General features: G+C 38.2%; 4 protein-coding genes across 4 annotated transcripts; 3 read left to right on the forward strand and 1 right to left on the reverse strand.

Annotated features, from left to right (window-relative positions):
* The first annotated feature begins 7,062 nt into the window (after positions 1–7,062).
* On the forward strand, positions 7,063–20,510 carry MEDAG (mesenteric estrogen dependent adipogenesis). Its single transcript, XM_007424371.3, has 6 exons — positions 7,063–7,143; positions 7,428–7,830; positions 15,222–15,331; positions 16,999–17,111; positions 18,317–18,602; positions 18,969–20,510. The coding sequence occupies exons 2-6, from the start codon at positions 7,538–7,540 to the stop codon at positions 19,091–19,093; spliced, it is 927 nt and encodes a 308-aa protein (XP_007424433.1). The 5' UTR covers positions 7,063–7,143; positions 7,428–7,537; the 3' UTR covers positions 19,094–20,510.
* Positions 20,511–27,050: 6,540 nt separating this feature from the next.
* On the forward strand, positions 27,051–42,810 carry TEX26 (testis expressed 26). Its single transcript, XM_088140702.1, has 7 exons — positions 27,051–27,396; positions 32,516–32,597; positions 36,124–36,286; positions 38,073–38,229; positions 38,644–38,817; positions 39,534–39,695; positions 40,997–42,810. The coding sequence occupies exons 1-7, from the start codon at positions 27,240–27,242 to the stop codon at positions 41,101–41,103; spliced, it is 1,002 nt and encodes a 333-aa protein (XP_087996828.1). The 5' UTR covers positions 27,051–27,239; the 3' UTR covers positions 41,104–42,810.
* Positions 42,811–46,872: 4,062 nt separating this feature from the next.
* Positions 46,873–93,340, forward strand: LOC148216059 (cilia- and flagella-associated protein 337-like). Its single transcript, XM_088140860.1, has 30 exons — positions 46,873–46,940; positions 51,370–51,649; positions 52,471–52,524; positions 55,143–55,226; positions 55,439–55,504; positions 59,115–59,345; positions 60,403–60,482; positions 62,230–62,322; positions 63,633–63,678; positions 65,916–65,962; positions 67,935–68,052; positions 68,419–68,488; positions 71,115–71,358; positions 74,152–74,254; positions 74,336–74,487; positions 75,952–76,054; positions 78,812–78,918; positions 79,005–79,084; positions 79,174–79,228; positions 81,213–81,258; positions 82,833–82,892; positions 84,421–84,586; positions 85,690–85,776; positions 86,184–86,242; positions 87,238–87,379; positions 88,408–88,447; positions 88,526–88,614; positions 90,728–90,909; positions 92,087–92,187; positions 92,274–93,340. Exons 1-30 carry the CDS (start codon positions 46,873–46,875, stop codon positions 92,452–92,454), a joined length of 3,234 nt encoding a protein of 1,077 aa, XP_087996986.1. The 3' UTR covers positions 92,455–93,340.
* Positions 93,341–96,275: 2,935 nt separating this feature from the next.
* HSPH1 (heat shock protein family H (Hsp110) member 1) lies at positions 96,276–118,268 on the reverse strand. The gene is made up of 18 exons (XM_007424372.4): positions 117,925–118,268; positions 114,854–114,911; positions 114,064–114,204; positions 113,735–113,857; positions 112,416–112,515; positions 110,315–110,448; positions 109,295–109,539; positions 107,715–107,943; positions 106,501–106,607; positions 104,422–104,555; positions 102,164–102,363; positions 101,099–101,230; positions 100,720–100,857; positions 100,007–100,132; positions 99,427–99,534; positions 99,221–99,340; positions 97,491–97,652; positions 96,276–97,084 (listed from the first exon to the last, which is right to left on the reverse strand). The coding sequence occupies exons 1-18, from the start codon at positions 118,029–118,031 to the stop codon at positions 96,887–96,889; spliced, it is 2,562 nt and encodes an 853-aa protein (XP_007424434.1). The 5' UTR covers positions 118,032–118,268; the 3' UTR covers positions 96,276–96,886.
* Between the last annotated feature and the right edge of the window lie 3,628 nt (positions 118,269–121,896).

Consider the following 121,896-nt stretch of genomic DNA (forward strand, 5'->3'; position numbering starts at 1 on the left):
CTGCAGCTGGATTCACACATCCTGCCAAGCCATGGAGCTAGGAGTGTTTAATTTGTTTTAAAGGTTAAAAATCTTGATTTTACAGCTTAGTGTCACCTGCAGCCCACTCCATATGATTCTAACCATGGCTAAAACTAAGGTGAGATCATTGTCCACCTTCACAATTGTGCATGTCCTAATGTGGTTTGTTTGGTTTACTTTACCTGGCTTTGTGAATCCAGACTGTGGTTGGTAAACTAGTTTATGGCCCAACCCAGTGTGAAAAACCTTCTAATGTGTGTAGGTTTTTTAAATATAGGCTCCCTATCTGAAAGCATTTCATGAAAGATAGCTGCACAATATTCAGTGCTGTAGAAAAAGGAAACAACAGAAAGAAGAGGCAGCAGAATAATAAACAAGATGTTCTAAAACATAAGAGGGCTTTTTTGCTAATTTCCTTGTGATGTTGCAAGTCTGTGAGTCACCCTTGAAGGAAAAAAATAAGTTTCCCTGGTGACTAATTCCTGTGCAGTGAAGAGGGGATTGAGTAAAATCAAGCTATTCTTCCTATCCAACTAGCCTATCACCTCCTGCTTTGACAAAGCTGATTTAGAGAACTTCTGAGCAGTTTCTCCACTTTCTCAATCTCTGTGGTTAATTATTCAGTTACAGATAAACTAACTTCCGATGCCAGGATCTCCTCAGACTCCACTCTGGTCAAAAGCCACAAGCAAGGATTTGTTTGGTATGTCTCCCTTTAATAAAAGATCCCCAAATAGGTTAAACCAACATGCACTCTAGCAGACTCACCCTGCTGAAGAATTTATGTGGTGGAAACAGCTATTGTTGCTTTAAACTCTTCTCGGTGAAAAAAAAAATGTTCTGAAACTCTTTCATGAATTTGACAAACTAAAGCAGAGGAGCAGACAGGATCAAATAGGTTGAAGTATGCCAGACTCTGTGCTGAATTATAAAAAAAGCTTCTAGAATAAGCAGAGTATTCCTTTTGTTTTTATGGTGCATTTGCAGTTTATCAGCTTAACTGGTTTAGATTCTCAGTGAAATGTCAAACTGATTGTTCACACTTCTGATTTTTTATTTTTTTTTATTTTTAACCTGCACTCAGTTGTTACCGACTCTGCAGTGACTGCTTTTGGACGAGTCCTTTGCAGTTTTCAAGGCAAGGTGTTTCGGAAGTGGTTTGCCAGAGCCTCCTTCCTAGAGCAGAGCCCAACTGGTGAGTGCAGGAGGCGGGGTTTCCGTTGCTTCGCGCCTTTTTTGGGCGAGCGCCAGCAACTGCTCCCGACTCCTTTTGCAAGGTGCCGCCAGCATTTTTCCTCCCACCGGCGTGAGAGTACCCATTTATCTACTCATGTAAGTTTTCGAACTGTTGGGTTGACAGGAGCTGGGGAGGAAGCAGGAGCTCACTCTGCTGCACGAAGGCTGGGCTCGAACCGCTGAAGCGTCGACCATTTCTGGCCGGCAACTTTCAGCGTCATTAAGCCGCTGCGTCACCGCGTCCCCCCACTTCCGATTTAGGATACTGTTACAGATAGGCAAACAAAATGGTAAGCTACCCCTAGTGTATTGTCAAAAAAGAGAAAATGCATAAAAAGATTTGGATATGCTCAAGTATAATATACAGTAGATGCAGACGTAAGAAATGACATGGCTGGCTTCACACACACTGCACACTAGACCATAAAGTGATTTGTTTGACCACATTTTGTTAGAGAAGTTGTTCTGGTTTTTAAGCCAAGGTTTATGACTTAGAATGTAATGTGAAGCCAGCCACTTGTTGCTTTAAAAACATGTTTGTAACTAAATGTGGCTTGGTAAATATATAATCCAGTCTTTATTTAAAAAGCAGTTCAATACATCTGACTATAATTGGGAAAACTAGAATTAGGCCCTGCTTTTGGGGTCTTTTTGATGGACAAGTCATGGGATATAAATATTTAAGACTAGACAGCCCTTCAAAGAGAACATGGTACCTTCAAAGAAGAGTTTGTCTTTTGAAAGCCCTCCAAATAGAGTGCTGTATTGTCTTTTCTGTGTTATCCATTAGCGCAGTGTTTTTCAACCTCAGCCACTTTAAGACATGTGGATTTCAACTTCCAGAATTCTGGGAGTTGAAGTCCACACATCTTAATGTAGCTGAGGTTGAAAAACACTGTGTTAGCATTTTGCCATTTTCATTGACATCTGGTATATGGATTTTTCCCCTTTTTATGTGAACATATCTGAAGCCTTTTTGGTTATTCTTAGCATCCTTTGCTAACCTTATCTTCTTCTGAGTTGACCTTTCCTTTTCCTGATACCAGCTTTACAGTTTCTGACTTTCCTTATTCTACTTGTATAACTTAATCCTCTTTCCATTCAGAGTTTTGCAGCCCAGATACAGTAACCCTACTTGGGGAGACAACTTAGCCACTGTGGCTTATTCAACCAAACAAGAGTTTAAAAGTTCCATGGTTCAGTCTCATAAATTACCCAGTTATGTTTTGCTTCTAACAATGCTGGATTAGAGATAAAACAAGACAGATCCATTTGATGATGCTTAAGATAGTGCACCATTAGCCCTTAGCAACCTCATTCACTATCCAACCCTTCTCCAGAGTAAATGTAGTAGCACATACTGATTCCAGCTGCAACTGGACCATTCAGCAGAACACTTGTGTTTTAGTTCAGTGCTCTATACTACTTTCCTAAGTTAAATAGCACAATTCTATTTTAAAGGCATGGATTTATCTTAATTTAAAAAAAAACGTTTATGCCATTGATCTAGGATTTCATGGGTAATTATAAATTGTGGCTCTGAAATACTTTATCTCAAATGAAAACTTTTAGTTGTCTTCATGCCATAGTCTATCCCATCACACACACACTCCCCTTCATTTGCAGAATTTGTTCATATTTGAATATGTTTCACTCATCAATCGAACACAAAAAGAGAACAGTTCAACTATAAAATCATAAGTTAAATAAAAACTGGGGCACGTGTTTCTTAAAAAAAAGCCCCAAATGATTTACTACAATTTAAATAAGCATTCATTTCATTTTCCAAAGTATTTGGAAAGACTGAAATTTAGCTGAGATCACTCAAAAAATATTTCCTGTTTTTCCTGAAGATAATTTTGCAATAGAATTTATACGAATTGTTCAAAGCAAATCTGCTAATTCTGTAATAAGCATACATGTTGACAAATCAAATTTGTTACAAATGTTGATTCATGATTATTCTATTTTTATTCCTCCCTTAATCTAAGAAGTTCAGGGCAGCACATATGGCTCTCTCAAAAGAAAAATTTAATAATATTTAGATCAGACTACAGCACTGTGGCTAATGGGGAAACTGAATCTGAATCTCCTTGATGTGAATTCAACACTCTACTAGGGCTGAACAGTGCTTTGCAATCCAAAGGTTCAAAATTGCACCTCTCTGCAATTTCTGAAATTAAACCCATCTTTTCCCAGGATTGCACAGCAACTGCAAAAGGCAGCTGCGAGATTCGGGGGGAAAAATACTGTTTTAAAGTGATGCAGGCAAATACTATGTTTGTATCCCTTTGTGCACTGAAGTATCTTTTTTACACCCTTACACTCTGCTCATACAGATTGAGTTTCCCTTTAATGTTTTCCCATTAAAGAAAAATATTAAGGAAAAGAAAGCACAAACACTCTATTTGCTCATGAAGTGTATAGGACTAACTAGTTATGGAACAATTCTTTAGAAATTCACCAACTTGAGTACTCATTAAAAAGCTAGGAGTATAATCTGATCATAAGAGACGGCAATGCTATAAATATTAACGATAGTGGGCAATGCTGAACTGGAAGCTACTGAATGGAACTTTTTAATAAATGATGCGCATTGTTGAATGGTATCAGCAATGCTTTAATTTTTTAACTCAAAAATGCTGCCAAGGGTTGAGGAGGCATAGATAACATAGGCAACATGAGACTACTGTACTTTGGCAAATTGTTTTTATGTACTTTGACTATATTTATTGTTATGAATCTTTTACAGAACTAAATAAATATAACAGTGTTTTTAAAATTACAGTAAATAAAGTGAGTGAGCTACACCTATTTTTGCATGGGAAGAGTGAATTTCTAAAGAAAAGTAGATTACAATGTTTTGACTAATTACTAAATATGATTATCCAAGGGCAAGGGAACTTTTTATCCAGTCCTGCACATTATCTGAGGAAATCTTAACTTCTGAGGCCTATTGCCTGCTACACACACAGTTTATTAGTGCTAGAGATTACATGATTCTTACGGACTGTATAAACAGATTATTTCCCAATGTTTTAGCAGAACCACTTTTTTTTCCAGGATTGGCAACTTAACAATGAAGAGATCACTATGCAGCGGGCACATATGACCTTGTTTTTCTCATTAAAGTACAATATCTTTCTCTGGAATGGTGACACCATCTACAGAAACTAGTTGGACGGTTATTTCAAGGACCTTTGGATAGGCTTGGTTTTGCCAAACATTATTCAATTAAACAACACACCCCGTTTCTTTCCTGTTGGTACTGCCACAAGTTTTGCATCAGCCCCTATGTAACATGACCAATGGCAAGATACTGTGGCAGTTGTAACTTAGAGCCTATGGAGGTTGCCTACAGTTGCTCTATTGGCCATTGCTGTGTGCAAATTAATATGAAAAGCCAAGGGTGAGTCTACTGTGCATTTCAGACCTAGGACAGTGAGCTGTTTGGCAATGCAAACCACACGCCACTGGAATCCCCTAGTCGTGCAATAAGAGTGATCCATGCATTCCATTCAGATCCCCTAATCCCAAAGCAAACAATGAATGGCTCATGTCTTTACGCATGCCATCCATCCCTTTCTTGACTGCCACACATCAAATGAAAGTCATGCTTTCTGAAGAAAATGACCCTAAATATGCATATTTGACTTACATGTTTCTTGATCTGCTTGTTTATACACACATACCCAGACACCTACCCTGAATCCTCCTCTCTAACAGGCTATAAATCTAGAGAAGTCTAGATGGACCAGGAATGGAAGAAAAGTGCTAGGACTGCAGAGTAGATCACTAGTATGTTCCAGATAGGCTGGGATTTTATTCTCATAATTGAGTGAAGACATCGGTTCCCATCTAATATTTCCCAGGATACCATTATAAAACCTACTTTCCTGAGAAGCTGTGTTTGCTATTGCAGCATCATAACAGGTAACTTCCCATCTCACAGTCAAATCTCAGCAACAGAAGCTCTTGTAGTGTTGAGCATATAGTTTATGTAGCCTCTGAATGGGAATGTGTGAAAAATCTGCCCAGCTAATTTCCAAGCTAACCAGTAGCACTGTGTAGGGCAGTCACAAACATACTACTTAAAGGCTTTAAGAAGTTAATAAAGTAACAGTCACACAACACAGTTTTTAAGCTATATTATTAATCCCTCAACAAATAAACAATTTCCATGTAGTTTAAAGCATAGTGTAATACCACTTTAAATACCAAGTTTTTCCTGAATGCCAGCTAAATTTGAAGCTTGTAACACAGTTGATCTATTCAGGTGTCAATTTGTGAAACATATCAACAACTTGGTTATTATGGGGGCATGGTAGACTTTTTTCTCTCAAGGGCCACATACTATCAGGAATAGTCTGATACTGGCAGAGGACCAAAGTGAAGCTACTGGTAGGCGTGTCCAAAGCCTGCAGTCATCAGGACTAGTCATTTTCCAGTAATCAATTTTTCTTTTTCCTGATGCTCCATTTTCCCTCTGCATTCAGCAGGTTGCCAGAAAGGGACACAAGGCTGGAAATTAGGTTACCCACTGCACGTTGTTGCCTAGTCCTTGAGGGTTGCAGAGTACATTTTAAAGTTCATCATGCACTTCATGGGTGGAGTTTGTGCCTAACTTTTGGAACAGCACCAGCCAGTCTGAGCAAAATCATTACTCATGGGCCAAATAATGCCAGGTTGTAGAACCCAGCTGTTAATGGGTGAAAAATTCCACTGTGCTTGTTGAAAGAAGCACAAAACCAACTGGGAAATAATTCCATTGGACAGGCTACAGTAACTAGTGTTGTGCAATGAAAGGATTGGTTTCTTATTAAAGTGGATATGCATCTCAAACAAAAAAGTCATACACCAGGAAAACTATCTATTCAAATATTTTTAAAGCTTTTAAATAAAATACAAGCTTTTAAATAAGGTAGGTTCACCACTGCATGGCTGCAACACCACATAATGGTTGACACGGAGCTCAGAAAATAGTGTGTGACCAACAGCAATATAGTAGACTTGGACCTACGGAAATACAAATGGGGAACCATCAGAACTTGACAAGAGGATAGCCAAGGGTTTTCCCCCCCAAAATGCCATCAACAAATAATTTTTCATATTCCCTCCAAATATTCTATGTTTAACTTCCAGGATATCAAGTTTACCAGCACAAGATTTTATTTTCATTGCTCAATACTGCTAGCATTAACAGCAGACTCTGAGGGAGTTTTGCAATAATGGCGGGGTTCAGTTAGCAGCGCCCCCGCTGCAATTGACTGCATAGGGAAGTTACAGGCTGTTTTTTTACAGCTCTGCTCCTCGGTTACATATTCCGCAGCCACGTGATAGGATCTTTGATGCATAACAATACAGGTATGTGAGGCTATTCTACCTGGGGGTGGGGAGGGGGGAATTCCTTCCTGAAACTTGACTCTCTCTCACACGGAAAAACCCCTTCAGGTGCCTGGCAAGTGCACATCTAGAAAAGGGGAGGGCCGGATCTCTAAACGGGGATTATAATTCTGTAGCGCAACTTCATAGGCCCATGAAACTTTTCGTGTAGCCGTTTAACACGCGATTAGATTCGAGCATGAGCCAGTTCCCCGGTTTTGCCTATAACACCCTGTTCTCAAGTTGTTCTAACCCCTAGGCCAGTGTTGTCCAAACTTGGCCACTTTAAGATGAGTGGACTTCAACTCCCAGAATTCCCCAGCCCCCATGCTGGCTGGGGAATTCTGGGAGTTGAAGTCCACGCATCTTAAAGTGGCCAAGTTTGGACAACACTGCCGTAGGCTATCCTCCTCAAGCAGTCCTCCTCCAGCTGGCCAAGGGAAAGGAGGGGAGGGGGCGCACGTATGAACGAACCTGTTCTTCGCGAATACGCTTAAACGCGCGGTAAGGCTACGAAGCCAGCCCGGGAGGCAGGGGCAGTCTGGGGGGAGGACGAAGGCAACTCTCTGAGGGCTACTTCTGAAGGTCAGCGCCGTCGCCACGCCGCTTTGGCGAGCCCGGCGGACTTCTCCGCCCAGCAGCTGCGTCTCCCGCGTGGCTGCGCAGGGTGACAAACCATGGCGAGCAGTCAAAGCTGCGCTGCTGCTGCTCCTCCGCCCTCCGCTCTTACTCCCCGGCCGTTCAGAGGCGGAGCTATAATGCCTCGGTGCTTTTTATTTCTTCCCGAGGCCGGCAGCCAATTTGTAGCACTGCCTTCGGTCCTGGCGCGCCAGCTGTGGCTGCTGTTGGCTTCCCCCGCATCTCTCGCTCCCTCCGCTGCCCCGTGCGCGGAACCGCCATGGCTGCCTGGAGCGGGTCCGGTTCCGTCTCGACAACCTCGGTCAGGCCCAGCTTGACCTCCGTCTCCTCGGGAGAGCTGCAGAGCCTTCGGACGTGCAACTGCGAGATGGCGGTGCTACCGCTGCGGCAGCTGTTAGCCCTACAGCCGGACGCCTTCCAGCTGCAAGGGGACGCTCTGGCGGTGCTGAGTCCGCTCAGCCGCCGGCCCGGGGGCGGCTTCACGGTGATAAGCGACGGGTTTCTCCAGCTGGATGGGCGGCAGCAGTGCAGCCTCACCGGCTATTTCAAGAGGTAAGCGGGCGCGTTTCCTCTTCCCTTCCCCGCGCTCGCCTCGATCCAGGGGTTGCCTTCTCAAAACACCCACTCGGGGGATGCGAATTGCCTCCTTCAGGGCTGCGGGAAGAGGGGGTCTGGTATTCGTAGATCTTTTAAGTTTGGAAAAAAGTCTGTCTGCTGCCTGCCAGGTGGCCAGTAAAAAGCATTGGAGCTACAAGGTAATTCGTAAAACGGTCCCTTATTTATGGGCCTCAATCCCAACCACTAATCATGGTCTACAAACCAAATTGGTCTTTCTCTCTCTCATTCTCTTTCTTATTTGCAGGCTACGAAATGGTAGGGTGGGTGAGTAGGTTACTGTTTCTTGACTCGGGGAGATGGAGAGGCTTTATCAGGGAAGGTAGGCTTGGAGGAGAAAAGCTGGTGCAGCTTTTTCCTTCTCAAGAAATAAGTTTAATGGCAGAAGAACACCCCACTCACCATAGTCCTAAGCTAGGAGCCAGACTGAACAGATGAACAGGATGTAGCGGGAGACCAGATGAAATGTATTGCAAAAAACAATCCTTAACAACAATGGCTAAAATAGCCATTTCCTGGTTAATAAGAACTGGGGATAGGATTGCCTGGTAACTTGGCCAGTGTTTGATACTCATTAAATGTAGGACACCCCATATTCTGCATATATTTAAGAACCAAAAGTAATCCGGGGTTGATGCAGCCAAGAAGGTTGGAGCATTCTGAGGGACCTTCAGCCGGCCTTCTCAGATGGGGAGTACTTATTTACCATGATTTATATCTGCCAAGCTTGCATTTCACCATGTAGTTGCTGTATAAGAGACCTGATAGAACAAGGACCATGTAGATAGAGGGAATGTTGCGAATCAGCTCTGTACATAGCAATCATCTCCTGATGCAATAATTCTCAAGCTTTTGTATCTCCAGTTCCACCGATCAAGGCTCCCACTGAGATAGAAACAGAAAGATTACTTTTCCAAAGAAGGATATTTATAACCTGTGCTCAAAGACTACTAGTCCCACCTGGACTAGTTCTTAGTCTTATCTTTGTTGTGCATACCACTCATTCACAACTACTGATTTAGTGGAATGATTGCTTCAGGGCCTGCTTTGAAGGGAGGAATCAGATAGCAAGTAGACCCAGCTGAGGAGGAGGAAGCCTTGCTAGTCTCATCTGCCTTGATAGAGAGGTCTTGTCTCATCCAGATAGTGCAGTCAGGAGAAATGGCCACCAATAGAAGACACAAAGGGTGATAGTTTGAATGGGGCAGGCATTGGGTGAGTGGGTAGACGGGAATTCCAATCCAAGGGTTTTTCCTGCTTGGATGACACCATGCTGAGAAAAAAACCAACCCTGCACTACCAAAAATAATCCAAATATGCTGCTATATACCATCAGGTCTTTGGTTTATGTTGCTCAATAATGCGGTTCTCCAAGGTTGGCTAGATTTTCCTGGAACTGTTGTGGACTGGATTTGTTCATCCATATGAAATGAGCTGTACCAATTAAACTACGCTGTTATTAATAAACTATCTCCCCTCCCACCAGTAACAAGTGTGCAGTGATCAAGGCAATTAGGTTTTATTACTGTATAGCCTCCTCTAAGACATTCTAAAATAATTTCTGAAAATCAAGCAAGTAGCCTGTGGCTTCTTTGCTAATTAATCTTGATGTGTTTGACAGAATTGTAGAGCTTGTAACAGCTTATTCTTGCATACTTTTGTTTTCTTTTGTTGTCTGATAAGGCTTACAATATAAAAGCTTGGCCTTTCAAAGATCAGTAAACAGATGTGACTTTTCCTTTGCTTCGTGAAGGATTCTCTGTAAAGTACATTATTATGGCACGTATTTTATGTAGTCTTTGGAAATCTTCTGTAGAGGCAGCTTTTGAAATGTGCCTTCTTTACGAAAGCAAATAAGAGTCATTGGTTCTCCTCCAGGAGTGCAAAGGAGTAACACCCTTCAACTTATTCTTGGCACGCACCTACCAGTTAGCTAAGAAGAACTCTTTCTTCACAAGGCAAAGCATATCATGTAATTTAAGATTACTATGATTCTTTTTTTTATTTATTAATGGTTCAAGAGCAAACCAACAAACATTAAAACATGTATAACCATTAAAATGCATACATTATTATGCAAAAATTACATGAAAGTCAAAACTGTGAAGAAGACAGCAGTTGATTTCTGTAAGTTAAATCAACAGATTTCACCACTGCTGGAGTTCTGACTTCTGATTACCACTAAATACACTTAATAGAATGTGAGATACGGATTCAACCTCTGTATTTGAATGTATGCAGATATGACTTTCATATGGGAAGTTGAATATGATAAATAGTTTGGCCCTATATTTGGGGAGAAAAAGTACTGGATCTGTTTGGAATGCGATCTAAAGAGGGTTTGTTACCCTATATTCCCAAATATTGCAAAATGGGGGTACGTTTTCCATATTTTGGAGGTGAGAAAGATGGGAAAGCTATATTATAAGCCCTAGAGTTAATTTGGTGATTTTTTGTTTTGTTTTTGACCGAAGAAAGACTTGCTTTTGGCGATCTGATGCAAGCATGTAAGTTGCAGCATTGTTGTATGATGATATTGTCATACTCATGTTGTCAGTTGCTTCCATGCAGAGACGCATGAGATGAAGTTACTATGAATGGGCTTGTCACAGCAGCACTTCTGTTGGAACCTAACATTGTAGGCTATTAAACAGGCTTATGTATTCCAGAAGTTAAAAATGGAACTAATTAATAACTAATAAATAACATTTATTAAATAATATTTGACATATTGGTATACAGGGAAATCAAATAATAAACAGTAGAACATTTATGGATAAAGCAACATAGAGAATATCCAAGACTAACATACAAAGGAATCAAATAATAAGCAGTTAACTGATTTTAATACATTCAGTTCAATAACAGAAAGACAAGACAATATCTTCAGCCAATGGGGAAAAAAGCAAGGGATTCAGAAAGTAGCAGACAGAATAAGGAACGTTTCAAGAGGTGATTCACTTACACAATGTTCGGTTATAGGAGAAGGTAGAAAGAGAAAAATAGAGACTCTTGCCACAATGAAGAAAGTCAGAAAGAGGAACATTTACAGGATGGAGCATTCCTTCTCATTCCTTCTTTCTCTCTCTCTCTCTCTTACACACATGCTAAGAATAAATCATCTTTTTATATAGTTGCCATGTTGCTTGGGAATGGACAATAAAATTGAGTATTTCTGAAGAGGGAGGCAGGCAGAGAGAAAAAAGCAATTATCTTTCCTTTGCAATTTGTAGAGGGCCATGGTTCTATTGCGGCCAGGGACTCAGACAAATTCAGGGGGTGGGTTTTAGTATCCTGCTCTTTTGTCTGATTCTGGATCCAACTGAGGAAGTTGGCTGACTCTTCCATCTGTGAAACCCAACTCAGCAGGGCTGCTTCAGGGAAGGAAGACAGTGCTTCCAAAGTCTATGATGGCAACATACTGGAAAGATTTAGTTCAGCTCCTGTAAGCACATGACTAGTAAAAGGAATGGCTGGGGAAGAGTTCACATTAACTAATGCAGATACCCTTTTGCTACATCTGTCACTGTTGTAGCAAAGCCCAGAAAACAGCAGTGCAGATGGGAAGAAAGAGTTGAGGGGGATGTTTGCCCTTTGGAGAGATCATCCTTGGGTCCTTTTAATAACACTGGATTCCTTGTTACTAAAATCGTGGTAGGAGATCATGGGCTGTTTCCTAATTAGACATGTCTTCTGGGCACCTAACACATCAGGATATCAGTTCTATGGAGAAGATGGTATTCAATGGAGAAGGTGTAATCAACGTTTTTGACCTGTTGGCTTGACCATAATGTTAAACCAGATAGAGGTACAATTTAGATGTGGGGGAAGCAAACCAGGTAACATGGCTATAAGAATATGCATATTACAGAAGCGAACATGGGAGGAAGGGCATTCATTAACATAAAACAATAATAAAACCATCTATCTGGCTTTTGCCACCAATGTTTTTTCCCCCCCAGTTCTGAGAAATTGGAACTTGTAATTTTGATCCTGTCTTTCCGTTTTTCAAAAGCAAATGATGATCTAAGTTTTCCACTGCCTTTTCCGTTTAAAAAGCTGTGCCATCTTAACTTGTACCTCACACTTTATACCCTGCAAATGAATCACTTTCAGTGGATAACCAGCATGTCTGGCTTAGCTGACTCATGGGTGCATGTATGTTCATTTCTTCTAGCTCCTTTCCAAATTTTCTTAGGTCTAGCTGGCGGCTTGCAGTACTTTATTCTGTAGTACTCATTAGCCATGGTAGGAATATGAACCATTCAGTTTTGCTGCAATATGCTTACAAAATAACTAGTTCTAGTTTTAAATAATAGAATTATCCATAACTAAATGGTTTCTGAAGAGGAAAAAATATATAGTTGTCAACCATTACGTGGAAAATGTTAGTCAAGCTAGATGAACACATACTGTAGTATGAAATTAATAAATACAAACCAATTGGTCCCTGGAGCAAACAGAAGTATTTGGTTAGTCCTATAGAACTGTCCACAGTTGCTCCCTGTTAAAACATACCTAATTAATTAGGAAGCTTTTGAAGTTCTGTATTATGAGCTATTCACGTTTCATTTTTCTGCCTCTTTGGCCTATCTGTACTGTACAGTACAGTAATTCTGTACTGATTATCTGAATCTGTTTAAACTGAAAACCAAACACAGTTAAGGAGGGCTTAAGTGTTTATAGGACCATGTGCTTTTCTGCATTATCTTGACTACAGCTTTTAAGAGTATCAGTGGATCTGAGCCATGGTTTATATGAAAAGGAACTGCATCAGATCTATTACATTTGAACCAGAGCTTTTGAATTTTAGGCTACTCTGGGTATCTTATACAGGACTAAGATTTTTCTTTTAAAATGAAGTGTGTTTATTTCATTCAAGTATTTCTATCCAGTTCACAAACAAGTATTTCATCCATTCAGCCAAATAGCCTGGCTTAACAGCTGTACTGCAAATCCAACTGTAGCTTCGTTCATTAATTGGGTAGATGCTCAGAATTTCATTTTTGCTTAGAATTTTGGACTCTGAAATTAAGGAGTAGATTTGCATCTGCTTAACATATAGAAACTGGTTTAAATTATTAAGAACTATCAATTTCTTCAACTGGTATTTAGGTGCTTCATTTCACTGTGCCTATCCCAGATAAATTCGTTTGCCAGATTAATCAAAATATAATATTCAAACTCTCAATAAAATATGAAGTCTAAAATTCTAGAAGATATGCATATTTAAGTGAGAAAAGGTGACACATCCTTAACTACTTTTTAAAAAGATGCTGTTTCCAAAACACGTGTGGTTATTTCTGTGTAATTATGTGGTATGAGCTGTACTTCAAAAATAATAGTTTTCTAAATCAAGATTCTTTCTATTGATGATAAACATTCAAAAGCCAAATTCAATTTAGAGGATGCAAAACAAGGAGAATAATAAAATGATTAGTAAACATCTTAGCTTTATATAAATACACATATTCTATTAGAATTCATGTATTTGTGTATATTGTGTATTTAGAATTTCATTTTTGTTTTCTACATTCTATAAAACTTTATTTACATATTTATTAAATTTATGTGCTGCCCATCTCCCCCAGACGGGACTCATTAATTGTACTTTTAACCTCTTTACTGGAAAGAAATACAGAAAACATTTTTTTTTATTCATGCCATAAACTATATCATGGTTTATTTAATACAGTTTATATGTCACTCAGTCCAACAAGGCTTAAAGAAGCTTACAACAGAAAGAAATACAACATTAAAATGAAAACCATTATAAACTGAACAGAAACAAACCAACAGTGTCCTAAACAGCAGTCGTAAGGAAAAATATGGGGTCTTTTGCCTTATCAGCTAAAAGTATGAAACTTGGCTCATCCTTTAGAACAGTGTTTCTCAACCTTGGCAACTTTAAGATGTGTGGACTGCAACTCTCAGAATAACCCAGCTGGGGAATTCTGGGAGTTACAGTCCACACATCCTAAAGTTGCCAACATTGAAACACTGCTTTAGAAGACCAGTTTCCATTAACAAGAGTTACAGGTTTTTTTGTTTTGGTAATTATATATATTTCTCATATATTATTCATATCTATCTTGAAACCTGCAAAAATCCCACTCTTCTGTAAGAAGGCTCTGTAGCAGTAGCAAGTGTAAGTACCAAACCATGTATGTAGATGTATGACAGGACAAAGATAAGATGGCATGATTTCTGGGCACAGTTGGGTATTATGCTAAATTAGGTTAACAGCTCTGTTTGGAATTTTCTGCTAACACACTGTTCTCTCTGCCTCCAAACTGGAGAAGCTTGGAAACAGTTGTTGCTAGTAAGTTTAGGATAAGGATGGAAAACCTCTAGATGTTAAACTATGGCTTCCAGCATCCTTCAACATCAGTCAGACTGGGACTGATAAAGTTGTAGGTCAGCAGTATTCTCTCCCTTGTTTTGAGTCTAGTGTCATCTGAACCTGAGTTGCATGCATCTTCTGTCTTTGAATAACCAAAGGAATAATCAATGATTTTCAGCTGTAATTTATGCCTACATTTTCCAGTTAGGTGTGGACAGAATCAGTGTACATCCTGTTTTGATATGTTAAGCTATAAATTAGCCAAAAAATGGCATTTCCAAGCCACACTGGTTGGAGTGGGGCAGAAACTCTGATTTCCTGTGGGTGTGTTCCACATTAGATTGATTTAATATATCCACCACAGCTATTCAGTGCTTAGGGTTTTATTCCAAAAAAGTACTTTGGAGACATCAGAGTGCAGATGTTGCACTTGCATACAAGTCCTTAAAGCAACTGTATCTTTTTCTGAGATCATGGAGCTGTCACAGTCCTAGGAAAAGGTAGTTGCTTTAATTAGTTGCACGCAGGTGCTAAATTTGCATGCTGTTCTAGAGCACTTTTTAGACTGAATCTGAAGCTATGCACAAACGTTAAATTCTATATGGTAGTGAGTCTGCATTAATGCCATTTCCCCTTTTTCCAGTTATTTTCCTGGAGAAAGAGGAAGATTTGTGGTCAGGACTAATGTCATCACAGTTCTGGCTGAAAGCTACTGCTTCTCCTGGTTGTCCTATAACCCTCCATAAATTATCTTTTCCACTTCCTGCTCCTCCTATAATTTCCACACTATTAACCCCTTCTTTTCCCACATATGATAGGCCATAAAAATCTATGGTGGGTACATTTGAGAGAAACTCGATGAATGGTCTTGCTGCTTTCAGTGTTCCTAGAAGAAATTATCTTGAGTTCACATAAAATTACATTTTTAAATTCTGCCATTTCACTGATGGCCTGAATATTTACACAACTTTATTCTCTTGAACAGGCACGTAGAGTTGAATACCCATTATGATTACAAAAACTACAGAGAGACTATACTGGGTCGGCCATTGGTGTTTTTCATTAATGTTAGAAAAAAATATAATTCTTCAAAAGGTATGTATCCGTAAAGTTATTGTAAAATGTACAAACTGATCACCTAGCTTATAAAAAAGATAATTGGAACCTTACTTTAAAGTGGCATGATTGAATTTGGATGAAAGGGCAGCTTGTGATGTCTCTGTTAAACTGGCAAGATTAGATTGAAAGTATATAAACATATTTTAATTTTATAACAACATGGCTCTTGCTGTAATAGAACTAACTTCAGTTTCTGCGAACTTCCTAAGCTGCATGTTGCTTAGATGAAAATGTTTCTCCATATATTGGGGTCCGCATGGGTAAGTAGGTTGCTTAACCTGAATACAAATAGGTCTGCTTTTTTGTAAGAGATCCTGTGTAGAACAGTAGCACTTTCAACTGGATCCAAGCCTTTCTGCCAGCCAGCTGCAGCAAAATGGAGCAGTTTGTGTAACTTTCAGCAGTTGAGCTTGTTATACCAACAAAGATCTGCTATTCATAAGATTTCCTAAAGTGAAACAGGATGATGAAATTGTCATTGTATCTTAGAAAGTCAGAGAAGAGTTCTGTTAGACTGAGTGGTTAGGATTAAACTCTAGATCAGAAATATGTAGCATAGAAGCAATGAAGTATAAAGTAGACTTTAAATAAGAACTCTCCGATGTGGCTTGCTTATTTGTTTTTAATATTTATATTTTGGCTCTCCTAAGATTAAAATTGCTTACAATAGAAGGCAATAAAACAATTTAAATGACCAAGAACTTTGAAACATCAATAGTGGACCTATCAATAATTAAGCAAAAAAAAAAAAAAAAGTAACAGATTTATTTATAAAAATGTATATTCCACATTCTCATTTTTAATAACAATCTTAAGGCAGGGATACAATTAAAATGTTTTTAAAATATTTACAATTAGTAACCATTTAAAACAATTATAATTAAAAATGTATAACTGAAATGTTTATTAACAACCCTATTTATTTATTTATTTATCTATCAAATTAGTGTATTTCTGATGCAACAGACCCAATTTTCATCAAGATGCACCCCAAATAACAGACAGATTGATTAATCTCAAGCAGTCCAGTAGTAATGACATAAATTGAGATATATGATGATATTTGCATCATTTGCATTATATCATTGCACTAATGACCCAAATCACAATGACTTACTTTCATGTGTACCATATAGTTAAGAATAATGGACATCCCCTTCCCCTAGGAATCTGTTAAAAATGGTTTTACTATAACTCAGTATGAACTCCTAAAGTGAAACAGATAAAAGCACAAATTTCTTGAAAAGTTGTGAAAAGAAGGTATTTCCATCCTGCTCAAATGCAGAGTTATACCAATTAACCAAAAGTTTTGGAGAACTGAAATATTGTAAGCTGTCTTGGCGCCAACATAGCTGAATGGAGGGAATTCAATAATCATACTTGCCTGCACTGTATTAAATTGCTTTCTAAACAACACTCAAGATAAGTATTTTAGAGAGCCATAAGGAAGTTTGAGGAAGGCTGCACCCATGAGAATGCCTTCTTGGGAATGTACAGGTTCAGAAAAGGTACACAACAATATGCTTGTTTTGTAGTGAATACAACCACCCAGGGGCAAAACTACATTGTGTATAAGTAACAGTATTTGAAATCTGCAAATTTCTATTATTACTTTCTACATTACCAATGTCATATCCCACTAGAAAAAACATACGCTTTGCTTGTGAATACTCGACACCCAAAGATGAGAAGACAGATAGAGAATAGCATGAACAACATAATATCTTCTGTGATTGGGGAAAGCTATAAACTTCAGGTGAGTCAGGCACATTTCTTGTTTGACATAAGCTTGTTATCTTCAAGTTGGTATTTTGGATGAATTTTAAGGACCAAAGGACATTGTTCTTTGGATAACTTAGAAAAAGAAGCCTTTCCCCTACATCTACATTCATACAGCCATAAATGCACCCAAATACAGCGAAAATGGGAATGTGAATTTGAGTTTTCTAACACTTTGCTATTTGGCAGCTCAGACTTACTGCCCAATAGTTAGTAAAACCATCTTGTTCCTGCAGCTAGGACTCAAACTTGAGCTCTAGGATGCTTTAGGGATAGAAAGTGTCCATATATGTTGTTTATGCAAAAAACTTAGTTGATGGCAACATTTCTAATGGTCTGTGTGGAATATGGTGGAGATACTGTGCTTTACCTCCCCCCCTCCCTCATTTTGTAAAATACAGTACACCAAGCAGGAGTTATTGTACTCTCTGGTGACCATTTTAAATGATGGCAACAGACAAATTGCCTTTCTACAATATTTCCAGCAACTGGAATCTGCCCTTAATACTACTGTCACCCCCATACTGCTAAGCCCACCCAAAATTCTGGAAGACTATATAATATTTGAGAAGACTGTACATAGAGTAAGAGATAGGGAAGAAGCAGAACAGTTCAAGAATGGGTTCAGGTGTTGTTGTAGCCATGAGGTCTATTGTTTAAAATCAGATCTCAGGATGAAAAATGCAGACTGATTGCATTAGTCACCTGTTCATGTTGCTGGTATCAGATTGTATCTACCATTCTGGAACAAAAACATAAAAGCAAATCCTCAGTTCTAAAGACAGAGAGGCTAGCTGAATCTCAACAGTTTAAGGCAGTGGGATTTAATACTACTGTCTTCCATGCTAAACACCCCAAAACAATGTTTATTTATATGGGTGATCAATGAGGGGGGCTCATTTAGGTTTTTGGAGAAATGAGAGGTACCATGTCATGGATAGATATTGCCAGAATTTTGTAAGTTCTTTTCAAGGTTTTCAGAAGCATTTTTGTTTTTGTTTTTTTAAATTAAGTGTAAAGCTACAATTTGAATGCATTTCCTATTTCAAAATGGGAGGAAACCATGAAGTTCATTTGCAGAAATGGCAGCTATAAGGGGCTGCCCCCCCCCCAAAAAAAACTGGCTTTAAGGGCTGCATCCATTCCTGGACTATTGGATAACAATCATTTTTCTTTATACAGTTTGATTTCCAGGATGTTGTGAAGAAGTTTTTTCCTTCAGAAGCCCATCTTGTTAATGAAGAAAGCTTGAGTTTCTCCTATGAGTTCAAAACTGATGCCTTATTTGATTTCTTTTATTGGTTTGGGATCAGCAAAAGCACTGTTTCAGTGAATGGGAAAGTTCTTAACTTATCAAGTACCAATCCAGAGAAGAAAGAAATTATAACTAAGTTTCTGGATAAAATGAGTGAAGCAAATTTACGCTCAAACAACTTTTCAGACAGGAAGTTCAGTGTTACCTCTAGAGGTGAGTTGGTGATCTATTATGAGGTTTTAAACATTACGTTGTTCATAAGTAGAATAGCTTTATTCTGTGATTAAGTTCACACACTGCAGTAAGGCACTGTTGTTTAGCCTTGGTATGTTGAATAAGCCACAACTGACTGGGTTTCTATAGTAAGGTAAGACATAAACTATAGTTTACAAACTACTAGGTTTGCACATTTTTTTTTCTTTTCAGTCCTTTAAATACGTTCAAGTCTAATATTTGAGTTAGTTCAGCCATTGACTACATTGTCTGAAAATCAGGACTATTGTAGACCAATACATTTGGTCAGGGTGGGGAAGATTACTATTTCTTTAGATATACATATGTATTTGTATTACCTTCCAGTTTCAATAGATGACGTGTTTAATGGCAACTTGACATCACAGTCAACTTGGATGGAGCCTCCTTCAGCACTCTGGACAATTTCAGGGTCTCAGGAGCTTGGAGACAGGTCAAGCACTGAAATCTGATTTTCTTAACATCAAGAAAGATATATTGAAGAAAGAAGGAAAATAACCACATTGGAATTATCCTTATCTCAGGATGCAAGGAATTCCCAAAAGGGAGGGGTTTTTTTTGCCTTTTGTTGCAAATAATAGGATGTATCTGCTTTCATTGATTCAGGATCCTGATTACTGAAGTGATACTTGCAGAGCATCAACATTAAAGGCTGCTGAAGCCTAGAGTTTTTGGTATTGCAGTTATCCTTAAGCATATAGCTAGAATGATTTTAAATCCTGGATTATTTCAGCAGTTTCTAAGTAACTACCAGGTTTTCAGAGTCAGGGGAAAATATATTATTTTTACAATTGCTCCAACATTTATCACACCCTGGCAAATTAATAATTACAAACAGCTCTGAATTATGTAAAATGGATGGTGGTAAAGAACTGGCAGAGGGAATATTCAAATCCAAGTCTTTTGATCCAAGAAGTCAGCTGCTGTCAGAGTTTGGCTCTGTTCTGGCTTGGAAAATTTTGCTATATGCCCTAACTTTCATTTATTGGGCATTATTGTCACAAGGGCTGTGCAGTGCTTCAGATTTAATCCAAAAAATGACTCAGAATGCTCAAACATAGCATCCATCCAGTTCTTTAAAGCAGCTACATCTTTTCCCAGGATTGTGTGGCTGCAACTGTTGCACTGTCCTAGGAAAAGACAGACTGCTTTACGCAGCAGCAGACAAGTGCTACATTGTATTTTTTTGGAACTGAATCCAAAACGCTGTGCAGTCCTATTTTGCATACGCTGTACCTCTCAAAATATAGGATAAACATTTGTTCTTTTCAGATACTACTGGAATACGTAAACATAATACATTAAAGGAGATGCTCTGAATCAGAGGTTAATATCTTGGAAGGTTAAAGAAAATGTCAGTGATAAGTATTCCCACAGTAAATGGGAGGGGCAGAGACCGAAATGGTTCTAACTTGAGGAGTCACTTTAGGGCTGCCTGATGAATATTTTACTTTCTCTTTATGCCATAACATTAAAACACTATTTTCATAGCTGAAGTATAATCTTTTCATCATGGAAATCCTGACCTTGTTATATATGAATTGCATGGTATAATTTGGGCTTGTAGCAGCCTTTCCCAACTGATGCCTCCCAGATGCCTTCTAGGACTGCAACTCCTAGAATTCCCACCTGAATGGCCTTCTGGCTGTAGGCCCACCACATCTGGAGAGCGCCAGCAGGTTTAAAGAATGACTGGAATGAATGTGCCATAAAATTATCTTTTTTCCTGGCAGGCTTTTTTTTATTATCATGTTAAATGTCTACATCTTAAGGAATGTTGGAAGCAATATTCAGTCTCTTTATATAAACAATTGCCTAATCAGTGCCTTCTATAAGTCTTTGTTTTACAATAAACAGAGGTTACATGGATCTCTTTTTCTTTTCTCAAGTTAGCTTTACACATTACACACAACGTCAAAACCAGATTCATTCATAAACAATTAAGCCAGATTACACAGCAGGAATTTGAATAAGGGTTGGAAGGAGGTAGAAAAAAATTTAATGGATGATTTCCAGCAGATAAGTAAGGACTTCTTGACTGCAAACTGTTTTAACAACAATAAAACAGCTTTTTTAAAAGCAGGGTGTCAAAATTTTCATTTATAGTAACTCAGATGTGTTATTTTAAATGTACAGACTTACAGTAAAAATTCTCCACAGTAGGGGCGAGCCACTTGTGCCTTCCGTATGTTGCAGATTAAAGATGGTTCTTGGTTAACAGCTGTTCATTTAGCAACTCTTTGAAGTTACAATGGTGCTAAAAAAGTGACAGCCAGTGTCTGATGTTATGACCATCACAGTGTCCCCACAGTCACGATTACAATCTGGGTTCTTGGCAACCAACTCACACTTAACGATGGTTTCAGCATCCTAGGGTCACGCAATCACCATTTGCGACCTTCCCAGCCAGCTTCTGGCAAGCAAAATCAATGGGGAACTGCGTGATTCACTTAATGACTGTGTGATTTGCTTAATGACCACTGCAAAAGGGTCATAAAATGTGGTCCAGTCACCACATTGCTTAGTGACCTAAATTCCGGTCCCAATTGTGGTTGTTAAGCGAGGACTACCTGTATAACATTCATAAGCCCTTGCCATTACAGGTAGTCCTCACTTAACGACCACAATTAGGACCGGAATTTAGGTTGCTAAGCAATGTGGTCATTAAGTGAATCGTGCCTGCTTTGCTTAGTGACCTCAACCCCAGCACACACTGCTGCCATCATTAAGCAAGAATCGTGGGTCGCTAAGCAGACATCCCAAGTAAGGAGCACAGGGGTACCTCGGGGGTGGGGGAGGCCCTGGGAGGCCTGATGCAGGCCATGCACAAGTTGGGGGGGTTCTGCAGTGCAGCACAAAGCTGCAGCTGCCCCAGCCCAGCAGTGCTTATGTCTGCAGGGGTGCTGCAACTCCCCCCACCTGCCTATCTCCCCCACATCTATTCCCTTTTGGCCGCCCTGCACGGCGGCACTCGGCAGTGCCAGGGCTGGGGCTGAAGTAGAGGGGCTGCCACCGCCCCCAGGCCTTGACTTCAATTCCAAGCCACGCCTCATTCCTTTCCCAAGCTGGCGTCCTGTTCCTTCCCCAAGCTGGCACTTCTCATTCCTTCTGTAAGCTGGCATCTCATTCTCGCGATCCTTCGGAAACCTTCATGATTTGGAGAAGGAATGGCACACATCCCATTCTCACGAGACCTGGGGAATGGAATGTTCCATACAACTTTGGAATATCCCACTCTTCCAGCAGATCATATCAAACCTTTTCCAGGTCACACACTTCAAACTGCTTCCAGCTTGGAGGATTTATTTCTAGAAATGGTACACCACCCCAGAAGAGCATGATCTGGTGTGGGAATGGAATATTCTAGATTTTCCAAAATGTTCTCATCCCAGATTGGTGCATTTTGGACATCCCTATCTGATTATTTGCATGAACGAAAAGGTGGGGTACAAGTTCAGTAATAAATAAAAGGAAGACAAACCTAAATGTAAGAGAATCCCTCCAGAAATGGGAATACACAGGAAAGAATTACAAACATACAGATTTTGGGCAATGCAGTTTCCCTAACCATAGCTGAAACCAGTCCCGGAGATTTCCCTCTCTGCAATACAGAGAGAGAGAGGTGTCTGCCAGAAGTCAGATTCCAAAAACGAATAGAACCAGTAACTGTACTGATAGCAGTGATAATACCAGTAATAATATTGTCTATATAGTAAGATATCCCATTTAGAAACTATTTGGTCTCTCATCTGCAGATATGAAGCCACTCAGAAACCACTCTTACACCCTACACCAGTGTTTCTCAACCTCAGCAACTTTAAGACGTGAACTTCAACTCCCAAAATTCCCTAGCCAGCCTGGCTGGCTGGGGAATTCTGGGAGTTGAAGTCCACATGTCCTATAGTTTCTCCCTATACACAGACATGTATGTGTTCTCCCTTCCCACCCCCTCCCAGCAGAAACAAGAAGAAGAAAACAGCTAGGCTGGAGATAAGAGCAAGAAGTAGCTGCACTGGAAAGAGAAGAAAAAACTGGACAGAGGTGAGAAGTAACTGGACAGGGAAGGGAAGAAGAGCATATAAAAAAGATACTCTCTAAACAGCAAAATTCATCAAGCACAAAACCCCTCACAAAAAACAAAAACAGCTAATATCCAGACTAACCTTCAAAATCCAAGTTTTGCAGCATGAGTCTACCACCACTTGACCCTCTTGGTCTTCCCTTTGTTTTGAACTTTCCCCAGCAAATTCCCCAAATTCACAGGGGGAATTAACATTCCTATTGGGTGAAGCTAGCAATGCAGTGGAATCTCTTAATATTTTTTAACAAATGCATTTTAGAATACAAATGTGCCATGCAAGTAGTTATTATGCCATGTTCCTGTTCACTGTTCCAGCTAGCCATACTGTTTCAATAGTACTCCATTCCAAGTGAGTGCACTCTATTTTTTTCCTTTTTTTTTCTTCTAAGCAGAAGCATGCTGTGGCTACTAAGTATGCTGTCATTTGTTTTTTTGTTTTTTTGACATATTTTGGAAACAGTCCATGTAAATTTTTATTTTTATTGTATTTCAGCTAGCTTTAAGGTTTCCTTAAGCATGCTGATAACCCTTTATTTCTCAATGCCCCCATTGGGGTTAAAAAAATTAAGTTCTTATCTAAATTTATTATTAGGAAGAGTTCTGATTGATGCATCTCCCCCCCCATACCAATTTTCCATTATGAATTTCCAACTATTCCTGCTCCTCTATTTAAAAAGTCCTCAGATTAAGAACACTCTAGGATTGGGCACCCAGCCAACATCTGGTGTCAATTCCCACAAGTAAAATCTTGAAGGCGTGAACTCATATGATACAGTAAATCTGAAAACAATTTGGCAGGATAAAAGGTTTGTATGAATATTAATAGTTTTGAGTTCAGCTCAACAGATCTTGTAACTAAAAAGCTACTTAAGTGTTTGTATGCTGCATGCCCTTTTTAGCATATGAATAACTGAAAACAGATTTTAATTACAAATTTATTTCCTAATAGGACTTGTGTTCCTAATTTTAAAAAACTCAATTTTCAGTTCAAACCTAACTACAGGCCATTTTTCAAGAGTTCCAGACAGAGTAATGGACGCAAACACAAAGGACTGCCAGTTAGAGGCCTTGAAATAAAACAGCACAAATTGTTTATGACTAATGGTTAGTCATACTATAAATTTGGGATCTATCACTGCACTAGAGATTGTTTGCAGCAGAGAATTTCAATGTGCCTCCTAGTATCAATGTAAACCCTCCCACACGACTTTCCATACAAAAATATCTCAAAGCAATTTACAAAACAGAAAGTGGACGATAAAACCATAAATTAAAAAAATAACCTAAACCTAAACAATAAAAGAGATGGGGATAAAAAAAAAAATCATCCAATACTTACACGGAAAGCTTGGTTGTAGGTCTTTAACGGGCATCTACAAATATCACAAAATTCAGGAAGAAAACTTTCCTGACTCCTCAGAGGAGACCCGCCCGTGACCAACCACAAGGCGGCAGTCTAGACTGGATGCAGGAAACAGAAAAAGGAACACCCACCTTTATCCTCTGCATCTTACAATGCAGACCTTTCTCTAACACCTAGATTGGGCCTGTAAATGCTGGTGGCTGCCACAGCTAGAGAAGCTACAGTAGTGACTAGGCAGCCAACTTAGAAAGAGGGCAGCCAGAGGAGCGTTACAACCCATTGCCTTTCCCAGCGCACTGCCTGTTCACTGAAACATTTGCTTTGACACAGCAGACCGCTAAAAAAGCCTGCACAAATAAACAGTCCATTGGAAAGCTGATGTCACAGCATTAAAGAGAGCTTGCAAAATTTAAAATTAGGAGCTTGATGGCTGAGTAAGACAAAATATTCCTTATGTGTATCGACTACTCCCTCTGCTACTAAGAAATTTCACATAGTCCACTTGAGGGGGAGTTGCAAGCCATGATACATGCAGTGACTGAAGGTGCATAATAAATACTTGTGAACATGTACAGCGGTACCTCGGTTCACGAACGCTTCTTTTCACGAACAATTCGGTTCACGAACAGCTCCGGTTGCAAAATTTTGCCTCCGTTCACGAACTCTGCATCGGGTGACGAACAGGATCTGCGGCCATTTTCCCTCCCGTGACACGTGGTCGCGGCTTCCTGTAGGGAGGGGGACTCTCCCTCCAAGCAGTAACCGCCTCCCCACCCGCCTTCCTGTCCTCCACGCCAGAAGTCGTGCCGAGCAAGGTTAGCTTTCTCTCTCTTTGTACTGTACTTTGTGTCATATTTTTGCGGTTTAAAAAACAACAACATATGGTTCAGAACGGATTAACCGTAATTACATTGAACCTTATGGGGAAATTTGATTTGGGACGCGATCAAAAATCGGGTCGCGACCAAATTCGGAGGGGTCAGAACGGATTAACCGTATTTACATTGAACCTTATGGGAAATTTTGATTCAGTTCACGACCAATTCAGTTCGCGACCAGAGTCGCGGAACAAATTAAGTTCGTGAACCGAGGTACCACTGTATTAGACTTCATCTAATATGAAGATTTTAAAGTGTCTATTAAGTGCCGCCCCCCCCCCCATGAAGTGATCCATTTATATCTTCTGATGCATCAGATGAAGTGAGGTGCAGCTCATGAAAGTTTATGCCTTTTAATAAAATTTGTTAGTTGGAAAAGATGCTACCAGAATACAAATTTTTTGCCACCACAGACCAACACGACCCTCCGCCTACAAGTTATATCTTCAATCTGTCGTAAGTCAGAAGCATGTACATCCAGTTCATTGCCACAAAGGCCTGCACTGCTAAGAGATGCCTTTGTAAGTTCAAGCATCTACTTCTAGTTCATTCCTGTTTCCACACTTCCCCAAAGCCTTTAATCAGCAACATAAACCTTTAACATTCAGTAGGTGAAATTTTCTATTACTGCGTTTTCATGCCAAGAAAAGCTGCATTACCTATTTTTTTCCTAAAGCGTAGCTATCAAAAGAATAAGAGTCCTACTTTTAAAAAGGTGACAACCTTAGCTTGCCATCCATATTACTATCAGATTCAAAGAAGGTCTAAATTCCTAAAATATTTATTTTCTTAGAGGAAGAGGAATTTTGGCAGACCTTTGTGCTTTCATTCTAAATTCCTTCAGTCCAGCCATCTAAAGGCTCAAATTCCAGAAAAGTCAGCATGTTCTTCTCTTAAAATATCAGGGAACAATTACAAAAAAAGCAAAAAAGGAACCTGGTGATATCTTAAATAACTAAGGCATTGCAAACTTAAAACATTCCCCATCTAAATTGCTCCTCCTTGCCCATTTCCACGGTTAAATAATACTCTTTTCCCAGACAACACTTCATTCTACTTTAAGGTGCCACAAGACTGTTTGTACTTTTATCAGATTGCTCAGAATAGGCCAGATTATGTTTGGGCACTTCTGTTGTGGGGTCTGTATAAAGAAAATCTCTAAACTGAGCTGAGCGGATTATAGAAATGGACAGCTTGCATTCACCACCCATCCTTTATTGTGGTCCTTGAAGTCAGTCCCTCTAACTATAGTGGCTGAAAACTTGGAAGCAGAGTTTCTTGCCACATTCACTGGGCAGACGGTGAAAACTAGAGCATAACGCTGAAATAGGAAAATGCCAGCACACACCTGAGCTGCAAAAATCCAGATGCCGCTGGACAGAACGAGAAAGCAGAAAATTCTTTGCAGTCCCCTAATGGTCGTCTGGATATTGCAGCATATAAATAGCAGCCGCTCATCACAGAGAAGGAAAAAAGAACCCCATGTTGCCCCCAAACCCATGTGTGATGGGGTTTTCCCCGCTTTGCTCCCCCAATGTTAAAGGAGACCCTTTGTCACTAAAAGTTTGCCCATCCTTCAAGAATCCAAGTATTAGTGTCTAGTGCAGCGTTTCTCAACCTTGTCAACTTTAAGCTGTGTGGACTTCAACTCCCAGAATTCCCAAGCTGGCTCCCAACTCCCAAGCTGGCTGGGGAATTCTGGGAGTTGAAGTCCACACAGCTTAAAGTCGATAAGGTTGAGAAACACTGGTCTAGTGCATTTATTTATAACCCATCTTTCTTTCAGCAACTCAAGGCGGCAGACATCCCACTCCTCTGCTTTTCCCCCGGCCACAACCTCCCTGTGGAGCCGGCCTGGTGAGAGACCGCGGCTGACCCAAATGTCAGGCAAGGAGCTCACGCGCCTGGGGAAGAAGCTGCCCCCCACCCCGGCAATCGTTGTTGGTTTGAATCCAGGAAAAGCATCCGCGCCCCCTTGGTTTAAAGAATATGCTGGTCTAAAATGGTCGCTGACGAGCCCCCGTCTTGCTTTGTCTCCACCATCCCCACTTCGGCGCAATCCCCGGCGCCCTGGCCAAGCCGGAGGGAAGGGTGCAGCCTGCTCGCTCCCTGGGTCATAATCGCCAAGGGTGGTGCCGGGGCAACCGAGCGGCGTTTATTGCGTCTCCCACTTCCCCGTGGCTCGGTTTCTCTTCTCTTCCCTGCCCCGCAGCGATCGCTTTGCAGTCCCGCAAGGAGACACCGGGGGCGGGCGCTGAGTCGACTAGCCCACCCGCATGCAGCTCCCGGAGCGCGAGAAGAGTCCTCTCCTTCCCCCGATTAATGGGGCCGCGCCAGCGCCTCCCGCGTCCCTCCCCGCCGCGCCACCACGGAGACCCAGGTCAGCTCGAACGGCGCCGCCGCCGCCACCTGCTGCTGCCGCCGCCGCCGCCGGTGAGAAACCCTCTCGGGCTGCCTTGGAGGGAGGGAGGGAGGGAAGAAGCGGGGCCTGCGGAGACCCGAGCGCCGGCACCTGGAAGCGCGCGCAGGGATGGGTTTGCGCCTCGCGGCGCTGGAAGGTGCGCGCTGACGCCCTTGAGGCGAGGAACCGTGGCAAACGCGGAGAAGGCGGGAAGGCAGGGTCAGGAAGGGGCGGACTGAAACGAGACCAAGCCAAAAACCCACCGGGTTTGCTTCTCTTCTGCCGAGGTGTAGCCTTTTGGAGCATAATTAGAGTGCTTGGAGTTTTTTTTCAACAAAAAGAAAACCTAAATCCACAAGCTGCTAATGATCTTGGGGGAACAGAGAGCCCTGCTGTATTTCCTAGCGCAGCGTTTCTCCAACTTGGCAACTTTAAGACGTGTGGACTTCAACTCCCAGAATTCCCCACCCATGGCTGGCTGGGGAATTCTGGGAGATGAAGTCCACACGTCTTAAAGTTGCCAAGTTGGAGAAATGCTGCCTAATGAAAGCAAAATGATGCCACCCAGTGGCTTGTTTCATGACATGTTGTGACTAATGGGATTTTGGATTATTATGTTGCCTCTATCAAGCTAATTAGGATTTCATTCAATAAATCATGGTTAAACCAAGGCCTAGAACAATGTGTGACACTCCTCAGTGTGGCTCTAACGGGCAAGAACTAGGTTCAAAGTTGCCCAGCTCCGCTGTGAAGTTCACCAGGTGACTTTGAGGCTGCTGTTTCTCAGAGAAGTCTGATTGATAGAAATAAAACAGCGCAGGGAATGCCTCTACAAGCTCCTTTGAAAGGAAAGGTGGGATAAAAAAATTCTCCGACATTTTAAAACAGACGTTTGCACATTTAACTAAAACATTTGTAAATGGCACTCTGCTGATGCCAAAGTCATATATCCTAATTCTGACGTTTAAGATACAAAGACTCAGTGAATGGTCAGCAAGGACCTCATTTTACTTGCCTACCTTAGATGGTGTTTGCTTATTACACCCCTAATTAAATAGGATTTCTTATTTAACCCAATCCCTGGATTCAAATGATTAATTGAATTATAAACTAACACCAGTAGGCTAAAAGGTGGTTGACTAGTTTGTGGTTCAATATTCAAGCAAGCACACCTTAGTTTTGCTGTTTAATTTTGTAATGGTGGCTAGCAGTGAGGACTTTCAGAGAGTCCCTAAGCCCTACGGGGACCTAAAAGCAGTTTGAGTGGTGGGTGGGAGTCAGCTGTTCAGAGGTCCAAATCAAACAAATAGGAGAGGGTGATGTTTATATTAGTCTCCCATTGGAGACTGCAATCTAGGCCAGGGTTATTCAAACCACATTCCACAGAACCTACCATTTTGCTAGTACTTGAAGGTTTCCATTAGAGACTAAGGCCAAAAAAGGAAAAGTTCATTTGAACACAACCAGTTTTCCATCACTTGAGTTTATCTCTTGATCAGGGGTTGTGGGATTTTTTTTTTTTTTTAACTAGCAGGTTCCACTGCCTGAACATTTTTGAAAACCTCTAGTCTAGGTGGTATTCAAAACAGCAACAAAAAGCTGCACGTTCCCTTGCATGATTGAAGAGAAAACCCAGATGTCTTTTAACAGAAGATCCTTTTTAAAAATATAAAGCTCAGGAAATGGGTATAAGTGGTTGTATTTATTGCAACATGCTTCGAAGGAGCAACTGTGTAGGTCTTCCTCAATTCCTCCTGTGGGAATGAATACAGATCTGGACAGCTCCTTCAGTAGCTGATCATTTTGTGTATTCTTGTTCCTGTCTGAACAAGCTAGATGCAGAAACCAGCTTTGTTCTCGTCTTATAACTCAGGCTTGTTAAGACAGGAGAAAGCCAAAGATCCTGGTTTGCAAGTTGTATTAAACAAACAAGACTAAACCATCTTGTTCCCTCAGTCAGAATAAGTACTATATAAGATTAGTAGTCCCACACAACAGGCACTAGCATGTTTTTTTTCTTTTTTAATAATAAATTTATTGATTTTCTTGAATAAAACAAAACAGAAAAACCAAATTTGCAAATGCCATTCAAAAAATTCTGACTACGCTTTGTATTTAAAAGCTGACTAATATAAGCTAAGAACTAACAAGAATACAAAGAATTGAATAAAATATAGGAAAAAAGGGGGGAAATTACATTAATAATAAGATTTACCTATTTTACTATAATACAAAAATACCAACTTATGCAAAATACCACAGCTCAGTTTTTAAATCTATTGTTTGATCTTTCCTTCCTGTCAATACAGAAACAATTCCAAGGCTGAGAGTTGCTCCAATTATGTACACATAAGTGCCTTCAAATTTATTACATCTATAGTAAGCCTTTGTAACCTTCCAATCAGTTGTTTTTCAATGCACTGTTGTGGAATTCTTTACTCTTTTTTTAAAACTGTTAATGGCAAGTCAGGAAACATTAATTTCTCTCGAGCCTATTCCAGAGAAGTTGCTTTCCTGCATAGCTGCAGAATATAAGCACATTCACATCCCGAACCAACTCTACCACCACAGCATTTGCGCTGTATTATTGTTCAAACAGGTGTATCTATAAAATTCTCCTACTGCTGTTGAAACAACTCCTGAAAACATTTCTGAATGGCCTCTGCCGGGAACTGCTGATCTTCAAGATCAGGAAAATTCAGGACGCTTCAGCATGCTTGACCTTGGATCTGATCCAGTTCAACTTGCCGATTGTTTTTCCCTTATTATGTATTGCTTTTCTAGGCTTTTTTTTTTCCATTCGGTTTAGCAACAATTATTTGCCCTTTAACTATTTTTCTGTGTATCAGTAAATTTCCTTTCTAAAATATCCACGTTGGCTGTGTATTCTGAAAACTTTCTGCCAATAGCCTACATCACAACTAAAAACTCCACATTTGTGTCATCTCTTGCTGTAATAACAGGAGGCAGTTCTGGAATCAAAACAGCTGTGTGTCAATTTCCTAACTGGCATTCCTTAATGGAGTTTCAACCAACGCTGCTGCCTTAGAAGGAAGAGTAACTTTCTCCCCTGAAGCCCCCCTTCCTAGATCTACTTCATCAGAAGACAGTTTGCTAAAATCTAAAGAGGGATTATCATTCATATTAATTAATCTGTAATGCCCTTTATAGACAGAGTTCATATATCACATTAATAGTTTGTTGAATAACAATTGCCTGAGTTTGCTCAACATGCTAAGCCATAAATCATGGTTCAAATTACAATGACTGGGTTCACACAACATATTTCTTTGAAAACAAACAAATCAAGATGGGCAAAGCCAGCCAAAGTCTATGGTTCGAATGAAATAGCCAATACTGTATATCTTGCAGCCAGCTATCTATATTTAGCCTTCGGGATTATCACCAGATTTTTTATGCCTATGATAGGTACAGCTCAACATTTGCTCTGTTGCACTGACTGGATTCACACATTGGACTAAGCTAGTAGTGTTCAACGTTTTGCAGAACATGGATCCCATTTGTCCTTCAGAAGCATGCTGAGTAGTGTGTGGAGCCAAGAAAAAAATCAATTTCATTTAGTTTCATTTAAAATTAAGTATTAATATGATTGCTCATCTGTCATGTTTTTAATAATGTTCCCCTTCTGCCTCATGAACACTTACAATTTTCTAACAACTGTTAAGGGTCTTTGGGCACTATTTCCAAGGCTTTGAGGATTTAGATGGAGCTCCAGAACTTCAGATTGTGCACCTTTGTATAAAGCCATAATGTGGTTTGTTTGGTTTGAACTTAGCTTATTGGGTGAATTCACCCAAGCACTGTAGTGTCCAAAACTTGTTGCTGGTTTAGAATATAATTAAATTCTAACCATGTATGGCTCCACAAACCATGGCATAGTGCAATATTTGAACCAAAATATATTTTCTTGCAATGGAGTTGACATAGTCAGCTATGAGGCCTGCATTCTAGCAAGAACCTCTTGGCCCCATTTAATGCTTACAGTGGAGAAAAGGCACAAAATCTAATTTGCCTTGTGTTTCTTTTGGCCTGCACTGCCAGGTGAGTGCAGGGGAAGAGAATAAGCCAAATAGAACAGAAAGAGCATACTCTGAGTGGGGATCACAAGAGTGGGGATCACTGGAACTGGAGAGGCTACTGTCTCTGTGCTCAGAAAAATAACATCTTTTTTTTCCAGCTTTCTACTTCCCTTTGTGAAATTTGATAAAAATGGAAGATTAGTATTACAGTTTATTAACCCATATGTTTGATAACAGGGTTGTCCAGGACTTTTAAATACAGTTTATTCAGAGAATGAAAATTTTAAAGTGTGTTGGAATGCTTTAAATTTTGTGTTTCTGATGTGTTTGGTTTGCAAGTGCTGGAATTCTCAGCCAAAGGCCCAAGGAAGTTTGGTCACCGCAATCCCATCGCATCGAGAAGATGCCAGGTTAGAGAAGGAAAACTTAAGAGGTCTACCTGTTTTAGACTACTGTTACAAAGGCAGTGATGATATGTGTGGCACTTTAAAGAGGAATACATTTATTGTGGTGTCCCTTGAGCTATTTTCCTAGCTTTCCCCACCCCCCATCCCCATTACCGAATAGTGATGGGTATAGTTCAGTGGTGGGAATTATATGAATGGGTTTCTGCCACTTTGATAAAAAAGAAGAAAACCTCTTTGATACTGTTTCTTTAAAGCAAGTCAGAACAGAAGCCTGAATGTTGTGTGGCAAAGGTTCTGTAATTGCCGGTTGGCTATGAAAAACAGAAAAAGAAATGCAGAACAGAGAGTTTCGTCAATTCGCTGAATTGTAAGAGTGTTTTCTTTATCTTTACTGGTGATAGAGAAGTTCCTTATGATATAAGAATTTGTTGAATTATTATTAGTAGTATGATGAAAGTAAATAGTACTTTTGAGTGGGAGAAGAAGGATCTGGATGAAAGTTATAATATAAAGAGAGAGACTGTAGCTTTAGACTGATCCAGATTCCCCCACCCAATCTGCTATTTACTTTGGGAGGTAATATCCCATTGATGCCAAGACTCTTGGGAAGTTCTGTTGCCTGACCATCATTTTGTTCATTCTTGGTTAGTAAGCCTAGGAAGTATGTAAAATGTCTAGCACTTAACAGGTACTGTTTTTAGTAGGTAGACTAAAGTGGGATCCCTATGAATCGACAATGAAACATGATTTTGTCTTTAAATCTACATCAGAGGCTGAAGCAGATTGGTAAGATTATGCTGATTTAACTGATTTAAACTTTTCAATCATATCTGATTTCTTAAAACATTTTCATTTTCTTTTATTCATCTATTTCTTAAAACTTTATCCTATGTATCTCCAGTGCTACATCGTGCGTATATGGAAAAGGAGGCTAGCTTTAAGATTGGTTGGTTATGTTTTATGTATGCTGGAGACTATTTAGCTTGAGAACAATTTACTGTCGTTTATCTTATCTATATTTTTCCACCAAACTAGTGTGTAATTGCAATTTCCCCCATCTTTGACTTTTAAAGTAGGATAAATTAATGTTTTCAGAATAATTTCTAAATTCAACCAATACATCCCTCATGCTTTTTTAAAAAGTGGGTTTAAACGACATCACTTCTGAAGAAAAATCTGCCACGTAAGTTCCTAGTCTAGAACTGGTTTCTGAGCCGTATCCGATTGCTAGGCCCATTCCTTGCTCAAAATTATCCTCTCACGTCTGCTGTTTCTCATGATAGGTATGGTTTACTTCAACCAAAACACCACATAAAAGAATTTTTTCCCCTGTAAATTCAGGGTAAGGGTCCTTTCCCAATTTGAAGAATATTTTCAATTAGAGTTAATTTTTTTGGAATAGAAATAGCTATCATCTTAAGCATGTAAATTACAGTGTGGAGGGAATATCAAAAACTCATAATGCTCTCCTAGATTCTTATGCCCTGGATATGATTGGAAATGGAATCCTTGCTCCTTAGTGGAACATACTTTGTTTAGGGCTGACAATTTTTTGGTCAGGAATGTTGGTTCTATGCTTTCTCTTGGGACAGAAACATTCTCAGTTTATGAATTTTTCCATGATACACACTTCCAGAGTGTGCACCATATTATTTTCATGTAATATGCCATTGAAAATGGCATCAGCTAGATTTTTAACATTCAGCCCAACAATCTTTGATTACTGTGAATTGGTATTCAATATCTATAGTATTTTCATATAATTTATTGCATACATATACAGGGCATAAGAATTCTAATATGTCATACAAACTTGCCAATATATTCACATGTTTACCAATTTTCCAAATGGTCAAAAGTTCAAAGTATGTGCTACCTAGATTTACTTCCTTTGGAAAAGAGAGATAGTTAGACATATAAATAGAGCATAAATAAATCAAGTAGCATAACCAAGCAGTCCTAAATCAGTTTTCTAGAAGATACACATCCCACCAAAATATGCTTTTAGCCTTCAACTAATTCTCTGCCTGTTTGAAGATTCTGTCACTACAGTACATGTCCAGGGTTGTTGATAGAGAGCCTGAAAGCCAGACAGAAGGATAGTTTATTACCAACCTTTTGGCCTCATAGTTGAGGTTAGAAGGATATGTCAGCTTCCTCATATCCTAATGGCTATTCACACCCCAGAGAGTGCTGTTTCAATAAATTATCTGCTATCAAATAGAAACCATAGAATAAATCTACTACTGGCCATTCTCAGCCTTTAAGAAATTCACAAGACATAATCCATTGTTGTAATAAGTTCTTCCTACTAAAACTCTATATCAACAAAATTACAGTTGTCATACAGCCTTTTAATTTCAAGGCTGAGTAGAAAAAGTTAATATCATGGCTACATTTACATATATCACTAAACCAAGTTTTTCTAAAGTTTGCTGAACAAGACTAGTTCAACATTATGCTGAGCTAGATGGAAACAATCTGCTTAGCATTATGTACAGTCCAGGTATTATGTATCCTTTGATTGTAGATCTTGGGATATTATGCTGTGTTGGGACTGCTATGGAAGAGAAAGAAAGAAGAGAATGGTTCAGTAGTGGCATTACTGGCCAATTACTTGTTTCCCTAAAGAATATATCAAGAGACCTCTGAATCAGGCCAGAAGTTCATTTAATCCAGCACTGCGTTCTACACAATGGCTAGATGCATTCAGGAGTACTGCAGACATGGACAGGATGGCAGTATCCCTTTTCCACTAAAGGAACGTTTAAGGAATGCTACCAGATTATTCAGAAGGTAGCAAATAGCCATTAGGACTAGTTGCCATTGAGAGTCCAACCCTCCATGAAGTTGTCTGTTTCTAAATTGTTTAATGTAGGGGCTAATGCACATGTGATAGAATGAATTCCAAAGTTTAACTTTGCATTGTATAAATAGTTTCTTTTGTCAGTCCTGAATATTATTGCATTTAGTTTAGGTAAGAGAGGAAGAAAATCCTTAGTTTATCTTCTTTTTCTGCTACATATAATTTTATAGACTACAATTTCCTTACTTGCCCTTAATCCAAGTTAAAAAGCCCCAGTCATTGTCATCCTTTCGTATGTGGGAACTACTCTAAGTCCATCATCATTTGGGGACTTTGCATCTTTTCCCTTCTTTTCAGTGGGATAGTCTTTAATTAATTGTAAGGATAAGGAAAAAGAAAACAAATACATTATTCTCCTCACTTTATAACTAGTCCTATCAAATAATACCCTGATAAGATTTGCATTCCATGTGGGGACTGACTAAGATAGGAGTACTCACTATTGCCTATATAGCTATCGTTCATTGCTTAGCTTTCAGTTTTAGAGTGCTCTTGGATGTATCACTGCCACTTGTTCATTGGGACTATAAATCACATAATTCTCAGACAACATGAGTTATAGAAGTTGTAATCCTGACATCCCTGGATAGTGCCAGGTTGGAAAAACCTGTTCCCAGTTCTCCATTTCTGTCTATCAGTTCAATATGTGATTGTTTGATACTGCATCTGATTTTGCAGCAGCTTGCTATCTGAGCTAAAATCCTTTATTCTGTGGTTTCTTATCACCAGCTAAACTTGCTTGTGGTAATATTAGTTTTCACTGGGATAACATCACAGACAATAGGGAGAAGTTACTAGGTAAAACTTATTTATCTAGTCTAGTATATGTCTGTTCTGAGCACAGGTCCCAAGGCTACAAGACATTCATCTTTCTATTTATCTGTATTTTAACTGGAGGTTCCAAGAATTGAACCTGAGACCCCTGTTTGCAAATCATATTCACTCCATGAGAGACTCCCTTCATCATTCCCTCATCTTTTATTTATCATCTTCTCTACCTTTTGGACAATGAAGTTATCTGCAAAGCATATCAGGAATATGTTGGATTCACAATTGCCACAGAATTTGATTCCCAGTTGATATCAGGGTAGTTTAAATCCCACATTATCACAGTGTTATATTTCCTGGATCATGGTCATCTAGTCTGCAAATATTTCATCCCTTAGCCAACTTGCCTGTGGCCATACTGAGCGGGAAATTCTGGAGCTGAAATCCCAGCACACCAGGAGGGTTAGGTTCGGGAGGGCTAATGAAGAAAAGATTGAATTATATAAACTTATTGTATCACTCAGTTTCTTATGGGCCTCTTTGTTTAATAAAAGCTCATATGTTATATATATACACTTTATTGAAAAGAGAAGTTGAGTAGGCTTAGAGATAGCTGCAGGTTCAGATAGTTCAGAGATGATAGATATGATTTCACTGTCATTGTCTTGTTTCTTGCAGTGCCAGAGCAGGGACAGGACACATCATTCCCTTTCAAGTAGATGAACCGACTGAAAAGAGCATCTACAGAGATCAGTTCTGCTGGAAGCCATATTCCAAGGCAGAGCCTATAAGGAATGGGTCCAAGACAATAAGGGACAGGAACAATCCTCAACCTGGACAGGCAGGGTCGAAGTTATTGTTATTTCAATAACATATTTTACTTATGCTTCATATTTTAATTTTTGATGATTTTGGATGTATTGTAATTTGGTTTTCAAAATTCAGAGATGATATCATGGGAAAGGAAAGGCTTAGTTATAAGAAATATTTAATAGACTTGTGAACAGCATTTGAATATGTAGAAGTGCACCTCTTTGGAGTGTTAAAACAACTGCATCTGCTCACAGGCCAGGCACAGCTGCTTCAAAGGCTCTCCTCGGTTTTCTGCACTTAAATTTACACCCACAGCAACACTTCCATTGAACTGCCAGTAGAGTGAAGTGGCTGCATACACTTATCCATGCACATACAGAGATGTGAACAATGTGCAAAGCAGCCATGTGAGCCTTCCAAAGGATGCAGCTGTTTTTGACAGCATGCTTCACTCTTGCTATTATGCTTTGCATAGAATTTCTTTCTGTTGCTTTGCAGAGCCTTAAATGTTGTCCAAATTTGTATGTATTTATTTATCGCTGAGTTACATGGAATCTAATGATACTTCCAACAAGTATGAAGCCTTCAGTCCTGATCAGAATTACACTCAAGGCAAAAAGTTAAAAGCCTTTCTCCACTCAAATTTTGGGTGGCCCAGAAACTGCTTTTTATCACAAATAGTGTGTATAGAGCCAAGTAAGTGCTTAGCATCACTTGGGTCAAGTCTATGTAAACCAGTCAGAGAATGCTTTGCTGGATATATCTATCCAGACCCATGGCCTGAAGCATCAAACACTGCATCCTCTAGAAGGCTTAGTGTGGCAGGTTCAAAGGCTTCTCCATATTGTCTGAGCCTGCATCCATGTGCATAAAAAACACTTCCATTGTGCTTGTTAGAAGTGCCTTTTATGTGCGCGCATGTGTTCTCACATTGTGTAGGAAAGCCTTCAAGAGGACAGCACTTCAACAATTGAAGTTGCAGGTTTGGATGGACCTCTCCAAATGGTTTGCACAGCCTTAATACCGAGTAGAACTTGAACAGAGAGCGTGCGTATTATGTACTCAGGTTTTTCAGAGATTGCACCTCCAGACGTCAGCAGGATCAAGGTAAAGAAGTGGGTGGAACTAGAGCAAAAACTCAATCTAATTAAATACCGTTATTATGAATGTTCCCAGTTTGTTTAACAATACCCTTCTTCAGCCACCTTCAAAAGATTCTAGAACTCCAGAATAACAATTTAGGATTGTTCCAATTAGCATCCTTATTACAGTTTCTAACATGTGGCTTCCAACAATAATGCTGTCAGTGTTTTTCCTACATGCTTCACAATGGGATTGTTGCCTTTTGTTAAACAACAAACAACTATAATGCTGAATAAGACCCCGGCAATTGTTCACCAATTATGTTACTGGTGTACAAAATGGTATTCGTGGTTTCATGGTACACAGGTATACATAGTGTATGAAAATTTCTCCAAAGGAGGTAGGGGCAGTTGTAGAGTTTAAGTAGGGCAGGAAAGAAGCTAGGATAATTTAAGTTGGAAATAACACTTTCTGTCAAAAGAAAAAAATGTGTCAGTGGCTAGACATTTCTGTTCTGATATATCTGTGCAAAATTAGGGATAAAAGTTTAAAACAAGCAGTTCATAGGTATGGAAAACATAAATAATACTTATGATCACTGGCATTTTTAGAAACATAAAAAATAAATTGCTTTAAAAAGACATATTAAAATTGAAAGCAAATTTGGATGGATTCTTTAAGAAAAAAACAGTTTTTTTGTTCTTTGTCATTTTCTTCTTTCCATTTTTTAGCGTTTCCTGATATGGCAACTGCCTCGAGAAGAAACACCATTACCTACAGATAGTTTTTCACCATGGACAAAACCTGTTAGTAAACAAGAGTTGGAGGAGGTACTAAAGAAGCAGTACAAAACAGTATACACAAGAGATTATTTAGGAATACAACCAGGTAAAAATTGTGGTTTTCCTTCCTTCTCTTGAAATACTGTAATGAAGAACATGTTGAAAGTTATGACTCAAAAGCTGAAAACACCCCCAGAAAATGTTCTGACTTGTTAGTAGGTGGTTACAAGAGGCAACCACACACAGAACTCCAGCCAAAGTTGTAACCTTGGAGAACCTGAAAAGCAGAGTTCTTTGGATGAAGTCATGCAGTAAATGTTTACATGGTGAATTTGAGGTGAACTACATGGGGGGTATTTGATAAGGCACCATCCCTCAACTTGAGCCCTGGTAAGATCAATAGGATTTACTTTTAAGTAGGTGTACTTAGGACTGCAACTGAAATAGTTTCCTGTTACTTGCTTTTCACTTGCTATCTCCCCATCCCTTTCTCAATAATACTATTATTAAATCTTTTCAGGCGCTCCAAGGGATGATGTTACTCTCCCTCCAGACTGGAAAACATTGCTCCCAAGACCTCCAGATACTGAATTCAGGCGCCATTATCAGCCACAAGTCCGTGCACCTGAATTAATGGACTTCTCTTGGAAATATGGGTGTAATGCAAAACGTAAAATTCCAGTCAAAGGTGCTGGTAAGCAGTGTTTAACTGAACTATATAGTTCCATAAATTAACTATACAGGTCTCCTTTCTTCCATTTTTAGATTTTTCTTTCCAACTTCCAAGGATCACAGATGGTATGGACAGTGATGCATCATCTTCACCAGAATGGACAGGGCTTAGATTTTTAGGCTAATTTTCAGGTATCTGTAACCTAAGGTGCGAAATGGCTGTGTATTAAGTTTCATGGACACTACATGAGCCATTTTGACCTTTATTTTAACAAAAAGAAAGAAACAGAGAAATGAGGTTGTAATCAGTAGACACAGAATAAGTGCTGGGGGCAGGCATATGTGGTCTGTCTCTGAGCTAAAGAATGCTAGTCATCATCATGGTGCAAATATTTCTACTCCCCTGGCAGAAGATCACCAATCCGCCATGTTGCTCCTTATGCTACCAGGCATCTTTTCCTTGGATTACTCTAAGGGCATCAGTCTTAAGGGGTCTAAAGTGGCACTCTGCTCAATTTTACAATTGATTTATGCTGTTTTAGATTCCCCCAGATTCAAAGTCTCTAATTGTAAGAGAGTAGAGAGCCTTTATGGGCAACAACATGCCATTTCTAATGAAGGAGGGGCATCAGGCTAAGTGGCATGGAGAAACAGAAAGATTTAAAAATGTAGACAGTACTTAGTTTTGTTTAATTGTATTCTAGTTTGACATGACTTTTAATTGTTTTGCCTGGACAGTGCCTTCAATGACAATTGCTCAGATCTGGAATCACGAACATAGCAAACATATGTCCACCTATCAAAGGGATTTTGGAAAAGATTATCTGGATATCCTAACAGTTCTGAATTCTGTAGATCCAGAAGAAATTAAAGAATATGTGGAAAGAGCTCCTAAACCAGGTAGATGATAGAGGGGGAAAAAAGAAGTTTGTATAGGATTTCATAATGCTAAATATGGTAAGACTTTGCATTTGACCTTTCTATATGCATGGTAAGTTTTTATATTGTTCCATTATTTATTTATTTATTTATTTGAATTTCTATAGCTGCCCTTCTCAGCCAAGTGACTCTGGGTGGTGAACAATTATAACAATTATGTTTACAAAATTTACCTCAAGCCCTCCATCTTTTACCTACCTAAATGAACCTAAAACATATAACATAAGGTAGGAGTCAACAATCTTTTCATATGGCAGACAGCATCACCCAACAATAAATATTAAGAATAATTAAAAGGCAGAGTGTTTACATTACAAACTGTTCACCATTTTCACATAAGTTAATGTGGGACATCAGAATTAAGATCTTGGAAGTTTGGGCCATTGATTTTAAAATAATGTTTGAGTTTGGGTTTTGTGGATGCCATTTGGGTTGTTTGGGGATGCTTAGTCATCTTCAGGTACTAGATTATTGACCCCTGGTATACTTAAGCAACAAATATGACTATATAATTATTCATATTAACCCATCTCTAAGATCATGCAACAAGATCTTTGGGGAATGAAAAACAATATTAGCATCTGGATCACTTGATACATATGGGTCAGTGGGTTCATCTGAAAGGAGGCCTTGATTGCCAAGTGAACAGGTAACAACAGCTGGGAGAAGCAATAGTAGAGCCAGAAAGGGGTTGATAGTAGATCTCGTTTGGAAGCATGGGAGTCTGCATGCCTGACAATCTTAATCAGAAGCCTTTCAATATATATGCCAAAAAAGTTTGTATTAATGTGAGAAGTATTTGTTACAGCTCTCCACTGGGCCCTGTTGAGACTCAAGGGTTTTAGACATATTTTGGGCAGTTATTGTGTGTTGTGGGGGGGGGGAGTAATAATGGGCACTGTAGTAGGTGTGGGAATATAATTGTAACCTTTTCCTTCTATGATTTAAATGAAAACTGTCCTGAAATAATTTGCATTGGGTAAAAATCTTGCATTGTGAAAAATACCATAATTAGAGGAACAATTTTCATAAGCACCACAGCAAGAGAGGAAAATGTTAATCCCTTCCTAATTATTAGTCCTTGTCAACTCCTCTTGCATTAAAAAAAAAAACGTATTAAATATAGAGAGTTATTTTAATATGACATCTAAGCAAGGCTCTTTGACGACCCATCCATAATCTGAATAAGAAATAATTAATGGAATTTATTTTGCCTGATTATTCAGTTGTAAGTGATAACCTCCTTTCCATTGTTTCTGCAGAAAAAATAATCCTTCAGAACTTCCTTGATAGGGTCAGTGGAGAAAAAATATTCCAAAGACCTTCCTCATCAAAGAAGTCAGAAGAAAATCCAATCAAATGCATCTGATACTTTACAGGAGAAAATTCATCAATATCACAGGGTGGCTGTTCAATATCCTTATAATCTGTCTTAATAGTAAACAATTTGAAGACTATATTTACTTTTCTTATACTTGAGAGTTTCTTTAGAAATCTTAAAAGACTGCAGTGGCACTACCAATTCCCTAGCATTGACGATGTAATATGAATTGAGAAGGTTTTCTGTTATTACCTAAGATGTGGCATGCTTGATATATTACAGATCAAATCCATTACTCCATTCCAGTTGCATTGGAGATTTGATTTTCAACCTTGTTATGAGAACATTATATTAACTTGTCAAAACCTTTCCTTTAATGTTGCTACAATTCTGAGAAATTTTTAAATAAAGAGATTCAACAGGTACATAGATACACAGAGAGAGAACAAAGCATTTATTTTTACTTAATTTTCCTGACATAATGATCAGATATTTTAATTGGGACTCTGGCCTTACAGATTTAATAACTGGATGAATTTTAGTTGGTGATTTATTTATTTATTTATTTTGCAACCTGATGCCTTCCAATTTTGTTGGGGTTGCAGCTCCCAGAAAACCCAGCCAAAATACTGATTCCAAAACAGCTGGAAATCTCCAAAAGACAAAATTAAACAATTGCAAAGGCACAATTAAACAAATTTGCACAGGTAAAAGTAGGAGGTGTCATCTTAAAAGAAGCATCTCAGAGTGTGAAAAAGGCTGAATGCCATAAGAGTTTTGCCATTGCAAAACTGTAACTATTAGAAAGAATACATTTTTTCTTTAAACATTTCTGTGGTTAAGCACGACAACCTTTGGTCAATCAAAGGCTTCATTTTAATTAACCAATCACCTATTGTTGCACACCTTTTCATTCTTCGATGAACCGCTTTATTTCTTTGAAGCCACATTTTCACATGTTGCTGGATAAGGATCTGTATTTTCATATATTAATTATGTTCACTGCTTTGTAAATTAATCTGTTCAGAAACAAAACAACCCAAAACAACCTTATTAAAGAATATTTCTCTTGTATGTTTAAGCTTTATAGCTTTTAATCAATTACTCAGCTACACTGAAATCCATAAGTGTATCCAAGACCATGGAGTAAAGTAAGATTGGGAAATTAAGGCCCAAAATCCTCTCCACACTTATTTGGAAGTAAGCCTACTGATTGTGCTATTAGAAATCTAGGAATCTTGACATTATGATAGTATGTATAATATTCCTGCTGTGCTTCATAACAGCCTAATCAAAACCTATGCAAATTAGGAGAACATTTATGAACATTTTTGATTTTTCAGATACAACCGAGTATGTGTATGAGGGTAGAGAAGGATAAAAATAGAAAGCTCTCCTCATCAGTGAAATCAATTAAATACAAGTGCAAGGAATTAAATATACGGATAAAGCTAATACAGCTGCTTTGCTGCAGTGCAAGTGGGACATTACCCAGCTGCTTTAATACCTCTAGGAAAGTTGTTTTGCATGGCCCTGCAAGACGCTGCTAGGAATCAGTTACCCAATTAGCACAACCCTAGCTTAATGTAGCCTGTCTGATTTTGACATTAGATTGTGAGAACCAGATGGGTTGATTTGCTAAACTGTGGTTTATGGTTTAGTGTTTTGTGTAGATCCAGTTTGGCTTCCACAGTTAAGTCTAAAAATCCTAGATTAGAGTTATGTGTGAACACAGCTAGTGGTGTCCGCAACAAACTGTCAAGGCATCTAACAGAAGGACATAAGTTGTGGCATTTTGTGTGATGCCAGCAAAATGTCAAGACATCTGATACAAGTATATAAGTTGTGGCCTGTGTGTGATGCCATCATGCACTTATGTACTTGTGTCAAATGTCTTGACAGTTTGTTGCAGACATCACTGGCTGTGTTCACACACACCCTTACCCTCTACCCATGCAGAGACCCAGGGACGTAGCAGCCAAAAACCTCCAGAGCTATTTGGTCAGCAAAGAAGATACCTGGAAGATTCCTGAACTTGACTTACTCTGTAATAAATGTGTTCTGTAAATTAAAGCCCTGTAGATTTGTATTTGTATTTGCACCTATCTTTCACACCATGGATAATGAAATATTTAATGTTTTATATGTATGTAATACTGGAGAAACATCTAGTAAACCGTCAACGTTAGAAATCACAGAAAATCATTTTTCAGAGTGTTTTTAGAGCAAATGCCTTTCAGCTCAACCGTGGACTGCATTTTTGGCTGCAATTCTTGCACAGATTTCAAAATTATTAAACATTTTAAACATGTACCACAATTAAAATAATTGTGTCTGTTTTCTTACATTTCTGAAATGGTCTGTCTAAAATACTTTTATGAATCATTTTGGAATTTCTCTTAATATTTTTGCTTAATCAGAAATACAGGAAATAATTCTTGAGGGAAAGGCTTCAGACCCAAATTCTAATGCCTTGTGTAACACAAAAGAGAAGAGGTCATTCTGGAGTCATTTAAAGCTGTTTTCACATTTGTTTTCCAGTTAAGAGCATCTTTGTAGTAGTGTTCATCAGGCTCAGAAATGTACATGTGATTTGTGGCTTTTTTTTAAGTAAAAGAAAAATAAATAGGACGCAGTCAAAAGGCATTTTTTCACTAGTATTTTTCATTGGCATAAAATATTAAATGTTTCCCTTCATCCAGGGGGACTCACAGGGGGGGTCCAAAACGTCAAGACATACGATTGAAGCCCTGCCCTTTTTTACATAGGTCACAATGGGTATAAAAAGGAGCTGGGCTTCGATTGTATTCTTGTGGGTACCATCTTGATGTTCTTGACCCCCTCCCTGTGGACACCCCTTTCTTCATCTCTCTTTTTTGCTTTAGGTATGTGCACTAACCACAATCTTCACTTTGGATCCCACTTTGTCAGTTCTGTGATCACTCTGATTAAGAATAGAATCTACTCTGGCTTGTGTCCAGGTAACCTCATTTTAGAAAACCACCTCATTATTTGGAAACCTACAATTACAATGTATGTGCTTTCTGACAGAAAGCCTAAGGGGATGGATAACACCAGCTTTCACTTCAATGGCAGCTGTTCTTTTTTGTCCTGTAAGCCTTAGATTATAGCGCACTGTTTTTCAACCTTGGCAGCATGAAGATGTGTGGACTTCAACTCCCAGAATTCCCTAGCTAGCCATGCTGGCTAGGGAATTCTGGGAGTTGAAGTCCACACATCTTCAAGCTGCCAAGGTTGAGAAACACTTTTTAGTGTGTCTTCTTTAAAAAAGAACTCTGATCAGTATTCCTTGGCAGAATTAAACAAAAATTTCAAGATGAGTATACATGGTTCAGTTGGGAGAAGGACCTGAAATCCAGAAATATAGGTATATTCCCAAATGTTGCCACCCTAAACTAAAAGATCATCCTGTAGAAGACACATTTCTGGCCAGCTACTATTCAGAGATATCATGGATGGCTGCCTAAATCTTTTCTGTGGTTTCTCCCAACTTTTGAATGATTTATACAGTGAATCACAGACAGCCTAGTGTCTGCTTGGCTACCTTTGTAGAGCAGGCAAAGACATTTCGGTTTACTCGGTTGTTTTATTTCTTTTAGAAATACTTAATAACTTCCTCATTGCAATGGGAACTTTTACCCAATTTTCTTTCTGCTGTCCATGCTTCTGTAATTAAAGTATCTCCATGGTAATATTAAGTAACAGCTCAGTCGTCAAACCTAGTGGCAAAAATACAGGAGACAAAAGTTGAAACCTGAAGGTACAGGTCCCCATTCTGAGAAAAACAAGAGTGACGAGGTTGACACATCATGTTAAGTCATGATTTGTTTTATAGTTGTGTACTGAGTAGGCCACAATTGATTGGATTCACTGCACCTAACCCATAGCTTAGAGACCCAGTTTGGTGTAGTGGTTAAGGCACCAGGCTAGAAACCTGGAGACAGTGACTTTTAGTCCTGCCTTAGGCACAAAGTGAGCTGGGTGACCTTGGGCCAGTCATTCTCTCTCAGCCCTAGGAAGGAGGCAATGGCAAGCCATTTCTGAAATCTTGCCAAGAAAACTGCAGGGATTAGTCTAAGCAGTAGCCAGGAGTCAAAAACTGACTTGAACACATACAGACAAGCCATAGCTTGGCAGCTAAGTAGTTGGATTCATACAAGATGCTAAGTTAAAACCCCCAAACCATAGTACTTTACTCTTTAAGAGATCCAGAACACTCACATTCTTTAGATGTCTCATGGCTAAGTGGAATGATTTTAAGATGCTTGGGCTGTCCCAAATTCTCTCTCAGAATCTTCTAATGAATATGCATCTAATACTTTAAAGTATTCTATTTTGGGCCAATTAAAAAAAAACCCTGAATTTAAATCTAAATCTGTTCCTCATGTAAAAACAAGGAAGGAGATAATGGTAGCTCATTTTCTACAGGTTTTGATCTATTTTGGGATGTTGCTCAGCTTGAAAGAGACCATATAGGCTGTCAGGATGATAAATTCTCCCTATTTTATATTTCATATTTTATATATATTTTAGGGATTTGAAGATCAAAATTAGGCAGGTCTGGTTCATAATACTTCACTCCTTGAGTTAAAGCACATGATAATACTTTTCCCTTCCACATGAAGAGGCTGCGGCTCAGAGCTACAGCTGGAAGAGATCATTTCAACGATCAGATCCAGTACTCTGCTGAATATTAAATCCAGTGTTAAACATTCAGAGCTAGTGATGGAGAGCTTATTTATTTATTTTTTAAATTAATTTTTAAGGTCACTCACTTCTCAACAACAACTGAGGCTTACAGACTGTTCAAACAATTTTTCAAAAATCATTAAATAGCAACCAGGCTGGGAGGATCAAATCAGATGGCTGACATCATTGCTGGTGCTGACTGGGAATCTAATTCAGAGCCTACAGGAAGAGCCAGGCCTGAAGGCCAGCAGATAGGGAGACTAATCAATAGGGCAGGTACAGCCATAGAGAAAGCACACTTCCTGGTTCCTATTTGGTGGCATGGTTTAATTAATGGGACCTGGAGCATGCAGACTTGTCAGATTCAATCAGAGAGGCAGAAACAATTGGAGAGAGGTAGTCCCACAAGTGTCCACGCCCCAGGCTATGAAGGACTTTATAGATGACCACCAGCACTTTGAATTGCACCCAGAAGCATACCGGTAATTTTTGCAGCTCATGAACTAGCGGCATTACATGGGTGTACCGAGGTATGTCCATTACTGCATGCATTGTGGCATTCTGGACCAATTGCTCAGATTAGGTCTAAAGTTCAACCCCTGCCATCTCCACCTAATAGAGGGATATGCAGTAAGACACAGCAAACTGTTCCACATCTGGATCAAGATGGCCATCTGACTGAGTACAGTGGGACATCTGAGGAAAGATGTAAAAAGTGGTATGAACATACAGTATCTGAATATTTGCTGTAGTTCTTGAAACTTGTCATAACTTTAAGAAATATGTGTTCTGAAATACACCGTGGTGATATGTGGCAACTCCACCAGATCCCCAGTAGTGGCAGTGCATTAATTCCATTGTGCCACATTCCTTGGGACTGCTTTGGAGAAGCTGCCTGCTAGGACTATTCCCAGGCTTCGTCTCCTTTGATGTTTGGGGACTTAAGGGAGGTACAAAGATTGCAGTAACCTGAGCCATTGCAGACAGACCTACCAGCAGGTTCCAGGCTCCTGAACGAAAGAAAGCACAAGCTGTTGCCTTATGAACGAGAAACAAATCCAAGATTTCAGCCACTGGAATTAGGGAGACAAGTATTCTGGTTCCATAATGCCTCTGAGGAAAAAAGTGCGACCAAGTTCTGCTTCTGGGAAGTTAGAAACCGTCATACTGACCAGGTAAGGGGCAAATAGTGGAAAGGAAGATGTTATGTCTCTGTACATTAAACAGAAACACATTGCTGCCTTTATTTATTTTATTATTTTTTTTCTTTTCACATGAAACAAGATTTAGCTGCAGCTGCCAAAGGCAGACATATTTGGAAAGCTTTTGCTGTTGTCAAGGAACCTCAGCTGTCAGAGTTTTTTGTTTGTTTTTCTCTTTGTGTAGGAATTATAATTGTCTAGGCCTGGCACTGTGGTTCCTTTGCTTAGCAATGATCCCTCCACATTTCTATCTTGTCAGGAGTTCAGCGTGCACAGTCGACCTGTGAATTCAGCTTCAGTGAAAAGTGTGAACATTTCTTTGGCAGGAGGGCCTGCTAACTCTTTTCTTGGGAAGATGCAGCGCGTTATAATTACCTTCAGCCCCCTGAGGACTTTCTGATGGCAAAACATAAGGCTTACTGTTACAGGAGAAATTTACGAATAAAGCCATTGTGTTCCTGCAAACAAAGTGTGTTAGATTTCTGACATGTTGGGGATTAGATTCACAGAGCAGAGGGAATACTTTTAATATCATTTAACATAAACTTTTGCAGGATTCCTGGTAACAGTACACATCTCAGCAAAAGCGCTTTCTATAGGGAGGAAAATCTTCTTTCCTTGCCCTCTTTATCTCACCCAGGAGTGGCCTTCTCACTCAGGAAGCAGCTGGGTCCTTTCAGGATGTCAGCTGCCACTCACCATTGATCTATCACAATTTGCTAGGACAATGTGACATAAGAAAAAAACTGAAGTATGGACAGAGCCAGTTATTCAATCACACAATCTTATGCGCAAGCTACACATCAACTTATATTGTGTGCAACATGCTCCCAGGCTGCCTAATGTTATTTATTCTTACTGGAAAGGTCTCGGGCTGTCACAAAATGATACAGAAAATGGGCACATTTAATGGCTATGTTTTAGGCTGTGAACCTTTGTCATTTCATTGATGGAGAAGATCAGTAATTTTCTAAAACTCTGTTTTTTAATTAACACAAATAAGGGCTAAATAAATACTCCATGACATTTGGATAATCCTCTGCCTTTCAAAAAGGGTAAGCATTTGTCCTTCAAAAACTACCCTGATATGAAATGTTAAGTTACTAATATAATATTACCTAGCCTTTGTCTAATAGTGGTGCGGATTACTTAACTGCAATAGTTAGCTCACTTTACATAGAACTTGGTTAAGTCACCAGTCTTGATATACACATCTTAACAGTTGGACCCATACAACATGCTTAATCCCAAGATTAGTGTTTTTATCTGTCCTTTTGAAGGTAAATAAATTACACATTCCTCTTTTCACAGCACTGTACACACCATGGTTTGTTCAATAAGCTATTCTCAGCCAGGGATGCTCTACTACATTAGGTCCAAATGTCCAATGGAATTCATTGGATGACTTTGGGCCAGTCATAACTCACAAGGCTGCTTTGGTGGCCATAAAATGAGACAATTGTCTCCCCATCCCCACCCCAGTTAACCACCTGCAAGAATAAACAAAACTATATAAAATGATATTTTTATATATCATTTTTATATAAGGACAGGAAGGCTTGGCGCAATATGGTTCGTGGGGTCATGAAGAGTCGGATACAACTTAACGACTGAACAATATATATATTTATTTAACAAGTTATATATATATATAAAATGATTATGTCACATATATGTGAATCACACTCCAGGTTTTCATATTCTTGCTACTGCTGTGTCCAAGATGTGCTTTAGTTAACCACAGGGAGTGAGAACTCTTATTATATGGGCCTTTTTCCCCAAAAAAGTAAATTAATACCTTTGATAGTATTAATAAGAAAAATACACAAATCTGTCCATGACATCACCAGAAATCTATTTTCACTCAAAGGAGATTTTGCCTTTTTTAATCATTGCTGCATGGTCTGGTTTATTCTTCAGTATAGTTGAATAATTAATCTCCAGTAGGAAAATACCGTGGAGATGTTTACAGCAAAGACTGTGTCTTGAGTTTTTCAATTAGCTTAAGTGTAACCAAGCAACGCTGAAGAGTAAACAAAACATGAGAACAGGGTTTAAAACTATCATTCACCACAAAGCTGTACAGTGTGTTTATTTTTGGTATGACTCTCAGCCAGGTAACTTGCTTGTGCATTTAAAAGGATCACCTAAGGAAACATGGTCAGAACTGCAGAGAGGTCATACCACTCCTCCATGCATCATGTTATTTGTTGTCATATATTTAGCATTAAGAAACACACATGATCAGGAAAGCCAAGAAACATGTGTTCCATCCATTGTGCTTCACTGTCTTCCAATGGAGGTGGATGTTCTGAAGAAGGTTCATGTAGGTTTCCCAAGTCATTTGGGATGCAATCTGTAGCTTTCCAAAGCCTTTGAGGCAATCCTAAGAGCCTGTCTAAAAATTACTAGCAAATTATAATTTTCAATTGTAATAGAAGGGAAAAATTATTGAATTCCTGGGAAGTAGGTATTCTGGCATCCAATGGCCAGTTGGATACCAGTAGGTTTATTTAGGATTCAATATAATAAACACACTTGTAGAGCAAAGAGCTCAGAAGTTTATTGAAGTAATATAAATTACAGGAGAATGTATACTTAAGCATCCTTTCTGCAGATAGGAACTTTGAAAAAGAACTGCAGACAGACCCCTTTGCAGGCCAGCAGGAATATAGCGCCTTCCCAGTCAGGTCTATGCTGAAGTTCCCATCCCACTCTGACTTCTCTTGGCTTAAATACTTTTTTCATAAGTGAAGAAGGGTGATCTGATTTAGCTCCTGAAGATGCCTCCAGGGGAGATGTCTTTTCCTGGAATCTAACAATTCATCTTCTCTTTTGGAAAGCTACTCATCTATTCAATAGAGTGATAAGGTTGAGATAAATAGCATAAGCTTAGGACAGCAGGTGCATATACATCAAGGTCAGTACAAGATAAGTTTTTTTAGAAAGTAAAAAGAAATACAGCATGCAGAAGCAAGCAAGTAATACAGTATTGGGTGATAAAGGATAATGTGGAGTTTATATAAACCAGGTGAAAAATGGATTGAGTCATTTATGTCTCCTCACCATTTCTTCTGCATGAACACTACAGTAGGCCTATTAACTCTATATAATTAATTCAATTTTATTTTATTTAAATCTCCATCATTCCACTTTCTGGTTGTGTTCATGTTTGGAAACATAACTCTCAGAACACCATTCAAAGTTCAAGTATGACCCTTGACATAAAACCATTTCTATTTACTGCTCTACCCTGCATTTAGAATGGTGTCCTTGCAAGCTGAAGATCTTTTTGTATGCAAGCAGAAGACTTCAGCATCAGAAAAGTCATTACAGAGTGGACAAATCCCTTGTCTCTGATCTAAATAGCACAAGTTTCTGGAGGAGTTTTCATGTTAATTTTGCAACAAAAGCAAGCAAGAGTCTTGAAGTACCATAAAGATTAAGAAATGTATAACTGCATAAGCTTGCCTTGTTATTTTAACTTAGAATGAAAGAATGATAGAGTTGAAAGGGAGAGTTTAGGTCGTCAAGTCCAATCCCTGTCAATAGGTCCAAGTGGTTGAGAGTAGGTGGGCAAATGCATTTCAGTGGGGATGAGTTGGGGGATACAGCAGAAGGACTTGGGTCAGCCATTTCAGGGAAAGGAAATACTCAGGGCTTTGCATCTACCTCCTTCAAATAGGATTGGCCATCTGATTCAATCTTAGGTTAGGAGGTTAACAGTACATCCACCCACCCACCATGCTCTGCTCTGCAAGATCAGGGATATGGATGGAAGAACATGGTGTTTTTGGTATGTACTCATCCCTATGAAATACCCTACCTTCAGAGTATTTGCCTCATCCCCCCTGCTGAAGCTCAGATTGTCAGACAAAATGAAGCTCTTCTTTAGAGCCTTTAATGTACAATCTTATGGTTTTTGAGGGTTGTGTTAATGTTGCATATTGGGATGCTGTGTTAGTTCTTAGGTTATGGGTTTAATTTGATTTTTAAGTGTATTCTTGTAAACTACTGAGAATCCATGCAGAGTAAGTGATTTCCAAAACTATATAAATAAATAAATAAACAGCAACTCTTAGTATAGTCTGACATAGAAAATGTCTATAATAGAGCACTTTTCTTCCTTCCTCTTCTTCCTCCCTCCTTCTTTCTTGCTTTCTTGCCTGCAGTTCTATTCCACATTTTAGCAAGTCACTTCACCTTATTTATTAATAGAATAATTGTAGAATGAGAAATCTGTGGATGGAAAAGTCTGCACCATTGTGTCATAGAGAATTAGCTTTTAGCCCAGTCTGGAACTTTACTTCTTTTGTTACCATTATTCCCAAAACTGGTTAATAATGAATGACCAATAATAGCATTTCCCACATGGTCACCTTCTGTTTTTGTGCTTGGACAGCATTCTGAATGAGCTAACAGAGCCGACATCTACAAAAGACTCTCTGTTTGGACGGGCGCAGACTTCATTAGGAGGCCCTAGGTTGCAAACTGCCTCTCCAGTTTCTGTTGGCAGCTTCTCAGAAGGCCAAAAGAAGATTCCCCGACTTCCAGAATGGCTCGTGAAGGAGTTGCTGAAACGGCAGCAAAGGAGTCACTCCATTGGACTCATGGAAAACATCTCAGACAGTGAAAGCATCCATCACCATACCAGTTCCTCCAGAAGTCACTGGGAAGGCAAGGTATAACAAATTCTCTTGTTGGCTTTTAGTAAGGATTTTCCAAAGTTAAAGGCTATGAGGAGTTGTATAAAAGATTATTCAAATGTCATATATAGAGAGAGCATTGACTTAGAAGTTGCTTATAAGTCAGGTGAAAACCGAGGCACCTATTTTGTGTTATGTCAGAAACCTGTACCAGGTTATTTAGGACTATAGCACATATTTCAGTCTCCATGGAGATGCCACAGAATTGGCACCGCAGACTGTTCAGAATCAGCCACTACAACATAAAGCAAAGATATGGAGGCTCATATCTACTTGACTACTTAAAAATATTATCAGCTGGGGGGGAGGCTGTACCTACCATTCAAGGGTATGAGATATGTCTTGTTACAGACAAATACCATGTTGCTCTGGTACATGCTGATCTGCATATCTCTAACTAAAGGCGTATAAATAAATCTGTTATAATTAAGGAACATTTAATTCACTCTCTACTATATCATTTTCTCATATTCTACCTTCATCCCAGATACATTCCACATGAATGGTGTTATATGTTTCTCTGAAATATCTGAAATCTTAGCTCAGAGGGGCCCAGTTGAACATTTGGGGGTTTATCCATTAAGGTTTTGCATTTATATACTGTTTTCATGTATTACTTCTATTTTGTTGTTTGCCTTCTAAGGATGTATGTTCTGATGCTGTAAGAGAGGATTAAACATATTTGTGGCAGATATTAGGTATTAACTCAAGGCATCAAAATGGAAGCTCCCCTCCCAAATCTAGTTGTGTACCATACAATGCTCGCATTAATCCATTTTGCTTTTTGTCTTGGCAAGATTGAACAGCAGATTACTCTTGATCAGCTTCAGAAACTATATGCAGCCTTTCAGGTACAGTCATCCTATTAAATGATTGGTATCAGAGTATGCAATAATCTTTGTTCAGGTGGGAATTTTTGATGTTGCAGTACCAACACATCTGGGAGGATCTAAGTTGGAAAAGGTTTGTAGATGGTATTCCATTGGAAAATATAACTTAAAGGCATCTATTGATTGAGAAAAAAAAGTTTGTCTAATATTGAATATTTATGCCTTGGAACTGCTTTGATGTTAGTGTAAGGTGATCATGAAAGAAAGTATTCACTGTTGAAAGGGTCATTGTCAAGAGATGTATGTCAACAAAAGAGTAAGATAATCCCTACAGTTTATGTTCGTCTATACTGGCCAGTGTTTTATTGGCACAATATGCTGAGTGATTAAATATTGCTATTTTATTGTTTTAACCTTCGTTACAGATGGAGTATACTTAGCTTAGGTTCGTTGAGACTGAAGTGATTTATAAGCCTGAGTACTCAAGAAATTGGCATCTTTGTTCTCAGCTTCATTCCCACTCAACTTTTTCTTTTTTCTTTTTTTGCTCTTGTGTATTGGTTGAGAATCCAGACAAGGATGAATATTGACTCCACCTGATAATATCTCCATGCCAGACCTAGTCTCTGTATTGATGGCAATTCCTTATAGGGAAAAAAAAATGATCTCCTGGTCCCATCTGTCCAACTACTGTAGGTGTGTTGAGACATGAGAAGCAAGGGTCAAGGAAACATGTGTTTGACCAAACTTTACTGAACAGACTGTCCACATTATCAGGCTTTAAAGATTAAAACACATTCAAAACCTCCAATCAATAAGGCCCTGAATATTCCTAAAAGTTGAACTGCCAGAACTGTAGAGTCTAAGACATGACCAATTTGATAAATTTTGCTCTCAGTCTTGCCAAGATATCACAGTGGACTATTGAGATAGCTCTTTGATCTTTAGCTAAATCAAATCTCAAAAGGACTTGAACTACTCAAGAAAGCCTAACTGAGTGACACAGAGAGGATACATTGATGGAGGAGAAAAATTGCTTTTCCCCCTCCTTTACCACAAAATAGGCTCAAAATGTTCAATCAAATTTAGGACACCTTTTCCTTTACTTGCACTCTGTTCACCTCCCAACTTGCTTCACTGCCCTTGGTTGAGATTTATTTTTTATCTTATTTGTTTATATGGCTGCCCATCTCACAACAGTTACTCACCATAGCATGACTGAATGAGCTCTGCATCATGCGAGAGGATGTTCAGGAGTTAACATGTCAACTGCCCCAACCATCTCCATATTCAACAGAATTGCTAAATCTTCAGCAGGAAGACCACCATACAAGCCAGAAATTTCCCAGAGCCTTCTGGAATCTAGTGGAATCCATCAGCCTCATGGGGCAAATCATTCTAATAGGTCTCCCTCTGCTACAGAGAGGAAATATGATCAATAAATGAACAAATAAATAAATGTCTGAGTTTCAGCAGGAAGTGGTATGACTATAATAAGGGAACCGATGTAAAATCCATCACTTTCAGATCACTATTCTCTAGACCAGGTAGGGAAACTGCTGGATAGTGGGTTGATGGTACACTAGCAGAATAGCCCAAGTGCCCAGCACAAGATACAAGATTGGTGTGAATGGAGATGAAGCCTGGAGACAGCAAGAATTCCTACAGATGCAGCAATTCTTCTCCCTGATCCCCTGATTTTTTTCTGTACTGAATATCCAAGAAAGCTGAACTAGGAGAGGCTACCACCCCAGCTCCCTGACCCAGGTCTTGGAAATACATGCCAGGTCAGCATTCTTATTCACAATCAAATCATGGATGAGAGAAATCTTATTAGTCATTTACATAGCAGCTAGCAACAGAGTTAGCAATTCAGAATGGCTACCGCAGTCCATTTAGCTGAGAGATGGACACAGGATTTCTTACTTCTCTTATTACCTGACACGTAAATCCCCCAATACCATGCTTCCCTTCTTCCAGAAGTGTCCTATGTTACAGCATGTTCATCCATCTTCACAATATTATTAAATGATTCCCTAAAACATGTAAAATTAAAAAGCAGAGCAAAATACAATATAGCCATTACTCCATCACTGAAGTCTTTCTCTCTACTTTGGTGTTGGCTACAGAGGGGCCATTATTTACCACCGGCCTGGGGAAAATGCTCCACCTACTTTTTGAAGGCCTCTACAGCCAGGTGGAAAGAAGGTCCAGGTGGGTGGGTGGCTTTTTACCCAGGGCCAGAAGCAATGAAGGATCACTAGAGCTAGAGCAAGAGCTGCTTCTCATCAGTTGGCACGATTCGTTGACTGAGCTGTTGAGGTAGGTAAAAGTGACTTTAGAGACAGAAGCAAAAATATGTAACTTTGGTAGTGAAACAGAGTCATCGTACTATAGGGAAGCAGATCAGAATCCCTCTTGAATTCCTGGGGACTGCTGTATCTGATTTTTATGAAGAAGAGAATATTGACGTTATGGTACTTTAGTTTTACATTTCACACTGCTCATGTGTTTGAACTATTCAGAAAGAACGAAGTGACAGAATGATTAAACTATGATTTGAAAACCTAAGCTAATATCTTGCCATGTCTACCACTTTATACTAGTGCTTAATAATATTTTGTTGCTTTATTTGCCAGGAATTAGAAAAAAATGGACATAAATCTTTGGATGTAGAAAACTTCAAGCACATATTAAAGACATGTATGGGATCACATAATGCAGTAAGCAAACAATTTAAAATTACTTGGGATAGTTGTAACTTGTAGCTAAAGGAGGAGGGGGATGAGAAATTACACACCTTCCTTCCTGCCCTGTTTTTAGGTGTTGCATCAAATTGAGGGGAGTGGAATAGTGAGCTCCAACAAAATGTGTCTCATGAAATTTCAATCTTTTGTTAAGGTAAAGATCTTTTGCACATCTTTTCTCTTTACAGAGTGATGAAGAAGTGGAGAAACTGTTCATGAAAATAGACTATTTGGCAACTGGCAAAATTCAGTGGGTACGTATCTGTTTTGGACTTAATGGAAAAAGCAGTTAAGACATAGTCAAGCATTTGGCTGCAACAAAGCAAGAAATAAAGAAGGATCTATTAGGATGAATAAAGCTCGCTATTAATTTGAAATTGCACGTGCACACACACAAACATGAGAGGGTTCCCTCTGACTTAGAGCTATTCTTTATCTCCTAGAATTTCTCCCTGGGAGGAAAAAGAAAAGGGATGGTGTTTTTTTATACTCCCAAGGGGGAAAAAAACCTGGAGAAAATGGAAATTTGAGGATCTGGGAAAGGGCAAAAATCCTTTTTTTTCTCTGTTCTTTCTCAGTTGTGGCTGAAGCCACCCACAGTTTCTCTAATGGATGGCTGGTACTTAGAGAGAAATCATTATTGAACTACACCTCCTTTTTTTCCAAATAATTTTATTAAAGAGTATAATTACAATAGTACAAACTAAAAGAAAGATAGAAAAATAGAAAGAATAAAAGGTGTAAAGGAAGAAAAAGGAAAGATGTATAGAATAGAAAGAAAAAAGAAAAGAAAGGTAAGAATATAGTAAAGAAAAATAAAAGAAATATATAAAGAAGTTACTTCCAACCTTCATCACAACAAGTATAAGCAATTTTAGTAACTTATCATCTTCTCTTAAAATACAAAAAATAATTTCTTCTTCCCATATCCCATCACTTTATAAACAAATCCATAAAGCCTCATCATTTCAGCCCTGGTGTCAGCAAAAGTCCATTAAGTGTTACCAGAAAAAACAACATATTTATTTTAACCTTGATCAAATAAACCAACTTTATATTCCTTCATTTTACTTCTAACAATCTTAATCTTTAGTCCATTCAAATAATGTTATAGCACTTTTTAATTAATTTCTTTTTTATTATTAAGAAAGAAAAAAACACATAGAAAGTGCTTTAACAAAAAAGTGAAAGAAATGCAACAAAGAAAAACAAAACATGTTAATATATTATTATAACAGTAAACAATTACAATACTACATACACTTATCTAATGCAAATATTATTCAAGTATGTTTATTGCTAATACATTTATATGACTATCATTTTTTTAACCTACTATATTTTGTACAAATGAGTCCCATATTTCATTATACTGAACTTGTCCATATAAAGTCTACATCTATAGGCAATCTGCTCATAAGTAGCAAGTGCAATCAGGTCTTCAATCCATTGAATAAATGGGGCCATACAGTTATTTTTCCAATGCTATAATATCAGTCTTTTGGCCATAGTAAGAGCACAGAGAATCCATTTATGTTGTCTGGTTGTCAAGTTCCATGTGCTAGGTATATAGTTCAAAAGAATATTATCTTCTGAAAATTTTAGGTTTTGTCTCACAATCATATTTATATAGTCCACTACTTTCTCCCAAAACTTGGTAAGTATAGGGCACTGTAGAAGCATATGTTTTAAAGATAATGTTGTAGAACTTGATTTCTTTTCATTGTCCCTTTTCATGAGATTCTTCAAAGCTTTAACAAGTCTCTTTTGTAAGTCCAATATAGAAAAATTATCCAGGTCATTCTTTTGGTTTATTGTTTGTATGTCTTTTTTAATTATTAAAACATCAGCTGGTTTCTTTTGTATGTGCAGTGTAACATCTTTTCCCATGTCATTCTTGTAGCCTGTCATTTGTAAATCCACTTTCAACTCAGTCTCTGTCTTGTCTGGTAAAACTTGTTCCTTTTCCATAATATCTTTTAGACACAGTCTATCCATAGAGGCAGATATCGCTGTTGACATTGTTAATATTAACTTCTGACTCCATTTTACAATGGAGTCCTTCAATATTTCCAGTTTTAGAATATTTTACACCATTCTGTAACTGTTAGTCAAGTTTATGTGTTCCTCTCCTTTAACTGAAATCTTTAGTTCCCTATAGTGGCCAATTTTTAAAATCTTACCTTATTATGTTTTTTAAAAATTCAAAACAAAAGCATTTTCCCATGGGAAGGATTCTTTATAATTAATTCCAAAATCTTATTTCAAATTTATCTGGACCCTTAGTCCATTTGTAGCTTTCTAAAATCAAAGTTTTAATCAACCTTTTGCTGTTTTTTTTTTTTTTAATTCTTAAGCTTGTAGTTAAAACTTTCTTTTGTTAAAGATTCAAGGCAAACTCACCTGGTGTTTTCACACTTGTTGATCCAAAGGTCTCTAATAGCTGAAAAATAGTTAACAAGCAATTTCTGAAAATGATTAGAAAAGGAAGTATGCAAACCTAGTGTCTTTTCAAAGCCACCAACCACGGTTTGAGCAAGATGACTATTCCCTTGTCTTCCAGTGCTCAAAACCCACCGGAGACCACTGTCTTGCAGTCTCCTAGCAAGGAGCAACTGTCTGGAGCACTTGCAGGTGATCTCCCATTCTCTCTTGTCCGGAGAGCCGGTCTACTTGCCAGCTCTTAGTTCTCTGCTGCAGTCGTTGGCTTCGTTTTTCGCAGAGCCATCTTCAGTCCACCATTTCTTCCTCTGGAAGTCACCTACTATATTCTCTTAGACATGGCAACTCAGAAATAAGCCACACTAAGTGGGCTCATTTCCAGGCAAATGTATTGCAGTGTGCCTGTGACACACTCAGGTAATGTGATGGAACGTATCTACAAAGGGGAGGGTGATGTAGTGGATAGCAACAGAGAGCAAGGCTATCAGGAAGGAGGGGATGCATTCCAAGAAGAGAAAGGAGACAAAAGACAACACAGTCTGCAGGGGGAGCGTTGGAAGCAAAACAGGTTCAGGATAGCCACTCCCTAGAATCCCCCAGGGTTGCAGTAGTATAGATTTAGTCGGGCAAGATTCTGTCTATAAGGTGCAAGCAAATAAAGGAACTTTACTCGACTGGATTGTTTCACCTTTGTTCTTGGGCTGGGCCTGACAAGTAGCAAGCAAATGTATTCCACCATCTTCCCCTAGCCTAAAACTGTGTTTAACCACAGCATGTGGCTTATATGTCACCTCAACCTGAAAAGATTAGCATTTTGCATTTGCTCAAACCAAAGAGTTACCAGTTCAGGCTTGCGTAAATACAAAAACCTCCTTGCTGGTCTTTCAAAAGCTTTTGTTTCTGAGACCCCTCTGCTTTGCTTTTGCTTTAATGTTAACATCTTTTTCTTCTCTTTGTATTGTTCTAGCACCATGATGTTTTTATTTTGCATTTTATATCATTTTTTTTAATGTGAATTGCCAGGAGTGGCTCTGATTGTGGCAGCATTAGAAAAGTCTTAAATAAATAAATAAATAAACAAACCCAAATGGCAGAACTTTCAGGTTTGGACCACGCAGTAGGCCTCAACACTTGATTAAAAGTCTTGGAAGTACATGGGGCTGTCTGTGGAGGTATTGAAATTGGTACGAAGACAAAGTTTTTGGTTCCTTCTACAAATCTGTAGAGCACCCTGCACCATAAGATGCTAACATGACTTGTCAAATGTTACTATCCTTTACTTGGCATGCTTGTATGATGGAGCAAATAATTTTGGCTGAACACTGACTTGGGAATAAGCCTAGGATTCAGTTCTGGGTAAGCTTAAGTGCCACTTGCATGCACCAACACAAGGATAACAACTGACTCTTTTTCTTGACGCAGCATGATTTCTGCACATACTTGCAGATGGAATATGCTGAACAGGACAGCGCATCCACCCGCCTGAAAGAGGTCACCTTCTCCCTTCCTGCTACAATGCAAGAGGTCTCGCATGGAGAGCCTGTGTTGCGCATTTACTCCCTGGTGGACAGCACATTAATAACAGCACGAGAAGATGGGCATATTTCCTTCTGGTCACCAGAGCTCAAGCTCAAACGAAGCAAGATGGTGTTTGTATGTCGCGCAGTTTTATTTTGTAGGTTTTAGGAATATAGTTCTGTTTATTTCAGTTTGTACTACATTCTGTCCCGAGGTTCAGATGAGGTTACATTTTAAAAGATCTTCCTGCTTCAGTGGAATCCCCAGTTGTTCAAATCTACCTCTCTTGGCCCTTAATCCAGCCTTTTCCAATATGACCTTCCATACTGCTGTTGCCAAAGGAAACTGCACTGCATGACGTGGGATATTCACTGGATTAGGAGGGACTATCTTCTCGCCTCTTTTAAATGGTTTTTACATGCCTTTTGCACCACACCTTTGGCTACTTGATTCTCAAGCAAGTCTCTTCGTACCTGTGGCTGGAAATAAAGCTGGCTTAAGAAATATCTTTCTGGATGCTAGACCGTTTCTCCACTTTAGCCTCAGTGACAACAGTGACAGTTACCTCCACCACCAGCAATGGATTCCCCTTCTTTACTCCTCCCACCAGTGCTGGGAAAGCAAACACCAATTGCTTTCTTTTCCTTGGATATTTTAAAATCACCAGTGTTACAGCTCTTTTTGTTTCTTTGACTTTTAGGGAAAATTGACAGAACTTTGCCATCTTCATCCAGAATACATATCCATATCCATATATATTTTATTTATCCTTCACCATTGCCTATGGTAACTGGACAACTGGGAATTGTAGTTTAGCAATATTTGGAGAGACATAAGTTCCCCACTCTACTCCAGTTGTATTCCTTAGACCAGTGTTTCTCCACTTTAGCAACTTTAAGACGTGGGGACTTCAGCTCCCAGAATTCCCCAGCTAAGGTTGAGAAACACTGCCTTAGACAATCCAAATACTAAAGAAATCTCTTTTCCTATATTAGTGTACTGGTAAGAATTTCCTCTTAAGATAAAAAACTATTCCCCTTATTGTCCTCTCTGTACGGACATGTGCTCTCTGCTTTTTCTTGTATCCAAGTTATTTTTTTTTATTCATTTTGATTTTGAAAGGGCAGTTGCCTAATTAATGATTCAGAAATGCCAGGTGATTTTTAACTGTTTCCCCTCCCCCCCTTTTTAGGAGAAAATTCACAGAAAATCTAAGTGGCTGATGGATTTTACTGTCATGACACCATACAATAAATTAATTCTGGGAACTGGGTAAGTATCTTATATATACACCCACTAATCCTATTCATCAGGATTTTCTTTTGCTGCACAGCCTTGGGACAGAAAGTTAGTGGTACTCAGGGATCCTGCAGGGTATGGTAAAAAAAGTCAAGATGGCCACAAGGTTGTGATCAAAGCTTGCACCGTCATGTTTTTAATGTCAGTCAACAGATGCTACAACAGGAAAGGAAAAATTAAAAAATGTCAGTGCATGAATAACCAGAGTATTGTACATGCCAGCTGGAGGAAGCTCCTCTTGAGGTGGTTGGGCTGGAATTTCAGCCAAGGGAACAGAAATACACCATAGACCCTGGGTATGCAGTACAACCTGCTTGTGGAGGCAACAACATTTGGGACAGCATGATTTCTTGCTGCTCAGGGACAAGGAAGGAGCAGGCAAAACAGCTATGTGGATATGGCCTGTGCACCATTTCCTAAATGGATGCAATTCTTGCCACACTGCTGCTTCTGGTCCTGTAAAGGAAATGCTGGCATTTAGGCTTTGCAGTTTGTTTATTTGTTTATTTGTTTATTTATTAAATTTCTCACCCACCCATCTCCCCCAATGGGGGAATTCTGGGCGAGTCACACCGAACATTAAAAACATAAATATATATAAATACATAAAACTTCAGTTTAAAAGCATTTCTAAAAAAGGGGAAGGAGAGTTCAAGAAAATGAAACATCTGAGGCTGAAGACAGAAGGCCTCTATGGGGCTAGCCATCCCCATGTTTGAGGTATTCCCTCCCCACCCTCAGTAGCCCAGACAAAGGAGCAGTGGTGAAATTGACAAGAGTTTTGTCAGTTTCTTTTTCTCTTAGCAGAGTCTGGAAAGAGACAGGGTATCTTTCCCTTCTTTTCTTTTCAAATGGAGTGGAGGTGAGAGATTCTTATAGCTGCAGAGATTTTTGCTCCTCTTTTTCAGCATTTTGGAGTTGGCAGAAACCCAAACAATCATGCATAATTGTCCAATATCTCCTGAGTGCAGGGAGTGGGAGTGGTGATGTGGGGACACTAAGTTTTAATTCACAGTTTAACTAAATGAATCAATAAATTTTATAATTATATAACCCATCTATTTCCATTTAAGGAAATATCAGATAGTGTGCAATCCAGAATAAGTGGGTATACGTAACACTAAACCAAAATGAAACAAGCCATATTATGTCTTAGGTTGGTGTCTATTTAATCCCCTTTCAAAGTTGAGTTCTGAAACTTCGGAAGAGGGTAGAAAAATATCCACTCAATAACCACAACATCCATAATTTTATAAAAATCACATCATGTCATATCTTACACTGTTTTTAAGTTAAACCACATACATTTTTCTCATTGGAGAATTGGTATCGGAGCATCTGTAAAGAGCTCGTGGTCCCATCAAAATGACAATATGTCCTTCCTAACATCATTGCACAAATGATGTGATAATGTAATAATATCATGGCCTCTGATGAAAGTACCTAAATTGCATCATTTACATGATTACATGATGACACAAATGTCAGAATACTTCCATGTAAATAAATAGAACCATATACTATATTCCAATTATACTGTCACAAATATCTGTATACCAATATTACAAAATTGGTGGTTTTATTTCCAATCCATTTTGAAATGAACCCTAATGAATCCTTATCTATAGATATTATTTACCACTATTTGTCTTGCTTATAGGAAAAGTATGTCTATAAAGCCTGTGATGTTAACATCTGATCATATTTTAACTTGTGGTAGGGATCGTGAACTTCAGTTTTATGAAAGCTCCAACTTTGAACCCTACCTTCAGATTAGTGGTTTGGAAGCTATACCTCTGAATGTAGATTACTGGTAAGCCAATCCAGATCCATATCACGTACCATTTATCATCACATAATGATTCCATATTATTATATATCACACTATATCTACTATTATGCTCTGACTGTTTTGGTACTTGGTACTCTTATGTAGTTGTGGAAGGCCAGTGGCTCAACATATCTCCCTGGCTATGGTTCTTTCTTTTGCCTTCCTTGAACTGGTCAGCAACCATCAGAAGACATTCTTTTAATTTTCCCACAGTGTCCCCAAATGGTGCTATATCAACTGCTTGGGTACATAGGAGGCCCAAGGAAAATGCCAAAGAGTCATGAAGGTGTGCAGAAAGAGATGTCCTCTGGGTGGTGCTGGTATTCTGGCCACACTGACTAGCATTTATGGAAATGATAGTTCAGCAGTATCCAGAGAGCAATAAGTTCCCCACCTATGAGATAAAATATGATTATAGCATTAGTTCTTACTATCCTTCCATAATTAGGTTTCAGAAAATTATGGGAACTTGAAACCATGTGAACCTAGTGCTTTATAACAGATCAAGACCTTAGAATGTCAAAATGTAGATATTATAAAAGTCCTGTTCAAAATCTCTGTGCATAAGAGCTGTGCACATTTAGAAAATGATTCGGAAGAAGTCCTTTGAATTTTTCATAAGTGCAGCAGCTCTCTGCTATTTATTAAATCAACCTATCTTTTCTCAGGCTTCTGGTCAAGCTGGAAAAAAGACGGTCATTACTTTAAGAATAGTTTTAATGAGCCAGTTCCTAAAGCAGTTACAGTTTTTTAGCTTGTACAGAAGCCTAAAGAAAAATAGGTCACCTTAATAAATAGTAGAAGGGTGCTAAACTTCCATCAAGTTCAAAGCACTCATTCTGAATCATTTTCAAAGCACGCACAGCCTTACTCTGCATTGAGGAAAGCTGGAAATGTACACTGTTGCCTCATTCTCATTCATCTCTGACTTTCTCATGTTGGCAGGAAGATATGCAAGCAAGGGAATTCTGTTCAGCTGAATGCAGTTAAAGTGATTTGTAGAACTGAGAGCCTTGATTGCACAGTGCTCCCCTTTGTGCAAAACACGTTCAGATGAAACTGATTACAATTTGTCTACAGATCTTCCTGGTGTAGGGATGTCATAGGCATCAGAGCTGATATATGCATTCCAGGCTCCTCTCTATGCCTAGATATTTTGAAGGTTTGAAGAATGCAATCTCATTTAGATTTCATTTATAAGTTTGTAGGATTCAGATTTGCTTGAAAAATTGTATGACATTTATTTGTGAGGGACAAGTAATTCTTCATTTTCTCCTATACTTCATTTTCAGCTACACAGATCATGATGAATGCATGATTCTTTATGGTGATGACCAGGTATGTATTCTAAAACACTTGCTCAGGGAAAAGAAAAAAAACAGAAATGTGATATTTGCTTCTTAGGGTATAATCATAAAATTATAGAGTGTGAAGGGGGCAGTTAAAACAAGTCCAAGGTGCGGCTCAGTGCATGAATTTAAATTAAAGAATCCTGAATAGATGGTTGCCTAGACCAGTGTTTCTCAACTATGGCAACTCTAAGGTGTGTGGACTTGGACTCCCAGAATTCCCCAGCTAGTCATGCTGGCTGGGGAATTCTAGGAGTCGAAGTCCACACACTTTAGAGTTGCTAAGGTTGAGAAACACTGGTCTAGACTGTACCTAAATACATCCAATGAAAAGAAGCCCATCTTTGATAGGAAGTTTTTTCTAACATTCAATGGGACTCTTTCTCTTCCTGTAACTTAAATATATTATTCTGCATTCTGGAACAAAAGAAAACAGGTTTTTACTTTCTTCCATCCTTCCGGGTACTTGAAAAAGAGTATCATATCTCTGCTGATTTGGGTTTTTTTTTTTAAGGTTAAATATACCTAACTCTTTCAATCTCTTTTCATATGGCTTAGTTTTTAATCCCTTGATCATCTTTGTTGCCCTTCTCTGAACACTACTCCAAGTTCCCTGAAGTGTGATGCCCAGAACTGAATATAGTATTCAAGGTGGGGTCTAACCAAAACAGAATAAAGAGGAATGATTACTTCTTGTGATTTGGAAATTATACTTCAGCTGATACAGTTTAAAATGGCCTAAGGCGGTGTTTCTCAACCTTGGCAACTTTAAGGTGGGTGGACCTCAACTCCCAGAATTCCCCAGCCAGCATGGCTGGCTGGGTAATTCTGAAAGTTGAGGTCCACCCATCTTAAAGTTGCCAAGGTTGAGAAACACTGGCCTAAGGTATAACCAAAACATTCTTTATGTATCCTGTATGTTCATTATCTTCCTAGGTACCAAGCAGGAAGAATTAAAATAGAATTCCAAGTCCACAGTATTTACCTGTGTGGTTAATACAGTTGTTGCAATGCCATTATTTGCTGAACTTTCAGTGGTTCATAGTGTAAGTGGCCTAATGCTAGTGGCCTAAAACTTATTTTAATATAGATATATGTTGCTTAATCCCATTTAATAATAAAAGCAAGGGCTAACTTGGAGATGACTTTTGGGGCAATGACAGGAAATAAGTAAAACTTGCAAAACTAGAGCAAACTGTTAAATAAGCAAACTTGTTGATGGGAACAGACATGACAGGGACAGAGGGAACAGGGAAGTGTGGTGAAATTAGCTCTGGGAATGTTATGAAAATCCTGAGAGTCATGATTGTAGTTTGCGGTTTTAAAGGATAAAAAGGATTGCAACTAAAGGGTCTGGACCCACATGGTCAAGCTGTCTCAGTTGATGGCTTGCTCTTGTCGGTCCACATTGCAATGTGCATCTAAGTAAGTACCTTGTGTGTTATTGATTCAATATTTACTTGCATATGGAACTAACTTTTAATAAAGCTTTTAGAACTTTGAAGTGACTTATGTTCTGGTGTGTCTGTCTCCCATGTTTAACGTGGTTTTTCCCTGACAATAGGAAGAACCACTGGAACTTCTGGAACCACTGGAACGTCTGACATAGAAATCAATTACCAATATGATTCCATCTAATAACTAGAGTTCTGGTGGAATTCAAAGTGACGAAAACACAGAAGAAGTAAAATAAGAAAAACAATAAAATAGTGGAAATAGCAGAGTACTTTAAAAAGGTCTACAGGAGAAATATATGAATATATATTTAAAATCAGAGCTAACTCTAAAAATGCCTGCTTAGTTTGGTCTTAGTTTGGCACCAAATAATAATAATAATAATAATAATAATAATAATAATAATAATAATAATAATAATATGGGTGCAAGGCATACCTACCTAGGAAGTGTGCTTCCCATATGGAATTCTCCTCACTTGTAGCCACCAGCTTCATTGCAACTGACAAGAAGATCTCTAAGGAAGGCCTGAATAGTCCACAAGTTATATATGGAAAGAAGCATTCCTCCTTGAAATGCTCTGGCCCCAAGTCTTTAGAGCTTTAAAATCACCTTCAAAACTTTGAATTACAAAATCCCTTTCATCCTAAAGATGCATAGTTGTGACCTTTCTTGCAATTTGTTTTCAGCACCTGACCAGAATCTGATAACTTAGTCCTACATGTTTTGAATGTATCTCCCCCCCCACTTTTTTTTCTTGCTTTGTTGTAGGGATGTGTCAATATCTTGCAGTTATGCTCTGTGGGTGAGATCCTGAGGTAAGCGCTTACAAAAGTAAAAATATAAATCGAGAATAAAAGGAAGCATTCAGTTAACAATTTGTAATTCCTCTCTGGTAGAGATATGATATTAGCTCTTTCAGATGACAACTTTCATAATGCAATAGGAGAATGAACCTGGGAATGAAATAGAGAAACCTGGGAATGAAGTAGAGAATAATTAATAGAGAAGGCACCTATTACCACAGAAAGAGAATTACTATCACCATTTTTATTTTATGGTTACTGCTCACCCTGTGCTGATCTCACTAATAAACATGCTGATAACTGTGAGGCGCATCTTCTGGTTCTCAGTGACTCAAACAGGAAGTGCATTATTCTAGTCTACTCTATTAGACACCAATCTAAAAAAACATATAGGTTGCAGTTCTGTATGTAGTTATCAGGAAATTATTCCCATGTAACTGAATTGGACTTAGGGTTATATAAAATCACTTAGGATTGCATTATTAATTTACTAATCCAAAAGATATTTGCTCAGTGGAAGTTATTTCCAAAATTGTTTCTAATTAATTTGCATTAGGTTGCTGACAAAATTTACAATAAATATATAGTGCTTTAAGTACTGTATTCTGTTATACTTTCTACAATGTATACATGTTTGCTTGTTTTTGTGCCTTCACGTCAGTTTTTGACTCCTGGCGACTTCTTGGACTAGTCCCTGCAGTTTTCTTAGCGAGGTTTTTCGGAAGTGGTTTGCCATTGCCTCCTTCCTAGGCCTGAGAGAGAGTGACTGGCCCAAGGTCAGCCAACTGCTTTTGTGCCTAAGGTGGGACTAGAACTTTTGGTCTCCCGGTTTCTAATCTGGTGCCTTAACCATTACACCAAAGGGCAACCATACAGTATTCTAAAAAGTCTGTCTGTCTGTCTGTCTGTCCGTCCGTCCATCCATCCATCCATCCATCCATCCATCCATCCATCCAATCCAGCCATTTAGTATACATATAAAACATTTAAAATATTTGAAGCAGATATTGATTCCAGGTTGTACCAGAACAGCTGAACCAGCAGAGTAGAAGGTTGGTTTTCTCAAACTGCCTGCTCCTCCTGGCCCCATCTCCGGCTTTGGGGAAGCAGCTTGGTAGTTCTACGACCTGGTGCCTTGTCTGACATCTCTGTGTATGAGAGAAAGAAGGCCCTCACCCCCTGTGCTGCCTTTCTGGCAATTAAAAGGTCAACAGTTTTAAAAAGGGAATTACTTTCTGGTACGCAGTCTCCAGGAATGCTTAGAAATGATTCCTTCACAGGTGCTAAATGTGTCTATATTCAGTCTGAGTATGTATGGTATGGAAGCTACATCAACTACAGAAGTGTGCAATTCTTCTCACTAAAGTGTCACAGATGCAAGAAAAATGAAGCTAAACCATGGTTTGCTTTAACCATGGTTTGTGGCATTAGCTATTTTAGCTATGTTCACACATAACATTAAGCCACTGTTTACAAACTATAATGACTGGATTTAGACATCGCACTAACTAAACTAAAGAAACTACATGCTAAACCACGTTCTAAAGAGCAAAGTGGTTAAATTCACACTATATACTAAGCCAATATCAAACCCACCAACTGGAGTTTAGCATGATAGTAAGCCCTGCCACCGTCTATTTAAATAAAGAACCTAATGTGTCAGTTCTTGCCAACTTTGGGGACTCAAAATCATAGTGATCTGGTACTCTGACAGCACTGCTAGTGCATATGGTGTCTTAATGTCTCAGATTATCAATATGTTTGTAAGGAGCTTACAGAGTTATTTTGAATCTAGAGTAAACTTGGACTTGCACATATTTGGGGTGAAGTGTAATATCTTCAAATGTGAGATTAACATTCTTGCCTTTTCAACTTTCTAAACATAGGTCACGTGCTTTCTATAGAAATAATAACATGAGTAATCAGATAGAATGAATACAATGATTTTTCAAGTATATAATTATATTTTCTTTATGTGTTTCAGAACATGGAAGAAGCTACCCAAAGTGGAAAATCTCCCTAATATAAGGCTTGAGAGTGCTATACTTTCTCCAAATGTCACTTATATCCGTTGGAAAGTTCATGGAGACTGGGTGACTCAGGTAAAAAGAGAAGTCTTCTACCTACTGATCTAGAGGGAATAAAGGTTTCTATTGTTTACATTCAAGTCACGGTTAAGCTTCTTACAGCAATCCAAAAACACTCATAATTTTTTTCCAGGAAGAGTTCAATGATAAGAAACAGCTAAACTTGGCTCTAGTTCTCATAATATCTTTTTGGTCATCTAAACTTAGTGAGAATTGATGGATGTATTTTTCCAGGATTCTATAATGATTAGACAGCTAAGTTTTCTTCTCTTTCTTTGTGAGTGAATCTGTTCATTAAGACAAAAAAGGATTAACATAAGAATAGCATTCTCCTCTCACCAGTATTTGGCTGGATAATTTTATTTTTTTCTGTCTTTTTAGCTGAATTACTATGATTCTATTAAGGCAGTAATTTCTGCATCAAGCCATGAGCCTACAGCCTTAGTAATAGGTAATTATGTAATGTGCTTATTTATTTATTAGTTTATTAAATCATGTTTATATGACTGCCCATCTCACAAGAAGCAACCCTGTACAACAATCAATAAAAACAACAAATATATAAAAACTATTATCATTAAATATAAAAATCATTATAAAAATGGAAAAAAACTATAAAAAATTTAAAATATACAAACCACACGGATGTTGTTTGTAAAGTCTCCCCTTAAACTGAACTCAATACTTGGTGACTTCATGATTGATTGATTATGTGTCATAAAGATGGTGTCTTCTCTTAGCGACCACATAGATAGATTTCCTCCATGTTGATCTGTCCCTAACCTGGTCCTTCAAGTCTTCCAATAGTGCACCGATCACCACTGTAACTGAGTCCATATACCTTGCTGCTGGTCATCCTCTTTTTCTCTTTCCTTTCACCTTTCCCATCATTACAGCCTCCTCTAGAGAGCTAGGTCTTTGAATAATGTGTTAGAAGTAGAATAATTTGAGCCTGGTCATTAATGCCTCGAGTGAGAACTCTGAGTTGATTTGTTCAATGATCCATTTGTTTGTTTTCTTGGTGGTCCGTGGCATTTTCAGGAGTCTTCTCTAACACCAAAGTTCAAAAGTGTCAATACTCTTTCTATCCTGTTTCTTTGAAGTACAACTTCCGCTTCCATAGAGTGTCAGAGGGAGTACTGCTTGCATTATTCTGATCTTTGTAGTACAGTATAGACACATCATGGCATCTATAGTTTTCTAGACAACAATATGGAAATGATTTGCTATTGTCTTCCTCAATATTTGTTTAGTCTGTCACCCTGACATTTCTTGGTGGTCTCTCTCGAGGTGCTATCTATATTTGACCCATCTTAGTTTTCAAAATGAACCAAGGTTGGCTAAGTACTGACAGCTGCTCCATGGTATGTTTGCCATTCTTTAATTTTCTTTCTTATATTGCAGAGGGTCTGTTCACACACTGTGATAAACCATCACATGGTTAGTGCATTGATTTGGCTTAGCAGGTTCTGTGAACCTAGGCAATGTGGTTGTAAACAGTGCTCATGGCTTAACCTTATGTGTGAACCCAGCCATTCTGCCTTATTCTACATTCACTATTATTTTAAATCCCATTTATTGTGCTGGAACTCCTTTCAACACCCTTCCAGAGCAATTTTTAATTTCCATTAAAATTGCCCTGCATTTTCTCTTTATTCTTTGCTCTCTTTGACTAAATTCTTTGTAATATATTTTTTCTATATACATGTTATACAATATTATTTTCTCATTATTTTTCAGCTTTCTCTTATATGCACTTTTTCAGCTAGACCCTCTTCCATAGCATCATTCCACCAAGCACCTCTTTTCATACTTTCCATTAATATAATCAGCATACTTCTCTGAGACTCTGTAACACAATTCTTTTCACTCTATTCCAAGTAGCTTCTATATCCCTCCTTCCTTCCATTTCCCAGTCACTCTCTTGGGAGATTTATTCATACAAGAATAATTGTTTATATTATTATATAATATAAGTATATTATATAATAATTGTATTATATATTATATAGTTTCTTCCTGCAGTCTTATTTCTCATTTTCGTTCCTCAGTTTTGTTTTCATTAGCATTTCATTTATTTCTTTTCTTTTTTTTCCTTGTCTTTTTCCCCCCAAGTTTCACTCTTGATGCTCCCTGATTTAGAACCTCTTATCCCACATGTATCCTTTACCAATTCTCTCAGTCTTTCATCATAAACAGTCAAATTAACAATGCTTTTAATTTCTATTCATTTCTTTCCCACGTGTATGTGTATGGATTATGTGTATGTATATTATAGATCCATGTTTTAACCCTATACTCAAAACAGACCTTTTTCTCAACAGATATCCACCAGATAGTCACCATTCTCCTTCCTTCTTGATCTCCAAATGGCTAAACACTTCATCTGTAATCTCTCATCTTGTTCCAGCTATCCATTCATGTCAGCTAGCAAAATACCTTTTCCCTTAGATGACATTCATTCAGTATATTGCATAATTTCTCTCAGAACTCGTTTCTGGTTCTTCCATTTTCACCATTAACTGGAGTATAATATCAACCTTATTTTGATATACACATACAGCAATGTAAGTGAACCCAATTTAATGTTTCTGACATACATTTTACCCCTTTCATTCCTAATGCAACCTCCTCCTTTCCTATATGTATTCCTCAACTTCACTCCATAAGATCAGACTCCCTGCATTCAGATCTATTAAATTCTTCTCCTTTCTCATAGTTTCGTAAGCACACAATATAACTCTTTTCTTTTCTTTCATTCTTTAATTCATCTCTTTACCATTTACACTCTCATATATTCCAAGTTGCAATCTTCAATTTGCCATGGTCATTACCAGATGGGCCATAAATATCGACCCTTTTCTCTCAACTTGGCTTTGGTCAAGGAAGGCCTTTATATAACACTTATTCATAAGATGGAGAAGGGGTAGACTAAGTTGCCAGTCTTAGCCAGTATACTGACACATCTTCAGGTTCCTATTTTCTTTGTTTAATTCAAAGAAATCACTCTATATAAGAATGTTGGAGCCTAAATTCTGTATAGGAATCTTTTACTGAACACTCATATCCTTCTACAGGTTGCATTGTGGGAGCTACCAATGTTGAGCAACAAATGAGAGAAATAAAAGAAAATAAAAAAGATTCAAAGACAAGGAAAGCACAGGAGATGCTAGGAACTCCTTCCCAGAGAGCTGAAGGGGATCAGATTATTTTTCGAGTTCATAAAGGAGTCAAAACATTTGCACTCAGTAAAAAGAACAATGCCATAGTAACTGGTGGGATGGATCGAATTATTCGGATATGGAATCCATACATGCCTGGGTAAGACATTGCAACTATTCTTACACAGTTCGATTATATTCCTTAGCCAACTATTAGTTATTTAAAATGCACAAGGTTCTATTTTGATTTAGAATAGGTGCACATGAATTAGTATGATTTTTAAAGAACAATGTAGAACAGATGAATGTGTAATTCACAGTTAATTTAATACCCCTTTAAGAGATCCCTATTATTGTTATGGAAAGAGGGATAATATTTTTCTTGTCATCAGTGGTGAATAATAAATCAGGTTTATTATTTATTCATTAGATCTTTATTTTTTGTCAACTCAAGACAACTTACATACCTAAAGTTCTCCACAGCAACAACTCTCTGGAATGGGTTGAGCTGAGAGAGAGAGTGACTGATCCAAAGTCACCAAGCTAGTTTTCATGCGAAAGGGAGGACTAGAATTCACAGTCTCCCAGTTTCTAGCCCAGCTCCTTAGCCACTATCAGAGGTGAGGAAACCTTTAGTGGCTAGAGCCATGTTTAACATTTTTTGGAATGCTGTCAGCCACAGTGGAAGGTCTGATGGTAGAAAGAGAGCAGGGCTGTATCACACCCATGGCTGCAGTGAGTCTTTTGGAAGTTTTTTTGATAGGGGGTTTTTGGAAGAGAGAGCTTATTTTAGGACTTCCACTACAAATTTTGTCTATGGTCCCTTCATTTTTCTACATGCACACAAACACACACAAAACCCTGGGTGTTAAGTTGGGCTGAGAGAGAGACTGATCCAGAGTCATTCAGTGAGCTTCTGTGACTGAAAGTAGATTTGAACCTGCATCCTTCTGGGGCCAGTACAACAACATCTTAACCATTATACCACACTGGCTCTCGTTTTGTATACTTTGTGGGCTTCCTACCACAAAATAGTGGAAAAGAGTGCCAATAGTTTCAGCATTCTGTTTGGAGGCGGCTTCAGGGGCTTCAGGAAAGGCTTTCAGAGGCTGCATGCAAACTTGGGATCTCAAATTACCCACCCATGCCTTATACCCTGCCAGACTATTTTTCCATCTGACCTTAAATTTTCCACTTTGCCAGGCAGAGGTTCTCCAAGATCTTAGGGAGAGTCTTTTTCATCACCTACTACCGGGTCTTTTCAACTAGGGATGGTAGAGCAAAACACAGGGTGTACCAGTGATTCTCTAAAACTTCTTTGATGCAAAAATTTTATGATTCCCTGCTCCCAGCTCGTAGGTATGAGTATCTATTTCCTGAAGTCACAGGAATACCATTATTTTCCAAAGGGTTACAGGTATCCTTGGGTTATGATGGCAATTGGGACCAGAATTTCCATCGCTAAGCGATGCAGTTGTAAAGCACTATATCATGTGACCGCATAGCTTAGCAACAGCAATCCCAGCAGTCCGTATTGCTGTCATTAAGCGGGGATGTCACATGACCACAACATGGGAAGAGGCACTGAAACCATGCCCCAGGCAAGCAGGCTGGTGGGTGAGAGCTACAGGTGGGTGCCATGGGACAGTGCTAGGTGTACAGGTGGGTGAGCAGATGCTGCAGGCAGGCACTATGGACTGTGGGTGAGCAGGCGCTATGAAGTATGAGATCCCTATGCTGCCTGGGGGTTCTTTGGGAGAAAAAGTGGCAGGAGTGACTGGCAGAAGTGACTTGTGCCTCCTGCCAGCTTCCCATTAACTTTGCTTGTGGGAAGCCGGCAGGAAAGATCACAAATGGTGATCATGTGACCACAGGATGCTGCAACCATCATAATTGTGAGCCGGTTGCCAAACGCCCAAATTGTGATCACATGATCATGGGAACACTGCGATGATCACAACTTCAAGGACTGGTCGTAAGTCCACCTCATTCAGTGCCATCATAACTTTGAACAGTTGTTGAACACACACACACATACATAAACTGAGCATGAGATTCCACACAATAGGATTCCAACACATCCTGTTCCTCATAAGATAGCTAAAGGAGCCCACAACACAACAGGATTTGTTGTAGGGAGCAAATTCAGCTATCTGTTACCTTTTCCAGTCTCATTCATCATATTCTCCTGCTAAGCATTTACTTAGCTTCACTTTCCCCTCCCTTGACTGCGGAGAATAGAAAGACATGCCACCATCATCTGTCTTTTGGGACCATTGAAATATAGCTGCCCCTTCATGAAATCTTAAAAAGCATTACCTTAGGGCACTTTTCCTAGTAATAAATTTCACAGAACTCTTGGTGTTTGAAGAATGGCTGCTTTGCATTTTCCCAACCAGCCCACAAATTAATAATACTTTTGCAGATATAATAATTCAAAACTGAGTCAGAGCAAAATTATTTTTGTTTATATATATTTGTGATCCTATATTTATGGCCATGGACAACCAAAGAAATATACTTTAAATTGTGCAGATTTCAGTAGATAAAGAAGTCTTTCAATGGAAAGTATGACCTGTGCTTTGATAGCATTATTTGTAGAGATTATTTAGGCAATTCTGGTCAATTCAGTTTTCTTTGTGTGTGCTTTTTACTTAAAATACTGTAAAGGTAGGCTAGAAACCAGGAGACCATGAGTTCTAATCCCATTTTAGGCACAAAGCCAGCTGGGTGACTTTGGGCCAGTCGCTCTGTCTCAGCCCTAGGAAGGAGGCAATGGTAAACCACTTCCAAAATATTGCCAAAAAAACTGAAGGAACTTGTTCAGGCAGTCACCAGGAGTCAACAGTGACTTGAAGCAAGCAAACAAACTTCCACTATTACAATTCATTTTAATATATAGTTCATTCTGTGTTTGAAGTTGGTCAGTATTTAATGTTTTATCAAATTTTAGAAGACCTACAGGCATGCTCAGAAGTCACATGGCCCCCATTTTCTACGTCCATATATCTGAGGAGGATAAAATATTTTCTGTATCAACAGACAACACAGTTAAGGTTTGTCTTTTGCATATTCCAAATTATATTTCCTACATGCTAGTTCTTTCTATTTAGTATATCACAATTCTTTCCTTGCAGATATGGGATATTGAGGATCAGACTTGCTTATTCACTGCTTGTTCAAAAAACAGTGGAATTAAAGGAGAGATTAGTGCTTGCCACTACATATCGGGTACTCGGTCACTCTGTGTTGCCACAGATACACTGGCCATTCTTCACCTAAGATTACGGTAAAATAAAAAATCAACATAATCAGAACTCCTGGTGTTTAGACAGACATCTAAGAACTGCATTTATGGAAAATCCAAAATGTAAGAAATTGCTGAAGAAATTCAAGGGTTTATGGAAATAGTGTGATTATTATTTTGGGACTAGAATGCAGCAGCAATGGAATATTTGAAATACTGTCGCATTTATTAAGATTATAATGTTTAAGCAAACTATTTACAAGGGTATGACATTTTGTAAAATCTAAGATGAACATATAATTTCAAATAATTATTGATGTTGGTTTTGAATTAGCTTGGTGGGATCTTTTAAAACCCATTGTTTATAACTTAAGGCTTTGCTGATTAATGCTTAGAAAGTATTAGTTCTCCAAATATACAAGCATTAACTGAAGTAGAAGTACTTTCCAATATTTATCAACTTTCTAATGAACTTCAAAGCATCATATAAAATCCTGAGACACTAGCATTTTCATTATTAGAGTATGTGATTGTGGTGTTACCTTCTCTTTCTGGGACATGTGATCCCTAAATTTCCAATATTGTATTACGGTGCTAATCAGGCCTAGAGGAACTGACATTCATCAGCTTTAATTAACATATGTACACATATTAAACTAATACATATCAGGAGGGTTTAACTACAGAGGAAAAGTTCTGCCAAATGTATGCAGGCACTTTTGGGGGTACCAAAATGTTTAACTAGTGCAGTTTTATATTTAGATGCAGGAGTGACATTAATTAAACCTGAAATATGGCTTTTAGTTATTAATTTCTGGTTAAGAAGACTTTGTTTAAACCCAAAATATTGTATTTCTTTTATAATTTCAGATTCATTTGGAGAAAAAAGTGATTTCAGTTTATGCACTTTGAAATACTATATGGAGAATTAGTTTTAACTAATGAAATTAAACTACAATAAGACTAAAAGAGAACACATTCAAATTTGTGTTATTATAGTCTTAAAAGAATTGAAATACAACCAGAGATGCAAACAGTAAAAATGAGTAAAACCAGTCATAATTAATTCAGCCCTATTGTATAGTCCATCCTGGAACTAATGTTTGATGGATCCTTGTTGCCAAATAATAGAATTTTGTGGCTATAAATGTCAGTTTAGGGGTTCTGTTTGTCAGTGAATAGTTTATGTCAGAATAAAACTTACTATGTAAGACAACATGTTCAGTCAACTTGATCTCCACTGTTTCACACAGGGATAACCTTTGGGGAGCTGGAGTGTTATTCTATGTACTCTAAAATGGTCAATGGGATGGCACTGAAAGGGGCATTGGTGAATGCCCAGTGACATCTGGAATGAATGAGTTTAGATAGTCTGCAGGGGACTGTCATCGTTTGACAGAAATAATGTTAAATTTGTATATCCTCAACTCACTACTTAATAATACCTTCGGTTATTAATAGCATTTTTTACTTACTGATAATTTGATGTTGTTGTCTCTAAAACAGATCAACCCCAGATCTTTATATGGTTACTTCCCATAAAAAACCAGTTTTGTGCTGCAAATTCAATAAAGTATTCAGGCATATTGTGAGCTGCTCTGAAGATTCTGTAAGTGAAATGATATTATAGAATTCTCCATGCATTCTTCAGTTTTGACCATAGTTATATTATCAGTATATTGATAATCCTTGGAAACTCTGAGTTTCTTTGCTCTTAGATATGAAGTGGGTTGTGATTCAAGATTGAGCCTTCTCAAAGCTGTTTTACAGGATGGAATTCCCTGCCAAAAGGCATGGTAAAAATGGCTTTTAAAAAAGGTTTTATATATTAATGGAGAATACAGCTATCTGTGGTTACTCTTAGTGTCTCTATATGCCTTTCAGGATCAGTACCTTAAAAATAAGTACCTTAAATAGGTACCTTAAAAATAAAAACAAGATGTCATACTTAGGCTTCCAAAAGCATTTGCCTATGCTGTGCAATAGGGTGCTATGCTATACTGGCTTCATTTAGCTCTAGATCAGTGTTTCTCAACCTCAGCAACTTTAAGAGTCACTTTTTGTGAGATGAGCAGCCATATAAACGTGACAAACAAACAAACAAACAAACAGTGTGGAGTTTAACTCCCAGAATTCCCCAGCCAGCATGCTGAAGTCCAGACTTCTTAAAGATGCTGAGGTTGAGAAGCACTCCTCTTGTGGTCTCTCTGTTATTAGGAAATGGCCTCCCACAAAACAAGACTTCCTGTGTATTAGTTTTGGATTGCAGAGTCTTATAGCCAATCACATGTGCTTCTTCGTTTGCTTCTTGTTCTTCCTCCTCCATCATCATCAATAAGGCTTACTCTCAGATAAGCTAGCATACACTAGGCTGCTGCTTTTATTTTATTTATTTCTTTATATATCAAATTTGTCACTGCCCATCTCATTAAAAAGCAACTGTGGGCGGTTTACAGAACCTCTGCCTGTCTACTCTTCTTGAGGTCAATAAGACTTAATCACCAATAAACGGGTTCCGGATCACCGTCTCAACAAACTTGTTACCAGTATATTTTGAAAGGTGCTCTGTCCACTCTAATTCCTGAATGGAGTTTCTGTGCTGTCTGCTACATCTCTTCTGCTATGTTGTAAAACAGAGAGAAAACAACTAGGTTGCATTGGCACGTGTGTTGTAAATGAGGGAGAGGAATGCCTGACAAAAGCAAGTGATGAAGTAGAAACCTCATAGTCATGGCCTGTAATGCTCATAAACACAAGATACTGAAGCAAAGAAAGATAATGTTACTCTAGGGAAGAACAGCTGCTTCATGTACAGAGGGTCTCAGTGTCAATATCCACCACTTCCAGGCTAGGAAATAAGACTTCTCTGTAGCCCTAGAGCAGTGTTGTCCAAACTTGGCCACTTTAAGATGAGTGGACTTCAATTCCCAGAATTCCCCAGCCAGCCATGCTGGCTGGGGAATTCTGGGAGTTGAAGTCCACTCATCTTAAAGTGGCCAAGTTTGGACAACACTGCCCTAGAGAGTCACTGATGCCAACCGTATTGACCTAATGGACCATCAACGATATGACTTGTATAAGGCAACTATATGTGTTTTTACATACATTTGGCTTTGGTCATTGCCAAAAGAAGGATCTGTTTGGTGGAGTTGTGCAGGCTTCAAACATAATTCAGAAGAAGATTGTGAGCAAGCAGAAGTATTCTGTTCCTCTGCTCTTCATTCAAGTAGCTCTACCTTTTTTCCAGCTTCCTTGCAAATGCTGCTGTTTTAAGGAATCAGCTTGCTAAAGTTGATGAGACTCTTAAAGCAATTGGACCTTTTTTTTCAGGCTCACATGAAAGCCTGAAGAAAGCTTGCACTATGTAAATAATTAGCAGAAAAGTACTGTCCTTGCGCTCACATAAGGTCTGAAGTATTTCTTCCAAATCATTTCTGAACTGGACACAACTATATTGCTTAGGGGCCCTGTATATGCCACCGCCTCCAATTTCCTAGAGACAGTAAGAAACATAAATAGTATTCATAATGGGCTAAAGTGTCAGAATCTGCTTGTAGGAGAAGCCTGCTACTGGAAGGAACATTTTGTTTTCCTCTCTGCACACTTAGAACATGTGATGTATCCTTATCTAAAGATCTCTTGTTACATATGTAAGTTCTTATACATGTGCAATTTTCCACGGCTATGACACCACTGTCATGTTGACTTGGCTGAATTGTATTTGCTCATTTGTTCATAGAATTGGGCTATCTATCTATCTATCTATCTATCTATCTATCTATCTATCTATCTATCTATCTATCTATCAAATTTATAGGCTGCCCCTATTACACTCTGGGCAGCTCACAAAATGCAACAATAAAATACCATAAAATACAAATATCATCAGAAGTCTAGAAGAAATAATTTTTAAAATTAGAACCCCATGAAAGGAAAACCACACTAACCCAGGGCCTGGGGATAAAGCCAGGTCTTTAGGGCTCATGTAAATAGGACCAAATAGGTGGGGGAGAGGGTGCTGTATGAATTGGACAGGGAATGGTGTTCCAGAGGGCAGGCACCATGACAAAGAAAGCACATTTCCTGGATCCTACAAGATGGCACTGTTTAACTGATGGGACTTGGAGCATGCCAACTCTGTCAGACTGCGTGGAATTGGAAGAAAACATGAGGGATAGCTGATTCCTCAGATGACCAGGTCCTATGCCATGAGGCATTTTATAGTGATAACCAGTACCTTGAATTGCACCCAGAAGCCTACTGGCAGTGCAGCTTATAGAACAGATTTCTCTGTAAGACACAGATTTTAGGATCACAGTGATAGTGTTTCTGTATATCTATGTCCTTTTCTTCTTCTTCTTTTCAGGTGGTCAAGGTATGGGATTTTGAAAGTGGAAAGCCTGTGTTTGAATTTGGTAATGCTCATGGTGATTCTGCAATCACATGCCTCACATTTGATTTCAGTGGAAGAAGGTACATTTTGAGAGTTTCAATGTGTGAGAAGGGCTGTAATATTTTTACATATTGCTAAATAAATAGGCATTGCAATCATGTTCTAGACTAATTACTGGAGGAAAAGATGGCTGCTTGAAAATATGGAATTATAATAATGGGCAGTGTCTTCACATTTTGAAAAAGGGTAAGCAGAATGCTGGCAAATTATCCAAAATTTCATTTCAAGAAGGGAAAAAATTACACATTCAGCATTGTGGGCTTTTTCTTCCACAGAAGACAGATGTGATGAAGTACGTGACTGTGCTTATGTGGAGGTCAACAAAAATGAGTAAGTTATCCACATTTGTCATAACAGGTGACATTTTAGTGTAGGAAAGGCTAATGAAATCCAAGTGGTTTTTAGTGGGGTGAGGTCATACAAACAGGCCCTTTCCTGAGGATATAAGCTTCAACAGTCCATCAGATTGTTTTGGCAGACGAGACAGGAAAGATCTCACACGCTTCCCCCATGTCAGGGATCAGTCTGAGTCTTCAGGTTCAGAAGCTGAAGAGTTTGACCTATCTAAGCCCCAAACTGCTTAGGAATTAAAAGAAAAGTGTGCACCTGAGGAGACCCAGGTGCAGGCTGGCAGATATCCAGTGTCCGTGCTCTGCAAAATCCTGAGACTAGCATCATGCTACAAATTCAACAGAGAAGAACAAAGGAAATCAAGCCATCTATTTGAAAGAAAGAAGCGTATCTCAGCAAATTAGTCAAGCTGGTTATAAGGGCTGTATGAAAGAGACAGCTTTTATGATTGGCTCTTTGTGGCAAACATGGTTCAAATTTTCTTCCTGTGACTTTGTCTGCTGTTGTTGTATTACCTGGAACCTTAGACTGGAAATGGGTTGTTCTTAGATCTTCCTGAAATTGACATAAGATTTTCTGGCCTTCTTTGCTAAAGTAAGATTTTGTGTAATTAATATGTTGCATTTCTTATCAGAAGCTGGCTATATGCCAACAGCAGTAGAGAATACCTCCCTACCTGATATCAGTGGGTACATAGGGATCAACATGTCTTCCTTTAGCAACATAAACCTCATCATTTTGCCTTGGAGTGAAGAAACGATGCCTTCCAGAATTGGAATTTATGGAAGGCCCAACCAGTGGTTGCTAGAGCTATCTATCTAGCAACATGTGGAGGACCACTGGTTATTCATCTCTGCTTTACCTAACAGTAGGGCTGGCCACATCACTAATGGCTTGTTAGAAGTTTATTCTGTTACCTTTTACAGATCCAACCCATTGCTTCATTCTGTATCATTCTTCATGGTGATAGTTCTGAGCACTAGGGAAGTAATTGTGTTTTTTTCTGCATTTCTGTTACTTCAACTGCTTTTTTCATTCAGATGCCAGGGATTAAACATAAAAACTTCAGCATGCAATCTTATGCTCTACCACTGAGTTATGGAGATTCCCATTAAATGTTGAGACATTTTATTACATATATGCATATACAATAGTGCTGGAGAGGGGAATAAACAGCTTGGCTTGCTCTTTTGCCTTTAGCAGGTAAATATGCAGAAATAAGCAAGTAAAACTTAATGGCATGAAGGTACTATTTGCTGCATACATAATTGTGTTAAAAGAATTAACTCCAGTGGTCATTCAGAAGCTGACGTATTATATATTAAAGAGAAAGTTGCAGAATTAGATGAAGAATACATGGTTTTTAAAACTTGAAAAATCCTAATAAATGAAACCTTTTACAAGAATGAAGCAAATTTTTGAGACTGTACAGTCCATAATGCAAATTCCACTCTTTGGAATGTGACAACTACTGTCTGAATTGAGGGAAAACCCCTTTCATCTCAGTTCAGCTGAAAGTGAAGTTCATGAACTCCTTGAAAAATTATGAAGGATCACAGTTAGTTTGTTTTTTCCCAAAATCTAAATCTAGAAGATGAACACCTGGATAATAAGACCTGTTAAAAAAACTTAACAGATGTTTAAAAGCCCTATTTTCCATTTTATGTAGGCATAAAGTAATGCAAAATAAGGTCCAAATTTTAAATTCACAAAAACCTTTACCACTGTATTGAAGTCTGGTCCTTGTTTAACAACCATGGATGAAAAAAGGCATTTATATTTAAACAAAAAGAAAACAATTCATATTTATTGGCTTGCATTCAACAGATGTTTTATTTGTGAATATAGTAGCAATATCCAATGTGATACACAGAGCAGCTATACTGTTAAGTGTTGCTGCATAGCAGAAAGACAATAGAGAATCATTCAAATTTTGGTAAATATTTATTAATTCCTTTTGCAGGTATATCATAGGTGTGGGATGGGACAGAAGAATAAACTTGTTTTATGTAAGTAGCAAATTTGTACACAAAAAAATGGTATCACTGTTAATTCCTGAAACTGTTCTGCCAAAGTTGTGCCACAGACATAAATAATGGCTTTGTGGTGAGACACTTCCCATTTTTCCAAGAGACCTATCTCTATTGGCCCATGACTAAACAGCCAAAATTGCATTACTTAGTTAATTATGGTCCCCACAAGCTGGTATTCTGCTTTCACTATAGCGCCTCTACACTGCCAGTAGCAAAGTCAAGAATAGATCAGCAACAAAATCTAGGAACATAGCAAAATCTAGGAATATAGCAACTCCCTGAATGCATGGGCAAATACCACTTATTATTCATATTAGTTAATCCACATACAGCAATGAGAAGGCACATTCACTTTCATAATATCAATCTATCCCACTTTGAACACAAGATGCAACCAGATGGATGGATGGATGGATATCACAGTATCCTCTAGGTAACGTTAGCGTTTCCCATAATTTGAGCTTGACTCCAGGTGAGTATGTGGGCATATCAATGAGGTTTTCTTGGCAGCAGTATGTCACTGCTTTCTTTTGGACTGTGTCTTCTGCATTAACAATCACAGTGGTATATCCTGCTAAAACCTGGTTTCCAGAACAATAAAGATTCAAGAGTCCATTAATAAGCAGTTGCAAACTTCCTCTTTATCAGTAAAGAGACTCACTTTTTCTCCACTTCATAGGAGGCCTGTGAGAAAGAGAATCAGAAAGCTTCCACTATAATGCACAGAAATATATATTGTTTCTAAATTGAAAATAATCACTTTAAATTCAGGTAGTTGCCAAACAGCCTGACATTTACCTGCAAACAGATTTCAAACTCTCTTAACAGCTGTTAGCAACTATCACTTGAGTCAGGGATCTGTTAATTCAGGGTAAGAGTCAGGGTAAGAGAACCCCAGCCTAGCTGGACAGAAGTGTATGAATGCAGAGAATGTAAGGATGGACTGCCTTCAACAGATGGAATTTGGAGGCATGAAAAGATGAAAGCCAAGACTTTTCTCTATATGTGGAGGAGCAAGAAATAAGGATTGAAATAGGACTGGGTATAAATTCTACACTGGTTTCTTCCACCCACTCAGAGATTGTTCTGTTATGGCTACTGTTCTAAAACTACAATAAAGATTTACTTCTAGCCGTGTTTATCCAAATCTCTGGGGCTATGTAGCCTAATTTGTAACTGTATTGGGGAACCTTTGAATGACTGACATACAGTAAACTCAGTTTAATGTCAGAATTGGTTAACCCCTTAGGAAGAAAATGTAAAATAAATATGGTCGCATTGGTAAGACAGTCAAGTTCCAGTGGAAGGATGGGTTGCAGGACAAGCAACAAAGGTAGCCACGATAAAATTTACTCATAGGAACAAATGCTGGTAACTCACTGAATGCACTACTCAGATGAGAAATGGGCAAATCAGATTTGGGTGGCTTCAAGGGAATAATAGAATCAGAGACAGACATACTGTATGTCTGGAGATGCAATATTCATGTTGGAGATAAAAACTGATTAACTATCTTGGATATCACTTTATTTGGATATTTTCTGTTGTAGGATTCCACAGATGACTTCCATCATTTTAAGAAGCCTCAGGCCCACTGGCAGGATGACATAGTGAGATACGTTTGGCATATAAAGTGTTATATAGGTCTGGGATGAGCAATTTGATTAGGTTTGGGGAGCTGGGTAATGTAAGAGTGGAGCTTAATCTCTGACATCCAATCCATCATAGTGGATTGTCCCTTTTGAATAAACTTGAAGGAGCTACATTACATGGCACTTTCCCTAGGGAGAGATCACATGGGCTAGCTCCAGATAAATGTTTCATTCACTCCCACCTTTCTGCCTAAAAGAAGGACAAGGCATAAATAAATCAGAGACAGGGAGGGAATGGGTCTTATTCATACCTTGTGGGCTGGAAGCGTTATTCTGGTGAATCAGATGAGGCCTACAAGTTGAAGTTTTCCATCTTTCAAAATCCTGCTGAAGCATGTTTACCCCTGACAAGTAAATCAGTAAATGTAATTGATCAATGTGACAGTAATTCAATTATTTACACATGATCTTTCACCAGAAATATATTAGCAGCTTTTCAAAAGTACTCATCATGGAAATCTTTGACTGATGTGCTATAGCATGTTGCCCAGGTTTTGGGTCTGTCTTTGAAAAGCAGAGACCCAGGCTTTATTTGATGCATAGATGCATTTGTTTGTATATAGCATCTGTATATTAGATTCCGTGTATGCAGTGAGGTTATCAAGCTGACGATTAAGATTGTAAGGTATGCCAAATGAATGCTGTTAAAGGACAATTGCTTAAAATTCTAAGACAGAGGACAATAGTAATATGATACATCATAGTTTATTATTCTTATTGTGGATTGTGCATGAGCTACTGAATTCTGTAGAAATCTTCAGACATAATTAATTTTATTATTTGATAATTGATTGATTGTTACACTTTTAGACCATTCAGAATATATCAGAATAGTATATACAGGCCACCTTCCCTCGAGGTCTCAGAGCAGAGAGATACAGATGTTACATTATGTCATGTCCACATGTAGGGGCTTTTTATATGACTTCCACCCATTCTCTTGGGTTCAGGGGATTTCTCTATGTTTACACGGTGTATATCCTGTGTGGTGTTTTCAATTACATTGACAACCAGGAAGCACCACATGATCAATTTTGTCCTACTAGGCTCATCAGAGGTGGGTAATCAGATGTTATTCCATACGGTTCAAACACTCTTTCTCTGATGAGTTACAAGAGGACAAAATTAGTCATGTGGTGCTTCCTAGTGGTCACTGTAACTGAGACCATCCATAATTGAATGCACTTGGCAATGTCCAAAAGTATATTCTTATGTTTTGTGCATAAAAGTCAGCCTATTAACTTTGTTTTATATTGTAGATCTACTGTATATTCAGGGAATGTCTGTCTGTCTGTCTGTCTGTCTGCCATGCTGAAAGTTGTAGCTTTGCAGCTTATCACAGCTCATACTTATATTCATGAAATTATGCTGAATTGCATAACTTCATCTACCTGTTGATTTGCACATTGTGTAAAATACAACAAAAACCAAAGCAAAACAAAACCCAAATAAGCAGCTTTGCTCACTTCTTCTTTTTCTTACCCAGAACTGGGGACACAAAGAAGACATTCTCTGTATTGCTCAGTGTCCCCCTAATCTCCTTGCAACATCCAGTTATGATGGTGAAATTATTGTTTGGAATATGGTCTCAGGTCACATAGACCATAGATTCTGCATTCCAATGGCCACAGCTGCCTCTGTTCATTCTCAGAGTAAGTTCACTAATCAAAAAAATACTGCAGAGTATAATTCTTACATTACCATGAATAATTCTTTATGAATCATTGCATGTGGAATTGCACAGAAATGGAAAATAAGGGGAAAGGTCAGACTTGAAGCCTAGCCCATGTTGACTAGCTTTGGGATAGTTAAAACACCTCCGTTTTTACCACACCAGGAAGAGCCCAATAATTTTGCTGGTGATAGATAGATAGATAGATAGATAGATAGATAGATAGATAGATAGATAGATAGATAGATAGATAGATAGATATGTATGTATGTATGTATGTATGTATGTATGTATGTTTGTATGTATGTTGGGGGGAGCAGGAAATGATCTTCCATTTGGCATAAAGCCTAAAACTCTTTAAGTATCCCAGTCATTTATTCAACACAGCTCTTCTGACTAATATTAGAAGCAGATTTCTGCTGGAACTTGGTTTACAGTTCACTTGTTTGAAATAAGAACTTGAAAATAAGATCTCTACCCCTTTATTGTCATTCAGATGCTGTTTCAGCTGTTGTAGCCCAATCTTTGGGCATGGCTTACACAGTAAGATATAATTTAAGAAGGATAGTAGGCAAATCAAATGATAAACAAATAATAAAATAGGCAATAGATTAAGGGGGGGGTGAGGCTAAAACTTAGCAATTACAGTGATGAACTTCACTAAATAGTTTGATCCAAAGAAAGTTTTCCCCAATATGCAATTCAGATAAATCTAAGTATATTTATACCAGATATATACTTTTACAATTTTAGTCTTAAAAGGCATAAAACATTCATAGAGCAGAGGGCCTCTTATTTACTTATGGGAAAGGTAGTTGGGAATTTAGTGATAGAAATTAAAATTTAACTTTGAAACAATTAATGATATGGGTATTTGACTGCATTCATACATTGTTCCAAGCCTGGTTAGTTTAACTATGGCTTAATCAGCAAACTACAAATGTCTGGATGCAAAGTCAAGCCAAACAAATTGCATAAGGATGTTTTAGGATGAATGCACTTGGGCTATGCCTTTTCTACAGTGCACTGAAAATCTCAGTTACATTTCCTTGCAGTTAATTATATTTTTTCCTTCCCCACCAGTTGATGTGACACGGATAATCTTTCTAAAGACTCGTGCTGTGAAATTTGATTCAGCTACAGCATCCCTGGTTTCCAATGGGCCACAAGGTAGGATTAATGAAGCATGGATGATGTAACTAATTAAAGAAACAACCATGATGATAACTGAATTAATTGATGACACCAATATGGAGGTAATTTCTATTTCAATTAATTTGTGCTTATGCTATTGCAGACTAGATAAGGAAATGATACTTTGATGTCAGGGACCTTGTTTCCAGTTATTGCAGCTAACAGAGTTGTCAGTCATACTAAAAACATGAGGGAAAGATGAAGTCATGAGATTAGAAATTGTAGAGTGGGACCTGGCAATCTGTAGCTTTATTTAGTCAAGTCCACACTCGCTGTGGTTATGTAAATCTGCCTTCAGGTCATTCAATTTTGGTTAGTACAAAAGTATGCTTGTTTAAATGCTACCAAATATTTCATCTCATGTCATTATACTTTTTTTCCAGGTTATCTGCATTTCTGGAACCTGTTTTTGGAGGATCCACTGATAGCAAGTTTTCAACCAGTAAGTTTAATAGGTAAAATTAGTAGCTGTGAGAGTTAGAAAAGAGAGTCAGTTTGGTGTAGTGATTAAAAGCACCATGCTAGAAACAGGGAGATCGTGAGTTCTATTCCCGCCTTAGGCACAAAGCCAGCTGGGTGACTTGGGCCAGTCATTCTCTCTTAGCCCTAGGAAGAAGGCAAGGGCAATCCATTTCTGAAAATCTTGCTGAGAAAACTGCAGGGACTCATCCATACAGTTGCTAGGAGTCAAGACTGACTTAAAGGTGGTGGTGGTGATGATGATGATGGCAGAAGAAAGCAAAGATAGTACCAATAGTTATAGGTGCCTTAGATCCAATCCCAAAACATCTGGAGCACCATTTGAACACCATTGGCATTGACAAAATTGCCATCTGTCAATTGCAGAAGGCAGCTTAGAACAGCTTACATCCTGTGACGATACCTTTAACACCATCAAACAACATCTGCCTACCCTAGATCCTTGGGAAGGATTCAATAGGTGGATAAAAATGCCAGAGCTAGTCTAAACATCTGGTTGATTGTGCGACCAACCATAATAATAATAAACAATGCTACCCAGTTCTTCAGCATGAATGCTGGTAAAATCTGGAATATAGTAAAAACCTACATTCTCTAATTTGCAGTCCTCTGTTTCACTGATTGCAGATTGAGAACACCATCACATTAAGTACTCGTGCTTTACACTGCATTCTGTTAAACCATTATGAGTGCAAGGCTTTAGGTTGCCTTGTGGTATAAACTAGAGATGGCCAACTGGAGGACTACAATCTGGATTCTGTTGGGGTTGCTTAAGGAATTCAGTCTCTGAAATTTAATATCAGCAGGCGATAGCTAATCTGCAAGTTCCTGGACTAATATGCAAATCAGAATCTCATTACTCTTTGGAATTTATACCTCTCCTTATACTGTATAAGTGATGCAGTTTTCAAAATAGTGTTTAAACAGTATTTTACAGTGTATCACTGTATACTCCAGTCTAGGGGGAAATCCCTGATCAGCAGCATTGCTGTGACTGCAGATGATTCATATATATATGCAGCTGATGAAGATGGTTATGTATATATCCATGACATCCAAAATTATGCCCTTCAGGATCCAAAAGAAGAAACACCAAAATGTATGTGCATGTGTACTTTACATCTTTGTATCTAAAACAGGATAAAATAATTTTGAAAAATAAATATAGAGTGCCTTATTTTAAAAAGATGAATTGGCTTAGACACCACTCAGACAGGGGAGTTCCTACGCTGTATGGCATAGTATTTGAAACAACGTTCTTCATTCAGGCTGGTGAAATAACTGCTTAAAATGTAATATCAAGAGTTATTTTGGTTATTTTTCAACATACAGTAGTCCCACTTATTGATTTCATTGGACAAGATGCAACAGAGAAAATATAAAGTTTATAAAGGCCATAAGAGGCAACTTTGGGTGGGAGTGCTTAAGTGACCATTCTGCCTTGCAGCCTCTCTTTTAAAAACTGGGGCCCCCATATTACTCAGGCTCTGGATGCCACCCTCCTAGAATTATTACTCACCTCACTTGTTTCTTATAGGGCATATGTTGCTCAAGTCATGCTTTGTGTAAATTATGGAAGTTCCCATAGAAAAGACACCCAGTCTTTTTTATTTTAGAAGATAGAAAGAAGACACTCCTACCTGTGTTTTGGAGAGATCTGAATTTGGAACCTCTCTGGGAGCTAAAACATAGAAGAGAGGCTCTGTTTATTTTCTTTCACTCCTTGTTATGAAATGATTTTTATGTCAGCTCCAAGCCTGAAGGAAACTCTGTATGGTGTGTGTTTATGGGGACAGGGGAAAATGGGTGTCATAGAGACAGGAAGAATATCAGAGCCCACAAAGTTTCCATTGATCTCCCCCCCCCCCTCTCTTCTGGATGCTAGAGAGGTATAGACTATGGAAGTTTTAACAGGAGCAGAAGGAGGTGTTCCAATATCACATTTCCCCCTTAACTTCAGAGCTCTCATTTCAATCCTGGATGGGGGAATCTAATTCTGAGGCATCCTCAGAGGCTACAATCCTATGGTCTCAAGTTTAGATACAAGATCTTAACATATACTATAGTGTTTTTCCCTATTAGTATAACTCATGCATAAACTGAGACTTTTCTTTTTCATTGCTTCAGATGTGAACCATTGGCGAGCTCATTTAGGTCTGGTTTTAACGTAAGTATGGTCTTAACCGTAACAAAAGAATAATTTGTACTTATATAATAGGTCTGATTATCTTCTTTCAATCCACAGGTTAGAAGTTATAGATGAAGATAGCATCCTTTTGTCCTGTTCTATTGATTGTACAGTTCGTTTATGGAGCTTGAATGGAGAATACATTGGTAAATCAATACACTTGTAAAACATGAGGATAAAGAGACACTTTAAATGCTAGTAACATTTAGCAGAGGGGAAATCGGATAGTTGTAGTAACAGAGTTGACTTAAACATACCTAACTATGGCCTCCACTTATGGAATACCATGACACAATTTTACTGCCTGACTTTGTGGCACTTTAAATAAACCATTATGTAAGTGTTCTATCAGATAAATGAGGTAGATTCACAGTGTAAGATGAAATATTTAATATGATTTAATATAAGATGTAGTAGAGATTTTTTGCAGTATCAGAATAACCCTGGTTCTTCTCCTTTTTAATGTGCACACAAAAGTTTGCACTTTTTATCATCCTCCCTTTCTTCCTTTGTATGATCCCTTTGGGGAGGGAGAGAGGAAGGAAAGAGAGAGAAAAAGCTAAAGCCTATCAGTAATAAGGATTTGGAAACTACGTATTTTCTTGCAACTTAGTGTGATGAATTATTTGATTGTGAACCCACTGAAATGCCTGTTGTTTTCTATATATTTTTATCAGTGGATTTAGTATAGTGGGCTTGATCCAGACTAACTTAGTTGTACTAATATGTCATTGCTCACAATGAAACAAGTTAACCAGTTGAGTCTCAGGTCCCATTAATGTCAGTGAGAACTACATGCAATTACCCTTGAATTTTTGCTCTGTGAAAAAAAAAATCCTTCTGCAAGAAAAACTTTCTTTCCTTGGGCATAATTCTTTCTATTAAAGATAAAATCTTATTTAGAGCTACTAGATCTGGGCTGCAGAACTCTGGCCATTAATGGCAGCAAAAAGTTACAGTTCTCTGTATCTCTTTGCTGCCATCTAATAGTTATCTGGATTTTGGCACTCCAGCTATGGTAGTTCTAACATTATTCAGTTTAATGTTAGCCCATTTGTAGTACCTTCCATGCATATTTTCACTGTAATCCTATACATGCCTTGTCAATCCTAAATCCACTGAGTTCTAAGGTATGCTGCCATGTGACTAGCCTTACATGAATCCCTAAAGCACTATTACTCAAACTCTAATAGGCTCAGTGTAAAAGAAAAATCTATGTATACCCAAGTGCGCTGATGATGTTACCCAGTTGGGTAATGAAACATCTGCAGGCAGATAACCAAGCTCAAAGAACGCCAAGGACTCCAGAGGTCAACCCTGAGCTACAGATATTCTCATCTATTGGAGTCTATGTATTCATCAAGTTTGCACATGTTTATTACAGCCGTACTTCAGCAGCCTCACAGCAATAAGAGTTATGCACATACTGAATATAATTGGGGGCATCCGATCTACATCTAAGTTTGACTGGGCTCACACATCTTGTGTCATTGTTTAATTATGGCTTATTGACTAAACAAATAGCTGGGTTTGCATATTACAAACAATGGCTAGGTTCATAAAACACATTAAGTCAAAATCTTACAAACCACAAATTGAACACAATCATTGCCACGCTTAGAACAAACCAATGAAAATCAATGGGAATTAGTGCTACTGTTTGTAATGCCTCTACTCTGAGTATGACTAAGTTCAGATCCAGCCTATTATTGTTAAGAATGGCCTTGTAATCTAAGCTTTCTTCTCTGTGTGTGTAATGAAAGAGTGAGCTACCAGAGACTCATTGTATATTAACAGTATTTCCAGCCCTTTTTTCTATTTGAGCAATACGTTTGTTCTTCTTCAAAGCTATTTCCACGGAATGCTCCTCCTTCAATAAGTCTGTTTGGGGATTTCTGTCACTGCTTTGCCTTGGGCATAGCAATACATCATTCTCTAAGAATGCAAATGTATACTCTTGAGCTTAGCAGCAGAAGTGAAGCTAAGATTAAGTTTTTGCAGATGTGAAAGAAGCATTTATAATGACAAAGGTCAGTTACTGCAGAATCTAGGAATTTAGCCATATTTGTATGTCAGCTCCAGGATTTTTTTACCCTGTATCTCTTTCTCCCACTGATGAGATAATTAACTTTTTTTTGGTCCCTTTTTCAGCATTGAATTTTGAAGGCACCTAGCCTGTGTTTTACTAAGTCTTGTCTGGTCTCAGATTCTTCATATTTGCTAACTTCAGCATTACAGTTTCCTTCTTCCCCTTCATAGGAACCTTTGGCCAGGAAGAACCTTGGGAAATTTTTAACCCATCCTCTTGGAAGCATCCCATGGTCCCTTATGAAATTTTGATAGATCCACAGAGTATGCCCATACATCCGATGCTGGAAGATAATTCCTCTGACATGCAGATCATCGATCAAGATGAGAATCAAAATGCTTCTACTTCTAAGGTTTTATTATGTCAACTACAAGCCTATTCAGATTCTGCTGTGATTGCAGCTTGCAGGAGAAGTTTATACTATACTGGGGTGGAATACAGTGGCTTCAGTTGGTAGAATTCATTGTGGGCAGACTTCCTATCACAGAGTAACCAGATCAGTTTGTGAATTACTTGGTTCTCCAATTTACTCCTTTGTATCCTTCCTAACACTATCCCTCTTACTCTAGTGCCTACTTCACACTTACAGGGATGGGATACCATTATTTCTCCCTCAGTACAAAACCTACTTGTTTAGGTAGATTCATAGGCTTGTATAATCAGATTGAGCTTCATCTTCAGAAAAAAAACAATGGATGGATGGACAGTAACTGAGAAATGTTTATTTTATAATAACAGAGACATCAAGCTAAGAGTAGTGGTACAAAAACCTGTATTCATTTCAGCAGTCATGGAACAAACATGCATGCAGGCTAGGAAGTATACCTATAATTAATATGACAGTTCTTTTTTGGACTCTTGTGTATTTCTTACTCTACTTCAAAGAGGTTTATATAGAATAATCTCTAGTAATTCTTTACACATTGAAAGAAGCCACTTCTGGAGCAACAGCATGCCTCTTCCAGTTCTTAATAAGATAAGTGATTAGCAAAGTCATAGGTTATAAATAATTGAAAACCAATAATAGACCCAAAGACATACACAACCTGAACCATCTGTATTCAATATACCAGTGTTTCTCAACCTTGGCAACTTTAAGATGTGTGGACTTCAGCTCCCAGAATTCTGGGAGCTGAAGTCCACACATCTTAAAGTTGCCAAGGTTGAAAATCACTGCAGTAAATGCTAAATGTAACCTTCCAGCAGCATATGAGAAATACTTTGCAAATTCTGCTGGGAGGGCAAGAAACCAATCCTGATAATAAGATAACACATGTATCCTGCTTAACAACTACCTGTTAAAGATTCTTGCGCCAACTATGCATACAAATAGAACCTAGAAATCAGTATAACTACATAGCAATTAGGAAATCAGAATGTCTTCTATTCTTGTATTAGTCTTTTGCCATCTGACACACTGTAGATAATTTGCTTAGCAGCGTCTCAGACTTCTATAGCGCAGGTTACGATAGCAGCAATTCTGTTTGCTGTGACGATGCTAACAACAGCTGTCTTCCTACTTTCATCAGAAGGCTACCTATAATCCACACTCCTCACAACTTACTGTTACTGATGAGGATATTGAAGAAGAAATTAACAAGAGGCTTTACCCACAAACTTCAAGTGGGCGGTAAGAAGAAGCTGAGGTTGACAAATGAACGGATGCGTTTTCAGAAAATGTTGTTTTTCTACCTGGAATTTCCTTTTTCTTTTTAGGATGAAGTATGAGAGATCCAAGCTTTCAAACAGATGGATTAAACACAGGGGACCAAGCATTTATCATGCCATCAATTATTATGAAATTGACAATTTCCCAGGAAACTGTGAGAAACCTGATCTGTCTGTCCTTGGTGTAGACATATTCAGTACTAATTATCAAGGAGTAGCAGAGCAGTAATATACTAAAACCCATCAGTAACTTTTTAATCTCATAACTGACATGTACTTGACGAATGGAAAATGTTCTCCCTGCTAAACCTAATAATTGGTATTATGTTGCAGGCTCACACTAAGCCATGGTGTGCTTCTTCATGTTTTACTGAATGAGGCACAGTTGGCTGGGTTCACACTTAATGAAAGATAACCATGTTTTTCCAATCCAGTACCACAGGTTGTAACATACTAGGTTAGAGTGTGGTTGGCTTATTTGTGCTTCCATGTTATGTAAGCATAGCTGCAGAGACTAAAACTAAGCAACTTTTATGTGAGAATACTTGGCTGCAAGGGATGGGAGGACAACACAAAGTGAGAGTGCCAATATGTCTTTCTTTGGGGGATAAGATTTTTAAAAGCTGTGTTAAGCCTATTCCAAGTCTACACTGTGGCATTTGGGATGCTCATCCCAAAATGATGGCAACTGAAATTCAGCAGTGGGGACAGCAAAATAAGGTTTTAGGGGGCTTCATATAATCCAGAGACCAAGCTCCCCACTGACTATAAATCATGGCTTCTAGACAATACTGACCAGATTATCAGAAACCAAAATAAGACAAACTATATTAGGGTTTAACTGGCAGTGTGAAGCCATAGGTGCCCATTCTCTCTACAAAATATTTCAACTGCAAGAGTGAAGAACCATGACTTTCCAGATGCTGTGGGACTCCAGAATTCTTGTCAACCTCAGTAGGATGATAATTGTTAGAAAGAGTGGCCATTGTAGTCCAATATTATCTGCTGTTTCTTTAATATTATATGATCGCTTGGATCCAGGAGATTGCCAATGCTTCTTTACGGGAGACTGAGCTGCCAACAGCCTTGAAGAAAGCTGTGGTGTGCTCCCTTTTGAAGACGCTATCTCTGGATCCACAGGTTTTAAATAACTACCATCCTGTCTATACATCCTCTTGGGTGGGTGGGTGGGAATGGTTGAGATGGTAGAGGTTGACAGCTTTGCAGCATCCTAGACAAAGATTATCTAGATCCTTTTCAATCACAGTTCAGGCCTGGGCGTGGAACAGAGATAGCATTGGTCATCTCTAGGTTAACCTGTGTCAGGACCTGGATGCGGGGAGTGCATCTCTCCTGGCCTTGTTGGACCTCTTGATGGTTTTTGATACCATTGCTTATGATATCTTCCTGGACCGCCTACATTGGTTGGGAACTGGAGGCATTGTTTTACAATGGCTCCATTCCTTCCTCAGTTAGTAATTTCAGACTGTGACGTGGGGGAGGAAAGATCAGCTCAGCAGCTCCTGATGCGGGGGTTAATTCCTTCCCTCATTTTTTAAATGTAAGAAATGTCTAACTGAGGCCATGTGACAGTTCAGGATACCTTGTTACTTGTAGGCTGATGATATCCAATTATGCATCACTATCTTGGGCTATAAGGGAGATACTGTCAATGTTCCTTCCCAGTGCCTGGAGTCTTTAAGGGTCTGGGTGGGAGAGAACAGGCTGAAGTTGGAAGCCTAGTAAAATACAGTTGCTGTTTCTACATCAAGGTCCTCCATTGCCACCAGTTCTTGATGGGCAGGCACTACGCATGAAAGAGCAGGTCTGCAATATGGATACCCAGCTCCTGCTTGAACAACAGGTAGAAACTGTGGCCAGGGGGAACTATGCCCAGCTTTGGCTGGTGCACCAGTTGTAGCTATATACTACCTGGGGTAGGAGGACCTGGCTAAGATAATTCATTCCCTCATTACCATCTGGGTAGGCTAACGCAATGCGCTTTACGTGGGCCTTAAAGACTACTTGGAAACTGCAACTGGTCCAGAATGCTTACTTGCTCTCGCTGCTGGAAGCTTGTAACACTGGTTCTGCAGGCCACGCATTGGCTACCAAGTGGTTTCTAGGTACAATTTATGGTGCTGGTTTTGACCTATAAAGCTGCTATGTCTTGGCTCCTAGATACCTCCAGTACCATCTACTGCAATCAACATCACCCTAATGTTTTAGAACATCCAGGGAGAAATGGCATGCCACATTTTTTAGAAGTTTGAGGGGTGGGAGGTTGAATCTAGAAAGTGCTGCTGTTCTGTAGCAGCGCCGATGGTTTAGAACAGCCGCCTGATAGAGATCATGCTGACCCTCTCTTAGCTGACTTTTCACAAAAAGTTAAAAACTGAATTATTTTGGAGGACTGTTTGTTAAATTTACACTTAATGCTATCGTTTTTGTTTTATTTTTATATTGTGATTTTTTAATGGTTTTGTATTGGGGTCTTATGTGGTTATTGAGATTGGTTTTAACCTGACCGTGGGTGTTTTAATTCTTGTTTTCTATATACTGTAAGCCCCCAAGAATCACTTTGATTGTGGCAGGGTAGACCTTTGTTTAAAAAAAATACTATATTAGTGTCATACAAATAAAATGAAGAAATTAAAAAAAATGTGCTTATGTGGATGCTTGAAGACCACTTTCACAACTCTGCATCATAATTTGGCATTGGCTCTTGTTCCAGTGGTTGCATTTTTCTTTAACTAGAAAAACCAAACTTTATCAGTGAAAATGTTACATGGAAATGTTCTGAATCAAACAATTCTGTATAAAATTATCATCTGAACTGTCCACAAACTGTGGAACTCCACCTTAGTTTTGGTTTATCTCTACTTCACTTCCCATTGTCACTTTTTTTTTGCATTGTGCTTACTGTGCAATATTCAAACACATCTTTACTCTATCTCCCTGATTCAAACTGCAGTCCTTGTCTATCTACTCAGCTTCTTGTTCTTCATTCTTTTATCCTCAAACCACCATAGTAAATACTTAACAGACCTTTAACAGATTTAGCAGACTTTGGATGCAGCAGACAAAATTTGCGTGCTTTTGCACATAGATACAATCCTACTCACAATTTTACCATGTATAAAATGCATAAAAAGTTATGTGCAAAATCCCAATTTTAAGACATTTGCTTTAATGGACACCCTATTCCCTACTAGTCCATTAAAATAAGGGTCTTGGGTATTGTCATTGCCACATAATATTCTCTTCTATTGGTACATAATTTTAATCCAATTCTTTATTACTGACCCTGCTAACACCATCAATTCTGGCACTCTCTGTTGTGTTTTCATAAAGGACCATGAAGTAGCTCTTTATATTACCTCTCAAAATCTCGCAATTTGTTTCTAAGCTTTCATCTGCTTGCATTTTTTTGTCCACCGTTTACGACTGTTGAAATTTGGAGACTGGCAAGCTCATTCAAGGATAGAGTTGTATGAGATGACGATACACTCTTGAAGAGTATCTCTCTTTGCTCTGGTCAATTCATAGGTGTAGAGTTTTCCTTTCACACTGCCCTCTAAACTGGTGATGCTGTTAGTTTGACTTGGCTATGCCTGTTTCAGCACAGCATGAGCACAGAGTGGAAAAACAAGATGGGGACTACCTGTGATCCATAGGTATTCACATCCATCTTATCAAGAACCTTGTCTGCCCTGGTAGGAGAATCGAAGGGTTTGCATCTGAGGATTGCTTTGTAAGAACAGAATGGGTGCTGCTTGTATACTTCCCATCTCACTATACACAAACTCTCTATGTGAAATGATAAGGACAGTCTTGGATGTAGTGCTGGACAATCCAAAGATTGTGGACCCTGGAGATCAAAGCCCAAGCTGGAGTTTGTTTTATACCTATTGATGGAATCAGCTGGGCAAAAATGCTCCATTTTGACAGAATTCTAAGAGACTCATAAAAATACTGTATCCTACTAACTGTTGGCTTCCAAGACAAAGGTAGGAAACTGACTAGCACAAACAAGCAAAGCCGATATTTTAAGAATCATAACCATTTCAATGAACTTTATTAAAGCTCACTAAAGGCATCACAGGAACCAACAACAAAATCCATGTATTACCTTCATCTGGTTTTCCACACACAAAAGTGAAATGTAAGCAATTCTGCATGCTGCTTCACATACGTGTTCTCATCTTCTAGCAAATATTTTGGACAATGATACAAATAACTTTTTAAAGCTTGACCTTCATTTTGCTTTTGACTGAATGCCTTTTCAATGGAAGAAACATAACAAAAATGGAGACAAAAGAAAAACTACCTTGGCATCTACAAAAGCTCTAGATGCACTCTTTTAAAAGGAGCAGTGCCTTTTGCAACAATTTCAAGATACTTTAGCCTTAATTAATACAAAAGGTTAAATTCCTGCACAGAAGATTTTAGTCAGTGTTTACAATTCCACAGGAATCTGAAAGTTACCAAGGCAATTTTCCTTTTAGAATGATCATGATTTCAACTTCTAGCTTGTCAATATATTCATTCCCACATAATACAACAGAATTCCAAAATATAAATAGCTCCCCAAACATATCTTCCCTAATATCACATAATATATTTTCCCACAATGAAATTGCTCATTGAAATGAAATAGTCTAGTCCAAGTCCATGCTAACTGGGCTCTCATTCATATGGCAGTCACCATTTTGTTGTGTTGTCTCAATGTTTTTGATTTCATCTTCTAAATCTTCAGTTTTGTTAATGAAAGGTGTATCTGGTGGCTCTTCCTGTTTAGGAGAATGTACTTGTGGCTTTGGTTGAGTTACAATGGGCTCACATACACTGTGTAGTTCCTAGAAGAGAGAAACATTACAAGAGTAACACAATGCATCTCCCTTTGTGAGCTTGTACACAAAAGTTAGCCTGCCTGTCCAAAAACCAAATATTTTGCTTTTATTTAGGCTAGAATTAGATATGACTCTGAAAGTAAGGCCCAAACTAATTACAGCACAAGTATTTTTACTGAGAAATGAAGCCAACCTATACTTCTCAATAATACAAAAGGCATCACTGATGTTGTCTTGCTCAAGTTTTTTCTCATTTTAGCATGCAATAGTCAAATAAGAAATGAAGAGGGAAAGAGGAGCTATTTAATTCTATACCAGTATTATTAGATTTGTTATCCTCCATCCTTTTTTTTATTCAGACCTGATTTAAATTTTTCTTTGATATTTAGATCTGCATGCTAGTAAGACTTACCTTCAGCTTTCTTTTGATTTCATTTACATGGACAACAGGATCCTGATCAAGACACTGTTTAGCTTGGATGTTCAGAATGTTGTTTAGCCATTCTGTTGTGTCACTGATGCACTTCTCTACTTTATTCATTTCAGTTTCATCAATATGAATATATTTCTCATCCTGAAACAGAAATGCAGTGTATTTGTCATTACTATAAGCATTTTTTCAAGGCTATCTCAAGCTTTAAGTATCAGCACTAGTATTCTTGTTCACCAGTTAAAGGCTATTATATTTGACAATAAAAAATAAGTTAATAATGCACATTTTTCCTCTTCATTCCACTTAGTCTCAGCAAAACCATTTATTACAAGGCCACACTTCCAATACTTCCAATTTTCTGACTTTTCATGTAAGAAACAAGATTGCCAGTTGTGTTGGCTCGCTGTTTATGCTTTAATACAAATGATTTATTATTGGCTATCTATAAAAATATATAAACTGTCATGTCAAAATTTTTCCCTTAAGTAAACATCATGGAAGTGAAGCAATCGGTAAACAGTGTTTTTTTTAAAGACTGAGGCCTACTGACTCATTAGATTGCTATATTTCAGATTAGAAATAAGATTTATAAAGTTCACATAAAATTACATCCTCTGGTATGACACTATAAGCTTTAAAATATCCTCCTCATGTTCCTTGCCAGAAAAAGTCTGTTTCCCCCCAAAAAATCTTATCAATTTTCTCATATACTAAAAATAACTTGTAGTTCATCAGGATTTCAATTTGTGATAACAGCAATTTTATACAGATTAATGCATTATAAGTGAAAATGGGTGTTCACACAGATCCAAGGATACTGGAAAATGTAAATAAAAATAGTTCTAAAGCCTGACAGAGAGTTGCAATGACCAAAAAGTGTTATGTAAAATATTGCATTCTATGCTTGGCTGGCAGCTCATGCTACAAGTGCTTTTTAGGGATATGCAAAATAGTTTATGCATGGAATAGTTTAAGTAATTTGTACACAGACCAAAACATACAGGTTTGGTCTGGGCAACAAATGTTTCTTAGCAGGAGACTATGGGGAAAAGACCACTGGCAGGACACAACCAAGAGACAATAAGGGGAGAAGCACACTTGGAGGTTTGGGGAGAAGGGGTAGTTGGATTGGCTGGTTCTGCTGCATTTGAATTCAAGTTTGGTTGCTGGGAAGATTGGTGGGCAGTGTGAGAGCACATTCTCACATAGTCACAGACAGCCTGATACCAGATCAGTCCATTGCGAAACAAGGGGCAAGTGAAAACCATGGCTCCTGCATAAAACAGAGTGGAAATGAGCAACAACCCTACTTGACTCAGAAGACCCTTCTGAAATTTGTCTTGGACAAACCTGAAACAATCAAAAAGTTCCAGCTTTCAGTTTAGGCGAACTGCGATCCAGCTAAACAGTTCAGCCAAATTAATAAAACATAATTTTCTATTTTGTGTGTACCTCTTCCACTATTTATGAAAAACTCTACTGTCTCGTACCAGAATGATAATCATGAGATTTAATTATGGTCCTCTAAAATCTGGGATTTCTTACAACTTTATTGTTTTGGTAGTGGTGGGGTCTATATAATGGAAGGCTGGTAAAGAATTTATCAATGGTTAGCTAATGTCATGCACCACTGACCTATAATCCATTTCACAAAGAGAATTCAGTACAGTTCACTCTTTTAAGTGTGTATTTTAACTACGATTACATACTTTGTTTTTATATTCTTCTGTAATCCCAACATAGGTTTGAAGCTTATGCCCTAGCTCCTCCAGCAGCTTTGGCCGCTCCTCTGCTTCTTGATATCTGATTTCAATGGGAGTCCCAAATTTCTAAAAGAGATCAGAATCATAACAGGCCATTTCAGCGATTAATAGCACTTTTAAAATCCAACATATAAAATGAAAGTTAGCTATACCTTTAACTCAGTCAGTTTGTCCATATACACTTGTTTAGCTTGGTCTTCTCCTTCTTCATATAACCAGTCTTCTACTTCTGTCAGTAGTATAGAAAAATTCTGGCGATCCTAAGCAAGGTTTAATAACAAGTTTATTTTTTAACAGCACTGCCTACCAGCTGATAGTTGGATTAGTTGCGTTCAAAATGCAAAATTGCTCTTAACCATATACAAAACAAAATCACTATTAATGCATTTTTAGGAAGAAAACAAGCGTAAACAAACAGAAGGGAAGTAAATATGCTAAACAGAATTGAACAATGGAATCTTAAATACTATTGCAGAATTAAGAATTTGCCACTGAAAGTTGTGATGACAGTCACCAATTTGAATAGCTTTAAATGGGGATTAAATGAACTACTTTCTTCAATCTGCTACCTATAGATATGTTGGACTTCCACCAGCAGAATCCCTAGCCAGCACATGCCATGGTCATGCTAGCACTGAGAGTTTATAATATTTAGTCTGTGCACTGTAAATATCCTAAACTGGCATTCTGTATGAAAGATCTAAAAGTATTTTAAATAAATAAAACAACTACCTGCTCACACACAAATTTTTCATAGGGTCCAGACAGCTTGTCTCTAAAATCATAAACATATTCTTCAACTGCATTCTTTGCTTCATTTCTTTCCTTTTCCAATTTGTCCTGCATGATCATTTTGCCCTGTTAACAAAAAATAGTAATCAGAACAGTCTTAAGTACTTAAGACGTTGAACAGTACACCATTGCCTATTTCCAATTAAATTTCTTCAAAGTCTTGGCTTACAATTCAGTAAATGATTAGCAAAATGCATTCTATATTATAAAGCTGTGGTTTTCTTTTTAAACACTGCTGTATTATTATCTATCAAAGTTAAGTCAGACAGCACTGTATTCACTGAATTGATTCAACTAATTCAGCTGCCAGTCATCGAGGGACAAGAAATTAAACCACACTTAATCTATAATGCCTAATCAGCCAGGTTGCAAAGTAGTAATTTCCCACTGGTGTCAAGGTCAACAACCCTAAGCATGAGTAAAACAGTATCAACAATAATTATATCTAAGAAATATGGGAATGACTCAATCATCCATATAAAAATCAACATATTCTCATCTTCAACAGTTTTACTGATCAGTGAAATATCCATTCTCAATCTTTTTTTTCAGCTAATAAGGAATTAACTTCAATATGTTCCCAAGACCCAAAGATGGATCTAAGAGGAAAAAAAATAGAATAAAATATGGATACTGAAGGTCATTTAACACACCTCTGTTTCAATGTACATATTCAGCAGATCCTTCCCAAGCTGCCATACTAAATTAGCTTCAATAGGCAACTCTACATTTTTCACTTTTATTTTCGGTTTCTTAGCTTCTGGAGGCTGATCACTTTTCTTTTCATTTCCCTAGAGTAGATAATACAGGATAAGATTACATCATGGACTGATAGAAAAAAAACTGCAACAGAACTCAATATGTCCCAATACTTTTTTCTTGGTACAATTTCAATACTGCATTTCCACATGATCTGGCCAATGCAGGTTTGGCAGAACACCAGGTAGATTATCTTATTTTTATATGAGATTACTTCTATATAGAGTTACGTTAATTTTTTTCTCCAACAGAACACATTTAAAAGACACTCACTTTTTCGCCACTGGGGATTTTATTTTCTTCAGAGGGAGCCTCAGGAGAAGGGGGAGACTGTGATGTTTGCTGATCATCTGTTTGTGCCTGGGACTGAGCTCCAGCCTCAGTGTTGCCTTGCTGGATATTTTTCTGAAATGGAAGCCCAGGCACAAAAGATGTGAAAATATAATAACAAAAAACCACTAAGGATGTACAATATATTTAACATTTGATACATCTAAGATATAAGATAGAGAATTTCTGTACATACAAGCATCATAAAATGGATATACATTCATCTCTAGAGAGCAGAGCACCATTAAGTACCTCTCCAATGTTCCTAGATAGATGAATCACTAATATGGAGCAAATTATATAATATATCACAATCTCTAACTCTCCTCTTGAGGCTGAAGAATTACCTCTCTTCCCAGCTTTGAGCTGGAAATGTCTTCTTTTAAATGAGTAAACTATTTCGTATCCAAACACTTCTGAAGTATTCCAAGACAGGCACAGAAAAATTTGCCACCCAGTATAAGCTACTCTGATCAGTTGCAACTCTTTAAAATTTCATTTTTCCCATTACCTGCTACCTGAGACTTGTAACTGAAGGGACTCAGGACCATGCACTTTGAACCCATAACATACAGAACCTCTAGTCTATCAATAAGCTGTGGGATTTTTGCTACAGAAAAGTTAGGCAATCTTGTGCTCTCAGATATTACAGATTAAAGTTTCAAAATTCCTTATCAATAGCCATGAGGAAAATAAAAATTGCAGTCTGAAACAACTGAAGGGCTCCAGTAGCTGTTCCTGTTGATAGTTGACAAACATTTCTTTGGCTTGTTTGGCTAGAACAAACCCCAATCAGGGTTAAATTCAGTTTTAAACAGTTTCTTGCATTTGATACCTTCATCCAGCTGTAGCATATTCTAGAATTTGGAAGAGTTCAAGGAGACAGAAATACTCTTACTGACCCACCCTTAAAACCTAACACAATTCTGATTATTCTGTTCTGAAATGCTACATAGCTAGTTTTGATAAAGAAGATTCTAAATTTTCCATATGAGGAGACCAACTTACATTACAGCTCTCAGGTTTTTGATTCTGGGGTTCTATTTCAGCCTCAATACTGGGACTTTCATTCTCTTCCATTTTCATCTGCTCCACCATTGATGCAGTAGAGACACTAAAAATGCCATGAGTATTGATGCGAACTTTAACTTTAACTTTAGTTTTCTCTCCATCATTCTGAGCTGCAATATTCTGGATAATATATTTGCCTGCATGCAGGAAAACAACCCCAAATATGGAACAGAAGCTTAGATTTCCAAAAGCATGAAGATTTCAGAGTGTCCTAAAACAATTTGTTTTTTAAGAGATAGAAAATCCACACTGCCCATGATTTGTTATATAATCTTGTTATTTATTGTTGTATGCTACAAAGTGGCAGATTACCAGGACATATTTTATAATCATTGAGGGAATGTTCCAAATGAATTTCTGTTCTGATCATGAGTGCTAAAATGGGTTAAACATAAATATGCTAAGTAACAAGAATGGAGTTTAGATTACTTAAAACATGAAAATTCATAATACTACTAATACATTGATTAGCAGCAAATCAATTTTATCCTAGGGATACTGGTATATCAATCTATGAAAAAAAGGTATTTCTACTTTTTAAAAAGGTCCTATACATCAAAAGTTTATCAGCCACCACTTGACTGTCTTATTTCTTTTAAATATTCCATTTGTACAACCCAACCCTTTAAGCAGCATCAGTGACTACAGTAACAGCATATGGCACAATGGTTTTCATTTACAATATTACAAGCTTTTGGGAGCTTTTATAAATAGTTGTTTTATAAATAAAAATTATAACTTTTGTGGTGCCTGGAGGCTGTGGGGGTCTGGATGGGGAACAACAGGCTTCAGCTGCACCCTGGTAAGATGGAGTGGCTGTGGGTTGTGGGCTCCTCTGTATCCAGAAGTTTACCATCTTTGGTTCTGGATGGGGTCACACTACCCCAGAAAGACCCAGTGCGTAACCTGGGGGTCCTCCTGGACTCATGACTCCTGCGTGAAGAGCAGGTGGCAGTCGTGGCCAGGAAGGCCTTTACTCAACTATGTGTTGTGCACCAGTTACGCCCTTTTCTGGCTCGGGAATCCCTTCAGTCAGTCACTCGTGCCCTAGTCATCTCCTGTATAGACTTTTGCAATGTGTTCTACATGGGGCTACCCTTAAAGAGTATCCAGAAGCTTCAGCTGGTTCAAAATGCAGCTGCGCAGGCAATTTTAGGTGCCCCAAGGATGGCACGTTACACCGTTGCTATGTGAGCTGCATTGGGTCCCAGTCTGCTTCCAGGTCCAATTCAAGGTGTTGGTTATCACCTTTAAAGCCCTACATGGCATGGGACCAGGTTACCTGAGGGACTGTCTCACCCCCATTATATCTACCCATCCCACCTGGTCAGGCAGGGAGGGTATGCTGCAGATCCCGTCGATGAAAGAATGTTGACTGGCGGGGTCCAGAAAGAGAGCCTTCTCTGCCGTGGCCCCCGCCCTATGGAATACTCTCCCCCCAGAGATGAGGCAGGCCCCAACTCTCTTGTCCTTCCAGAAAGCAGTCAAGACCTGGCTCTGCCAACTGGCATGGAGCGCAAAAAAGGGCAACCAACCCTGCGGGTGGCTAGCAACTTGAAGATGCTCCCATATCTTACTGACCATCAACATCTTGGAAGATATTACTTGTGTATGTGTTTGGTTTTATTCTATTTTTACTGTATTTTATATTGTTTTATTGCATTTTAATATTTATGACTGTTTTATTGTGAACCGACCAGAGTCACTTTTTGTGAGATGGGTGGTATCTAAATTTGAAATATAAATAAATATAAATAACTCTGTTGTTCCATTATTCAGAATTCATTTAGCTACATAAACAAAACAGTAAAATAAATACATACTGTCCTATGAATGCAGTTAAAACTCCTTTCCTATAGAGGTTCTTTTTTTTTTTTTGGTTAATTGATTCAGCTGCTATACATTAGGGATATGCAAAATTCCCTGATTTGGGAACAGATCATTCCTGGGAACTCCAGAATGTTCTGTTTCCTCTTGTGGACCATGCCATTCCAGGTGATTGGCAGGTTCTGGAAGTAAGTAAATCTGAATATGCTAAACTGCTTTCAGATCAGGGAATTTACTTTCACAAACAAATCATCCCTGACATGGCAGGGACAGAACAGTTTATTCCTGAATTGTCAAATGCTGCATATTTCTCCCATACCCAATAATATAAAAAACTTTCAGAGATTCTTACATACACAACCACTTACCTATCTTTTTTTCAGGGTAGGGGACACTACTGAGATCAGAATAAAATGCCTGGAGTTCAAATGGTCCTTTTCTGTAAAATGTCAAGACTTTGGAAAAAGGAGCTGCATGATGCCTGCTGAAAACTTCATGAATGCTACGGGAAGATAAAGGAGGAAAATGAATGTGCGGTATCTATATGAAAGCAGCTTTATCATTGTATTATTATTGCTCTATCACATCCTGTTATATTATTTATTTATGTATTTATTCATGAGTCTTTTATGACTATCCTTCTTAATCAAATAACTCTGGGCTACAATTTAAAAACAAAAATACAATTAAAAACATGAATAATAAATATAAAATACAAACGCTAATGCATGTCACATATTATCCTCAATCTCACTCACCTTAGGCTCTGGGATGATACTGGGTGGTACTGTACTGAGGTCTTTAAGCAATAAAAGTTCTGTTTTTTGTTTTGTTTTGGGCCTTTGAGTCAGTTTTTTTTACTTCTGATGACTGTCTGGACTAGTCCCTGCAGTTTTCTTGGCAAGATTTCAGAAGTGGTTTGCCATTGCCTCCTTGCTAGGGCTGGGAGAAAGTGACTGGCCCAAGGTCACCCAGCTGGCTTTGTGCCTAAGGCGGGACTAGAACTCATGGTCTCCTGGATTCTAGCTTGATGCCTTAACTACTATACCAAACTGGCTCTCATTACAAGTTCTGTACAGGCTTTTAAAATAGTTACAGGACTTAATCTAGCCAGAACATATCATCTATTCCCAAAAGAATCTGAAGCATATCTTCCTCGCTATCAGTGTGGGTAGGCTTTTACCTTGCCAATTGTTATTATGAACAGACAGGGTTCATATGCAAAATCTAATACACACAGTTTTCTCAAATAAATACAACAATTACAATACAATACAATACAAAATACTTTAATGACCAAGTATAAAATATATAGAAGGAATTTGTCTTCCGTGACGAACAGCAAGATCAACGGTGCGTTTGGATAGCAACAGAAAAATAATATCAATTATCTTGATTAGTTCAGTGTGTGTGTGTGTGTGTGTGTGTGTGTATAGACCTACTGGGTGGTCAAAAGAGAGAATATACTTCTCTACCATGTACTGGCTAGATGTAATGAGCGAATAATCTAACATTTTAATTCCTGTGCATAACTACAATATTTCAGTATAATCCTGTTCCCTAATTGTTCAATAATTTTGGAAACAAAAGGAACTTGGTATTAGGAGGTTCTACTGCCAAACATGAACCAAATGGGAAGTTTATTAAGAGCATCATCATCATCTCAACATAGTTCCCATTCATTTCAATAGCCCTTGCAACAAGAGCTCCCTGTTGTAAATATTGTGTATGTTCCAGAACATCCAATGCAAATGAGCTGAAGCCTCAGGCAATAAGATAATTAAGGTTTAAACCTGGCAATTTATTCACACCTGCCAATTTATTCTCATATGATAGATTTAGTATAATTGCAACATTCAACTGACAAATGTATATGGTCCAAAAGGTTGAACGTTAAAATTATGACAAATGAGTTTGAATACATTTTGAAAAACTTGTGAGTTAAGCATGAACAAAACTGTTCCAGCGCACATATGACTACTCCAACTGCTGTTTATTTTATTCATTTATTACAAGGCCTTATTATGCAGCTTCAATCAAAAAACAAAACAAAACAAAGTGACTTGCAGGTGATACAAGAAGATTCATCTCTTTTTTCTATATTGTTTAAATGTTGTATTATTGTAATTGTTTTTATTTTCTTTTAATTTTGTTCGCCACCCAGAGTCACTTGGTGATATGGGAGGCTGTATAAATTGAATGAATGAATGAATGAATACAAAAACTATGACGGGAGATCAAGAGATTTGTGAATCTGTCTTCACCTCAAGAGGCAACCACTGAACTGGGATCATAAACTATTCAATAATATACTGCTCTTTATAATTTAATTTCTTTGGTTGGCTCTTCTGTGTGAATTCAGTCAAATGTGATAGTTCCAATTTAAGCTGCATATTTACATTTCAGGGCAACTGCACAGAAACATGAAATCTGAAGTTATGACTCACCCATCACCCTCTTCAGACTCTGTGCTCCACATCAATGATATTGGGAATGTAACTGCATCTGTGATGGAGATTTCTCTAACTTTAAAAGCTGGAGACAGAATTGCACACTGGAAGATGAAAATGCAATACAAGGCAACAGTTGTTATTGCCTTTCCAACAGGTCAGATTAAAATAGCTTATAAAAGGAAGAAAGAACTGGTACTTTTATTGGTTTGAAAAAAGGGTTCTGGCCAACTATTTATTACAAAGCCTAATCTCACAAAGGAGATTTGTAGAAAATATTTTTAATTTCAACACAGTTTTACCATAGAAACAAGTTATATATTCTGCAATAAAAACTATCACTTAATTTTTCTGATCTTTTTTTTAAATTTAACCTTACTATTATCCACAAAGCAAAACTTTTCAGATAATCTCATTAGCTTAAAACAACAGCTATGAAAGGTTTTTGTGAAACCTTAAAGAGAAAAAAATGTTTTAAAATTGGGTAAGATGTCATGGATGCACAAACTGTTAAACTGGTATCTGAAATCCCGTTTAAGGAAGGAACTAAATGTTAATAAGGTTTTATGTGTCAAAAGAATCTTGTTTATTTTTATTTTTCTGCTTATTTTTAAAACAAAGCCATTTTAAGGAAATAAAATACAGAACAGAGAAGTGGTTCAGAAGAGGATGTTCATTTTTTTAAAACCATCATTAGGTAGAGGAGACTTTTTTCCTGTGGGATTCCAGGTGTTTCTTTATTAAGTCCCTGTCTTTAACGTGTGGTGACAAGGAGCACAGAATTGATGAGATTAGGACATAACAATTATTTAAGCACCATCATTGTTAGTCATGCCTAATTCTACATTGTTCCTTTCAAAACCTGTTCTTTTAAAAACTGTCTACTTCATGAAAAGAAGTCTTTCTTATTGCTTCAGCCTGACTTTAAACACACTGCTTTTCCACAAGCAATTGTTCAGTACCCAAACAAGGTCCACAAATAGCTGAGTGATATTTAAATATACACCTTCAAATAAGCAATAAACAACAAGGTTAATTTATCTTTGTTTAAACCAGTTCATGTCATCTGCTTTCTGCATAAGTTTGCATTCAAAAAAGCCACACAAAGATTTGGATGAATTTGGGAACTGAAAATTCTGTAGCACTAAAATGAGAACCATACATATTTATCTAGCCCCACTCTGATTTAAAAATTGCTTTCCTGAAAATACCTGCAACGCACAGCCTCTTGCAACAGCTTCATCTGCATTCAGTGTTGTGCTGACATCTTTGCCAAAAAACTTCCCTATCTTCTCTTTAACAGCTGGAATACGTGTGGCTCCACCTACAATTTCAACAGCATTCACATCCTCCACTTTGAGTTGGATTTGCTCCATCAAGGAACGAAGGGGAATCTCTATTCTTTGTAGAAGATCACCACACAACTCTTCAAACTGGGATCTAAAATAAAAACATTAAAAAGGTATGAAAAACGTGTCAAACTTTCTGACTCAAGAATGGGCAATTCCAACCTCAAAACAGCCATCTGAAGTGATCCAGAACTAGTCCAAACTGAAACTGACATGTTCTAAAATAAGGCTAAACTATTTCTGAAAATGAGTAACGTGCCCATTTGCTTCCTGCATTTTGTGAGAAAGCTCACAACAAATGCTCAGCATCCCAAATATACTTTTAAAAAAAAATTCATTCAATTGTGTCTGATTCTTGGAGACTGCCCAGACAAGTTCCTGCAGTTTTCTTGGCAAGGTTTCTAAGAAGTGGTTTGCCACTGCCTCCTTCCTAGGGCTGAGAGAGAGTGACTGGCCCAAGGACACCCAGCTGGCTTCATGCCTAGGCAGGACTAGAGCTCATGGTCTTCTGGTTTCTAGCCTGATGCCTTAATCACTACACCAAACTCGCTTTCTCCAAATATACTAGTTAGCCTTAAAAGGCTGCTTACTCAGATCTACAGCTTTATGTAAATAGTGAGAAGGCACAAAGAACAATGTATACTAAGATACATATTGGGAAGACTAAGGAATATGGTAGCTTCTGTCATTAGTGTTCTGAATGTAGACTACCTGGCATTTTTATGTATGCTACAGACAACCACATTAGTGTGTGAACGAAGGAATGAGGAGTAAATTTCTGAATGGCTGGGACAAAGGCATCTTCTCAGGAAAACCCTGAAAAGCAGTTGAGAATACGGGGAGTCCCTGGGTTAAGAACGCCCAGGTTACAGACAACCCAGTTAAGAATGGAGCCTATTGTAGCAAAATTCAAGTTAAATACACAATGGTTTGAGTTCATTACACAATACTACTTATACAGTATTATACAATAATGCTGTTCCGGCTTATACACAAATTGGACTTAAGGATAGGCCTTGGGAATGCAACTCATTCTTAAACTGGGGACTACCTGTAGTAAAATCCATCGCAGCAATGACTGAGAAAACAGGACACCCATAACCAAGAGACAAGTGTTCTCAAAACAAAGATCACCTACATCGACATTAGATTTTTATAAATCGGATGAGCTCCTGGAATAGAAAGGGAACCAGTCTCAAGTAACAGGGCCTGCATGGATGCAGCATGACCTATCTGGAATCCAGTTAATTACATCTTCCCAACCAGAATTTATATATGAGACAGTCTCCACATTTATGAGCTGAACGATAATTTGTGAGCAAGAGAAGGAGGGTTCTATTACATTCAGTATTCTTCTGGTTGGCCACTGTGGGAAGAAAGCTAGAATAGTTAGGCTACAGTCTGAACCAGCAAACTGGTTAAAAAATGACTCAATCACTTACCTATTCATCTTTGAAGAGATATCTGTATCATTCATAAAACATTCAATATTAAGTGGAATATCTGTGCTGTTTGAGCTCATTAGCTTTTTCAGCTTCTCACATTCTTGATATAAACGAAGGAGGGCTCGTATTTTTGATTTTGGGTCTAGTTTGTACTTGGATTTTATTTCAGCACAGAAGTAATCTACTAGTTTTTCATCAAAGTTTTTTCCTCCCAGAAAGGGATCAAAAGCTGTGCCAAGAACCTAATTTGAAGAAAAAGAATAAAATATGAATTGCCCAATCTGTTATCATTCATATATGAAATATTTTCAGTACAGATGTAAAGCCAAAGAGATGTTGCTGCCAGCTAAAATTTTTTAAGAATAATGTCAGTGCTTAAGTATGGATTTATACAGTGTTTCCAAGGTATGGCAAACAGCACTGCCAGGAATCAAAAGTTTCCACTGATCCCATCAAGTTATCTAGTTCTAACACAAAGACTATAAACAAATCTGACAGGTATTAATTGCAGGGTAATGTTTTGCAAGTATGCATAGAATTCTTTTATATTTCCATTTTTCTTACTCTATAATGCTTTGGCAGATTATACATTTTAAAATCATTTTTACTTCATCACAGAGATGCTTTTCTCCACTTATCTATGTCTGCTGTCAGTTATTTGCTTTCTCTTCTAAGTGCAAAGAATAACCTAGGAGAATATATAGCACTCTTTTCACCTTTATTTTGATCCTTATTTATTTTTGTATTTATGTTCTGCTTTTTCTCTTGAGAACTGAAGTCAGGATATGTTGGACTTTTCCCTCATTATATCCTAATAAAAAACCATGCGAGGTAGGTGAGGCTGAGAAAGAATGATGGGCTCAAAGTCACCTATTAAACTCTGTGACTGAATGGGAACTTGAATCTACATTTCTCCAGATCTATGCCAACATCTTCACAACCACCCTACACTGAATCATCTATAAAACTGGATTTCGTATAAAGGCAGCCTTGTACTGCTTCTTAGATTCTGTCTACCTTGAGTTTTCCCTTGTTAAAAGCACAGGCTGATACTTGAAATGCGGAATGGCCCATATCTATGAACACCACTAATCGTGGCTTCTCTTCTGCAGCTGGAAGGTCCTGCTTGTAAATCCCATAGTTCAGTGCCACTGTAAAAGAAATAAAAATAAAAATAATTGAATGTTAATTTACTTTTGCCCAGTAGCATGCACATGAGGGATGATGCAGCTGTAATCTAACATATGCAAAGAACATCAGGATGGAGAACGCTGTATTAAGTTATTTACAGCCAGAATTATAATATCAATTACATTAGCACAGGGGAGAAACAATGGAGAATTTTAATGTACTGTGGCAGCTAGGTAATATTGTAATACATAGCAATGCATAAGCCAGTAGTATGGTAACTACTGTTGCTACTACTACTTCTACTATTATTTAGTTAAACACCAAAACCAATACAATGTAATCATATAAAACCAACATAAGAAATTAGTACAAGAGCCAAACAATCCATAGAACTGCATCCAGACAGGAATAAATCAACCAGTAAACATTACCAGTGCTAAACCCAAAGCCCTCTCATGGCAATTACAGTCAAAGAAAATTCAGCAACCCTCCTAAATATTTCTGAAGGCTGATCCACTAGCAAGAAGAAAGTGTTGACCATTTCAAGCTGATCTAAACAGTTAGGTAACAAACATAATATTATGAATGCCAGGCTTGATACAGAGGACAGCACAAGAATACATCCAACAGGTACATAAATGATCTTGCAATGGAAGATTCTATTCAGCCTTCCCTCCAGAAGCATGGATGGTGGGACACTGTCTAGCCAATGAGAATGTTCTCCTATGCAAGATAGAGAGAATGTTAATGAGGTAGTTAGGTAGATGTAAAAGTTCCACCTCAAAAGCCACCATCACAATAATGAACAGCTGAATTCCTATCTCTCTATAAATCCAGGTCAAAGATTCACTGCTTTGTCTCTAAAGTGGCTCTCTCAAATTCCATTATCATCAAATACAGGGATGAAAGGACACAATAATTTAAATCCAGAGCTGTGACTTCCCTCCAGGAAACAACAAACCTATCTACTAAGATGAACTGGGACATTAAACTTAATTTTAACCAGTTTTAATCAGTAAGATCTCATACAAGCCCCTAAACAATGAGGGCCAGACTCAAAAAGGAGAAGAGTATTTGACACACTTGGGGGGGGGGGAGAAGAGGGGATGTATAACATAGGTCTTAAGGATCTGGAATTACCTCCAAGGCTCTTAATTCTTAAGTATAGGAACATGCTCAGCATTTTAGTCCTCAGTAATTTTACTGCAGCTGCAGCAAAATTATTCCCACGCTGGGTAGGTGAAGTATTAAAGTTGGGGCTTGGACTATTACATATTTTGTTTCTTCCAGATTTAGTGGACAGGAATAAAGCACCTCTATATATGAAGTCCCTTACTTGTTCAATATGGATTCCATTTATATGACAAATTAACATACCAGCTGGACTGCTGCAATGCACTCTACTTGGGGCTGCCTTTGAAGACCACCTAAGAGCTGCAACTGGTACAAAATGCAGCTGCCTGCTGACTAGCAACGAAGAGTTGCCACAGTCACATAACACTTGCACTACAGGCTCTGCATTGGTTGCCCATAGATTTCCAAGTACAATTCAACCTGCTGTTTTTAATCTATAAAGGCCTCTATGGTTTGGCTCCTAGGTACCTCCATGACCACCTTCCTCACATGGAAACAACTCATCCAGTTCATGTTCCCAGACAAAATCTGTAAACAGTTCCACATTATCAAGAGCTTAAGGGGGCTGGAGCTGCAGAGAATGCCTTTTTCTTGTGGCCCTATGCCACCAAAATCCGATCAATGCCCATCATAAAGGCCTTCTGGAAACTAATAAAGCCAATGAGTGCGCAGTGTTTGTGTTACTGTAATGGATTTTTATTCTACCATTGTCTTGGTTTCAACACTGTTTTATTATTGAAAACCATTAGGTGTCCATGCATATTATGCCAGTGCATAAATGACATACATACATACATACATACATACATACATACATACATACATAAATAAGAAGCAAGCTTGTATTGCTCACCCGCTGTCATATCATTCATTAATCTGAGACAATTTAGCCCAACAACCTGAGCTGCATCAAGCAGCGATCTTCTTTCAGCATCAGTGAAAAATGATGGCACCTGAAGAAAGCAATTATACCCATGAAAATCAGATATCCATGAGGAAAATATTTGTTTTCAACACAAAAGCCATTTTGTTCTAAAACTCAATTCCTCTGAGATTTATTTATTAGATAAATGTCACATGATTTTAACTACTTATGAAGTCACCCACAAATACATTCAATTCCAGTATAATCCAAAGGGTGAAATTAGAACAAATAACTTGCCTTTAGGAACATACTAAGCAATACTTAAAATGGAAATTAAAATAAATACTTTTCATTTTGTAAGCAACATTTTGGAAAATAACAACCTATTTCAATGAGGTAAACTGACTTCTGGAAGAAAAGGTGAATTGATTTTTTTTTTTTTTTGAGCCAATGAGAATAATAATAATTTTGGAGGTATCATTAATGCTACTTTCTTTCTCTTCCAGATCTGACTATGAGAAAACAAGATCTGAGAGCTTATAGTATACCTTCTGACAACTCAAAATTGCCTTATAATGTACCATTTCTAGTTTATTACATTTATGTCAAAGAAAGAAAAACAAAATTAATGTCCAAAAGTAACAGAACTCTGAAACAACTTCTGAAATGGATTATATGCAAGGTGAAAATTAAATAAATTTTCATATTTAATGCTTCTACACAATAGCAAATCATTTGCTAAGTAGCTGCAAAATATCTATTCCCATTAACCATCCAACTGTTACAAAATGAGTCTGGTCATCTTTAAAAGTATGTATTCACTATCTGATTTATGTCTTTGTTACTTGGACAAGTACACAATGTACAATTTTTGATATTATTACAAATTACAAATATAAATTATTACGCATTAATTATTCACTTGTTTTGTATACTTTAATTAGGACTTTTTGTTATCTTCCATTTTAAAGGGTTTGTATCCTACACTATCATGGGGGGGGCACTATTTCATTCAGATTTCTGATTTGTTTTGTATCTGTTTTTTGTAAGTCGCCCAGAGTCCCCTATTGTGGGGGAGATGGGCGGGGGAGAAATCAAATAAATAAATAAATAAATAAATAAATAAATAAATAAATAAATAAATAAATATCTGCTTTCTTTCATCAATAGCACAATCATAAAACATCCCATACAGTTCTACCCTGCCTTCAGATTCAAGTGATATTCAGAGTTGTTCACATTGTTTGAGAAACTATTATACAAATAAAAAGCTTTAACTGAGCTTAAGATTTAGTCAATTTACTTACTGAAATAACACAATCTGTTACAGGTTTTTTGAGGTTATTTTCAGCTGTCTCCTTCAGCTTAGTCAGCAGCATAGCTGTTATCTGCTCCACACTAAATAAATGTTCTTCATCCATATATGTTACCTGCAGAAATAAGAAATGGGGGAGGGAAGTAATGTAGTATTTCAAACATGTCACTGTTATTTTTAGATACTAGATTTCCAACACTCCTCCCAAACCTTGTTTTGAAATGTAAAGCAGGCCAATGCTTTTGTTCCATTTCTACAACATTTTCATGATTGGTTTACTTTTTGCTCAGAAAATTGTAAATATAATATTGAAATTTTTACCTTTATTCCAACACTCCCATTTTTCATTGGAACTACACAGTAGCTCACATGCTCTTTTTCCTTCTGAATAAAAGGATCGTTATATGTACGACCATGGAACCTCTTGAAATTATATACTGTGTTGTCAGCATGTGTAATTAGCTGCAAAAGGAGAGGGTAGCATCAGTGATTAACAAAATTTCACACTTCATTTCCCGTTGCTAGTTAAAAGTGTAATAATAAATTTACAGAAGAAAGGAGAGAGGAGGAAATAAATATTTCTAATTTCTTGCCCTAATTATGCTTTTTTCACACTGAAGCAAAGATGAATCTGATCTAGGTGCTGTCACTGTACTATCTCATAGGAATTGGGCAGTTATTTCCTTATATTTAGAGAAAGGCCATGGGGATACACTGGGCCACTAATTTTTGTTTTGACCTCGACAATCTCAAAAGCCGAGAGCTAGGCTTTGTATACGTATATAAGTTTATGTTACAGTTTGGTTCCCGATCATGACTAAACAGCCTTTCTGATCTACTGCCCTCCATATGAAGGATTATATTGGCAGGATACTGGAAATATAACATATTTGGAGGACACATTAAGGGTAGCTGTACTTATGGTATGAAATCTTGGCTACTGATTTAGTTCCCTGGGTTTAGAAAGACAATACAGCAGCACCATGAGTTTACTTTGTGCTTTACCCCAAAAAAGTCACTTATGTTGTGTTTATCAATCACATCACTGTCCAATTTGTATACCAAAGATATAAATACCATTTATCTTGCTCCTTTTCAGAGGGCAACTTACTTGATTTTTAGCAGATACTCCAATTGCCCTGTTTTTGGACCCAAATGACACCACTGATCTGAAAAGAGATATGGATACAACTATCATTGGAAAGTTTGTTCATACAACATACAAAGGTATAAAAACACCAAGTTACTATACCTGGTAGTTCCTTGAAAATTCTGAAGAAGTTCACAAATAAGCCAACAGTGCCAATAGCTAAACAAGCACAATTGCTCACAACGTTACAAAGAGTTATTCTATGCAAAGATTTACATTTTATATGTTAAAATTACCCAAGAATCTTAACAGAAATGCAGCTAAGAACAAATATGAATCTGACAACACTGAGAATTTAAACTGTGTTAAGGACTAGAATTCTCTACATTTGATCCTGATTTAAAGAGAAACAAGTCAAGATTCTGTGGGCAATCCCTCAACTGTTCAAATTTTTTAAGAAAAGAAAAGCTGAAATCAAAAGACAGCTGAGTTCTACGTATGCAAACAGTCTACTAGATTATTATTATAGAATGAAAGCACCACATTTGGGTTGAGTTTGTCTCATCTGTAATGCATGGGCTTCTACTTATACAATACTGATAAAACTATGCTCTGCAATCTTCATCTTCACTTGACTGATCATGTGAAATCATTTTTGGAAACAAAATACACAATGTCATACAGAATAAGTAAAAGAACGTTGTAATACTGTTTTCAAAATAGCTTTGTTAAAATTAAGCCTGAAACAATGAAAACTTATTCTTTACAATCTCTTCTTCAAATTTATTCTAGCTTCAGTGAAGGTTTCTTCTTTTTTAAATTACAGTTTCCAATGACATCTGAAATAGGTGGCTTAAGAGTTCCCCAAGGCCACACGTGGTCCTGAAATATGACTTCATTAACCTCTACAAGTTTCAAAGTCTAATTTTTAATATAAAAACTGGAAATTGTTAAATACGTGACTGTGGAGTAATTATACTAATTTATGAAATTTATATTAATTTCATTTTGTTAATTAAACAAAATGAAATAACATGTAGTTCTTCTCCCCATCACTATGTTTTGAGAGTGACCCCTATATGCTTCTCAAAGCCAAGTGGGTCCTTTAGCCTGGAAAAAGTTATACATCTCTATGTTATATCCTGGTATCAAGAAGAATCAAGGTATATCATATACTGTATTCTGTCTCCAATAAACTATGGTTTATTGGGCTAAGGGTTAAAGCTAAGGTAATTACATTTGAACAATCATATTAAAGTTAAAAGCTATTAACAGGGAAATACATCACTAAGATCAAAATTATAAATACAGCATGTTAATTATATACTGAAATTCTACATACAGGGATAGCAGCTTGCATATCACAGGTCCTCTGATTCCAAGAGTTATCACCCCGTACAATGGGTATATTTCTCTAAACTAACTTTGTCCAATTGCACCCTCTACAAACCATGACACTTTTTCATCTTATTTATGAACATTACCTGTTCCTCCCCAAAATACAATCCATTAAATTCACAATTTTCTTTTGATTTTATAGTGTTAAACACCTAACAGAAGATCACAATTTTAATTTTAAAGAATTTAGAAAAGCACACTTTATCATGCTTGAACAGTATCTTCATGTTTAAGTCAGCTCATTTCATATTCTAATTGGTCTTTCTAAAATTGAATTAAAATAAAAACATTAGTTATGAACTATTTATCAGTGATTCTTAAGAACTCTTGTACAAACCCTAACTCTTGAAAGGAAGAATAGAATACAGATATGTTTTCAAATAACAGCATACAGCCACAGACTCATATCTAATCCAGCATCCACATGTTAGGAATTCAGTCACAGGAAATGGAAATATGTTTGATGTTTAATGTTTAAAAACAATGAAGTTTTGGCACTCTGAAGAATTAAAAATGCATTTGATGCAAGTTTTCTTGGAGCAGGTTCCATTAAGAAATGCAAGATTATAAATTCTGAAACTCTAGGTATTCCTGACAGTGTCAGATCAAGGAATGCACCTCAACAAACTCTGAATATGCAAAGAAGTGGACATCCCAATGTCATGGATATATCAGTCTAACCTTTCTTTCAGAAGACCCTCTAACACCTAGATCTTCTCTCAACTGACCTTGGGCAAAGAAAAATCCAATGTTTCATTTTTTATTTTTTTCCCCTCTTTTACCTCCTATCTTAATCTGGGGATGGAAAACTCCAGAAGCTTCCAGATCCTAGCCGAAGTTGGACCAATCCTATCAGGGCTCTTCAAAAACCAGCAAGCTCCTCCTCCCACCTCCCTCATCACCCTCCACTCCCACTTCCTTCAGAACATCACAAGTAGAGGCTAATTATCCAGGGAAAATGCCTAAGCAACAAACCGTGAAAAGGCACCACAGCAGCATCCCTCCCATTAACTACAGACCAAAGAAAAGAAAAATCAAAATTTCCCTGCCGTACACAGACCCACCAGTCATACACCAACACCCCTCACCGCTGCTTCGGGAGGGCTGGGGTGCCTTTTTTCCCATTTCCCATGCCTGAGCTATGGAAAGGCTTTGACTGATGAGGTGTAAAATAGCCCCGGCGGGCGAATCCATGTGCTTGAAATACGGCGCAGCCATCCCTCTAAAGGGGGGAACGGCCTTCTGCCTCTACGCGCACGGAAGGCAGCATTATAGAGGACGAGGAGGAGCATCCTAGGCACAGCTACTCGAGAGAAAGCTCTACGACGAAACGCAAAGGGATGCCAATCTGAAAAAGCATCGTTATATATAACTCTGAACAAAAAGCAATGCGACGGGGATCAGGGCTCTTAAAAAAAAAAGGCAGCCTGACTGGGAAATCATAAGGAGACCAAAAAAGGCAGCCAGTGCCGCTAGTCCAGCCAGGTCCAATTTCTCGCGAGTAAGCGCCACAGCCACGCCACTGGGATACATTTGCAGCGTGACACTCAATCCCCACAGATACGCGCAATGTGTATTTCAGCGTTTCTGAGCTTGACAAGCCCCGCAATTCAGGACGGAGCCCCCCGGCTCGGCAATTTGCCACCCCCTCGCGGCCCTCCCTCCGTATCCGCTCCCAGCTGCCAGTTACGTACGGGGTGCATCGGTCGCTGAACTCGTTGGCCACGGTCTCTATCCCGCCGGCTCTCGCCACCGCGATGTAGCAGCTCTGCGAGCCTAGATCGAAGCCCACCACAGCCATGACTGGGTAGCTGCACCGGCCGCTCCTGGGAGGAAACCCGCTCGCTGCCTTTCACTCCCACTCAGCCCGAGATGCAGCGGGGAAGAAGCCTCTCGTCCGCTGCGGGAAGGCGCCACCCTCTCGCGCACCACCCGCGCGCGGAACCCGCCACCTCCAGCGAAAAGACTTCAAAATGACAATGGACAGAAGTTTCCAGAATCTACGGCGGCTACTCGCCGGCTCCACGTGCGGCTTCCGCTTCCGCCTTCTCGGGCATTCTCGAACCCTCCCGGCCAATGGCAACGTCCGGAACCTGGTGACGTTATCATTGTCAAGGCGACCTCGGACGCCGCGCATCCCCAATCTTTCGCCGTTTGACGCAGGTAAGAGGCGTGCCCAACGGAGATCCTGCGAGGGCATGCGCTGTTTTTGCTTGCGGGAAGGAGTAAAATTGTCCAAGGCTGGCGCATTTTGGTTGTCTTAGGAAAAAGTTCTTTGTGTAATTTGGGGACTTGGATTAGAATGTCAGTTAATATGTGCTTGCAATTCCTTGGCTTCATACGTTTTTATTTTTTTTAGAAAGGTATTTAACTTCATTTCTGTTCAACTTTATTTCGGTTAACACTTGCCCTTAGGTTGGTGAGTCTGTCATGGTTTAAGTTCACTGTTGGGTTTTTGGTTTTTACACTTACTATAGTTGCACCATCATGGCTTAAATGTAGCTCTTTCATGTGGTTCACGTTCCACCAACCCTTGCCAGTGTAGCCATCCTGGCTGAGAATGATATTAAATTGAATCCACCTGATGAGTTGAAAAAAGCCAAATTGAAAAGTATTTAAAGCTACAATAATTTTGACAATCCTCCCATATATGTTTGTTTGGAAGTAAACCACGTTGTTCATCTATTGTGGCCCTTAAAAGTCGACACTGACTTGATGGCACATAATCAGAAAGGCCCATTGTATTCAATGGCATTTATTATTTTTATGTATGTTATAAAATTTGGGTTTTGATGATGCCTTAACTGAATATAATTTATTCAGTTAACCCAATTTTCTGCATTTTCACAACATATTGAACTTAAACTAACCACACAGAGTGGACTTTGCACAATATGCTAAGGTAAATGAATGCCACCTTTTTCTGCTGCTGTTTCATTTTCTTAGCACAGTAACTCAACTCTGACCCTATGTTTTTTTCCCTTATCCCTCTTTCAATGCAAGAACTTACTTCTGATCCTCAAGACATTTGCTGCTCATACCTGATGGTGCTTCTGTGGTAGGTACCTTTTGTGCCTGCAGGTAATTCAGGTGGTTGACAACATTCGATGGATTGGGGTCACTTCTTTCCCTTTCAAGTAAAAAAATGGATGGAAGGAGGGTCAGCCTTTTGTTTGTGAGCATTTGAGCAATAGCCTCTGGAAGGCAAACTGCGTCTCCTCCCATCTTTAAACGTTCCCCTCAGGAGGTGGAAAAAATGACCCTCCCTCCAAATATGTTAATTTTCAATGGCATGATTTCAGGCTACTTTTCATGTGGTGGGTGCGGGTGGGTAGTTAACTCTTACATTTTGTAAAACAAAATAAATTGCATTGTTGAACATCTGCCATTGCCATCAAACTTCCAGAGCGTGATCTCAGGATGCTGGAAGGCTGTCTGTAGCCTATGGGTTGCAAGCAGTCCATCTCTGCATGATTTGCTTATCTCTTTTTCTGCTGGCCTGTTTTTGGGCCAGAATGTAGCAAAAGGGTTGTGGATGTCACACTGGCCAACTTCTGTGCTTCATGGGAGATTTGCTAAAAGTCAAAGATCTTGTTCCTGCTGTACTGAAGATATTGAAACTACAGTATACGTGCTGCTCTGCTGCTCTTATTATCAGGCAGTCACCAAACTCTCATTTTCCCCCCTGCTACCATGCCATATAGGTCAAAATGAAAGCCTGCTTCTGCATTTTCTCTTGTCTGACAGTTCATCACATATAAGGTAGCTAAATTTTGTGTGGTGGCAATTAAAATTTGCAAACAGATAGTCAGTGGACAAACGCAATGAAAAACTTTCTTTTATTCAATATCATAATTACTGGTATTTGTTTTAGTCCTGAGATTTAGTCAGTCTTAATAGTCTTAATAATAATCTGTTTTATCATACTATATTATATTTATATCATTCTACATCCAAAAGTTCTTTAAGAACTCCCGTAGATCTGGTATTCTCTGCTTGTTTTTTATTACTTGCCCTCTTTTGTTTTTGTTTGGATTTTTTGTTTTGTTTTGTTTTATACTGGTCATTGACTGAAGTAAAGGAATTTGGTTTGACATTGAACTGTTTCTTATAATCTTAAGCCAAAATTGCATCTAGTGCTCATTGCTGCCACCTTAAGCATCTTGCATGTCCCAAGTATTCTTTCTGTATGATATGTCTAGAGTTTAAAATACCATTGTCCATATTCAGACTCAACAATATTTTGAATTTTTCCCTTCTGTTTATTGCTCTCCCCCCCGCATACCATATGCATCTATAAAGTTACATGGTGGCAATCATAATATTTTCTTAGCCCCTACCTGGGAAATCAAAGATTATAGGCTCAAAAATTCATTAAAAGTTAAGACAGACATTTATGTAAATATACTATTGCTTCTTGACCTGATTCCGTAGGTTAGAATTTAATTTAAATCAGTTTGTCATTTAGTGCCTGCACAACCATTCACCATTCTTTCTCTTAAATTTCTATTTTGAAGAAGTCCTGATAGGATTTATATTTTATTTCCTTGCAGCATTAACCAGGTCTGGAATTCTTTCTGTTCTTCATTGCTCTCAAAAACTTTTCAAAAATTAAAACCGATCCTTTATTATAAAGGATAGTCCTTTATTTTAGAAAGCTGTCCTTTAGATTTATTCATTTTTCAAAAACCCACTTTTGTCCTTTACTTTGGTCATTTAACTTTTACTGTACAAATGGTGCCACTTAACGCATAGTCTTTCACATTCATGTGAAAAATATGTAAATTGAATTATCTTTTTAAAATAAATTTATATACACTGTTTGATTTTAGATATTTTTTATTAGAATATGCATTTTTGTAAAGTTTTTCTTTTGAATTTTCCTTTGTAAAGCAAGGTTATAAACATAAACAGTTAAAAATTATCCTTATGAACTTCTTTCAGGTTTGTCCTGTATTATTTCCAAGAGAATACGGTCACCGTACCTATAGTCTTTAAAACCATCTAGTTTCAGGTAGCATTAGGATTCTCCTTCATTATAAATGTTTTTAACAGTTGTCTATTTTTCTAAAATTTGAGGGTCCTCCTGGATTGACAGCTCCTGCTCAAAGAGCAGGTGGCAACTGTGGCCAGGAGGGCTTTTGCACAACTACATCTTGTGTACCAATTGCACCTGTTTCTGGATCAGGATGCCCTGTTCACTGTTGCTAATGCTATTGTCACCTCCTGGCTGGACTGTAGCAACACGCTGTACATGAAGCTGCCCTTGAAAATCCTCTGGAAGTTACAGTTGGTCCTGGATGTAGCATCTGCCTATCCCACATGCTCTAAAATTAGGAACATGCTTCAGGTCCCTTCCTTGAAACCATGCCATCTGGTACGACATAGGAGGTGTGTCTTTTCTATTGTGGCTCCTGTCTTCAGGGATGATCCCCAGTTAGCAAATGGTTGGCCTCCATCTTGTTGGCCATTATAAAAGTTCTTAAAACCTGGCTTTTTCCTTGCACGTTGGGATTGGAGTGCATAGGGTGATTGGAGTTCCCATCAGTAGATGGTAATAAATTGTGAGTTTCTGATCATCTATTAAGCATTGTATAGTTATTTTAATTAGAATTCTTTATTCAGTTTTTGTTTTTTGGTTTATTGTAAGCTACTTGCAGTGTTGG

The sequence above is a fragment of the Python bivittatus genome, unplaced genomic scaffold (assembly GCF_059951505.1).
Source record: "Python bivittatus isolate LINGU-HERP-01145 unplaced genomic scaffold, Pbiv_v1 ctg000340_np1212, whole genome shotgun sequence".
NCBI classification, from domain to species: Eukaryota; Metazoa; Chordata; class Lepidosauria; order Squamata; family Pythonidae; genus Python; species Python bivittatus.

What these genes read in the sequence shown, in the direction of transcription:
- MEDAG (XM_007424371.3), top strand. Translation starts at nt 7,538, where the DNA reads ATGGCTGCCTGGAGCGGGTCCGGTTCCGTCTCGACAACCTCGGTCAGG. An exon ending in CTCACCGGCTATTTCAAGAG is followed by an intron (nt 7,831 to 15,221) that starts GTAAGCGGGCGC and finishes TCTCTTGAACAG; the next exon opens with GCACGTAGAGTTGAATACCC. An exon ending in AAAATATAATTCTTCAAAAG is followed by an intron (nt 15,332 to 16,998) that starts GTATGTATCCGT and finishes ATATCCCACTAG; the next exon opens with AAAAAACATACGCTTTGCTT.
- TEX26 (XM_088140702.1), top strand. Translation starts at nt 27,240, where the DNA reads ATGCAGCTCCCGGAGCGCGAGAAGAGTCCTCTCCTTCCCCCGATTAAT. An exon ending in TCAGAGGCTGAAGCAGATTG is followed by an intron (nt 32,598 to 36,123) that starts GTAAGATTATGC and finishes TGTTTCTTGCAG; the next exon opens with TGCCAGAGCAGGGACAGGAC. An exon ending in GGAAAGAGCTCCTAAACCAG is followed by an intron (nt 39,696 to 40,996) that starts GTAGATGATAGA and finishes TTGTTTCTGCAG; the next exon opens with AAAAAATAATCCTTCAGAAC.
- LOC148216059 (XM_088140860.1), top strand. Translation starts at nt 46,873, where the DNA reads ATGCCTCTGAGGAAAAAAGTGCGACCAAGTTCTGCTTCTGGGAAGTTA. An exon ending in CCTCTGAATGTAGATTACTG is followed by an intron (nt 62,323 to 63,632) that starts GTAAGCCAATCC and finishes CTTCATTTTCAG; the next exon opens with CTACACAGATCATGATGAAT. An exon ending in TCTGTGGGTGAGATCCTGAG is followed by an intron (nt 65,963 to 67,934) that starts GTAAGCGCTTAC and finishes TATGTGTTTCAG; the next exon opens with AACATGGAAGAAGCTACCCA.
- HSPH1 (XM_007424372.4), bottom strand. Translation starts at nt 118,031, where the DNA reads ATGGCTGTGGTGGGCTTCGATCTAGGCTCGCAGAGCTGCTACATCGCG. An exon ending in ATCTCTTCAAAGATGAATAG is followed by an intron (nt 107,944 to 109,294) that starts GTAAGTGATTGA and finishes TTTTTATTTTAG; the next exon opens with ATCCCAGTTTGAAGAGTTGT. An exon ending in CAGAAGAATATAAAAACAAA is followed by an intron (nt 97,653 to 99,220) that starts GTATGTAATCGT and finishes TTTCTGTTTCAG; the next exon opens with GATGAGAAATATATTCATAT.